The sequence below is a fragment of the Indicator indicator genome, chromosome 25 (genome assembly GCF_027791375.1).
Source record: "Indicator indicator isolate 239-I01 chromosome 25, UM_Iind_1.1, whole genome shotgun sequence".
In the NCBI taxonomy this organism is placed as follows: Eukaryota; Metazoa; Chordata; class Aves; order Piciformes; family Indicatoridae; genus Indicator; species Indicator indicator.
Genome location: NC_072034.1, coordinates 3,651,529 through 3,794,963, shown reverse-complemented (window position 1 = coordinate 3,794,963; position 143,435 = coordinate 3,651,529). Strand labels below are relative to the sequence as shown.

The 143,435-nt window shown below is 44.6% G+C and overlaps 4 protein-coding genes across 4 annotated transcripts; 2 read left to right on the top strand and 2 right to left on the bottom strand.

The window, feature by feature from the left end:
* Positions 1-37,382: 37,382 nt before the first annotated feature.
* Positions 37,383-58,242, bottom strand: LARP7 (La ribonucleoprotein 7, transcriptional regulator). Its single transcript, XM_054392302.1, is given in 13 exon segments — positions 37,383-37,741; positions 42,029-42,120; positions 44,430-44,589; positions 47,769-47,887; positions 48,778-48,947; positions 51,722-51,851; positions 51,932-51,949; positions 52,821-53,207; positions 54,567-54,675; positions 55,918-56,082; positions 56,505-56,588; positions 56,696-56,796; positions 58,035-58,242. Coding segments are annotated over 13 exon segments (1,824 nt in total). The 3' UTR covers positions 37,383-37,660.
* A 6,006-nt stretch (positions 58,243-64,248) lies between these two features.
* Positions 64,249-87,232, top strand: ZGRF1 (zinc finger GRF-type containing 1). The gene is made up of 28 exons (XM_054392387.1): positions 64,249-64,269; positions 64,389-64,469; positions 64,609-64,665; positions 65,103-65,288; positions 65,636-67,835; positions 68,125-68,207; positions 68,853-68,951; positions 69,475-69,648; positions 70,847-70,952; positions 71,039-71,145; positions 71,542-71,692; positions 72,557-73,197; positions 74,539-74,677; positions 75,206-75,390; positions 76,087-76,274; positions 77,375-77,508; positions 77,812-77,958; positions 78,105-78,219; positions 79,511-79,770; positions 80,891-81,050; positions 81,506-81,583; positions 82,196-82,343; positions 83,061-83,188; positions 83,724-83,847; positions 84,837-85,013; positions 85,120-85,254; positions 85,414-85,675; positions 87,120-87,232. Exons 1-28 carry the CDS (start codon positions 64,249-64,251, stop codon positions 87,230-87,232), a joined length of 6,399 nt encoding a protein of 2,132 aa, XP_054248362.1.
* Positions 87,233-94,669: 7,437 nt separating this feature from the next.
* NEUROG2 (neurogenin 2) lies at positions 94,670-95,359 on the top strand. Its single transcript, XM_054392397.1, has one exon. The coding sequence runs from the start codon at positions 94,670-94,672 to the stop codon at positions 95,357-95,359; it is 690 nt and encodes a 229-aa protein (XP_054248372.1).
* Positions 95,360-107,375: 12,016 nt separating this feature from the next.
* On the bottom strand, positions 107,376-134,483 carry ALPK1 (alpha kinase 1). Its single transcript, XM_054392346.1, has 13 exons — positions 134,363-134,483; positions 129,996-130,150; positions 120,097-120,295; positions 118,495-118,551; positions 117,380-117,469; positions 116,322-116,398; positions 114,842-114,937; positions 114,141-114,245; positions 111,730-113,719; positions 110,675-110,828; positions 109,595-109,757; positions 108,708-108,894; positions 107,376-107,987 (listed from the first exon to the last, which is right to left on the bottom strand). Exons 1-13 carry the CDS (start codon positions 134,481-134,483, stop codon positions 107,767-107,769), a joined length of 3,615 nt encoding a protein of 1,204 aa, XP_054248321.1. The 3' UTR covers positions 107,376-107,766.
* Between the last annotated feature and the right edge of the window lie 8,952 nt (positions 134,484-143,435).

The window sequence follows — 143,435 nt, the reverse complement described above, 5'->3', positions numbered from 1 at the left end:
GCTAATTGAGTACAAGTTTTTCTCAGGCTTTCACCTATCCCAAAGGGCTGCTTAGTATTTTGAGGGATTAAACTCACTGCAGAAGCCTTTGGAGTGTGCCAAGTGCTACTTGCCCTTGCAGGCAGACCTTAGCAAAACCAGACTGCTGGAATTTATTGAGAATACTTTTTTCCATTGCACTTAAAGGATGGTTGGGATAAAGTGTTTTGAGAAAAAAATAGCAGATCCTGAAGCCAAAGAGTAAGGTGCTGGCAGGAGTTGGTGTGAGCAGAGGGGGGATTTCATAATGTCTTCTATTTTCGTTTGTAAATACGCCCCCTCAGCCTACAGATTAATCTGTTCTTTTAAACACAAGCTTCTTGTTAAACAGCAACAATTAAAACCCAAAAGTACCCTCCTCAGCACATTATATATTTTAATGGAACTGTCCTTGACATGTGATATGAAGGTAAATTTGTTTCCTGTCAGCCTGACTCACTCTAATGGACTTTGGAGCTGCAGTTTTTCCACTCCTCTTAAATGACTTGTTGCAATGGAGATGAGTGCTCTGTGTACAGCAATGCCATCTTCTGGCACAGTTCCTGTGAGAAAGGGAACTTGGTGAATACCACAAGAAGAAAGCTCCTGTTTGGGGAAAACAGAAACTCAAGACTCCACAATAAATCTCGGATTTTCCCCTCTCCGTTGCACTTACTGTTGGGCTCCAATTGTTCAAGGGGCTGAAACAAAGCAGTGAGAAAGCAGACAGTGCTCTGCAGGAGCAGACTCAATCCAGTGTGTCTCAGAGACACACCAAGAGAGAGGATTTACACAAACCCAAAGGCAAAGCAGTGGGGCTGAAGACATGGATGTGTTCAAAGCTCATCAATGCAGGAACCTGGCAGGAAGGGCAAGCAGTCAAACAAAGCCAACTCTGCATATCCCTGGGAAAATGCTTTAGTATCAGCAAACATTTCACACATCTGATTTATTTTACTTCTGTATTCCCAGCCGGAAAAATCTATATTAAGCAACAGCAGAGATTGAAAACACGTGCTGTTTATGTTAGGAAATAAACAAGGGCTAGCAATTCAGAACTTCCTCACAATTCTGACTTTCTCCTGAACCATCTCTACTTGTCTCTGAGAGGTATGGGACAGGGCTTAAAGATTTCCGACTAAATCTAATACCTATGGGTTTTCCTAAAGTTTTCAAGGTTCATGCTGCAGTTATGCATTGAGTACAAACTTTAAAGACTAAATGAGAAGGTCAAATCATAAGTAGTTCTACTTTGAAACAATACTTGAGGAGAAGTAACGTTGTGGAGTTCTTACTGTGACATTTGAAACCAAAAGCCCACCCTGGGAATCAGATGTGCTGCAGAGATGCTAACCTTGCAGATTCCCCCAAACAGCCCACACCTTGCTGCTTCTCAGGTACCACCACCCCCAGTAAGACAACGACCAGCTGGTAAATTACAGCTGATTCCTTTCTCTCCCTGACGTCTTCATTCTGCAACTCACCCAGAGACAATGAATCCGTATGGGTGAAACACACTGAAATTAATTCTGAGGTGTCTGATCAAGACATAACTCCAAGTAAACTGTTTCCCACACTAAGTGTGTCTGGAGACTCTTGTTCCCACAGATTCCCATTAGACTAAGGTCAGCATACAGATAGGTTCCATTCTCTCAGCAGTTCTTACAGGCTGACAATAATTCCCTTTCAGAAGTTTTATACTTAACCTTTCACAATATCAAGTATTTCAAGATTTGATCAGATTCTCTACTCATGTTCTGACTGAAAGAAGTGAAGCATGTCCAGAGACATGGCCTACAGTTCAAGTGCAGCTTTCAAAATTTGTTTTGATTCATCTCCTAAGGCACTTGAGAGCCAGTCTATAAAAAACAACCAGACAGGCACTTTCAGGAAAACGAGATTATTACTGGAAGTATCTTCAGTTAAATAAAGTTTATCCTCTGGACACATCTACATAACAGCCTCTAATACTGTCCTAACATATGTGGTAAATAGAACAAACAGACAACCACAGTCACTCCAAACATGAAGCTGAAGAGCTGACACAATCAGGTTTGGTTTTAAGGCCCACTCAGCCAAGCATTCTGTTTGCTTCTTCCTCTGTGGGGGAGATCAGTCACTCAAAATAATATTACTTGGGACCTATCACCCAAATTCTCAATCACTGTTTAGTTTTATTTCTTGAGAGTAATTGAATGTTCATATTGCTTGTAGTCATCAAGCAATACAGGAAATAGCAGAGTTCTCTCTAGCAAATACACAAAAGCTGTAGAATAAGCAATGCTCCAGCACAGCCAAGGTGCAGATGTTTGAAAACAAGTGGTAATTTTTTTTACCTCAGCTACAGAAAGTTTTCCCAGCGTGAGAAAAGATTTCCTAAAATGTTTTTGCAGAGATGCAAACCCAAGATCTGCTCTCTAAGAGCTGTAAATTCAACCTCTCATAAGATTAAAAAAAAAAAAAAAAAAAGTAAAGACAATGAAGAACATGCAACCAATTTCAGGATCTCGTTGTCTGAGCAGTTTTCTTGTACAGGTTTAATAGTTTCAACCTTTGCTGGCTCTGGCAAATCTACTGTAAGTGAAGACTTCTCTTCCCAAAGGGATACCCCATATGTGAAAAAGCTTAGGGAGTACAAACCAAATCAAATTAAAAAGCACTTTAGGCCAAATGTAATAATTCTACAGATCAGTAGCTGAACACAGCAGGTTTTATCCTATTGAGTTATCTCTTCAGAGGCTGCCCAGCTACGTGAACAAGGTGATCTTTACACACATGCCTAGAGCACTCCTCATGCAGCTCGAGTCCTTCTGCAAGGGCAGTAAAAACCTGAGGAAAGCACAGCAGACAGACTGCAATACACAAAGAGGACATCTGAAATGTGTACACTCTTCAAATATTTGTCTACTTGAGTTACATTACTTTCCTTCTAAAGTTCATGCATCTGGGTAAACACAACCATTTCCCATGTCTGCTGGTGTCCAAATTCCTCATGAGTAATCCCAGTAATGTAAATTTGGAATCAGAAGTAAAAGTCTCTGTCTTGCCAAATCATGCACATCAGAAACCAGTTTACAGTAGTATTTTTGTCTGGAACAGAGTCAAATGTGGGTTCTAGTAGCAACAACAAGCATTTGTGGTTTGCATCATAGAATGGATTGTGTTGGAAGGGACCTTAGAGATCATCTACTCCAACCCCCTGCCATGGGCAGGGACACCTCCCACCAGCCCAGGTTGCTCAAGGCCTCATCCAGCCTGGCCTTGAACACCTCCAGGGAGGGGACATTCACTACCTCCCTGGGCAACCCAGAGTCCCACCACAGAGTAACACTAATTGGGCTTTCATTGCCACAGTTTCAAAACTAAAACAGCTCTGTGGATCTTGCATTTAGGGTAGCAGATGATGTACCTGCTGCTCTCCACCACATTTCAGAGCCGAGTTTGGTATCTGTTCTCTTTGGAGCTGCAGCCTGAAGCCAGCAGAGCAGATCAGTTGCCTGGTAAAAGAAGATTACTGAATGTTCCTTCAAGGAAGCAAGACATGAGTTTTCAACAGGCAAGGATTCACCATGGGTGACACTTCACAGAACACTGGAACAGACTTCTTAAAATACTTTGTTTTAAATTGACACACACTCCCTTTAAAAAGTCACATTTGTTGCATTCTCTGTTGTGGGTGATATACACAAATAAAACCACATGCAACTTGCCTAAACCAGGACAAAAATTAGCCTCCTCCAAGAAATGGAACATTTCACTTAAACTTAGAAAAGAGGAAAGAAGATTCCGATCTTTCCAAATGTTCTGGTCACCCATGTCAAAATTTCACATCAACTTGACAGCCTCACAGTGGAGAAGAAAATGTTTTTGGTCTAATGACTGCTTTAATATAAGCCATGGACATCCAGATGCAAGACTGCTTCCATTTTTGGCAGAACAGAACCCTCAGCAGAGACATTTAATTACAACCAAGGGCTACATTGCATGCCCAGTAAGGCTTCTACAGGTTTTCCATCTACAGGAGGTACACAGGACTGACACAAAAGGCCCTGTGCAACTTGTTCTTCAGTACTCATGTGTTAGAAGGATGCCTCCCAGTGCATACTGATTTCTGTGTGCATATTTATAAAACTCAATCCTTAAATTGCACCAAAATTGTTGTTTTAATTACACAGCGAATGGCCGTTGAGTGAAATATCTAGTCACTGACACAATTAAAAATGCAATACAAACACCAGCATTTATAGTTACACCATGGCTTCCACTGCATCTTCAAGTCAATAGCTCAGCTCTCCTCATCTGTGTTACCATGGTAAGCATTCTGCCACACAATTCCATCTTCCTACAAACTGCGACCAAAAATATATATTTGTGTCATCTTCAAATGAGAAGATTTAATTTTTCCCTCCTGTATCAGAGTGTGCTTCTGCAAACACATCTATCTTTGTAACTGCATTTAGGTCAAGGTTATTCTATGACAACTGCAGTCATTGTGACAGCTACAGATATTAAGAGTTTATGACAAAGATTAAAAAAAAAAAAATCACCCATTTACCATAAGAAATATTGTGAAATCAAAGACACTTTAGTTTTTCCTGCTCTAATCCTTCCAGCTTTCTACAATATGAAAATTAGTCTCTTCAGAATGTACCTTAAACCAGTATTTTCTTTTTTTTTTTTTTTTTCCTTCCAGGTAGATGTATCATTGAGTGCTACTCCAGCCACTTCACTAGAAAATTACGTCTAGGAAGGTTCATTGCAATTTCTTAAGTACAAAGTTTTTGGCATCACAGAATGGCTCCAACCTCCCTGCCATGGGCAGGGACACCTCTCAACTAGACTCAGCTGCTCAAGGCCTCATCTAGCCTGGCCTTGAACATCCCCAGGGAGGAGGCAGCCACAGCCTCCCTGGGCAACCTGTTTCAGAGTCTCATCACCCTCATATTGAAGAACTTCTTAAGATCCAGTCTGACCATGCTCTCCCTCAGCTTCAAACTATTCCCCCTTGGTCCTGTCTCTAGACACCCTCATGAAAAGTCCCTCTGCAGCCTTTCTGTAGGATCCCTTCAGGTACTGGAAGGCAGCTCTAAGGTCCCCCTGGAGTCTTCTCCTCTCCAGGCTGCACAACCCCATATCCCTCAGCCTATCCTCATAGCAGATGTGCTCCAGCCCTTGGATCATCTTCGTGGCCTCCTCTGGACTCACTCCAACAGCTCTGTGTCCTTCTTATGCTGGGAACACCAGAACTGGATCACTCTGCACCCAGCCTGGATTTGTGCCTGGGGCTGGCCTGATCCAGATGCACATATGCCAACAACTAAATCTTTACAATTATGTTCCCAAAGCAAAAGAATAGACACCAAGTAAACCTTCATTTATCTTTCAACAAAAAGCATTTCCCTCTTTTGAGTAAGACTTGTTAGAGCCATTTTCATATATATTCTACAGCTGAACCGATGGTTTAAGTAGCCAGATTCAGAATATGATTCCAAGATTATTTCTTCTGGGAACTGTTTAGTACAGACACTACATAGTCTGCAACAATCAGTCACCCCCTGCATTTATAAATAAACTCTTTGGGTTGTCCACACAAGCCTTAGAAATTCCATGTGAAATCCAGCTGAATGAAAATTCAAGATAAAACAAGTACTGATGCACGATTCTCTCTCCAACCTCTGACATCGATTCAGTTTACATAAAGATGTGTTTTGCAACATAAGCTCACATCATTTATTCTAGATAACCATGGGCAGTGTATTCCACCGAGCAGACCTTAACCAGAGAGGGTTAATAACATGTTCTCTACACAGCCCTGAAATTGGCTGCCCTTAAGTGAATCCTCATTTCATGACTACACAGACTAATAAGGGATTTTAAGCTGTAGCTGAAATGAAGGTGACCAGGTTCCTCAGTTCCTTGTTAAATGGCAGCAGGATTGGAGAGAGAATTATTTTACGTTCTGGGATTTGTTTGTCATGGCAATAAAATTGTAGGAAGCTGGGGAGCTGACTTGGAGCTCATTTTTACAGTACATGGCATTTCTAGTATTTCAAATTGATAGATCATAATTAGCATCAGAGACATTTGGACATTATTAATCTCAAAAAACCCCTTCCAGCCCGTGATGCTGTTGCTCAGCAATTTTCTGTGACTGAAATGAATCTCTATGCTAAATCTGCAAAACCTTGATGAGAAGGAAAAAAGAAGAAAAAAAAAAAAAAGAAGGAGAAAAGAAAAATCAGATGCAATGCACCCATACTTTCAGAGCAAACTGTTACAGGGAAGAGAAGTGTCTGCTGTATTATTGCTGCATGCTGGTGATGCACCACTAGAGCTCAATGTCAAAAGCACCCCAAGGCACTAGTCAAATGAAAGCTCAATGGGACAACAGAAGGAGTAGAGGTTGACTACCTCCCCAGCTGCCAAATGCCTCAAAGGACAGATCCTCCAAGAGGTTTATATAATTTTACACTAGCAAAACTTTAAAAGGCAAGCCAATGGCATTGCAGGGATGTAGGAGCTAGCCCCAGGTAAAGGTCTAGGTTTTGGTCCACCCCTCAAAATGGGCACAGTAAGAAGCAGGCTAACAGGTGCAGAGAATATCAAACTATGTTTAGTTGCAGTGAGGGCTGTGTCAGGTCACATTACAGATAACCAGAGCTTTCTACCACCCCCACCACACTTGCAGATGGAAAGGTTTGCACCTCACCTCTATTATCATATTACAAGTAGCCTTTCAGGCAACCTGGCATTTCTTGATATGCCACCAGAGACAAAGGAGACACCAGCTGCATCAAGTGCAGCCAATAATATAAAACCTTGACAAGGATTTCTGATGCTTTTCTATCTGGCACCTGAAAAGAAGATTAGAAAGCTGCAGAGCCAAGCCCAGCCAGCGAGCTGGCCTTAGCTGCCAAAGCTGCGGAGCCCTGAACAACTTCTGGGTCAATAAAGCACTACAAAACACACCTGGCTCTCTGCTGGGATGTGTCAGCTCACATCTTGCTGGAGGCATTTGCTGCCATCAACAGATAACCCAAACTGTCCAGAAATCTTGTCAGAAGCACACAGTAAGAGCCAAACCCACTCTGTCCCACAAAGGATTCCCCAGCCCTTCTCAAGTGTGGTGCTCTTACATAGCCCTCAGGAAGATGAAAACCTTGAGAAGGCCTTCAATCTTAACCCCAGGGGAGCTGCAATAGCAGCACAAGTGCCAAAACCAGGACAAATAAACCACCTGCCAGGAGCAGTATTAGTCTGGGCAATAAGAGGTTGGTTATCAGTCATTAGCCCATGACAAGTCAGTACTTTCATATTATAAAAATCAAGTTTCAATCCATTTTCTACAGTGCCTGCCCATCGACTTCCCAGATCTTAAGAACACATCCAAAATGTGCCAGACAAAATGCTTTTATACAGATTTCACACACATTTGCTTTACTAAATATAGATTGTCTTCTTTGAGCTGAACAAGCTGAAGGGGAACTAGCAGCCACCGGAGCCAACAGGGGTTTTACAGAGGAACTTTTACTTCTAAACACTTATATCCAACTTTTCTTGCTCTTTATGTGCTCTGAATTATCCAATCATCATTAGAACCATAAAGCTTTCCCCACCTGCATTTTAGTGCCACAGAAACTTCAGGACCTCTGTTGTTCTTGCCCCTTCTTCTAATACATAGATAGTTTTCTCCACCTACATCCTTAGAACATCACAACTACCAGAAGATAATTACTGGGTTACCATAAAAAGGGTCCAGTGTTAGAAAAATTCAGACCAGGAGGAGGGGTGTCAGCCCTGTTTTCTGGTTTTTGAGTTGCCCATATTGGAGAGTCCTAAAACTGCTCGGAAGTGCCACCTCATCCAATAGGAGCCAGCCAGGAGGCAGCAGAGAATGCACACCAACAACAATGATTCAAGGTAGAGCATTTCCAGTAGGAATCTCTGCTGCAGAAACAATTCTGAGAAATAGTCTCATTGACGGTCAGGTCCAGAGACACAAGAAGCTATTTGTAGGAAATCCAAGACTAAATTATTAGTGACGTGGTCTGGATCTAAAAATTCTCTGAGTTACAGTGGTACAAGAGATGTCCATGCAGCATGTGACACCCCTGCCTGCTGTCCTGGGCGAACCAACAGGCTTTGGCTTCTGTGCACTGACCAGCTGCTGCTCTCAGCAAGAACTAAAATATCAGCTTGAATCGAGGCCAGGATATTAGCGTCCAGCCTGAGCACGTTCGAGTTTCCCAGAAAGCTCTTGTGCAGTCACAAGAGAGCTCTCCTCATGACGGAGTCCTGCTCCCCTCCCTGCCAGCTCCCGCACCACCCACGCCAACACGCAGAGCGCACATCAGAGAGGACCGCAGCCAGCCACCGCCGCTGGAACGCAGCACACATTCCTGAGAGCAGCAGCAGCTGAGGGTCACAGATGACCAAGGATTGGCAGGCATTCCACACCAGGAGGAGGAGGGAGAGTTGCATTTTAGAAAGACAAAACAATAAACAAATGTGTCTTGGAGGAGAACGCTAAAATAGCACACAAAGGAGACTTTAGCTAGAGTCGCCTTCACGTGATCCAACAGCCAGTTATCATCCCAAACATCCTAGTTCAGAACTAATGCAGAGGTTATTTTCTCCTCTGGGAACTGTGAATGTGGGGAGAGCATCTGGGTGGGGGCAGGGAGAAGAGTGTTTGTGTTGAATCAAAAATTTGGGGTGCTTGCTATTTCTAAAGGTGCGTAAGAGGAGGAAAATGGAAATTGCTCTCAGATACACAGGTAGGTAATCCAGGATTACTTTTTTTCCTTTCATTTCTTAAAGATAAAAAAAAGAGAGAGAGAAATGTGGCATTTAGGAAGATTGCACAAGAAAATTAATTAAGTCTGGACATCCTCAATCTTTACAGAGGTAAACTCAGAAAACAGAACTTCACCCTTAGATCCAACCTAAATGATAAGGGGTTTTAGAGCACCATTTTTCACTAGCCTGAACCCAGCCAGTTGGAATGTTTGAAATACATTCCCATCCGTGGGATGTTTGCAAATGTCCCACGAGATGAAAGCTCTCCAACAGGACACACAGCTTATGTCAAGGCCTCTCACATGATTGTCAGGACTTGAGGTCACATAGCCTTTGTTCACATGAATCTGTGCCTCACATACACACCCCACATGAAGTCATGCCACGAATATATTCAGACATGTTCAATTCACCTCTTGAAGAGCCATCACTAGAGGGATCAAATGCTTCTCCAGTTTAATCTGCTGTGAACTACACTACCATTTTTATTTAATTCATGGCCTTTAATACATTTAGAATAAGCAATAACAAACGTAAGGCCTGTTGCAAGGAATTCAGCAGGGATGGCTAAAAGAAGTACAGCTATCAAAAGTGATGAAGCACGGGATGCCACTTATGCCACTTCCATCCTGGGCTTTGTACTGAGCTGCTTGTGCTACAGGAACTTCCATGGAAGGAACTACTCACTTCCATGGAAGGAGATGCATAAGCTCCACAAGAGGACAGTGGCCCCTTGGTCATACTTTTCTTCCTACACAGGCTACATCATTTTAAAAAAACCAGATTAGGTTAGTAAATGAATCAACATATAAAGAAAGCTCAAACTAAAGAGATGCATTTCATAAAGATTCTTACCAGTTTTCAGCAGGCACAACTTTAATGCCAAAGAGCATGTAACTTGTGGAAGCTCACCTTTCTTAGAATCATAAACTTGTTAGGGTTGGAAGGGACCTCAAGGATCATCCAGCTCCAACCCCTCTGCCATGGGCAGGGACACCTCACACTAGAGCAGGTTGCTTAAGAGCCACATCCAGCCTGGCCTTAAAACCCTCCAGGGATGAGGCTTCCACCACCTCCCTGGGCAACCTGTTCCAGTGCCTCACCATGCTCGTGGTGAAAAATTTCTTCCTAACATCCCATCTGAGTCCACCCATTTCTAGTTTTTTTCCATTCTCCCCAGTTCTATCACTACCTGACACCCTAAGAAGTCCCTCCCCAGCCTTCCTGTAGCCCCCTTCAGACACTGGGAGGCCATAAGAAGGTCTCCACAGAGCCTTCTCTTCTCCAGGCGAAATAGCCCAAACTCTCTCAATCTGTCTCCAAAGCAGAGGAGCTCCAGCCCTCTGATCATCCTCATGGCCCTTCTCTGGACACATTCCAGCACACGCAGATCCTTCTTGTAATAGGGGCTCCAGAACTGGACACAGTACTCCAATGGTTAAAACACTATTGGAAAGAGAATCCCTGAAAAGGTCAGCAACTTATCCACATCTTAATCTCCTGTAGCTGTCATTTTATGTACACCCACAGATCTGAATATTAAGAGTTAACAAGGCAAACGCTTCTCTAAAATGTTTTGCAGAGAGGAGTTGATGAATGAATCCTTGTGGCATAAACAAAGATTCTTTTAATATAGGAAGTCTCAAGTAACTGCTGCATTACATACTGTACTCTTAATAATCTATAGGAGTTCTGCAGATAAATGAAAATACGTCAAGACTAGACAGCCAAAACAACAACAAAAAAAAATCCAGACTGTACAAGCAGAGACAATCAATAATGGTGCTGTAAATTCTGTGCAGTCCCACAACTCAACACAACCTATTTTTCTTCATGTTGGGAATCTCAGATGTGATGTACAATTTGACCAGGGCTTAAACTTGATTAAATCCAAAAACACAGAGCAGTTCCATATAATTGATACCAGCAGTTACAGCAGAGAATGGGGAAACTCAGAAACAAATATTATTGTAGGATATTATTACAGAAAGCAGGTATTTAAACAGTATCCCCCAAAGTGACTTTCACAAACACTTCAGCTCTCAGGGTTGTAATTTTGTGCTCTGAGGCAGGCAGGGAACGAGGCACAACTGACATTACTGCCATAATCTCATTAGCAAAGCTGCCATACTACTGCTGCTGTCTGTTCTCTGAGGCTTTAGCAACCAGCAGCCTAGCTGCATATTCAGCCAGTTATGAGAAGAGCATCAGGATGTCAAGCACTCTGCATCTCTTCATCATAACACATTAAAACTAACTATGATCGGAAATCATTTTTGCTAAACTGAAAGAAAACATTTCCTCTCAGTTGTGAAAATCTGCAGCACAGCATTTTTAACCCACTCTCTGTAAGGTACTCTTCCTGCTGTTGTAAGTGAGTAAGGCCCAGCTTTCGGTTCCAAAGCTGGAAGAAATTTCTACCAGATTCTTTCAGGCAGCAGTCCACTTGCATTGCTCTGAACAACTCTGTGCATCAACAGCAGATTCTCAAGACAGCCTGTTTCCACCCTCCCCAAGTTCATAAGCCTCCACAGGATAATGAACAGCAGTTTCTAGCTCACTGACTCTCCCCTTTATTTAAATATTCTTTTACTTGTTTTTCTTTTCTTTTTTAAGCATGCAGATAAAGAGTACAGAACAGATTACCTCTAGAAACCTACATCCTGCTAGACAGACCAATTGTTTCTAAGTTCCCACCTTACTCATTTCAGCAAGGACAATCAGGCACTTCAAAAAGGATAAAATAAAAAGCGAGGATGGCCAGCAGAAGGGAACATATTGTGTTTAGTCAAGTATTTTCCCCTCTTTGTTAGTCATTTATTGACAGTTAGCCATTTATTGACAGCTAGCCAGGAGACTTCTAAATCCCATTTGCTAGTTACTGTTTATAAACTTAGAAGAGATTCCTCTTGACACAAACATCAGCAGGAGAGGATGCCTAGCTAAGTCCTTTGATCACCAGCAGAGCATATTTACAACTCCAGGGCATATTCTCAGTGACTGTAGCTCAAAACTAATGCCTGAGGATAAGCTCAGATGCCAGCATCATTTCTCTGTTGGTATAACATCAACCTTTTCGCTTACCACGCCATGTGCCAGGGTGCTCACCAAGCCACAGGTCCCAGTGGCTCCACACACTCCCTACCAGCCCCAAGGCTCTCCTTCCTGCACCCCCACAGGGACCTGCACTGCTGTGGAAATCGCCCCCACCAGGGTTTCTGTGGCAACATCCCACAGCAAATCACCTCAATACAAAGCCTAAAACCCTCTACCAAAAAAAATCCTCAGAAAAATAATAACAAAAAATAAAACTTACACAACAAAGTCGTAATAAATACAAACACAGCACATTCACCATGACCCTTTTGGTGTTTCAGAGCAAACATTATTGCTACTTTACCTTGGGAGGCACCAAAGCTACAGATAGTAAGAGCAACAAGTTTTGTTTCTAAGACACATAGACAGAGATCAGTATTTAGCACAGAAAGACTTGTAAAGTTTGTGTTGAGGGTTTTTGGGGGGCCAGGGGAGGTTGGTTTGCAATTTTTACTTCACTGACTGGTAAGAAGCACTTTAATTCTTCTCCTGCACAGCAGGCTAAAAATGCTGGCTTCAACTATAAAGTGGTTTTCATGGCTTTTCTTCACAAATTGGGACAACTCACCGTGGTTCCCTCATTTCAGAATCTCATGTGTCATCAAAAGGATCTGCTAATTTCCAGGATTTCAGAGCATTCCGTTGACTAAATGACTCAACTCACAGTCAGGCAGTCTCACAGGCTCTACATTTTAGTAACTGTGTGGCATGGAAAAGGGATTGATTCCCAAGGATTGGCTGTCCTTTGACACACCCCACATTTTTTGCTGCTTTTTTTCCACAAAGCTCCAGTTCCTCTACTGCCTGCCTTGAGGTTGTTTAGAGTACTCAGGTGACTGAAACACAAATACTGAACTGAACTGCCAAGCAGTGGACTAACCTTCTAGCTGAGGCTGCATCTGATTTTAGGAAGTACCCCTGTGAGGCTTTCCCTACCTCCACCAGCAGTTAGTTTGGTTATTCTTCCCACCTGGCCTCCCTGCTATGTGCTTTGTGTGAGATCCACTGCAACCTACCATAATCATTTGTGATTCCCTTGTTGTATGCTCCAGAAAACAAGCATTTAAAAATATTTCACCTCACAGATATATATACACACACATATATATACACACACACCCATCTATATATACTCCTCTCCTCTGGGGATTAGATAATCTTCTTGCAGCCCAGCCATATGCCAAGGCCCAGCCCCCAGGTTATCACCTGAGAACTTTGCCAGGGTAAAGACCTGGAACCGGAGCTGCACCTTTAATCTCTGCTTGCAAATTCCCTAGACATTTGGCTTGGGAAGCAAGCTTTCCAAAATTATTATGTCCCATTTCTTGATTGTGGGCCCAAAAAAAAAAAAAAAACAAACAACCCAATACTAAAGATGCAGTGTGGCAGCACTATGTTTGTTATCCCCCCAGTGTGTTATCATACATTGTGATTTGGTTTCTAATTATATGATCACTTAAGTGTTTTGGTTTGTTTTTTCCCAGAGCCAAATTCAGTGTAAAGCACAGAAAAAGAAAAGGACAGAATCAAAACTGCACAGCCCTTAGTTATCTTAATTTGTAACTGCTAAATGCTTGAGTTTGCAACCTAAATAACACTGCAGCACAGTAATTTCTGCATGTAATCTGGATACATGTAGTCATTTATGCACTAACTGTAATTACTTTCCCCTACATTAGCCTACATCTATTATGCAACAGGTTCATTATGGATGATGCTTCATCATTTTCAAATCAGCAATAAGACATTTTCTAGCACTCTTTTCCCTTTGATATGGCACCCACGGTTCACTCCAATAGCAATGTTCATTTTGATAGATGTTCTCTTTACTCAGTGCTGTGACACCTAAGCCAGTATTTTACCAGGCTGATTTTCAAGCCATTCTACTTTCAGACCGTTCTGCTTCGTAGCAGCAGAAGGTAAAAATTCAAAATAAGCTTGACTCAAATTCAAGTTCAAAGAAATCTTGAAAATGGGGAAATCAATCTTGCTTTTGAATTTATGCAACTAGAATCCATGCCAGCAAAGATGTGAAGGCAAACAACATACTGTCCAAAACAAAGCTACTGTGAGGGTGGGCTGGAAGGAGCATCAGTCAAAACCACCCATGGAAGAGATGCTTCAAATATCTTCAAATCCCACCAACTGTTAGTAGGGGACAAAGAACATCCTGCGGTAGGAAAAGCCTGGGGAGTGGGATAAAGAGCAGTGGGCTGTAAAAGACAGCACCAAAGCACACCAGTAGGGTATGAATAGTCAGTAGTATGAATGGTCCAGAAGATGACCTCTACCACTGCAGTGGCATACAAGATTTTAGGAGGGGTTGTTTTCTCCTTCTTTACAGTGGAAAACTATAAAATGGTACAGGACAAAATCCAGTGGAGTTACAGGGGGGAACTCCTCGAGAAAAGAAAAAAAAAGGAAGAAAACTCATTCCTGCAGCCCCACAGAGCAACTGAAGTGTTCCCTGTAGCAGATTTTTGCCAAGTCCTAGGTGGAGACCTCATACCGATTAGACCACATCTGTTAGAGTTTATGTAATCTGACAGGCTGCAAAAGTGTATCATTTGAGCACAGAGATGAATTGCTATTGCATCCAAGAGCCACACTGGGCACGACAGGCAAGGCCAGGCATACTTCTTATTTCCAGCAAGCTCTGCTCCCTGTGGTGACTTTGGCTCATCGAGGAACGAGGTAATGGGTAGAATCTGAAGGTCTCATATTCCATTCTCCAAAGTACTCAAGTAAATGCCTTACTCTCATGTATTTGTGATGCCATGGAAACATCTCAGGAGAAACAGTGACAGAAGCCCTCTTCTGCATCTTCCTACATCCACATCAACACTTTTCTGAACACTACGCTGGGTGTTCTCTCTCCAGTTTTGGTTCTCACTCCAAGCCATGAGTTTGGCACTCCAGGATGCTTTCTATCTTTTTGGACATGGATTTCCAAATATATCCAACCATAAACTGGGGGTGAAGAAGAGGGGAACAAAACTAAAACAAAACAAAACCACTGACCACAAAACCAAAACAACTTGACTAGGAGAAGGAGGACTTCCAAGCATCCAAGCATCATTCTACAAACAGGTCTTTTACTGAAAGAGAATTACATGGTATAAACAGGTTTCAGGGGGATCAATAATGGCATGACATCAGGAAAATTACCCTGTGACTCCTGCATGTTGCTCAATGATAAGCAACTTTGAGATGAGCTAAATCACTGTAAAAGACACTCCTGCACATTCTCTTCCCATATCAGATAATGGATTAAGATCATCGACCTACTCATGCATGCTCAGAGGCACAGGAGATAGCAATAGCTAAGTGCCATGGCAGATAATGCAGGGTGGGTCACTTAAAACGGAAAAGTTTGTTCTCAAACAAGGACCCCAGAGCTATCAGAGGCTTAGTGATGTAGGAACTGCAGTCTCTTGCTCCAACCAAAGCAGAAGGGGTGTTCACAACCCAGGAAAGATGGGCAGCACTTATTTATGCATCTTTCTCTTTGCTTCATAGAAAATGTTGAAAGATCTGTCCTAGTGTGGTGTAGGAAAGCTCTGGAGCATCTAATATCCTCACAAAACTGAAAAAGCCTGGCTCCACCCTTGACTCCATTGTTGACACACTGACATTTCCAAGCCATCTATAGATACACACTGAACTGCTGGTCCAGTATATTTGGATACCTGTAATTCAGCTTCATTTTCTCTTTAGGATGCATTAAAATCGCTATAGTTCAGCCCTTCAGAGCATCTACAACATCAGTGAGAAGACATTGCTGCTCTTCTAGTAAAGGTGTTCTGCAGACTCTGCACTAAATCATGAACCCAGTATTGTCCAGTACAGCATTCACAAGTTTTAGCATTGCTGGCCTGTCTCTATTTAACCAGACATATCCTCAGCTCAAGCCCAAAGCACTAAACTGCCCTAATTTTATGTTTCCTCATAAAGAGTACAATTATTATTGTACATTTGTTCTGCTAATGAGTCAGGCAGCTTGCAGTTTAAATGGATTAAAAGTACTTCCTAGGGAACAGTTAGTAAGAGAGGGGTTTATCTCTGTTTCCTGTTTTACTCACAAAGATACAAAATCACAATGCTGAATTAATCAGGATTCCTCAATCAAATATTTCAGTTGTTTAAAGGACCAGAACTTAAATTTTACAGTAACTTGGGTGGTTTTTTTGGTACTGCTAAGCTTTACATAGCAAACTTCACTGGTAACTGACTGCACTGCTTGACTTGGCACAGTATACTTCAAGCACGATTTAAATGGTACAACTCAAGTGTTTAAAGTAAAACACAGCTCTTGCTAGAACAGATTCAGAGCTGCAGATGCAAATAACAGCCTCAGTTCTGCAGGTGCCCACAAATATCTATTTTAACATGAAGGATAGATTCAAAGATCACTACAATTAACTGAAAGACACAGTAAAAACTCTACAAACCTAAGTTCTAACAGCTTCTTTCACTATCAAGCTGCAAGATAGGGCTAGCCTCAAGGACCTCTGAGAAGCGCCAGTGTAGTGGGAATTCAGCAAGTTGCTGATTTCAGCTTTTGTTAAAGGCTGTCGTGGTAAGTGTGTTATGATAACAAAACAGTCACTATGATGGTTTCAAGAAGACATTTTCACTTCCCTTCTGTTTTGTACTCTTCCAACTCTACCCTCCTTCCCTCCTAAGGATGCAAGAGATGGTTGATCACAGTTTATAGAAAAATTGATTGACTTCAATCATTGCTGTGCTCTTTGCCTTGGTCCTGACTGGCTTTTTGCATTTATTCATGGACTTCTGAACTCATGTGAAGGTCACTCAGTAAGCTCTGTATTTGCTGTTTTATTGAAGGGCAGTAAAAATTCAAATAAATACTAGACTCTAGCACAGCTATACTTCAGAAATACCTCTAACAAGTGATTTTCTTCTAAATGTAATTAGAAATAACTCTGAACAGAGAGCAGACAAAATGTGTAAGAAGACAGTCGTCTGTTTTCTGTAGTAGTTAAACTTTTTTTCATAGAAATTCAGGACATTACTTTGTAATTTCATTCTCATGTCAAATGAATAACCCCATGAGAAGTCAGTTTGGGATGCTCTATAGAATGCAGAGGTCTGGGTCTGTCACTAGACATACTGGGTCCTTCTCAGCAGCTCTGCTTTGCAGTAAGCACATGGAATAAGTTACATGCAAACAGAAGGCAGGTTCCACAAGGATCCCCAGTGCTTGGGGCCTTCAGCATCAAGCCTTGCCTTCACTACCTGGAACTCTTTTCACTCCACAATGCTCTTTTTCCCTGTCCTGCTGATTCAACCTACTACAGATGGCCAACAAAGCAGAGATCCTTGCTCATTCTTCTCCCTCCAAAAACCAAACTTAGCTACTAAAATCAGACTTTTTTTCTTCCAGTTTCCAGCAGGGAAGGGGACAGGAAGTGCCAAACTACATGAGGGTGAAGGGGCAGCTGTTCTTGTGGCATTTCCAGCTGGGGTCAGAAGCAAACCCACACAAAGGCCTTTTTGCTTAAGTTAGCCTAAACATCCAGCGTGTAAAGGCGCTGACAAGTTTAGATACTCCTCCAAACTTTCAGATGTCTGACCCAACTGCAGTCCTCAGATTTCCCTATCAACAGCACCACCAGCCTCGCAACAAAAATGCAGGAAGAAAAAAAGGAGCAGGATGGGATTTATATTTGGATTTATGTTTGAGTACATACATACTATGCTAATCTGATTACTCATCAGGAATCCTCCTTTGCAACGGCTTTTTCTTTATTAATCTTACCCCAGTAAGGTTACAGCCTGAGCAGGGAAGAGCAAATGGAGCACCCCAGCACTGTGTCCCTCCATTTCTGCCTGTCCCATTTTCAGCAGACATGAAGTGCTCATAGTGTGAACCCTCCCAGGAAGCCCAGCACCGCTCCTCAACCCAGCCAGGTAGAGAACATCAAACAACTCCTGCCACCAACTTCACCATTCCAAATGTAAATTAATGCAGCAGCCACTGCAAGCCAAAGCTCTCTTGTTGAACGGGGACAAATGCAAGCAGGAAAGCGTTGCAAGAGCAGAAGGGCCCCTTGAAAACTGCTGCATTACGTTAATTAAGATTTTATTCATGCCTTCCAATACGCTCTGCTACAGCAGTAATGCACCACAACGCTGCACCACCACTGCTCACAGCCTTGTGAAGCTGCTCATGTGTGTGGGTATGCACGGGCACAACTGCGCAGGTGGCTGTCTGACATAATTTTGGGTCGAGTTTGGGGCGGGTTTTGTTATTTTACTTTTTTTAATTATTGTTATTGAAAGAGCAGCAGATAATAGAAAGGCATCCGTCCATCTCCACACACCCACCCAGCACTGCCGATGTACTTTCGCAGTGCTCGGGTCCCAGCAGTACCAGCCCCCGCCCTATCCACCGGGACTCCATCTCCCCGCTCCCTGCCGGTCCCCCCCGCCGCGGGGATCCCCTCGCAGCAGCACCCGCCCGGCACCAGTGCCGCGGCCAAACCGGTGCCCCCCATGTCCCGCATCCTCCCCTTCGTCGCACCTGCCGCCAGCGCAGGCGCGGCCCCACGCGTGGAGCGGGCCGGGCCGGGAGCGCGGACACGCGTGTCCCCGCCGCCGCCGTGGCGCGCACCCACCTGGCGAAGGCGCGGCGGGCCGGCGGGGGGCGAGGGCCCGCCTCCCGGCGCGGGGGGCGCGGGGGAAGCCATCTTCTAGCCCCGCGGCTCCTTCCCGCCGACGCCCGCCTCTCCTCAGCCCCGCGCCATGCCAGCACCCGCGGCCCGGCACCGGCACCCGCCCCGGCGGGGGGCGAGCGGGGGGTGACCTTCCCGGCACGGCCGGCGGCGGTGGTGCTGCCGCCGCCCCGGCTCTGCTGCAGCGCGGCCGCACGCCCGGCCCTGCGCGGGTGGGTGTGTGGGTGGGTGGGTGGGTTTTGGGGGGGAGCCGGTGCGGCGCGGCGGGGTGCCCGCAGGCGGCGGCGGGCGCGGAGGCGGAGGCCGGGCTCCCGATGAGATCATGGACAGCTCCGTGCTGCCGGCGGGGGGGCACCGGGGAGGACCCGCCTCGTCCGCACACACACACCCCCGGTACAGCCCCACCGGCACACACCCCCTTAGCGCACACACAGCCGTCACACACCCCTCACATGTATACGTTGCACACTCCACATCAGCGCACACACCCCCATCGTACCCTCACCCATACATTCTACACCCTCACTGGCACACACCCCTCACGCATACATGTCACACAGGCACACACCAGATACACCTCCCCAGCATACCACCCCACACACAAACATCCGTCATACACCTACCCCCTCGCAGACCCCCTCAAACCTGCCCCACACACACCTCCTCCCTCTTACTCTCCCTACATGTCCAGCCCAGCAGCATGTGGCACCCCCGGATAGCGCCAAACCCACCAGAGCTTTGTTTTTAATGCCCACATCTCCCTAGAGCTTCCCCTTCAGCTCTGAGTTTCAGGACAGAGGCACAACGCCGTGGCTGAGGGTTTTAGACAAATGGGGCTATTTTCAGGTGCAATTATCATCATCCTCAAACGTCTGACTCTGCAGAATTGCATGCAGGAGTTTAAAGTGCTGAATGCCTTTTGGTCTTTACCCAGGTACAACGTGAAGGGAGAAGAATTATTCCCTGCTGCCTACATTCAGATATTTTAAGGCCATGAAGGACCCTATAATCAGAGAGTCTAATCTCCCGCACAAGACAGGAATTTCTGGGAATACAATTCCCTCAGCGACTCCTATAGCAAACCCCAAACAGCTAGTGGAGCTACAACGTTCACATCGAGAAAGACGATTTGAAGTCGCTGAGTGAACATGATTGCATTCTATCCCTAGGCAAGAGATGCCAACAGTTAACACTTGCTCAGCTCCAGGTTTTAGCCACGGGAGCTTGCCACACCCCTGCCTGGCCAAGGAAACCTTCCCCGCTCTGGTGCCATGCCATAAATGTCTTCCTGCTAGCGTATTAAAGTGATCCCCTTACTCAGCAGAGCAGAAATTCCCTGCTTTACGCAGGTTTCTTTCCAAAAATAGTTTTTTTTTTTCTCCTTTGATAAAAGGTGTAGGAAAACTGTTAATCAAAAGCATTCCTCCACCGGCTGCCACCCTGCTCCTGGCTCCAGAACTGACACCGAGTTTGTGTCATCTCACCAGCTTTCAAGTGCTAGGAGCTGAAGTCAGGCTTTGGAAGCAGACTCAAAAATTGCCGTCGCTTCTATTGCATCAGTGAGATGCTATATTTACTCCTCCCAGCTAATTCATTTGCAAACGACTTAGTCTCGTTAGTGCCGGGATTTAGCCCCACCTCCACCTGCGCGCCTCCCCTAAGGACACTGGCAGCTGGCAGGTCAGCTAGGTCCAGGTGCAGGATGATTTTTATGGAGAGTTGTTTTGCCCAAAGCGACCTTCCAGCCTTGTGTGCTGGTGCCAGTCCAGGACAAGCTATGGGAGTCCAGGATGAAGGAAGAAAAACCTCCTTTCAAATGGAAGTTTGTCTGAGGTTATCACACCTTGCTAGGTGTGAGAGAACTGCCCAAACAACAGCCCAGAACACAGCCCCTTCTCGTCAGAGCCACAAATAAACAAATGAGTCTCCCACTTACGCTGTGCACATTTCTCCCACAATCAGCATATGTTACACTTATTTCCCTCATCCTTCATTTTCACCTAGTTCCTGAGCTGTGACTCTCTGCTGTGTTACACCCAGCACCTAACAGAGGCTGAGCCTCTGTGCTTCAGAGCAGGCTGAAATCAAGCCCGAGCTACCTGCAAGATTCACCTTTCTGTTCACTAAAAGAGCTTCCACCCTGCTCACCTGCATTTCTTCCACTGGCACTTTCCATCTCCTGGTGTTTCCAGAAGCAACGCCTGACCATGTTTCCTCCATCACACAAGGGCATGTCTTCTCCTTGGATCCCACCAGGGAGCCCAGCACCACAGTGTCTTGTGCATATCAAACAAGTTTACTCCTAGAAGCTATCCCTGGCAGTGCAGTTGAGCTTGGAAACTCCACGGATGTGGATGGACTGGATGGTTCTGGAGCATAAGGAGGGCTGAGAAGCAGTAAGAGATGGCAGGTGGTGGTAATTGTGCTTAGTGAGAAGGGAGGAGCAGAAGGAATTAGTGGAAAATGAAGACAGGTGAGAAGGCAGCAGTGGTCTGGCCACGGCTAAGTTTCAAGCCTCAAGTCTGCTGTTGGAAGGTGGCTCCAAGGGAAACTTGTGACTCTATTTGTGTCTTCAATGGCCACCAATAATCCTATTCACATTCAGGGCTAATTTTCCTTCCTATTTTTTTGCAAGTCTTCTTGAACATCTCCAAAATAAGGAGGCTTTTTTTTCTCTCCTTTCCTTCCTCCCAAGCCTTTGCCAGGATTTCCCTCACCTTCGTGCTTGGGTACAACCCATTCCCAGTGTGGAGTTTCTGGGGGAGAAAATCAAGGATGTAGTAAAATTTCCAGAGGGTCCTAGGAAGTTAATCTAGTGCAGAGAAGCTCCTCATGGTCTTTTACTGCTATGGCCCATAGCACTGTCTGGCTGTGGAAAAATCTCTCTCCTGAGCCCAAATAATCCAGAGAGGTTGAATCTTGGGCATGGAGACAGCCTAGAAGAGCCCCAAGGCACCCTGTCCTAATTTTGTTTCTGTGTACAGGGTGAAGCAATACAGGCATATAAAGGATGATCCAGTTTTCTCAATTCCTCTGTTGTCTTTCTCAGGGTGACAGTGATCTGGGCATGGTTTCCCAGCCAGCCTGTGCCCTGGTTTAAGAGGAGGACTGGGTGCTGATGCAGGTAGTGATTCAGCACCACTCAGCTCGGAATAATTGAGGAGAGCACAAAAGGACAACGTTCATCTACGTCAATTAAAAGCTCTTTGGGGACCTCACTTCAGCAGAGGATCACACGTGCCAGGGACTTGCCTCCTTACAGTCCCACCTTCCATGCCACGTGTCCTGCACTGCAGGATGTGCTCAGTGCGTGCTGTCCTTTGCCTAATGTTCCTTGGCAAAGCATCCTCCAGCTTGAAGAACACAGACCCCCATCATCTCCACCAAACCCAGAAGCTGTAGCCCAAACAGGTCAGGCGCACAGTATGTGCATGTGAGATTCCATCATCAGCCAAGAAAACAAACAAACAAAAAAGCCACATTCAAAATAGAGCTCATGTTCCTTAACTTCACTGCCTGCTTTTTCATTGCCCATCCAACATCGTGCTTCCACGTCAGAGGTACTAAAATGGGCCAAAAGTAAGAAGGAGGCATCCAGTGGAAAAATAGCAGCTGGCTGGTGTGTAATGGCTCCCACAGCTTCAGCTCTGAATGGTCTCAGCAGGGAGGTACAATCCTCTCTCCTGTCCTCACCAAGGCAGCTTGAATGCCATGTTTCAAAGCCCTGCTACTTGGCTTAGGCTCCAGCCAGAGGTCTGTGCCAGCAGGAGCTGGGGAAGGTGCTGGAAGAGGAGCACAAAGAGAAACATGGGGAGAAAATGTGACTGATGAAGAGTGTGACAGTGAAGAGTGGCTGTGATTTTCAGGACCATCTAACGGACGTAGATCCTAATTTCTATTTAAAATCCTAAATTCCTATTTAATTTGGCATACTAATTTTCCAGGCATCTTTGGAAACCTCTGCCAAGGTTCCCAAACCATTAATTTTCATGTCCAGCTTTGGGGTGCAGCCTGTTCTACCCCAACAAACAACACAAACTTTAATTAAAAAAAAAAACTCTTTTCTGCTCAAAGTGCTGAAATTTTTGTGACAAGGACACATCTATTTCTAAGCTGTCCTTGTGTCCTTGGTTATATTCTCTTTATGCTTTACTATAATTCTATTACTGTTCCACTCTTATTGATATCTGCAGATCCTGGATTAAATTGCACTCCTGTACACAGCCTGCTAACAAACCTTCAGCCTCACTGCTACCATTTAACATCCCCTCTGCTGTGTCTGGGAGTTAAACTCCCCCATTAGCACAGCTTTGCCCTTCTGCCTGCTTTTTCACTTGGGTAGTGATTTTACACTCCAGTTCTTTTTGGATGAACAGTCTGTGAGATTCTTATAACCAGCTTTCTTGCTGAGGTATTTGTAGTCTTTGGGCCATAAGCACTCTGAAACAGCCTCTACCTCTCAAAGCTCAGGCTATCTTGAGGGATGCTATTCTTGGGCATAGGGGCCAGATTATTTAGCCCTTCTGACCTCATACCTGACAGAAGGACTCTGAGGTTCTCAATTTCCTGCTGAAGCAGTTCAGGGAGGTTGGTGCTTCGGTACTAGAACAGTTAGCAGAGAAGTAACAGCTGGATAAAGGATGAATGATCTTGACCTCATCCCTGCCAGTCCCTGCATGAGAGGAGGAGTGATGCTGTGTTACATGCACAGATCATCTGCTTTCACACCTGTGTCAGAGTGCTGCAGCGAGCAGCACGGCTGCTCTTTCTCCTGGTACCCTCTCTTGCTTGGGGTTTGTCACAGCAATGCTATGTTGCCAGCAACGGTCCCTTTGGATAAGAGCCCTCCTCTTGCTAGTTGCTGGATGTGACTGCTGAAAGGTTGAGCTGGATTCTCAGGCAGCATCCTCTATACGTCTCCCTTCAGTGAAAAACCATCAGTCCTTACTTTCTAACGCTGCACCCGTGAGACAGCCTGCAAGTATCTGCGGTGGCTGACGCCCAGCAGCGCAGCCAAGCAGCAGCGCGATGCCCCGCCTGGTGAATTCATCTTGTATGGCTGCTGGAGAGGAGCGCTGCCTGCAGACAGGTCTGACGACAAAGCAGGGGCACCATGGAAACTGCTCCAGAACAAAGGCGCTGCAGAAACGACAGCCACGACCTGCGAGGAATGCCCCAAGTGCTTCTCTCTGTCTTGGATTCACCTCCCAAAGTCACAGCCCCCGCTGCACCGAGCTGGACTGCGACTTGCCCAGGGACTTCATCACGGCCAGGATTTTTCTTCCTCACTTCAGATAAAGAAAAGGAATCAGGAATGGGGACAAGCTGAAGCTGATCCTGCACACAATTCTGTTTTCCATCTCCAAGGTGATGATGTAAAGTAGGGCAGCCCGTGGGAAATACACAGAAAGAACATTTACTCTTCAGTAGGTGTCACTAAGAACTGAGAAGGAGCCTTCTAGAAGGGATAATAAGTAGGAGTTTAAAAGTACTTTGCACTCTAGAGGCTCAGGAGCTGTTTCAGGGAAGTTTCAACATCTGTTTATCCCTTTTTTCCTTCTTCTCTGGGTAGCAACTGCTGGAGACAGGGTGCTGAGCAAAAGGAAACCTCAGCCCCATTGGGTATTTGTCTGCTCTTGTTCTTCCCTTTAACATCTGCTGTTAGCCAAACCTTGATTTCATCAAAGACAACTGTATGGAGCAATACAGCTCATTCCAGCCAACAGAGTCCATTCTGTACCTTTGTTGTCCAATGGCTGTAGCAGAGCCTACAGGAGGACTCAGACTGGACTGGCAGGAGGCTGGCACGCCAAATCTGACACGTTGTCTCCTTTTGTTAGGGACCAGCTGAAACGTGATGTAGCTTTAGGTCTCGAAATTATGAAGAATGACAATGGGATTTACTCACAAGAGGGAGGTGCTGTGGTGCTTACAGAACTTGTGGGTCTTCCCCCACCATGTCACGTTTTGGAGCCTGTGATAAGTACCAGGAAACAACTGCTAGCAACTCCCACACTGCTTGTACTGATGTCAGAAAGTCACTGCATGACATTGCCAGTTCTTTTTCCTCTCCAGTGGCTCTGAGGCTCAGTGACAGATGAATACAAAACAGATGGGATGGTGACAGAACCTCATCTGACGGAGCTGATGGGCCTCAAGCTGCCCCTGGTATTGCATAGATTAGTGTCACCTAATGATGGCCTTTATGTTTTGATAGTGAAAGACACACAGTAGCTTTAGTCTTGTCATGTCCTAACATTAGGATTCTCATTTTGATATTATGCAGAAGATAGACTTAAGAAGCTGCACTACTATTTCTGTGTCTCTCACTAATATTTCTGTGTCTCTATCAACTTTCTGTGTAAGCTTCAAAACAGCAAGAGAAGCTTCTTGGCCCATGAAGAGGCCTTTTGCACTGTTCCATTTAAAACCAGACCAAAAAAAAAAGCCTTTGATTTTGGCCAAAATGGATACTTGGTCTTGCTAGTTCTTTTATCATGTGGTCTTCTTGGATCGTTATTATCTCACATATAATTATTTAATAGCTACATTACTGTGAAAATATCTGTTGGCCATAGCAACACATTTGATGTTTCCACTAATTTCAAAAGCTCCCTGCAAGCTCTTCTGAGAGCACCTAGAGCATAGCAGTGTCACTGAAAAAATACTGTGCTCTCTGACAAGATTACTCCTTGCCTTTTCCATAGCAGACACTGGACATTTCCAAGAGATCCTGCAGTCTCACAACCAAGTCACCTTGCTGAAGCCAAGAACATTATTCAGCCTCTCCATGACCTGCAGCTGCACATGCAGCCCTGTGCAGAAGGGTCTTTTCTACCCAGGGCAAGGGGCCAGCACTCAGCACCTCACAGCCATGAATGCCAGGTCACCTCCCTCTCCATGAGAACGTCCACGCCTCTTTTTGAAAGGTAGATCTAGAAGAATATCAGGAAAAATAGGGAATTACAATGCCACCAGGAGCATGTTTGCTGGGTATTAGCCATTGGGCCTTTTGGTGGCATTACCAGTCCATACATGTGATTTTTTGTGTCACCACGTGTTGCTTTCTCTAGCTGTGTGCTGTCACGGAGCTACTTTGAGTCATCACCCTCATCTGCAGGCAGTTTTTCATGTGCTGAGACCAGGAGAGCCTGTCCCAGCACTCCTGTGGGAGTCATTCCTTCCCTACACTTCTCCAAGGAGATGATGGTAGGAAGGGAAGGATTGCAGTGCCTCTGCCAGGGAAAAGTGGAGCCTGTCGCGCCAGCTCACCCCTGTCTGTCACGTCTGGCTCAGAAAACATCTTGGTATGCTAAGAGAGGCAAATGCCAGAAAACTGGAAAGCTCTTTCACTGGGGAAGCTGAGATACTCAGCCAAAGCGTGGCTGATGGCAGCTGAGTCACCCAAGGGTCCGGCAGCCCAGCCTCTCTCAGGAGGTTTCTGCTACGTCCAGCTTTAGGCATGAAGCAAAGCCCAGGAGCAGGATCTTGTCACTTCTGATTCCCATCACAGCTAAGAGCAGACAGTGCTGAGACACAGGGGAGAACTGCTTTCATAATTAACCCTTTGAACCTGAGTTGGGACCTCCTGGGAGTGTCCCTGGGGCTGATTCCACCCTCCTGTCAGCAGCCAGCCAGTAGCTCTCATCCTCTCACCCTTCCTACTTTTGCCACTGCCAGGTGGTGGTGCACACAGCAGAAGCACCAGTTTGCTCTCAGAGAATCATAGAATGCACTGGGTTGGAAGGGACTTCTAGAGGTCATCTAGTCCAACAGCCCTGCAGTAAGCAGACCAGGCTGCTCAAAGCCTCAAGCCTGACCTTGAGTGTCTCCAGGGATGGGGTCTCCACCACTTCCCTTTCCTCCTTCTGGCAATCAGACAGAAAAAGCTGTTGTATGAAGAAAATGTCTGAAGCCAGGTACTATGACTTTTCATTGTCACCTCTCTGCTTCTCAGTTTGATTTTTGACACAGCTTGTTTGACAACAGCTCCATGGGCCACAGGTAGTGTGTCAGCAGCATGCCTCTCTCCAAGGCTGTTCCAAAGAGACAAAGCAGCAGGTGAGAGCCATCACCATTTGAAAAGGTGGTGATTGCCAACAGCAGAACAACCACCAGCAAAAGACAGTTTGATGAACATCTGCCCACACAGCAGGACACATTGTCTGCCATCCAGCAGCCTTCATGCTGGGCTGGTGGAGAGGAACATTTTCCCAGGTGGACAAGCTGTCTTTTTTCATCACAGGATGCCAGTCTAACATTGCAGATGTCTCAGCTTCACCCACTACCAGCTGCAGCAAAACGCCTCTCTTTCCCCACATAAATCACCACCTCACATCCAAAGGCCAAGTTATGGCCTCCATGTATGATGTGACCACACTCAGCATCAGCCACCACAGCCCTACCTCCCTGTTGTGAAAGCTTCAGCTGTTCCTTTCTGATACCAACTCCTCAAGAACCTCCCAAAGGAAGGACTCTTCTAGCAGCTACCAATTGCTTTCATGCAGTTGAACATTCCTTAAAATTGTTGCTTTTAGACATTGAAGATGCAACCATGCATAATTTAGGACAAAATAAACGTGGAGTACCTGATCAACAAAGGAAGAAAGTACAAGTTAAACATGGGCCATATTGTCAGGATTCCCTAAAAGAAAGAGCCTGACCCAGCCACAAGCAACATGTCCCCAGCCATGGTAAAATATTTGGACAATGAATAAAATACAGCACAGGAGTCATATTCAGGGCACCTGAAACAGGGGATGGTGCCAAACACAGGCTTGAAAACTGCAAAAACCTCACTATGAGCCAGCAATGGTTACTGCCAGCCCAGAAGGCAGCTGTGTGCTGGGATGCATCCATAGCAGGGAGAGCAGCAGCACAGGGAGGGGATTCTGCCCCTCTGCTCTGCTCTGCTCTGCTGAGACCCCACCTGCAGCACTGCCTCTAGTTCAGGTGCCCCCAGCCTCAGATGGACATGGAACTGCTGAAGAGGGTCCAGAGGAAGCCACAAAGATGATTAGAGGGCTGGAGAACCTCCCCTATGGGGGACATGCTGAGAGAGCTGGGTCTGTTCAGCCTGGAGATGAGAAGGCTCTATCTAGGGAGACCTTAGAGCAGAGAGCAGTGGTATCAGACACACTTGTGGTAAGGAGGAGATGGAATGTTAGAGGGAGAGGGGTTCACCTCACACCCTGGCATCCAGGAAACCAGTGACAAAGACAGAAGAAAAGAGCCCAAAAGTAGGACAGGAATGGAAAAAGATGATGTGAATCAGTAGGAAAAGGGAAGTGATTTCCTTCATGCTTCTAGTTTTCAAGAGACTCACTGTGTTTTTTTTCAGTTGTCATCAGGGAGCTGGAACATCTCTCACATGAGGAAGGGCTGAGAGAGCTGGGTTGGTTTAGCTTGGAGAAGAGGAGGCTAAGGGGGGATCTTATTAATGCTTACAATTATCTAAAGGGGGGTGGGTGTCAGGAACATGGGGCCAGACTCTTCTCACTGGTCTCCAGTGACAGGACAAGAGGTAATGGGCATAAACTTGAACACAGGAAGTTCCATCTAAACATGAGGAGAAACTTTACTTAGAGGGTGGCAGGCTGCCCAGTGGGTGGTGGAGTCTCCATCTCTGGAGACATTCTAGGTCTGCCTGGATGAGTTCCTGTGTGACCTGCTCTGGCATCAAGGTTGGACTAGATCATAATCAGAGGTGCCTTCCAACCCCTAACAATCTGTGATTTCTGGGGTAGGAGCAGCTTTGCTGTAAAGGTGGATGTTGGGGGCCACAGGCAGGGCAGGGAGTGGGAACAGGGCACAGACCAAAGCTGCCAGCCCAAGACCCTCACCACCGCCTCAAAGGGGGGGATTTAATCACCTCAACCTTTAGCAAACAGCACAAGCATTGAGTAAATCTGCTCAATCATCTGGCTTTCCTAAGAGCAAAATAAACTGCTGTCAAGTGGAAAACCCAGGAGATGCAATTGTTTGATCCTCTCTCCGTGGCTCTAGGCACAGAGTTTAATCTACCTTTTCACATCTGACAGGAGAGGTGAATCCAGCACAGAACAGAAAACACCTCACAGCTATTGCTGGTAGAAGAGAAGGGGCAATTATTTGAGGATGAATTGTGGTGGCATAAATAATAAGCTTTGCACTCATGCTGGATATTTCAGCATGAGTCAAGGAATTTCAGTGGATTCCAAATTCAACTTTCAGCTTTGAGAGTGTTGACCTTCAGAACTAATAAAAAATAAGAGATAATTATAATATCAAAGCAGATCTGGATGAAAGATTAATTATGCCTAAAACTTTAGCCAGATTAATGGATAGATGCAAGACACTAGAAGCAAGAAAGTCTAAGCTACAACATGGAGAATAAGATAAAAGGAGGCAAGATGGAACTGGCTCTGCTGTGTCATTAGCAGTGATCAAACTCTGCTTTTGGAGCTGCACTCAAACATGGGTCCCCATTAACACCCTGCACTGATGGGGAAAAGAGATGAAAGGATGATGCTGATTGAATCACTTGGGGTTTACAGGTGGTGAATGCCCCCAAAACAGCTGTGGCTGACCTCATCTCCACCTGTGACAACTTGTCTGTGCTGAAATCTTGCCACATTTTCTTGAGGCTAAGCCAGGTAAAAGCCACTGTGAAGGCAGACTTCAGTTTATAATCAGCAAGAGACAATTCCCACCTTGTAAGCTACCTTGCAATAAAACTGAATTTATTTTTATCCAAGAATAATTGATACACTTTACTTGCCAGAAAGATGGAAATTCAGGGCTTTTGAGCCTTATTCCAGACACTTTTTGTGAGTGTGAAGTTCAGACTAGCCTGTTTGTAACCAATGTTTTATTAGCCTGACTAAACTGAGCCAACAGGTCAAGTGCACTTTGCATTTGTGTGGGTGGAAGAGGTCTTCTAGGCTAAACCTTGCAAGGAGTTACCTACTGAGGCACCAGATAGGATGGGCAAGATCTGAGGGAGCAGCTCTATTCCCAAAACACCAAATACTACACAAAACACAAGGTAATATTCACCAAAAACTACACAAAACACCAGGTAACAAAAAGCCACTTTTCCTAACAAAAATGTATTTCAGTGTGTAGCAGTTAAGGGAAATGAAAGCAAACAAGAAATACCAGCCATGGGGGAAAAAAAAACCAAACAAAACAAAACAAAACACACCAAGACAAAACAAAGGAGAAAATTCCATAAACCATGAAGGCAAAAAGGCATTCAACCATGTCTGCTCCATGAATTATTTACAGGGTAGGAGATCTGGAACAGGCTCCCTCCACAGAGATGTGGAGTTGGGGAGCTTCCTTCTTTTATATGAATTATGTTTTTTTTGCTTTTGGCAACAAGGAAGCACACAGATAACCTGCATCCCACATTTCATGATGTATGCTCCCACCACCAGTTAGTGGAAATCTCAGTGCTGATCAAACTTCTGCATTTCTCCAGGCTATAAAGAATAATTCAGCACCACACTACCCACATTTCTCTGTGAACAGCTCTGTTGTCTGAGGCAAGAAGGGTATTCAACCCAGATGCAATTAGTTTTAGGTACTCTCAGGGAAGGATTTTCCCAGCTTGATGAAAATCTCACCTGGATATACTAGAAAAGCATCTTTCTGATTCATCACAGGCAGCAGATCAGAGCCAGGGCTTGTGGCTGGAGCCTGTCCCAGCACCTGGCCACCTCACTGGGTCCCTGGCAACATAGAGAACTTGTTTCTCGCAAAATATGTTATGTATACAGCTTCATCGTTGTGATCAGCCGGGGCGTTGTGATCAGCCGGGGTGTAACACAGAGCAAGCCCTGCACTGCAGGACAGTGTGCAGCAGCTTTGCCCTCTGCTGGCCAGAGCCTCCGTGGGGTCCCCAAGAAGCTCCAGGCAGAAGCTCTTCTGCCCTACCAGCATCCCTCTGGTGCTACCACCCCTGCCCCAGGGTAAGCAAGGATTAGACACAGCAAGAGACTTAGCAAGTCATCAGCTAGTGGGCAGTTGCACTTCACTGTGAGCAGTCACACCTGAAAGTCTGAAGAAAGAGTAGAACAAAACCATCTAAATTTGATGGAGCTGCAACCCCAGCCCCAGGAAAAGTGACAGAGAAATGGGGTGATCCTAAGTAAAATCATGCTAGGCTGAAAGGCTTTTCCCACCAGACTCCTCGCACTCCTCACTTTATTCCAGGTCCTTTCATTTGCACAGATCATTAGGGCTGAGCATTGCAATTAGACCTTTGGGAATGGTGTTACTGGCAGCTAGCTATGGGCACTGCAACACAGCCTGGAAACAGAAACCCAGACAGCCTCTCTGCCCACATGCCCACTGCTTGCTTCCCATGCCAGGGCTGGTCTGCCCCTTCCCTTCACCCTTCTCCCACCTCTCCTCACCCTTGGGTGTCTGTTTGGTTGCACTCCAGTGAAAGCACAGCCGTGCTGAGCGAGTGTTTATCTAGCTCCGAACAAGTCACCCTGGCAACGGGCAGCACGGCTCTCCCATCTTCTCCTGCCTTCCTTTGCTGGTTTTCCAGCAACTGGCTAACAGCCACACATGCCAAGCATACCCTCAACACCAGTTCCAGCAAACAGACATGAATAGGAGAGCTGGCCTGGCTCTGCTTGGCAGCTAACAAAACCCTGTGGGTTGCCAAGTACCCCAGAGACTTGCCCAGCATCTCAGCACTGGCAGCTCAAAGGATCAGCCCACGCTGTAACAGTGCCCACTGGCTTTGAAGGCAAGTCCAAGAGCCCCCAGCTGTGCAGCTCTCTGTCACAGCTTCATTAGAGAGCAACCTTTTGAGGAAGAAGACAATTAGAAGATCTGCATGGCTGGTCTGATGACTTCAACCTCTACCCTGCACATCAATGACTTTGGACAGGGTGACCTTCTGCAAAGCCCAAGTGCTTCTACACAGCACTTGGGTGTACTCCCTGGTTAATGCCTGGCAGTGGCTACTTCTGCCAGGCACTCAGGATGTGCTTCCACATGATATTTTCCTCAACAGTGAGGTCATCATTACTTGTCCAGATCCTTGTGGCGTGTACTGGCTGTGCTCTGCCATATTTAAAGAGTAAAACCCCAAAACATGGCAGCTGTGAATTGATATTTAAAATAAATTCTCTTCAGTGCTTGCAGGACCAAGGCAGGGGTCTGGCAGTAGGGTTGGACTGGATGATCTTTTAAGGTCCCTTCCAAGCCCTAACATTCTGTGATTCTGTGACCAAACCTCTAACCTGCTACCAAACACATTCAGAACAGAATGCTTTAATACCATCAGTACAAATAGAGCTGGTTCACACCCAGAACATCCCAGTAAGCAAACCAGATTCCTCCCAACACAAAGCAAGTGTGATGCTATCTAATGCTCAGAAGAATGAACGTTCCACTTTGGGTAGAGAGCAACTCCCTCAACACCATTCACAGAAACCATAGGTGAGATAACCACATGACTTCCCCTCTTAGGCACATTTCAAAGTCACCCAAGCAGACCTTATCTAATTATTTTTTACAGCATTAGGCAGCATTATTCCCATGATTTAATCCTGTTCTGAGATCATTAGACACCATGGTACCAGAAGTAAGCAATTATGACTCTGACCCGTGTTCTAGGGCACCTGAGTAGGCAAATGCCTCTGTCATCTATCAGAGGGTAAATCTCTAACTTGATTTAGAGCCTCCCTAGAAAAAAGCTAATTTCCTTATCCACTGGCTTTCAAGGACTGCCTTAAAGTCTAATTTAAAGTAGGATACACAGCACATCCCAGAAAAGAAGATCAGAATGCCAACAGTAGCTGTGTAAGGCAAAGCAGGAAGAACAGGCAAAGTCAGATGGAAACAAAGCGAAAGAATCCAAGTTAACAAAGAGAATGGCATAGTCCTGGAGTACACAGCATGCCAACAGAGGAAGCCAAGAAAGACTCAGGAAGTTCTCTCACTGCAGACACCCACATCCTGCACAAGAGCACTTCAGCATCTCATGACAACTTGAGTCTTCTGTAATTCGGAGCAGATTTGCTACGGGATGGGGGTTTTCCAGACTTTTTGCTTGCTCCAAGTGACAGCAAGATTCAGGGCAAACACAAAAGCTACAAATTAACACGAGGTGCAAAACAAAGGTAAAGAAGCTTTTCTATGCTGCAGGAAGGGGGTACAAGCATCATGCCAGCAGTGGGACACTGCACTGACTGTTGACTGCTGAAAGGTCCAGTAATGGTGGAGGCTGCTGTTCACCAAACCATCTGCTTCCTTGCAGCACTTTCACAGCACAAACACAGCCTGTGGGAGGCAATCACGACACGGCAGGAGGTGTATCTGAAGAACTGAGTAGCCCAAATGGGGTCCTTAAAGGCATGCAGTGGCTCTGTGGCTGGCAGCAAGGAGGCCCTGCTGCTCTCTCTGCATCATTGAGGTCCTCTACTTGCTCACTAAAAATGACACCATCATACCAGCTGCTGCACACCTCCATTCCCATCCTCCTCCCCTTCCTCATGTCCCTCTTACTTCCACGCTCTTTATCTTTACAAAGCCCAACACAACAGAGCCCTGGTCCCAGTCAGCAAGTTGGCACCACTAAGGTTAACCACAATAGGCCTTGCTGAAAGACAACAGAATTCAGGATGCCAGTCTCTCAGCTTGGACATGTTGCATCAACGGAGAAATCAGAGAAGCATTTTGGGGGAACAAGATCTACAATCTTTTTTTTTTTAACCCTGAACACAGAGCTCTATTTTTATTTAAGACCCAAATGCTGAATCTTCTGCTGGCACCAAGGGCTTCACATACGTCACAGTTCAGCCCTGCTACCATGCAGAGTCTGCAAGGAGTGGAAGAAAAGAGGTAAAAACCATGAGTGCTAAAAATAGTTTGAGATTCAGCCCTATGCTGGGTCATGAAGAGCAGAATCAATGCTGTTTTTTGCTTGGGGCAGATTTATGTGTAATGATGTTCTTTCAACACGCACAACAGTCAAGAGAGACAGAAATATCAGCAAACCCAAATGTGTACTCCAAGGTTATGGACTCCTAATTTCACAGGATCATCTAGATTTTCTAAACACACTGTGATGTTTCCTGGGAGAAAAAAAAAAAAAAAAAAAAGTCACTGTTGGATGTTCCTAGGAGTGGATGAACCTAAAAAAAAAAACTGTAGAGGAACCTCCTCTGCTCCAGCTTGCACCCATTGCCCCCTGTCCTGTCACTGGACATCACTGAGCAGAGCCTGGCTCTGTCCTCCCAATACTGCTCTGCACATCTTTATCAACATGAATGAGGACACCCCTGAGGCTCCGCTGCTCCCAGCTCAAGAGCCCCAGCTCCCTCAGCCTGTCTTCACAGGGAGATGTTCCACTGCCTTCAGCAGCTTTGTGGTTCTGTGCTGGACCCTTCCAAGCAGTTCCCTGAGGTCCTTCTTGAACTGAGGAGCCCAGAACCGCACACAATATTCCAGATGTGCCCTCACCAGGGCAGAGAACAGAGGCAGGAGAACCTCTCTCAACCTACTCACCACAGCCCTTCCTAATCCACCCCAGGATGCCTTTGGCCATCTTGCCCACAAGGGCACACTGCTGGCTCATGGGCATCCTCCTGTCCAGCAGAACCCTCAGGTCCCTTTCCTCCACACTGCTCTGCAACAGGTCAGTCCCCAGCCTCTACTGGTCCATGGGGTTGTTCTTCCCCAGATGCAAGACTCTACCATTGTCCTTGTTGGATTTCATTCCATTACTCCCTGCCCAACTTTCTACCCTGTCCAGGTCTGGCTGAATGGCAGCACAGCCTGAAGGGCTGTCAGGCACTGCTCCCAGTTTGGTGCCATCACCAAACTTGCTGACAGTGCCCTCTGTGCCCTCACCAGGTCACTGATGAATGTATCGAACAGTCCTGGTCCCAGTACCAACCCCTGAGGGACCCCACTAGACAGAGGCCTCCAACTAAACTGTGATGCTAAAACTCAACAGATGGACTGCTCTTCTTAGCATACATTGATGGGGAAAGCTAACAGCAGCAGATATTAACTGTCCTGTGTGCTCTGCACTAGTTTGAAAAAAAGAGGAAAATGAAAATTAAGGTTTAATTGTAAATACTTAACTCATATAAATATGGAAAGGAACAGAAGGGTGACTTCTGCTGCTATGTGTTCCAGTCAGGAATTATTAATAAAAGAGCAAAACTCAGGCTTCTGCAGTTCTGCTCCACTCTCCACAAAACAAAGTCTGAATCATTTATGAACTGAATTATTTATAACATGGATGAATTTTTGACTGAAATCAATTTCAGCAGAAAAGTCCAAAATATTTTCCCACTGTAGGCTGTTGGTTTTCGTTGGTTGTTTTTTTTTTTTTTAATCCCTCGCATCAGAGAAATGCCTTGAAGACATTCATTGACCAGTTCTTTTCTGAGGTATCTTGGGTCTGTGTCCCCAGAGATCTCAGACACCTAATATAAAAGTGGCAGATTAAATAACAGCAATTAATAAATCCTGTAAATGTTAACACAGATGAAGCCCACACAAGAGTGCTTTGCCCTCTCCTTTCCCATGAAGTGCCCAGGGAGGAATTATCCTTACACAATTTCCAAGAAGCATTAACAGGCTCTTCCCCTCCAGCCCGAAGGTTTGTCTCTTTATCTCACACTTTTCCCCTCAGTTTCTGTCTGAAGACTGATCACTGCTATGCCCTCTTCATCGACTTGTGGAAATGCTCTCCACTCCCTCCTGACTGCCATCTGCTGGTGGCTCAGGTGCTAATTAGAGTCTCCCCGGGAGCCAAGGATGGAGACTTAACGCTACTGTTACCCATCTATTTTTTTTTCTCCTTCTGCTCCTCCTGACTGCAAAGCCACCCTGGGCATTACACCCTCACTGCTTTGAAGAATTCAGTAGAAGTAATGAGGATTCTTTTCTTAGACAGCAAAAAATAAGCCAGTAATACCCAGCATCTCCCTGCTGAGGACAGAATGAGGGAGCTGGAGCTCTTCAGCTTGGAGCAGAGGAGCCTGAGGGATGACTCATTCATGTTGGTAAAGATGTTCAGGGTGGTGTCTGGAGGATGGAGCCAGGCTCTGCTCAGGGATGTCCAATGACAGAACAAGGAGCAAGGAGGTGCCAAGGGGGTGTAAGGAAAAATGTTTTCACTGTGAAGGTGCCAGAGCCCAGGAGCAGGCTGGCCAGAGAAGTTCTCTGGAGATGTTCAAAAGCCACCTGGATGCATTCCTGTGTGACCTGCCCTAGGTGATACTGCTCAAGCAGAGGGGTTGGCCTAGATAATCTTTGAAGGTCCCTTCCAACCCCTAACATTCTGTGATTCTAACATGCATCATTAAAATATCTATAGTGCTCCAGTTACCTGAGAACGGAGGATTAAAAACCTTAACCTTTCTTACCAGAAAATCTGCAAGCTGCAGAATTGCCTGGAGTGTCATTGACAGTTTCCTTCAAAAGTCTCTGAGGGTATTTTAGGAATGTACTTCTGGTTTCAAAATAACTTGCTCATCCTTAAAAATAGAAAGAAGCTTCACACTTTTATAAATCAATGTGTTAAGTGTCTTATTTGCCCTGCAATATAACTCCCTAAAACAATCTCACAACTAAACATGTAAATTTATCTTTACATCATCAGAGATCCCTAACAGCAGACTTAGTCAGGTATAAGCTTAAACTTTTATTAGTTCAATTTTATATTTAGGGTTGCTTTGGTTTTTTTTAACTATGACCAGCCTACAACAAAATAGTTTAGATCAGATTTAAGATCCACTTCTTGACTTGTGAGCTCTACAACTGTAACACCTATCTGTAAGTGAGAACTACTTCTGGAGCTAGTTAGCAGATGTAGCATGAGACAGCAACAGTCGTGGGCAGCCCAGCAGGCAGCTGTGTGCTGGGCTGCATGCAAAGCAGAGAGAGCAGCAGCACAGGGAGGGGATTCTGCCCCTCTGCTCTGCTGAGACTCCACCTGCAGCACTGCCTCCACTTCTGGTGCCTCCAGCATAAGAGGGACATGGAACTGCTGGAGAGAGGAGGCCATGAAGGTATCAGAGGGCTGGAGAACCTCCAGGGAGACCTTAGAGTAGCCTTCTTGTACCTGAAGGGGACTACAAGAAAGCTGGGAAGGGACTTTTTACAAGGGCTTGTAGTGATAGGATGAGAGGGAATGGATTGAAGCTTCATGAGGGCAGATTACGAAGAAATTCTTGACAGTGAGAGTGGGGAGACACTGGAACAGGTTGCCCTGGGAGGTTGGGGATGTCCCCTCCCCGGAGGTGTTCCAGGCTGGATGAGGCCTTCAGCAACCTGGTCCAGTGGGAGGTGTCCCTGCACACGGCACAGGGGGTGGAACTGGATGATCTTTAAGGTCACTTCCAACCTCAACCATTCTATGAATCTATGCAACAAATAAAGCTTTTCTTATTTCTTCCCTTGAAGAGTCTTCTAAAAAATAAAAGTCTCCATGCATGAAGTGCATACTAAACTGAAAGTAAGCCTTTTACCTTCTCAGTGAGATTTTCTGACACTGCTTGTCACTTTCAAATACAAGGAAGATTATACAGTAGCTTTACTGTATTTTTGAACACTTTGATAGACTAAGCAGAGGCCTAGAGAGGTTTATTCAACATTAACCAGTTTTATTTAGAGTGCCAGAAAGCAGACTGAAGAATTAGATGCACAACTGAAAACTTCTCAATCGTTTTATTTCATAACCTAGTGTATAAAACTTCAACATACAAAAACAAAAAAGAAAAAAAAAATCAAAATCAACCAACAAAAAAAAACCCAGAAGTGAACTAAAGCCAGACCTCTTTTTACATTTTTTTCCCAGAAAGCTTTACCCAGAGGCTCAGAAGCAGTAAACATTCAGCCTATTTAAAACGGGACTCAGAACAATCTTCATACCTGCAGTCTGCAGAATTATGAATCAAACTGATTGTGATGCCTCCTTAGAAAGGGTTTAGTTGCTGTAAGCAGTGGTGGCTGTGGGGGTTGTTTTCCTTTTGTGTTTTTCTTTTTTAAATATCTAGTTCAGTTGTGAGATCACAATCAAGTCTTGGTTACTTCTCTTCAGTGAAGCGAATATGTTTACTTGTTCGTTGAGTCTTTTCAAGTCTCATTCTTTCAGCTTTGGCAATCAGCTGCAAGCAGGACAAAAAAAAAGGCAGCAAAGGTTAGAGGAAAAATATATTGTCATGATCTTACCTCACAGTCATGACCATATTATTGACTGATTTATCAAGCTTCATAAGAAAAAGCCAATCTTTGAACAGCTGAGCTAACCTGTACATCTAACAACATCAGTTAAAGCAGCCCTGATAGAATTTATCTCAGTGTTGCCTCAGAACCAGCAAAACCAGTGATGCATCTCTTCAGCCTCTGCACAGTGCAGCAGATTTCATTCCTTCCCCTCTTCCCTCCCAACATGGTTGAAGAAAACAAAAATCACAACTTCAAAAATCCCCAAATGCAGTCCCATACAGTAAGTTAAAACAAAACATAACAAAACAAGACAGACCTTCTATTGGATTCCTGCTGTTACCGAGCTAAGAAAAACCAGGTCAGACCACAAAAAGAATGCCTTAGGAATATTGTGTCATTTTCTGCACTCAGCAAAGAAACAAAAGCACTGAAATCCAGATGGGGACCATCCCTCAGGCTGGGAAATCAGCACAATATAACAAGCCTGCTGAGAATGAATCTCAAGAGCTAATGGTGCAGTTTGGAGGAACACTGATAACTGGGAATCCTTAACTCCAACCCCAGTCTGACCAGGGATTTGCTTGTTTTCAGTTACCTAAATCACTAGGGTACCTGGTGAGTGCTTCCAGGATGAGAAACACTCACCTGGAACATAACTAAGCTGCTAATTTCTAACTTTGGGTACTGTGTCTTCAGGCAGAAAGCAAAACTGAGAACAACATTAGAAGCATACTTGGTTTTAAAGCACCCACACTAGAACATTCCCAGATTTAATGGCAGTACTGCAACAAAGTCACATTAATACCCAGAAGCAAAGGTACAAAAAGGTACAAGCTTTGTTTCCCCATTAAGATTCTTCAACCATAAACCAGAGCCCATGAGGTAACTGTGAAAAAGAAGGTAACAAATAATAACAAAACAAAATGCAAGCAACAAGACAGGCTGCCTAATCTGAGTGGAAGGTGAGAAAGCAGGAAGGTGCTCTGACCCTAGGCACATCTGTAATGCACCAGCATCAGTCTGCATTCACTTAACTGGTAGAGACTACTAAGAACATATGAGGTGGTGCTGAGGTGAAGGGGCACTTCCTCACCAGCAGACAGTTTGTTAGATTTGAACATTTCCAGGAATTACACCCCACACTGATGTTACACGGATGTTGGCTGTGTGCAATGTCCTTACACCACCAGTCAAACTGGTACACCACCCTGTTGCCCCCAGCATTTAACTTGAGTGCAATCCTTAACTTGTTCTCAACAGCACAGCAGCTTTCTCAAACACTCTCCAGAAATAAAACGGATCTAAAGACGTAATTACAACTTCCTTTCTCTTTCTGGTACCTAAAAAGTGGGTTAAGAATTAAACTAACAAGAAGCAATGAGTACAATGGCTCATTGATTCAACATATGGAATGGAAAATCACAAACACTGGAAAGAAAGCTTTAAGATGTGAAATGCCCCAGTTCATAGGGGTGTTTCTCTCTCAGCATCTCAGAACCTGCAGGAGGCCTCAAGTTCATTTCCAGCTAATCAATCCAGTATCAGCACTCATTTCTATGCACATCATTTCTGTCTCCAAACAGCTACCCAGACCTTCAATAGAGAAGCAGGGAAAGGGGCTCATTTGTGCTCTGGTGTGAGACTTCTCACCAGTGCAGACAGGGAACTGGTCTGTCTTGCAAGGACAGAGCCCCCAGGCACAGTGAGAAGGAATGGTGTGGGCTGTGCCCAGGCATTCCCACTATCCTCCTTTCCCATATATTTTGCAAATTATTCCGCCCTTCCCAAATACCCAATTCTCACTTCCTCATCAAATGCCTTTCACTTCTACCACCACTCCCACCCTCTTAAACTTCCTCCTTTGTAAGGGGCCCTACAAGGTGTAAAGCAGGTTCAGCAGCACCACCTCCCCCAAAAGCCCAGATCAAAATGGGAAGCTTGGAGGCACTCATGCCTTTGTGTTGTAACAAGAGCATTTAATCAGCCCAGAGTTTAAGGCTAGAAACTCACGAGCTGCTTTAGGTCTGCAGAAACTGACAGTGCCCTAAGAAAACAACTCTGGTAAGAAGGGTTTGCAGTTTTATCATTGAATCACTAAGGTGGTTTTATCATGCAGGTGAACAAGAAAGAAGGTGGATTTGGAAGGGGCCATGCACCAATCTGTATGCTCGTTATTCCTGTGAACACACTGAGACCACTGTAGCTGTACAACCTGTGTGAATGGAACTTTTATGCCTACATTTAAATACTAATTGAAAGAAAGTATAAGATGATGTCTCTATTATAAAACAGCTAACAGACAAACACTCATCTTCAAAGAGAGATCCTGTAAGGGACTAAAACCCCTTTAACAGAAAATAATGTATACAAGGAAGACACACTAATGGCATACTCAGCTGCTTGTGTTTAATTATGAGTCATTTTATTACTTTTTCCCTTTCATTATGGCCTTTAACAGAAGTCAACTTCTACTTCAGAAGAAGAGTAAAATAAAAGATAACAACTAATATTAATAAATAGAGAATGAAGCATTGTTTTTCTTATTAGTCTATACTTCTGGGATAGAGCATGTCAAAAAGTGATCACAGGGTTAAGAGGCATTCTCCAGGGAGGCATTCTTTTCTGGATGTTTTGCCTCACAGTGTTAGCATTTAAATAGCATTCACTGAGCTTTGAAGTTAACACCTCCTAGAGCAGCAAGGTGATGGGTAAGGAGGAGGAGCAGGAGTTTGCACCCCCAGTGCTGCTATTGTTAGGCAGAACTGAGACAGTTTATATTTGCAAGCCTCAATGAGGTACATTACTGGCCAATTTACACCAGTTTGGTCAACAAATACCAACCTTCAAAAGAGGAAGAAGAGAAACCAGAGTGCAGTTCACCTCCAACTTGAAGTCCAAGGTGCCACTGGCACCTTTTGTTTCAAAAAGTAAAAGTACACTGAGAAAAAAAAAACTGAAGAAAACCCTGGCAGTGCTCAGTAAAAGGCTCTAAAGCTGTATAGCTTTCACATTCCCTCACTGCTTGTGTTAAAGAATGTCTTGAGCCAATGTCATTTCCATGCTTTTAAGAAAATTAAATCAGTCATTTGGGGAAATACTTTATGCACATCTTTTGTTTAAAAGAACTAGATTCATTTGTCTGCAGGAGCTCTGACAGAACATTTAGACCAACAAGATAATACATGCAAAGTATGCCTTGTACAAGGCAAGGGTTTGACCTGTACAACTGCTGCTCCTTCAGGTCAATGTCATCTTTCTTTTCAATTACATAGAGAACAAGGAGGAAATTTATGGCACTGTGGTCACTGGGGTGCCTAGGAAACAAAAAGTCTCCAAAGTCACCAGCAAATAATTAAGGTCAGATGATTTTGAAGTTTTGCAAGCAGCAGAATAAAGATTGAGGTTAAAGCCAACTCAGAAATCTTATCTGCAGCCTGTGAAGTAAACCCAGCAATAAAACGGCTGTGAAATACTCTTTGGCTCCCCTCTACCAGGTAAAGGAGCTGACTAGCCAAATTAAGAACGCTTCTGCCTGGAAGAATCTTCTGGGGCAAGAGTGGAGATTGCAGTCTGCAAGTTCCTTGTGGCCTGGCAGGCATGTCAAGGTCAAGGCTGGAAAGGAATTTCCCCAGATGTGAGGCAGTTTGGGTCTGGAAGCTGCTCAGCTTATGGATACTTGCAGCAGCATTTGGATTTTTCTGGACCAGAACAGACACATTAGTGCACAGTTGACTACACTAGGAACACACCAGCACTCACACAGAACTAAATAAACCTGTATAAACCATGAGAGAAAAGAAAAAAAGATGCAGTCTGAAAGAAAACCATTTCCTTTATCATACCAGAGAATGAAGACTAAAGCACTTCCCTTCATCACACTAGACCAAATCAAAACTACTTCACTTTTTAATGAGCTCACCCAGATAGGGATTTAAAGGAAACCCAGCATAGAAATTAACTTCATGCTTTTAGTAATGGATTTAACTTTCATCCAACTAGCTCTACAAAGATCAGCCTTGCATTTGGCAACTGGACCAGGACAGCCATATGTTCTCTGTTTTGTGACTCTTAACACCCTGCTGCAAAGTTAGCAGAAGGTGATTTCACTGATTAAATACAGAGTTAAATGTTAAAGTACTGGGGGGTGGAGGGGAAGGCATAAACCTACACAGAGAGTCATATTTTTAATCATGGCTGTACAGGTAAAACCTTTACTTGTAAATTACCTTCTCAGTGCCTCTCTTCTTTTCTCGAGGCTGGTTAAGTTTAGCTTGTCTGTCCACTAGAATCTTCTGCCAGTAACGCTGTTCATGATCACCTTGAAAAAGAAATTAACAGTACAATACATTAATAAATGTATTTAACACAAGTGGATGCAATGTTTTCAGTTGTGAGGAGGAGGGATTTTTTTACCAAGGTAAAAATACCTGTTAGGGAAACCTAACAACTATTTCCTCATCAGTCTTAAACTTCATAATCAAAGAAGTCATAGAGCATTGCAACATCTGAGCTGCACACAGAGAGGAGGGCAAAGAAAAGAAAAAACTCTGTCCAAAGAAGCTCAAAGCTGACACCAAGGTCTCTGCTCTGTACAAGTCGAACAGGACCTCAACCAAAGTCCTATGCATTTTATTAAGTTTAGGACTGCATTTCCAAGTAAGTTTTCCTGAGCAAGGAGTTTCACAAGCTTAAGAATAACTGAGGGAATATGCAAACACCACCCTCTACATGTAATTAGCAGAAGTAGCTCAGCTTTTGCTCGAGTTTCACCATAGCACTCAGAGGCTCTTTGATTTACTGATGTACTCAACCTCTGACCAGTTTTAAACAATCAAACAGAAAAAAGAATAACTGTAAAAATGGCTGAGATGATTTTGTTTCATCAAAGCCATTGTTAGAAGCAAACTCAGGGGACTTCAAGGGCAATTAGGGATGCCTGGATATGAGGGGGAAGGAGAGGAAATCGTTTTGCAGCTGTTTTGCTGCAAGAAGTAGTTTGCCACCCTTTCCTCTGGTTTGTGCTGCAATTATGGTGACAAACTCTGTGATGTGATGTAATGTCTGTTGTACGGTCTCGTGGGAGATCTTCAGTTACAGGGAAGTTTTCAAATGATCTTGGAAAAGATTCCCACAAAAAGTGATGGAATTAATGCTTCTGAGAACCATTTTTTTCATAGAGCTTAACAGCATTTTTTATACATTCTATCGCAATAGCATCTAACCATTACCAGAGATGTTTATTCTCTTGTCAGATGAAAAGCTGAAGTTGTAAAAGTTCTAAAAAGCAAAATGTTACTGGAAAGGTTTTAGTCCTTGCAGCAGAGCATGTTAAAGATTCTTTCCTTATCCTTATTCACTGCATTCACTTTATCCCACCAGGAAAAGCTGAAATCCTTCTGCATTCTTCAGCAGCTTTTCCATTCTCATTTCAATGAGCCACTTTGAGAAAAAAAATAATCTTAAGACTATGAATGGGAAGCTCCTACAATGTAGTACTTACTCCTGATCTACTGCTATGCTTTTATATATGGATACAAAACCAGAGGCAGAAACACACAAAACACACAGCTGCAAAATGCTGTATTTCAAGTTCTGGAATGCAGAATGCTCTGGAGACAAAACTATCCCCAAATGACCATTAGCAGCATTCAACGAGTCTCAAACTTTAACTTTGATATTATCCTGAAGGTTAATGCTTCCATTTTACCTCTTCCTTCTGCAAGCCTTAACTGACATTAACAGGGGTTTACATCCCTGCATGCATGGAACTGGGCCCTGTGTGAAGATGTGTGCAGGAGTGTGGAAAACATTCAAATGCAAAGCTGAGCAAATCTCATTTGGATTGTTTTATCTGAGTTTTGGCCTTTTTTCTCTGTGTGTGAGCATCTGGATTTTTAGCATATGTCTAGTATTTAAAAGTTTTATGAATATAATAACAAAATTGAGAGATCTTCCTTCCCCACACTTCTATTACTCTCACTTCCATAAAGAGGTCTCTCTACATTTGGAAGACTACTCCAATCTAATACAAGATAACACAATTTAGAACAGCAAAGTAATTTCAGAAACAAAAGCAACAAACATTAGGATAAAATTCCAAAATAAACCAGTTAAAATGTTACTGTAAATACAATTAAAAAAAAAGGCATTACTCAGGCATAAGTTATTCACCTTCCTGAAAAAAAAAACAAGAAAGGTTAATTAGAAGGCAAGTGCTAAAACCACTGTAAGGACACCTATGCTGTTAGATCCTTGTCCTGCTATTTCACACACAAGAAAATCTTCATTTAAAATTCCTTTGCATCATCAGAACGTTAAATTCATAAAGCTGCAATGTGAATTAAGTTCTACAGTCAATCACCACTAAAAATGACATCAATCAATCTCAAAAGAAGAGAATTAAGTTCATAAAGGCAAGGAAAATTATTAGTTTGTTCTGGACAGTGCCATAAAACTCCTGGATTTTTTACCAACTTCACTGTAATAGCAAAATGAAAATTACAGAAAAAAGTAATGCTACACAAGCATATCCATAAAGTCACCATGTAACACAATCCTTTTCACAGTACTTAAGTCCTCTCCTGTACCACCTTAAAAAAAAAAAAAAAAAAAAAGAGGAAGTCTTACCAGTGAGAACTTCGAATTTCCAGTTGTTTTTGAGTTGTATTTCTTTGTGTGATCGCACAACAGTCTGTGCATCCTCTGGAGTTTTGAAACGGACATGACATTCTGTGTCTCCCTCCAGCATATCCACATAGGCAACTTCAGCCAGCGCTGCCAAAGCATTCTAGCAAGGCAGGGAACAAAAGAGAATATCAAATGAGTGACTTTTCGACCATTTGTAGATCACTGACATTGTCAAAAAGGTCATGAAGCAGAAAGGCAATAACTGAACTTTTTCATTTGATCTTTTTACAAATAGTTTTGAAGTAATACTTTACGTATCTGAATTCTGATTTAAGTCCCTACAACATCTGTTTCTCTCTCCTCCTGCTCTCCAAGAACAATTTAAAGCAGGGTTTTTTTTGCATAAAAATAATTTTACTAATGGGACATCAGTAATTACCCATTTATTTCAAGTCTACATGGATGATTTTTTTTAAGCAAAAATGTATACTACAACATTGAAATATGTTGGTCCAACAGAAAAAAAAAAAAAAGACCTAACTTCACTCTATGCATAAAATAATGTAAAAGCAAGTCCACTCATGGCAGATTATTTGATAAATCAGTGGTAAACCAACCCTATTTGAGAAATGAGCAGTAGCAAACCAACCCTTCCTATCTTTATGAAGTGACCTCTGCCTGAAAATTCTCCCTGACAGCTGAAGAGTCACACATGCTCTTTCAGATGAAGCACTTCACTCTTCGTACCTGCTGTTAGGGAAATTAGCTAAGACCACACATTCCTAGTCAATTTGGTTCACAGCAGGCAGCTCAAGTAAGATGCTCTTATTCAAGAATTACACTCTGCTTTTAACCCTCCACTAACACCAACAGCCTTAAAACAGAACAAAAATCAAGTGCCAGTACTGTTGAGATCATCTGAGAGCAAACCAAAGCTGCTTTCCACTCTTAATTCTATTATTCCAAAGTCCTGTTTATACGGAAAACTAGAACAATTCAACTTTACTACATCTCTAAGCTGTGCCTTAGTAGCAAAATACAGAAGTTGTAAAGTAAAATGTTGAAACACCAAAATAGTACTGAAACTGCTCTGCAAAGATCTTCCCAGCCCGGGAAATACAGATAAAGTCTGGAAGCTTATTGAAGAAAGATCAGCTCAGATGTGTGGCTTTGTGGCAGTGCTTGCTGTACCTGTGACATTAGCATGGGCAAAGAGAGCTTTTGTCAGTTACACCTTTTTTAACAGCAACTCTTAGAGCTTGAAAACTCCAGGAAGTGTTTGGTACAGCTTGCAACTTCCACTGCTGACTTCAAAAATGGGCTGGTGCACCCTCAAGATTATTGCTTCTTTCAGCTGCAGTTGTATTCTCCAATTCTATGTCCCCCTAAAAAAACTGGCTTTATTTGCTTGGTAACATTTTGTGAAACACTTTGCCTACCCACTGACTATAGGAACCAAAGCCATGGAAAGACTACCCTAATCTTACTTCGTTCCCTTCTACTTTATGGTTAGCTTTCCCTAAAGAAAACCTTAAAACACCTGGAAATGCTAAACTAAGTTTGTTTTCAGCTCTGGCAGAAAGAGTAAGTTCACCTCCTGACCACTCTATGTTAAGCTGTGACACAAACTTAACCCAGCGAGGTGTACACTGCAGTCAAAGGGGCCCTCAGACCTTACAGTGACAAGTACCACATTCTCTCAGTGTCTCCAGCACTCAGACAACTGCCTACAAATACACCTAAGCTGATAAGACTGATTAGGTTGAAACTCTATCATCAGTTTGTTTTCAGCAGGTTTCTCATCTTACTTAGGTTCATGCACACACTAAACTTTACAGGCTTGCAAGCAGCCAGTGACTTCAAAGCTCCCATTTTGAACCAAAGTGGTCTAAATATTTATTCCAACATGGATGACAGTTGTTTCAATATTCCCAGATATATTCAACCAAAATTGCAACTTGTGGACAAAAAATGTCCTGTCTCACATGTATGGAAAATTCAGTATCTGGAAAAAAAAAAATGTTTTCTCGCCTTTGGAAAACTTTTAATACTGCCATTCAAATGGATGCACCTTAAACCTTTTATTTCTTAAAAGAAAATACCCTACTTCAGATGCAGTTTGTTTTTGTTGTTGTTGTGGGGTTTTTTTGTTTGTTTTATTTTCTAAACTGGGAAAGAAAAAGCAGTTGCCATAGGACAAACAGAGACACCCACCTCAAAAACTGCATCCAGTTCTGGTGTCCCCAGTGTAAGGACACAGAGCTGTTGGAGTGAGTCCAGAGGAGGGCCAAAGATGACCCAAGGGCTGGAGCACCTCTGCTATGAGAACAGGCTGAGGGAGCTGAGGTTGTTCAGCCTGGAGAAAAGATGACTCTGGGGGGACCTCAAAGCTGCCTTCCAATACCTGAGGGCAGGAAGGCTGGAGAGGGACCTTTCATAAGGGTGCTTAGCAACAGGACAAGGGTGAATGGTGTTGAGGGAGAGGAGGGTTAGACTGGATCTTAGGAAGAAGTTCTTCAGTATGAGGGTGGTGAGACACTGGAATGGGCTGCCCAGGGAGGTTCTGGATGCCTTCTCTCTGGTGGTGTTCAAGGCCAGCCAGGTTGGACGAAGTCTGGAGCATCCAAGTCTAGTTTAGAGGTGTCCCTATCCGTGGCAGGGAGATTGGAGAGTAAGTTGGAAGGGACCTTAGAGATGATCTAAGTGGTTCTATGATGATGAAACAATAAAGAAATGGGTGAATGAACTACTGGAAATCTACTGCTGTCACTCTCACTGAACTGGAGGGTTTGTAATTGTGAATTTCTTACTAGAAAAAACAAAACACAGTAACTGTTTCTCATGCAGAGAGCGTTTGCTTGTCCCCACATTCCTGTTAACAGTAAAAACTCCAATAGACTAATAGAGATGTCTTGATCTGAATTGTGCTAGAATGCCTGGCATGATGACAAACACAGAGTACTGCACCTACTCTGTCCTTGACTTCTCTTTTTTAACTGGAAAGAACTACTCATCCTCTCAAGCATTAGTTATTTTTATCATTATTTTCAGCATAAACTTGACATTGCTTGAAGCAATTAGCAAAGGCTAATTTTTGCTCTGAAACATCCTCTAACTTCTTTTGCCGTTGTAAAATCTGTTATTAAGAGATACTGGAGAAGAATTTGTACACAGCCAATGGCCAAAAAAATGGAAAAAAAAAAACAAAAAACAAAACAACAAAACACCACAAACCTAAAAACAGTAAGACTTGTTTCAGTGGCATTCCATATTCAAAACATTTGGGGGGCAGTCTAAGAGGAAAGGCTAACAGCTACCCTGAGGTTACAAAGGCATTACCTTGATCTGCTTCCTGCCCGGCAGGGGCTCAGTGCTAATGATCTTCACAATCACTCCACTCACAAAGCGGGGCCCCATTGTGTTGGCCTTGGAGGGATGGGCACAGTCCTCACTGGTGGCTGGACAGTTTGAAAATTGGGGGGGAAGACCAAAACCCAATTAATTTATTATTTTGACAAACGAAGATGCTATGAAAGAACACAAGCAAAATGATGCACACAAGATATAGAACAAGGGCCATCAAATATTTGTGCTGCAGATTAATTTGTTTGCTTTTACATCTAAGATCAAGATTGTTAACAAGGTAAAGTTAATATGAGTAAAAAAAAAAAAAAAAGAAAAAGAAAAAACAGACCCAAGAAAAGAGTCTTAAAAAGTGTTTACAGCCTCAAAGGTCTTATAAGATTATTTTGCATTCTGTTCATTGTAATTTGTAGTCGAACTCATAATTCTGCATTGATTAAAAATAAGCAGACAAGCATTGAAATGTCAGTATGTAAGATAGTGAAGTATAGAGGGTCGAGAGCAGGAAGAAAAAAAAAGGCAAATTTATATCTGAAAAAAGTAGAAATGTAACACAGAGGTCATAATTACAAAGTATCTTTAACCATAAAGCTGTAAAACTCGACTGCAAGCCATTTTTTGAATGCCTTAGAAAAACTGCTGCAGGTATGGTTAAGCTTAAGCAAACCAGGCCTGAGTTAATTAATCAGAAAAGCTGAGTCTTGATTTACCTCTCTAAGGCTTTTATGCTAACAATTATGTAAAAACAGCTTTAAGCTTAAGAAGCTGGAATATGCTGAAATGACCTGTTTAAGCTTTACTTAAAAAATTCCTTAGTCCCAAATCTAATTAAACGAGGGAGAGCTGCTTTTAATAATACTTGGCAAAAGAAAGCATCAGCATTATAGAAATAAAACCATCTGGGAGTGTTTCTGGAAGACCAGAGTCTTAAATCATTCATGTCTATGTACTGGAACCATGAGGAACACAAGAGAAAACCCATCACAAGCAGGATTTCATTTATCATTTTCTGACTGAGGCTTCTTCTGCATACCAGACTCAGTGTCCATCTCTGCCACAGACTCAGTTTTGATTTGTGACATCGTTTTCTTTAAGGAGGCCATGCTGGCTTTCTGAAGGGCCAAATATTCTTGCTTCAAATCCATCCATTCAGTCCTGTAAGAGGCAATGCAAGTATAGGATGTCAGTTTTAAATGAGAAAATAACCTTTGTAAACAAGCAGATGAAAACTTAATTTAGAGCTTCAGCTGAACTTGGTGAGCAATACAGGCTGGTTTTGCTGTCAGAAATCTCCCTGCACTTAAGTCAAATTAAGCCTTGTCAATACCTGCTTTTTTTATTATTTTCTTTAGTTTTCACTATCCCAGGCCTAGCATTCAGATTGTGACTCCCAAATTTGTTTTACATATTCAGGAAGCATATAGAACAGCATGATAAATTATATTTTCTACTCCACAGACCACAAGCACTAAATTCAGGGTTAAGTCAGAGACAGTGAACTCTGAATTCACTGAATCAGTTCAGTGAACCCACTTCTTTTGTTACTATACTCAGTCATTTATTTTTTAGGGGGAAAAAAAAAATCATTGATGGAAAATCAACAACTGGTTAAACTCACCAAAACCCCACTGAGATAAGAACATTCCTTACTATTCAAATGCATTTTGGTTAAAAAATACCACCACATGGAAGCAATTTATATATTTACATACATTTCACATGGAGATGTTTCTGCAAACAGCCAGAGCTTTGCTCCACAGCAACACAATGCCTATAGTGCCACTGTGAGAACGACTCATTGTTACCCTAATCTGTGCTATCAAACAAGCTGATAGAGGATTTTTAAAGAGGAGGATATCTTGTGGTAATGGTTTTAGCTGTTAACATTGACAACTGTATACTTCAAAAAAAGCATCCAGACTCACCCAGGATCATACATTCTCAGCAGAGCAAAGACATTAAAATAACAAAAGACCCACCTGATGATTCTTAGAGATAAAAAGGCAACACCATTCCTTGGCAAGGTATGGTATAAATACAAGCTGAAGGAAGTCCTGGTAGCTAACTTGACTCGAAGGAAGAGAAGAGCATGGGGAATGAGTCAGGCAAGTATTTGCTATGTTTATGCTCTTTTAAAACTAATTTTTTTTTTTGCTCTTCTTTGCTACACTTAACTAAACGTAAAACTTTCTCTGTGTTTGCTGCAGTGTTCTTGGAATCTCGGTGGAAAAGGACAAAGCATCATCGACAACTCCGGGTTATTTTTTTTAATTATTATTTTTTTGTGGACCCCTTTTACTTTAACATGGAGGTGCTTTCTGTGATCTAAACAAAGTAAGTGCTTCCATGTTTTAGTAGAGGTGAATCCTGATCACAATACTGAAATACCCTCCAGGATTTGTTTTTGTTGTTTTTTTTTTTCTTTTTCTCTCTACGCTTCATCTGGGATGATTTTCAGATCCAGGAAAAAGAAAATGGAAGGATTTTGGCTGCAAGCAGTTGAAGGCACAGGAACTTAAGTCTTACTGAACAAGACAACTTTTCAGAGGCCTGTACATTTGAAATATTTGAACCAATTTTTGAATTTTAAAGGAACTACCTTTGCTTTAACATGGAGGTACCTGCTGCCTACAAAAGTAAGTGCTTCCATGTTTCAGTGGCGGTGGATCCTAAAGTTCTTGGCTGTTTTCAGGTTCAAAGAAGCAGACTTAACAGTAACAGATACCTGTATGGATTTATTGTTGCATTATCTGCACTGTTTAAATTTTTTACTGTTGTTTGAAGGTTTTTTTGGTTACATATTTCTCCACTTAAGGATCCCCACAACTTAAATGTGGATGTGCTTGCTTTGCACCTGAATAGTAAGTGCTTCCATGTTTTAGTGTTGGTGAGTCCTATTTTTTTCCTCAACTGAAAACACTTTGCAACTCCTAGGAAATGTATTTTCCAAGGACATGTGGCCTCTGTGATAACAGAATAAAGCAGAATTTTGCTATCATGGTACAGCACAGGATGGCAAGGACCCCCTCTACTTTAACATGGAGGTACTTGCTGGATGACTAAAAAGTAAGTGCTTCCATGTTTTAGTTGTGGTGACTCCTAGAAGCCCAACAGTTACAGGAATATTTTTGTCAAACTTCTGCAATAACATCATTTGGTCCAGGGATCAGCTGCATATTGGCTTAATTGCAATTAAGCAAGGCTTACTTACAACTGGTAATTGAACCTTTTCAGCTACAGGCTAATACTGTTGCTAATATGCAACTCTGTAATAAAATATTGGAATTGCACTTTAGCAATGGTGATGGACTGTCAGACAAGCAAGGATTTTAAACATATGAAGTAAAATATTGCAAAGGTTGGGAATATTGTGAGAGCATTGTATATAAACCTGTTAAGCAATAAAGACTCTAAGCAATAAAGACTCAAAGTATGTAAAACTTGTGACTGGGATTCATACACTTGTGACTTGGATTCATACAACTGCATAGTCCAGGAAAACATTTATACACTTGAAATAATAAAAAGGTACCACAAAGAAATGCCAACCACCCCCCACCCCCGAACATTTAAATACCTGAGGTTTGAATAAAGGCAAAAGCTGGCCAGTCAAGTGAAGGGCAAAAAAAAAAAAAAGCTTTCACTACTGCTTTTGCAACTGAATCTACAACATAGCAAACAACAAAATATTGATCTGTAAAATGTATAAAATTATTGCATAACTTCTGAATGATGCAATTCCTGCAACTGGATAGCTGAGTCTACCCAGCCCAGGACTGGAGGTAGTGGATAAATAAAATGGGAGTTAGGTGTTTTTCTCTGTGTGCAGTCATTATGAGAACCTCTTTTCAGATACATGGTTTTTAAGAAGCCAGGTTCCACTAAACACAGGTACCAGAAGCTGGTCACACAGTTGTTTCATAACCTACTTGGAGAGTACTCTGAGAGGAATGACTTCTTCACCCATTTTGTGCCTTTCTTTGTGTTTTTTCTTGTGCTTCCTTTTAGATTTTGAAAGGGATGTGTCTTTTTTGTCTTTGTCTTCTTCTGCTGAAATGTCTGCATTAAAAAGTCAAAAAAAAAAAAAAATCAACATATTTTCAGTTATAACACTGACAGATATTTAAAGATACCAACACTGATTTTCTGATTCAAATCTGTAGGAGAATCCTTTCCCAGAAATAGGAGCCTACTCCCTATTTTTAGTCCACTTAACTGAGTGTAGCCTCTAATCATGGGTTCTTGTCAACCCACATGTGATTTCAAAGCAGCTTTTAATCCCATCTGTGGCTTTTCTTTTTCCTTATCTCATGTAAGAAACCAGGATCATATTATTCTTTTGTGTTTTAATCTTATCTAGATTCTTGTACTGTCACCATTTGCCAAGGCTGACTGTGTAACCCATACTTTACTTCAGTGAAGTTCTATTGATGTTAACTTCTTTGTGAAGTTTTTACTTCTGATGAGATTTACCTGCTCCAGTGTTCAAAGCTCTTCCCTCTCCATGCAGTTTATCTCCCTGGAATGACTCAGCACAAGGTTTCAATTTAACTGCAGGCAACATCACTTATTCCTAAACTGACCTTGTGATGCCCTCCACCAGATCAACCATTTTTCACCTACAGGTTCAACCAGAACAACCTTTAACCAGTTTTCACTCTTTCAAAGACAGAAACTCAGCATCTGAATCTTTCACCAGCACTTCCAAAGTTTACTTATACAGTGCAAGTAACATACTCTGGCCTCAGCAAGTCACTTCACTAATGCATTTGTATTACACAGATGACACTTTTCTTGCTTTCCATCGTTTTTTGCAAACCCTCTTTGCTCACTTGCTCCTCACCCTCTAGCATACTAAAACTCCAATTTCTTCATTTGTAGGCCCCTACAAATACAATTTCAGCTGCAAAGAATGCAGTTTCTGTAACACAAGCTTTTCTCCTTACCTTAGTTATGAGGGACAATCTGTAAGACCTGCCGTTTGATTTCATTTGTGCATATAAATCATGCAAATACTAAAAGACATGCAACAAATTTTACCATTGGGTTCCTTTGGAACTTCTGTGGTTTCCTCTTTTACAGGATGAACTTCATCCTTGTGAACAGTTTTCTTGACTTTGGGAGTTGATGTCTCACCATCTCCAGAGCTGGTTCTTTTTCTCTTCCCTGGTCTGCTTTCCCAAGGTGCCTCTGAGCTCTCAGTTCTGTCCCATTTTCTTTTCTCTTTCCTTGAGGGCTGCCTGTGAGTCTCAATCCCCTCCATTTCTGAACACTCTGACGAAGTCCTGTGTCTTTTTGATTTGGGTACTTGCTCTGTTGTAGTGTTTGTGTTTGATTCCTTTGTCTCTGCAGCTGCCTGTACATGGCTCTCTTTCTTCACTTTGGATTTCTTTTTTTTCTTCTTTTTCTTCTCTTCTGTATTAAAAACCACAACATTTAAAACTGCCAATGATTAAAAACTAGATTAGATTACCTGAGCTAAGTCAAAAATCACAACACCACCTGTCATGAAAATCTGGGATGTTAAATGAAACACCCATCTCTAACTACAGGAGAGACTCAATACATTGGCCCCCAGTTCTTCCCAGGCAATTTAAGCAGAAGAGAAATAAAGCAAGACTCAGTCTCACAAAGTGAGAAAGATCTCTGGGTCATAAGTGACTGAAGTACTTACTCTCACATGAAAAACTAGACTTCTTTGCTTCTCCCTTAACAAATGCACATTTTATGTCATCCTTTACTTGGCTTTGAGAAGAGACATTTTCTTCTTTCCAGGCCAAACAACACAAGCAAGAAAATGAAAAAAATAAAAAAGAAAAAAAAAAGAAAAAAAAGATAAATATTTAGAATAAAAAAAGAGATACTCAGCCCAACAAATGTATCACAATATTGACATAATGAACAACTACTTGCCTTCTAAACTAAAGAATATTAACATAGTTAAAAAAAATAATAGCCAATTTTCAATATTGCCTACTTGTTTCAAAGTTGTAAGAGGCAAGATGCAGCATAAAGTAACTTCAGGGGGTTTAAAGCATGGCTTAAAAAAAAAGGCAAGGTTTTAATTTATTTTTGGTCCTAGCAGTTACTGGGGTAACAAAGGATTAGTAATAACAATGAGGAATAGGATTCATCATCATGCTTATGAAAAAGATGGGAAGATGTCTGAAGTCTGGGAAATTGTAATATAAATCAGAACTGAGGAAAAATGTTTCAGTGATGACAGCTGCATCATAATTCTGTAATGCTGCTGTGTAAGGTATAGTAGATTGTATTTACTGGAAACATGCTCAACTGTCAATTCAGGATTCTTTTTCTCAGGTTTTTATGAGTAATTATTAATCATGGAAGTGCAAATACATCATTAAAAGTTTGTTCCACTAAGGAGTGCTCCGCTCAAAAGCGAGGATTCCAAAGAGGAAGGTTAGCAAAACCCCACTGTTTTCATAGTTCTCTCAAAAAGGTTCATCAGAGAGAATAATATCACAAGGTTTGCTTTGAAATATGTCAGATGATCACAAATTGAGCAGAACTAAGGTTTTAAGTAGAATTTTGCTCTTATGTCTGGATCTTTCCCTTCAATACTAAATATTTTTGAAACAATCTGTGTCAAATTGGTCCTTTCCTAATTGTAAATGCTTAGATGCAAAGAGCAATATGCATTTTATTTTGATAGTGAGATTAGACTGCAGTATCACACCAGTTCAAAAGCCTTTCTTCAGAAGCTGACGCACAAAACAGTTTGTTTCTTGATCACAGCAACTTAACACTTACCTACCACAGTGCTGTTACTTGTATTCAGTGTAGGAACAGGCTTATTCTTTACTGTTTTGGGGAAAATCCCAGGTTTCCGTGGTGCTTCTTCTGGTGGATTATTCAAAAACTACAAAAATAAATAACTATTAAAATCCACAAACCATTTCTAAACATTCTATTTCTTTTTTAACAAATCAACATCCAAGTTAAAACCAGCACCCCTGGTAGCCTCTCATGACTCCAGAGGTGTATACATTGTTCTTTCAGTGGGCTGCTTTTTTGTTTGGTTGGTGTTTTTTTGGTGTTTGCTTTTTTCAGTGCAGAGCTTGCTAGATTTCACATTATTAGCGTGATGTCTTTATGTCTGTTACCATTGTGACACAGAAACAGAACTGCTTTTAAACTTTCAAACCACATTTGCAATCCTAGGCTGTGTGAAGAGCAGTGTGGCCAGCAGGGCAAAAGAGGGGATTCCGCCCCTTCGCTCCGGTGAGACCTCTCCCCCAAATACTGCATCCAGTTCTGGTGTCCCCAGCGTAAGAAGGACACAGAGATGGTGGAGTGAGTCCAGAAGAGGTCCAAAGATGATCCAAAGGCTGGAGCACCTTTGGATAGTCTGAGAGAGCTGGAGTTAAGCCTAGGGAAGAGAATACTCTGGAGGGACCTTAGAGCTGCCTTCCAATACCTGAAGGGATCCTGTAAGAAGGCTGCAGAGGGACTTTTCATGAGGGTGTCTAGGGACAGGACAAGGCGGAATGGTTTGAAGCTGAGGGAGAGTAGTTTTAGACTGGATCTAAGGAAGAAATTCTTCAGTAGGAGGATGGTGAAACTCTGGAATAGACTGCCCAGGGAGGCTGTGGATGCCTCTTTCCTGCAGACATGCAAGGCCAGGTTGGATGAGGCCTTGAGCAGCAGAGTCTGAGAGGTGTCCCTGCCCATGGCAGGGAGGTTGGAGTAGACAGTTCCTTCCAACCTGAGCCATTCTATGAATCTGTGAACCTATTCTGTGATTTAAATACAGAGTATTAGGTATGACCACTCTTGTCTGATGGAATTTCATAGCCATTGTTCTGTGACACAGAGATCTCAGTTTCCCTAAAGGATGCCAAAAGTGGCCAACTAAATTATTCCCTAAAATATCCACGAAGCTTCTACCAGGTTAACACTAAAATTACATTTTAACTGTGGAAATGACTGGAGATCTGGGGGTAGGAGACAGGAACATAAGGCCTGCTGAGCTAAGTGTCTAAATTAGGGTATGTGAGGAATTACTTTTTTGTCAGTAGGTAAGCTAGTGAAGACTACAGCATCCTTATCACACAGGGACAATCAGGAAGAAGGTTAACAGACCAGAGGCACCACTACTCACCTCAATAGCTTTTTCTGCTTGCTCTTTAGTTTCAAACTCAACAAAAGCAAACCCCTTTGGATCACCAGTGCTTTTATATCGGGGTATGCTGACGTAAACTACGTTACCACACTTCCCAAACACTCGCTCAATCCAGCTGTGATTGACATTTTTGGGCAGCAACTCCTAAAAAAAAAAAAAAAAAAAAAAAAAAGAGAGAAAGAAAGAAAATGTCATTTTCTCACTGCTCCATTACCATGGTATTGAGGTTTACTACAAGCAACAGCCACCTGCCCAGCCCCACCCTGTGTTAACAAAAATATTGATGCATAGATGCATTTCTGATACCAAAAATACATATACTGCATTAAGCATGCACAAAGGAAAATCTGCCTTCTAATTCTGGTAAAACTATGTAGCTGCTTGATGTTGGCTTTGTTGTTCTTAATGCAGTAAATAATCCTAAGCAATTAGATCATCACTGACAATGCTCAGGGGGCTTTGAATTCTTAAAAGAATTAATTAGCAGCAAGAAAGCTAAAGGGAGTTTCCAGAGTCAGAAATAAAGGTCCCTACCCAACACCAGGCATTTCCCAACCCAAGCTTACCACATAGACTGTTCGACTATCCACATCCTTTGGTTGCTCACCCAGTGGCTGGCGTCTTCGGATTCTAGTCCCTTCTAAATCCAGCTACAAGTAGCAAGAAATGAACATTTTCCACAAGATTATTGCCAGTTTCAGTACCACTATCATTATTACTCCAGTATTAGCAAATACAGGAGCAAAATATTACATACCTCTACCACAGATGAACTTTTAACTGCTCGGGCTATCAATTTTCCATCAGTAGTCAATTTTTTCATTTTATTGAAAGAAACAAGTAGGGATATATCGACATCTAGGGATAAAATAAAAGGTGGAAATGATGAAATCAGGGTAATCTAGAAAGCCTGAGTTTTATGTTCTAATCTGGCAGCAAGGCTCTGCTATTATTTTTGTAAAGTATGTCACCATGCTGCCATGGATTTACAGAAAGATTTTACCATCAAAATTAAAGTTTCAAGTAAACCTATATTTAATTTTCTTTTGTGCCAACCTTCCTCTAAAGGAATTTTGTTCTTTCACCTCCCCACTGATAAGTACTGTGTTTGAAAAGAAAGGAAGAACCAACCCCCCCCTTCTAAAGGAGTTTCACAATACAAAACCAATTTGCATTGAAAACATGCCTCTCCTTCAAGTACTCAATTAAGTGTTTAAGGCAGCCTTTCCAACACAAAAGAGCCCCAGCTCCCACTCCAGTTGCAGTGAGTCATGCTGCCAAAAACCTTGACACAGAATGATGTTGCATTGGTCTTAAGTAAGTCAAAGACACCCAAGCTCTGGTATCTGTGGAAAACGCAGGGTACATTTTATACCTCTGAAGGCCTTTTTTGCTTTAAAACTCACTTGAAGTTCAATGTAATTAAAGACTACTCCAAGCAGTAGGCAGGCTCCCCTTTCACACAATGCAGCTGGACGCATGTACTGGTTGCAAAAATGCATTCTAGTCACTGGAGCTAAAGTGTAAATCACTTTCTTTTAGGAATGAGTCAATAGTTTCAGAACTAAGCTCAACTTCCTACTCTGAAGTCAAATAAATCACACCAGAAATTGTCTAAAGGAAAGAGGCCCATAGTAGCCCAATATTTTTCACATACCAAATTTGTGGAGAAAACACAAAAAACTATCAATATCTAACCACAAATCCAACCAACATTTTAATTTCTGCATATAGCTACCCTACAAGCCAAGTACTGTACCTCCCCTGTTGACTCTTGTTTCTTTGCTTATTCTTTAAATTATACAGTTAAAAAAAGAAAATCAGGTCTCCAAAACAGTCCTTTAAGCCCTGGCAGATGCCTCTAACTTGCAACTGGTAGAAAAGGCAAAGAGAACACTAAATACAGTTTCTAACAACTAGTACCAAGCTCTGCCTCCTGAGCTGCCAACCCTAATGCTGGTTTCCAGCATGAAAGTAACATCTTCCCCCATGAGCACACAAGCACCTCACAGTGATCTGTAACTGTCCCCAGCAGCATGGTGAAAGGAGGACGACAAACACATCTGTTTATTGAAATGCAGTGAATATAAACTTACACCCATCTCTGGACTTTTCGATTTGTTCTCGAAGAAATTTGTCTTTGTGGAGATTGACATCACCAAACCAGAAGTCCACTTGTTTTGCTATATCAGCAAGCACCTGTTTAACCCTTGACCTCTTCTTTTTCTCTCGCTCCTTTTTCTGCTCAGTGCTTTCTTCTTCCATGGCTTTGTCTCTTGCAGTTTCAGTCTCCATTCCTGTCATCCTGTCAACTGAAAGTCAAATATAACCTTTGAGAAAAATCAAAATAGTCTTATTTCGAAGACTAAGCATTCTCATTTTAGTTTAACTGCTCCACACTTCCCCTGTGAGACCATGTGCTAGTCATTATTTGTAGTGTAGAAAAACACAAAGCATACAGAAAAGGAGGAAAACTAGGGCACAAAAAAACTATGTGGTGAAGATTAAGCTGGAACTCATGTCTCATGGCACCTATTTCTGCCCTTTAGCCTCAGAGAATCACTGGAGAAAAGCTGGCACCAAACTGCAGGCTTTTCAGTTACAATTTGTACTATTAATTCAGAAAGCTTTGTGGACGGCCTGCCCTCCCTCTTAAAATTCTAACAGCAGCTTCTGGATTTCAGCAGCAGCCATGGGATTCACAGTTGCAACTGCTTTTGTGCATTATCAGACAAGCAGTGCTATTAGAAATACATAAAAATGAATTCTGTAAAGCACAAAATGGTCACAGAAATGTGCTCCGTTACCAGAAGAGCAAGCCACTTTTTAAAGAGCCCACAAAACCTAAACCTAAAACCCAATTTCCCTCACATTTTCTTAGTCTTGAAAAAAGACAAGAAATCATTTGTGCTCCACTCCCTGTATCTCTGAGTACAAACCCTTAGAAAGAACATACAAAAACCCCAGAACACCACACACTTCAGAAATTACCCTTTTGTGTAAAAAGTAAAGCAGGAAAAAAAAAAAATCTGGATTATACAGAGGCCTTCAGAAAAGCCTGGGAAGAGGACCATGCTCAGAGGGTAAGTATCATAAATCCAGTGCTGGATTTATGTTGTCACACCCAGCAGCTGAAGAGCTCACTGCAAAGCTCACTCCAAACGAGAAGCATTTATTAATCCTGATCAATAAATAAAATGTAAAGATACAGTCAGACACCTACTTGATATTCATAGGACAAGTAATAGTAAAGTTTCTTATTAAAAAAATCATCTTTGTTATGTAAAAAATGCAAACTACTCACTCCATCAACTGTCAATGCCCTACCAAAGAGCAGTGATTCCAAAATCTTCCAGTCCTGCTTCTGAATGCATTCTAACACATCCTTACTTGCTAGTCCCTTTGGCAATCACCGTGCTATGCCTAAACAGATGTTTTTCTTTTCTTTAATTAGGGCTCTTTTACCAACTGTCACTGATTTTCATGGCAAACCATGTTCTGAGAACTTCAGAATCAGGCCCCTAGAAATCAGGGACAAACTAGATAGCGGGTAGTGACTTGAATGTACAGATTCACCTTGAAAAATAAAAACCTTTTCAATGCATCAATCACTTTTGCTCACATTTCAATTTGCTGTAGCTAGTGAGTCCTTGAAAACTGCCCATCAGCACAGCACTTCACATAAGCAAAACAAAGCCATGCTGCCAGAAGCAGACAGCTTTTTGAAAATGAAATTAACACAAAAATTAAAGTAATTAATGTACCAATCACCATATGAAAGGCTTCTCAGTCCTATGCCAAGGCTACCCAGAAGGAACCCTGAGTAGAGTCATCAGAGAGGAAGCCCGATTCTACAACAGGATAACAAAAATGGAAATGCTCTTCAAATTATTGTGCAAATCAGGCTTCCTTAGCCGGATATCAGCTTCTCTACCTGCTGTGAGCTGACCACTCAAGATAGCAAAAGGTCAACAATTACCTTGGAAAGATAAGCCAGGTGAAACTCCCAACCGAAGTTCAAGTTCTATTCAAGCCCTCCAGCAAGATATTTATATTAATAATCAGCTGAACGATACAGTACTTAGCTGAGGGCTATAGCAAGTCACACCATTAAAGGTAAAGCATCATTTCTGGACACTTACTCTGGCTAAACAGTATTAAATGACTATTCTGATAAACAATTGAAATTAGAAGAAAGTAAAAGCAGGGTCAAAACTTCACTCTGTTAAAGCAAAACAGCTGCCATCTCTCAGCTTCCCTCAAATGAGCCTGATCTAGTTGGAGGCGTCCCTGCTCACTCCAGGCGAGCTGGACAAGATGGCCTTTGAGGGCCCCTTCCAACCCAATACAATCTGTGAAATAAAATCGAGTGTGGGTGATACAAGGAAAAGGAGACACAGTTAAACACAAGGAAGAAGCTTTAAGAAAGCAAAGATAATGTAAATGTCAAAAACAACCCAAACCAAAACCCAACCCCAACAACAACAAAAAAACCCCACAACACCAACCAAAAACCCCAGGGCATATTAAATAGCAAAATGTATTAAGAGGAGGTGGAAGGAGGAGACAGAATCATTCCAAATACCTTTTTATACCATGAAAATATTTGCACTTCCTCTTCTGGATACTTACTCCAAGATAAATGCAAGTATTCAGCAAACCTACAAGAAGTTTCAGAGCCCTTCCTTGATCAGCTTGGATTTGTGCTTGTGATCGACCCAACCTAGGTGCAGGACCTCGCACTTGGCCTTGCTGAACTTCATGAGGTTGGCTTAGGCCCACCTCTCAAAGCCCACTGGACAGCACCCCTTCCCTCTAGCATGTCAACTGGACCACACAGCTTGGTGTCATCAACAAACTTGGCAAGGGTGCTTCAGTCCCACTGTCCATACCACTGACAGACATGTCATACAGCACTGGTCCCAGTACTAACCGTTGCGGGAGGGTTATGTCAATGGTCTCCATTTGGACATTGAGCCATTGACTGCAATTCTCTGAGTACCACCATCAGCCAATTTCTTATCCAGCCAGTGGTTCATCCCTCAAATCCATACTTTCCCAATCTGGCAACCAGGATATCACGCAGGACAGTGTCAAAAGTTTTACACAAATTCCAGCAGATGACATCAGTTGCTCTTCTCTTATCCAGTGATGCTGTAACTCCATCACAGAAAGCCACCAAGTTCATAGGCGTGATTTAGAATCAAGAAGGTTGCAAGAGACCTCAAAGATCGTCGAGTCCAAAGCCATGTGGTTAACACCAAACACCTCTCCTTTATTTTCCACAGGCCTTAGCAAAGCCTTCAGGAGCATCTACTCCTATCTGGTAAGCCAGTTCAACTCTGTGACCTGAGAAGTGAGTTGGTATTTTCTTGTTCCTCCCTGCTGCATTAGTAAATTAAACTAATTAATTAAGGAGCTGAATAAGCAGCAGAGTTAATGATGGGAAGCAGCAGGACTAAGGACCTGGGAGCAGGATGAAGGTGGGTACAAAAGCAGAGCCTATTAGCCCTATTAGGAGCCGCACAGAAACTGACCCAGAAACACTGCACGACTGTAGGAGAATCTCATCTTTTTTACCCCTCAAAGAAAAGAGGAAAAATGCAATGTGATATAGATTTTACTAGCCCAAACTTTGCTGGTGGAGGACCTGGCTAACTCCCGATTCCCAAGAAGGCTGAGTACCATGTATTCGATACCTCACAGGTACTGACTACTGCAAGTTTCAGCATCGCTGCTGCCATTGCTCACGGACCTAGTACCCATTACAGAAATAGTGCAACATTATGTGCCAAGTCTCGACCGTGCGAGCACACCGCAGGCAGCACTACCACCTGCGCTTTACCTGAGGGCAAAGCCACTACAGAGACCTGTGGGGACGCCGAGGGGCAGCGGCGGTTGGAAACCCTCAGGAAGGGGCCACACTCGTCGGGAGAAGCACCGGGAGGGAAAGGCCGGCAGAAGCCGAGCACGGTAGGGACAGGTCACCGGAAGCGAGGCTAGGACACGGTTAAGCGGCTGTACCGGTAGGCGACAAGCGGGAACCGGCACTGCCCTGAGTCACTGGGTCCCACCCTCCGCCTGAGCGGGCCAGGCACGCGCAGCCCCTCAGCCCAATCGGCGCCGCAGGGCGCATGCGCACGGCACTAAAGGCGGCCGCAAGAGCACGGAGGGAACAGCAGCGCCCCCTGCCTGCGGCGGCGTCGCCGCCACAACCGCCGTCGCCTCAACCGGCTGTGCTCCCGCGCCTCTCGCCGCTCACCTTCGCGCCGCGACCGCCTGAGGGGAGAGGAAGGGGAACTCAGCTAGGCGACGTCACCACGGGGACACCAGGCTGAGCCGTCCGACAGCGGGCCCTGCTCCCTCTTCCCCGGCCCCGACGCCGTTGTCGTTGTTTGTCGTCGTCAGTCCCGGCGCGACGCGCGACCCCCTCAGGGAGGAAAGCCCCGCGGCGCCGCACGCGCCTGCGCAGCGCAGCCCCGAGCCGCGCGCCCCTGGCCGCCGGGACACGTGACTTCCTGCGGGCGGCGGCGCGCTCTGACGTCAGGCGGGCAGCGACGGCGGCGGGAAAGTTTGGAAAGCGGGAGGGGAACGCGGAGCCGCCGTCAGCCCCCTGCGCCACCCCCGGCACACGGTGGGTAGGGCCGCGGCGTCCGCGGGGCCCCTTCAGCCGGAGAGACAGCGCCTCCGGGGAGGGGGGTGTGGCTGACAGCGGGTAGCCGGTGCCGGGGGGCGTCAGGACCTGCCCGCTATAGTAGCCCCCGGGGAGGCGGCCGTGGCTCAAGCGCCGCGGTGCTGAAGGACCTGTGTGGGGAAGAAGCCTTTAATAGATTCATGGGAGCGTGTGCCGGCAGTGCTCCTGCGCATCCCTGCTCCCTCGGCACTCTCTGTTAAGAGCAGAGGTTTGCACTGATAACGCCGCGTTTAGTAGCTGAAGGAGCGATTCGGCGTCTTTCAAGGGTATCCATTTTCGAGGTTTTGCACCTTAGTGAACACCCGGGCACGGCCAAGATGGTGGCAGCTGTAAGAAAGTGGGAATCTCTCTCCTGTCTTAATATAAACTTGCCTACGTTTACCCTGTGTCAGTTACTAGAGCAGTTGGTCTGTCCCCCAGTGACCCTCCCGCGCCGAGAAGGAGGATCAGGAAAAGAAGAGACTCGTGGGCTGAAATGAAAATGGATTTGGTGAAGCAGAAATCCTAATACCAATGCAAGCATAAAGCTCAGCCCCGTTCTCAGCAAACTTCCCCCTTTTGTAGTGCAGCGTTCGTGGTCTGGGCTGCACCTGTCAGCTGCTCAGCTGCCCTGGCTGACTCCAGACTGCTAACAGCCCAAGGCTAGCCTGGGATTCTGTCACAGCACAAGAAGGACAAAACTCTTTCTCACAGTATCTTAATCTTAATCCACAGTATAACACAGCTGACAGTGTTACCTTGTCTCTTGTGATCATTTTCATTGCAGTGCTGTTGCTTTTATGATGATTTGCTCCTGGTTTCATCATCATCAAAAGCTATTTTAAAAGTTACTGTGATCTAATTTTAGCTAAGTAAAGAGGCTTCACTTCATGGGTAACTGGTTTTGAGAGTTAGTTATCTTTAACATAAACATGCATGGGCAAGTCTGGACTCAATAAGCTTGCACAAAATCATTCTGTCAATGATTTTTTTTTTTTCCTTCAAATAAACATGTTTAGGGTAACTTGTTAATTCTGAATAGCCATATGAGCTATGGTGTTTTCAGAGCTGCCAGCCATTTGTTTAAATTAATTCACAGTATCACAGTATATCAGAGGTTGGAAAGAACCTCAAGAGATCATCAGGTCCAAGCCCCCTGCCAGAGCAGGATCACTTAGGGTAGTCTGCACAGGAATGCATCCAGGTGGGTTTGGAAAGTCTCCAGAGAAGGAGACTCCACAACCCCCCTGGGCAGCCTGTTCCAGGGCTCTGTCACCCTCACTGTAAAGAAGTTTCTCATGTTGAGGATCAATTCCTGTGCAAGTTAGAAAATATGTTGACATCTATTAAAAAAAAAAAAAGAAGCCATTTTTAAGCATTTTTTAAATTAGATTACTTTCAAGGTTTCTCTTCACAGTGCCTCCCTATCAGCTATACCCTACTGCTTTGACACTGTCTTGCATGTAGCTCTTTTCTTTGGAGGGAAAGAAAAAACAAAAAAGGGAAGTGATATCTCTCTTTTGTCAGTATGTTTCCTTCACAGCTGTAGTGGGTTTTAAATATTTCCCTGTCTCTCAGGCTGTCTGAAGATGTGAATATTTGTTAAGTAAGCTGTTGGACAACTGTTTGCCCAAATAATGGATTCTCAAGAATTTACTGTAAGTAATATTTAATGCTGTGTGCAAGTAGAAATAAATTAAAAGATACTATAGCTGCTTATTATTTAATTATTTTCTTTCTTCTTCTTGTTCTTACATTTTTTTCACATTTACAACAGGTATTATACACTCACCAAAAAATGAAAAAATCAAAAACGTGGCAAGATGGAATTCTGAGGATTAGAACTGGTAGAAATAAGGTGAACTACTTGGATTTAACTTAAATTTGGATTTAAATTAACCTCTGGATTTAATATCACCTGCTGCTGGAACTGTCAGTGGCAGTCTAGTTGATCTGTGAGGTAAAATCCATTAATTTATTTTTTTTTTTCATTTCAGGCTATCTTGTTTGATGATAAAGGACAATGCTTGGAGAGTATTTTTATCAGTTCTCAGGTATATTTTGTTGGAAGTTAATTTTGTTATGCTTGATTGTAGTTCATGTTTCAGGAAGCATTTCAAATTGGTTACAAAGTTTGGTTTTTTACTTCTTATGGATATGAAAGTAGAAAAAATAAAGTAATTTTTCTTATTGTGGATATGAGGATCTGCTGCAATGTAAAAAATGGAAAGCAAAGCTAGCTTTTATTTATTGACAAGTCCAGAACTGATGTAGAAGTTTTATGGAATTTTATCCCTTTTGGGTAAAAGCAGAGTATTAGAGCACAACTTGAAGCTTAGTGCTAGTGCTTTATAGTCTGTTTGAAGTATTTATTTGGCAGCTGTGATATATACTGAGTCTAAATCTCAGATATTTTGACATTGAAGTATTTAGAAGACTTCTTGTTTCTTTTGTTGCACCACTGTGTACAAACTGCTGCTCTCTTTTCTAGCTGAATGCTGGAGATAGCTTAGAAAGTGAACGATATTTGATCACAGTTGAAGCACTAAAAGTGAATGAAAAACCTTTTGAAGATCAGCCAAGAAGAGCTGAAACTCCAGCAGTGGATAGAAATGATGTGAAACCTGCTGTACTGCCTCCAAGACATCTCTCTGTCGGCTTGAAAAGGAAGTTTACAGTATGTCCTTGTTTCAAAAGCTCTGTCTGGTGTTAACATGCACTTTAAAACACAAAAGGCACATCTTTTAATGATTGCTAACTAGATAATGTCTTGTTGGTTGATTGTTTTTTTGGAACCATAAGCTAAAATATGTTGTTGGTAGCTGTTTTTCCTGGAGTTTACTAAATCTGGTTGGTTTGGCAAAATTGATATTTCTGTGTCTGCAATGCAAATCACAAGGGCTTGAGATTATTTTTGTAGTCTGTGGAATGGTCAGGTGCTGCTTGATCAGAATATGGTTTATGGAGCGTGTCCTCTTTTCACTATTTGGTTACAAAATGTGAAGCTGATCAATTCTCTTCTAGGGCTTCCAAGGGCCACGGCAAGTTGAAAAGAAGATGTCAACAATGGAAGATGGAGAAAGCCTAACAACATTTGCTTTACCAAAGCAGTGTCAGGGTACTTTGCCATCCACTTTTTATGTCTCCTCTCCATTATTTTCTACAATTTGCAAGAAGGATGAAGATGCAAATCTTCCTGCAAGCTTCCATGAAGATGTGTGCATGGCTAATGGCAGGGAGCACGTGTCTCTCTCCTCGCTGCTTTCAGCTCCATTTCTTGACAAATGTGAGGAGATGGAGAAGCAAAACCCTGGTCAGTCCATTGGGAAGCCAGAATCTCCTCTAATCACTGGGCACACCCAATCCAGTGGTCAGACAGCTGGTCACAGGGCAGTGTCACACAACATCAGAAGCACAGCACAGATCATAGCTCTTCTGAAGGCTAAACCGACACAAGGATGCAGAGAGCAGCCAACATCTCAAGTCTCAGAGTGTCTTCCTAGGTTTCAGGCATCAGAAAAGGCAGACATTTTATATGATCAAAAAAGCACAACCCCACCTGCTTTTACAGGTGACCCTGCCGAAAGACTCACTCAAAACAGTCAGCACTTGCCTTTTACAAAGGGAACTGTACATGGTAAAAAGGAATGGAATGCTGAAATGCTTCTAAACTCAGCTGAACAACCTTGGGGTAAAGAATTTACAGGACAGAGACATGACCAAAACACAAATAATTTAAGTCAAGAATTACAAGATTCCTGCAGTGCCAGTAGTTGCTTCGTACCTGAATCCACCATGACTGTCACAATGAGGGACAGTCAGTTTGTCCCATCCTCAGGGGATGTTTCATGGTCATCAAGTCCAATCACCTTTGAAACAAATCTCTCCAGATACAGGGAGACTGGTGGTCTTCAGGAGGATTCATCTGTGAAGTTGCAAAGTGAGCTTCAGTCAAGCCAAAATTCAGAAACAGTGCCCAACGACCTGGAGCTCTCTGTGGACAGAACAGTGACTGAAATGGGAGTTGTAAAGGAGGAATTCAGTGCACATGACAAAGACTGTGGCCCAGGTGAAGAGGTGATGGAGGTTAGCTTTAATCTAGTGGAGGCTTTTGATTTTAATGACACAGACAATCAAGACTTGTGTGAAAGAGATGTGGATAAGGTCACTGAAGGAGACAGACTTTCACAACATCCGGATTGCCTAAAGGGAGAAGATGTGGTACAAAATGCTGCATTGGGACTTAATTCTTGCTGTGAAGTAGTGACACACAGTAAAAATGAAGTCAAATGTTCAACACTTGATGGAGAGAATGATGGAAATCAGTGCACAGGGGATAAACCATCTCAGCTTTGTGACAGCAACAGCAGAGATGCAGGAAGAACTGCAGAAGACTCTGCAAACCAGACCAGAATTGAAGGGGAGCTTTTGGGTGATGCACACAATGTAAAAGAGATGAATGAAAATCAGTTAAGGATTGAAGGCACAAACAGTAAGAGGGATTTTGATGGCTATGCAGCCCATACCATTAATGGCATGTCCTGGGTAAAAAGCAAGCACTCAGATCCTTTCCCTGGTGACTCAAATGTTAACGAATGTCACCCTAAAGCCAGCATGCTTGAGAAAAGTGAAAATATTTCATGTATTTCTACCAGCAAAGTAATTTCTGCAATGGCCAAAAGGACCAAAGAAGATGTTACACAGCTTGGATGTATGAAATCCTCAGATGCTGATTTAGGACATTTGTGGGGTACTAAGAGTGATGACATTAAACCAGACAGTCCTTTGCTGGCCCTGTCACAAAAATCAGATCCTGGCTGTGACTCACTCCAGTATTTTCCAGAAGACCATCAAAAGGTAATTGTTATTTCAGATGAGGAACACCCTCTCATTCCCAGAAGTTCTATCTATCCTTTAGGAAAAGGCCACTTCTCTCCAAAGGAAACAGCAATAGGTGAAACCAAGTTTGGACATGTAGAGAGCACAAATGCCTTTCATGAAGCTTGCAATGGTGAAAGAATAGGAATGGATTATCTGAAGTGCACAGCGATGGCTGAAAATTCACCAGAGCTCCCCAGTTTGGTAAACAACATTGCTCTGATAAGAGCTTTGACTGAACACAGCACAGCATTAGAAAGCTTACAAAAGATGGAGGACAGTAGTAGCACATTACATGAAGCAGAGACTTTTAAAGAGATACTTGAACCCCTTGTGAAAGATGAAGGTTAGGTCAGCTTCCATTTTAAAGTGAATTCTGCACTTCTTTGATTCCTGTGCTCCTCTCCTGCTGGGCAGTTCATATCCAGCAATCATACTTGTGGAGTGATAGATTCTGAAGGCTCTCTCATAGCCATTTTTAGTGTTTAAAGCTCCAAGTCTGTGTCTTTGCTTTAGTTCAGCTAAATTCTGACTGTGCAGTTATTTGCATGGGTAAAGGGTGCAAGCCCAGTAAATATTCAGATGTTTCCATGTAAAAAGTACTGTAACTTATTATGCTTTTCTATCTCTTGTAGCTGTAGAACAGTTTACAGAAATGCCTTACTCAGAAAGTGTAGAGGCTTCTTCCTGTTCCTACTTTGATTCTTCTGGCCTTCTGGTAATCCAGTTTTGACTACCTATGTCTGTCTTTACAAGATGATAAATTCATTTTCCACAAGGCTTCTTGAATAAAATTCTTGATTTATGAAACTGTTAGGGGTTCAGCTAGGAATTGCTTAGAGGCATCAGCTAAGAGGCTGATGGTAAACAGATGTCCTCTCCCAGACCCTATTGCCAATACCTGTTCAGAGGGGGCTAATATATGACAAGAAATCTAATGCCAATTGTAATCTTTAGTTATGTTTAATATCACATTAGTATGTCTGCTGCTTCCCTACTCCACCTTTTACCATCTACTTTTTCTTTCACTACCTTTTTGAATGCATGGCTTTCCTAGGAGTTGTAGCACTTGGGCTGAAATCCTCTGGCAAATCTGTTCATGCTTGATGCTTCACATTGGATTTTTTTCCCCCCAATGCTATTAATAGTTCAAAGTGAAAGAAAGATTTTACATTATTCTTTTTGCCCTCTCCCATTTGAAAAGCAATCAGTTTCTTATGCTGCTATGGATTGTTCTGGCCTCCCAAAAAAGGGCTGTATTTTTAAATGCTTGCTTTTGTATAAATAACAGCTACAGCTTAACTTTTCACTCTAAATGGTTGAATTGTTAGACTAATTAGCTTTTTGGTACTTTTCTATGCAGCCCAACTGCATGGATAATTTATTACAGAAGACAGAGGAATGTATTCTACCAGTAGCAGCAGCCCAAAGAAACCCTGGGACATCTAACTGCCAACCAATGGTACTATTTCTAGGGAACTGAAGTGTAAAGAACAGAGTTTCTTATATTTCAGTTCAATGGTTTATTATTTGCAATCACAGAATGGGTTTGGGTTGGAAGGGACCTTAAAGATTGTCCAGTTCCAACCCCCCTGCCATGGGCAGGGACACTTCGCACTAGCTCAGGTGGCTCAAGCCCTCATCCAATATATTACAAAAAGTCCTAATAAATATTTAACCAGTCTCATAATTGGTTTCTCATCACTTCTTAGTACATTTGCCTGGGGGATGTTTTCCACTGAGGGTTTTAAACTCCCAATTTGACAGTAAAGAAGAAGATTAAAGATATGACATCAGATTAATTCTGTCTTGAGAGAGATTTGTACAAAAACTTTTATTTGCTGCTAATAAAAAGAAAGAGAAAAGCATAAATATTTCTTTCTCCTGCAGTTTCCAAGAGATTATTTTTGTTGTATGTTTGAAAAGTATCTCTGCTGACTGTAAAATAGTTCCAGACCAGTTAATAATTGCAGTATATTGTGTAGCCTGTTGCATTTCAAGGGCACAAAGTAAAAGGATCAGCAGCTAGTGAGGTCATGTTGAGAGCTCCCTGCTCACAGCCAGGATGGCAGCAGTACCCTGACAATACAGAGTTTGCAGCTGAGACGTTTTTGTCACCCCTGTTTTCAAGCAATTCTGTCTTTTCTGACTTCAGACAGGTAAAACAATTTTATTTTCCAAGTCATTCTTACCAACCTTAGTGAAGAAAGTATCCTGTAAATGCAGAATTGATTTCTAGAATGCTACAATTTTATTTAAAAAAAAAAAATCACATAGTGCTTTGTGGTTAGAACTTTGCAGTTAGACAATTACTGTTATTCATCTTTGTCACAGGGCTGTGCATTTGCAAGATGCCACTGGTTTTATTTCCCTTTCATCAGTTTCACTTCAAAAAATGGTCCTGATGTGTGAGAGATTTCTTCCAGAGAAAAGCTGCAGAGGGGTTTATGATGATTGTTTCCTGTAGTAGTAAAATAGTCACCTCACCTGGATTTGCATTTTTTTATATATAGCTGTTAGAGAGTTCCAAAGCAAGGGTTAAAAATTTCTTTCTTTTATTATCATAGAATGGCTCAGGTTGGAAGGGTCCTTAAAGATAGCTACTGCAACCTCCCTGCCATGGGCTGGGACACCTCTCAACTAGACTCAGCTGCTCAAGGCCTCATCCAGCCTGGCCTTGAACACCCCCAGGGAGGAGGCAGCCACAGCCTCACTAGGCAGCCTGTTCCAGAGTCTCACCACCCTCACATTGAAGAACTTCTTCCTAAGATCCAGTCTGAACCTACTTTAAACCATTCCCCCTTGTCCTGTCTCTAGACACCCTTATGAAAAGTCCCTCTCCAGCCTTCCTGTAGGATCCCCTTCAGGTATTGGAAGACAGCTCTAAGGTGCCCCTGGAGTCTTCACTTCTCCAGGCTGCACACCCCCAGCTCCCTCATCCTGTCCTCACAGCAGAGGTGCTCCAGCCATTGGATCAACTTTGTGGCCTCCTCTGGACTAACTCCAGCAGCTCTGTGTCATTCTCATGCTGGGGACACCAGAACTGGACATAGTATTTGAGGTGGGGTCTTACCAGAGCAGAGTTAAGGGGCAGAATCCCCTCTCTTGACCTCTGTTCCTCCTGGATGCAAAGAAACATGATATACAATTATTTTTTTCCTAATGCAGTACCTCTGTCAGTATTTAAATATGAAGGAATTTTTTTTTTTTTTTTTTACTTCCAGAATGGGCTTGAGATCCTGAAGAATTCTATTTGGAAATAAGATTTAGCAATAAGATTTACACAAAGATAGTATCTTTATAGAGGATTAACAGGTCTATTTCTAACAAGATTTTCCTTATCCTTTTTTGTTAAAGTCTGCAGGCTGCTCCAGAAGTCTCCATGGGGATACCACCAGCTTCATCAGAGAAGAGACTTTTCAGAAGTCAAACACTATTGAAGAGCCAGGCCTAGATCAGTCCCGTGAGTAGAAGTAAAAGTAGAATGGCAGTGATTCACCTCACAATTGTCATCCTGTATGACTTGTGCCCATGGTGTGTTTCTCCTAGCACTGCCATTGAACATGTGTTCTGAAGTTCCACCATGGGCAGTATCAGGCTCACCTGCATGTTCTGAGTGGAGAGAAAGGCAGTGGACTTCGTGGGAACCTGACAAGGTGTGGATTGCCTCTGGCTTCCAGGTCTTTGGGCCTTTATTCCTTGTGTCTCATGGCAGCAATTTCTTAGTTTTGAAACTTTTCTCTTAACTCTTAGACAAGAAATTCTTGACAGAGAGGGTGGTGAGGCCCAGAGACAGGTTGCCCAGGGAGGTTGTGGATGCCCCCTCACTGCAGGTGTTCAAGGCCAGGCTGGATAAGGCCTTGAACAACCTGGGCTAGTAGAAGGTGTCCCTGCCCATGGCAGGGGGTGTTGGGGCTGGATGATCTTCAAGGTCCCTTCCAACCCAAACCAATAGTCACCAAAAACCCCTATAATAAAATAGTCACCAAAAACCCCTATAATAAATTTTTTTTTCCAGTCATTCATTTCATATGTTAATTCTTCATCTGTAGATCGTTCCATCAGCAGAACTGACTTCATCACTTGATCCATACTCTACAATTTCTCCAGCTTCAGGAAGTAAAGAAACTACTGGAGACATCCAGGAACCCCTGTTAGATGCAATCTTGCCAAGTGACCCAGAACTTACAGAAATGTATTTCAGTAAGAAATTTATAAATGCACTTTACAGTATTTTCCCTTTGAAGTCTGTGAGGGTTTTTGAAGCACAGTGAGCTGCAGTACAACAGACAGTTCCCTGGGCACTGAAATACACTGAGCTCTGTCTGGGGAAGTAGAGTTGGATTTGTGCTTGTCACATTTTTTTACAAGGGGATGTTTTGCTTTCATTTTGAAGTCTTCCAAATCATCTGAATTAGTCCTGAATTCCATGCCTCCTGCCCTTTATATTCTTCTGAAAGAGACTTCAGAAGGTTGATTTAATTTTATAAAGAAAAAAATCAGCCTCTAGTTTGAGGGGGAAAAAAGGCTGTAAGCTAGGATTCTATTCCACAATAATGCTTAAAGTTATGTTCTTTATAGTTGTCTTCCCCCTACTCAGCTGTGCTCTGACCCCTGTCCAGCTGACACCTATCCATGACTGTCCTTTGTTATTGGCTGTGAATTTAGTCCAAAGCTGCTTGTGACACTAGAAGCCTGTTTATCTACATTGGTTATTATTAATTTACACAGTTTTGGGAATGATCTTTTGGGGAATAAGCAGCAAATGTTAAGCTATTTGTTTTCCAGCTGGCAGCTGTCACTGACCTACCAAGAATATCAGATTAATGACCTCCAAACCACAAAAATGTTTAATTTCTACCTGTTCTGAATATATAGATCCAAGTGTTAAAAGAATCACAGTTGAAATCCCTCATGTTGAGTGGAAATGCAGTATGCACAGGCCAATTAGAAGATGGGGCAGGAAGAACTTGGAATTCTTTCCTTCTCTTAGTTTTTTGTACATCTGACATTAATGTGCCATCCATAAGTGCTACAAGTGGCCTGTAAGGTGTATTTGCCCTACAGCACAGAAGAAATCCAGCTACCCAGAGGAATGTAACCTCTCAAGAGTCAAATCCATGGTTAAAACAAGAAGTCCATTTGTCACTCTTCCTGCCACTGAGAAGATTCCTGATGCAGTTTATCCAGTTGACAAGGAGGTCCAGCAATCTTTTGGTTCTTCAGCAGCCCATTTAGGCAAGGAGTCAATGGTATTTCCTGTCAATGCTTTTGGCCCCGAGGACAGAAATTATGAAACCTCTGTGTTTGGAGAGTATACAGAAGATGGACAAAGGGAATCTGTACAACCAGTGTTCCCTAACATGACTCCACAACACAGACAAAGCAAGTGGCTGAAGTATCAAAACAGTGCTCAGTGTGACTTGATAATGCAGAACAGCAATGACAAGGAAGTGACTGATGACATCTGTGCTGAGAATGTCCTTGGAATGCTGCTGGGTGACACAGAAGACAGCTGTACTGCAAAGAAAAGTGCTCTACTGCCAGCAAAGAGCATGCCTGGCAAATGCTGTCCAAATGCCAGCAACCAGGATTTGATTTCAGAGAGGAAGTCACTTTCTCTGCACTTAAATCGGACACCTTTGGCTGAAGCAACACAAAAGGTGTTAAGTCATCTGAGCTGCCACACTGTAACAGGAGACAGCCAGGTGTGTAACTGTTCAAGCAAATACAGTTGTAAGTGACAGAAACCCATTTTTCTGGGCAAAGTAACTGCATTTATCTGATTTCCTGCAAGATATTATCAGCACGATTGGGTGAAATGTTTCTACATACGTAGTGACACAAAAGCCTCAGCTCCAGAGCAGCAGCTGCTAATGTATTTTTTTTTTTAAGTGCTGTCAGTCACCCTTTGTAAAGGTAATTCTTTGGTGCACACAGTGCCAGGTTTGGATTTTTAATCTGGATGTTGATGGTAGGAAGGTGAAATTAAAACTTCTGGGCTATTTTGTCATGTATAATTGGTAAGAAGGTGTTTCCAATAAGTGTTTTTCTTAACTGTGAAAACAGCATCATTTTAACAAGCACACATCTGACAACATGATTCTGAGTTGCTTAATTCATTCTAAAGCCTTTGAAAGAGGTGGGGTTTTATTTATTGCTGTCAAGGGACAGATTTTTAACTTCATGGTACATCCTAAATGACAGTCCAAGGTCTATCCTATAGCTCCAAATATACTTAATTTTATTCTTGTTCTGGTGCCCCAGCATAAGAGGGACATGGAGCTGCTGGAGTGAGTCCAGAGGAGGCCACAAAGATGATCAGAGGGTTGGAGAACCTCCCCTATGGGGGACAGGCTGAGAGAGTTGATGCTGCAGAAGAGAAGGCTGCAGAGAGACCTTTGAACAGCTTCCAGTCCCTGAAGGGGGCTGCAAGAAAGCTGGGGAGGGACTTTTGACAAGGGCTTGTAGTGGACAGAACAAGGGGCAATGAATTGAAGCTTGAGGAGGGGAGATTTAGACTGGAGATTAGGTAGAAATTCTTTCCAGGGAAGGTGGTGAGACACTGGAACAGGTTGCCCAGGAGAGGCTGTGGATGCCCCCTCCCTGGAGGTGTTCAAGGCCAGGCTGGATGAGGCCTTGAGCAACATGGGCTGGTGGGAGGTGTCCCTGCCTATGGCAGGGGAGTTGGAACTGAATGATATTCAAGGTCCTTTCCAACCCAAACCATTCTAGGAATGTACAAATACTTGTTCCTGTACTTAGGGTTAACAAAGTCTGCAAACATTTAGGGTGAAAGCAAGTTGTATTTTGCTTTGAGAAAACTGATTCTCCATTGACAGTCATCCTTAAACTTCTGGTTGCAGAATGAGGTCTTGAATTATTTTTTTTTCTTGTACTTATTGTACTTCTTGAGAGCACAGTATATGAGAGAAAAAAAAAGGGGGAAGAAAAATTGACAAGCTTGTCATATCTCTACAGTGGGCATTTACAAAATTGGTCTCACTCAAGTTTTAATGTTTGTTTTTTTTTTTTTCCTCTTTTTTTAGGCCATAACAATTTCTGAGTTATCTTTTCCTCCTGTGGACAAAGTAAAACACACCAATCTTCCCAGAAGACAGATTTCCATACCAACTGTGTTTCAGTCTCACTTTCACTACAAGCAGATTTTTAAAGCAGCTCTGACAGGTATGTCTAACTCCATGCTCTGCAAGCTGCTGGCATTTTTCAACAGGGGATTTCTGGAGCCTCACAAAGCAGGGTGAGAGAGAAAACATCAACATCATCTCTTGGAACAACTCCGTGTTTTGGTTTGGATTTATGTACTGAAATATAATCAATCTGGAGCCAAAACTGCACAGACAAACCAGCAGACCAGTACACTGCTGTTCAGCTATGTAACCTTCTGCTTCTTTCCCAGTCTTTAGATTCCTGTTTAACCTTTTTTGGGTGTTTCATGTTTACAGTTCAGTGTTTGGATCATTTGGAGTCCTGTACCTACTGTGTTTTGAATGACAGTAAGGCAGTGAGAACAAATTAATTGCAGGGGCAATGAGAGAACTTTGCAGGTTACATGGCTTTTAAGACTCAGGAAATTTTGATTCAGATTTGGGATTGAAAGATTCAAATGAAAACACATTTGTTTGAATGCTGTGTATGTGTGAAACCATGAAGGCTGTACTAATTATTCTTTTTATTCTTTTTTTTAATATCAAGAGCAATTAAACGTCATGCTCTTTGAGTCATCACAAAGATTACACAATGCTCTCTCCAAAGTGGATATATCATTCTACATTTCACCAAAAGAGGGGCAAAGTGAGAGCAAAGAAAGCTGTGTTCCACTCTGCAATCACAAGCAACTTGCTAAGGTGGTGATGGTCAAAAAAGAAGGTCAAAACAAGGTGCTGTTTCTTCCTTGTTTCTTTACAGGTTTGGGCTGTTGGAGTTCCAGGTCAATTCTGTATGATTTACAATTGATGGTTAAAGTGATGTGTTAGGGATCACTTTTAAAAATCAGTTTTAGTGTCCAGAACTGTTTACAGAATGGTGTTGGAAGGGACCTGAAAGATCATCTAGTTGCATCTCTCAGCCACAGACAGGGGTGTTTTGTTGATGTTACAGTTTTGTCCACACAAACAGCTTTATGTATGTAGAGAGAAAGACCCAAATTAAAATTTGACTAGATTATAGGGGATTTCTGTAAAAAATAGTTACACACACTGGCTGCAGAAGCTGAAAGCTCTGGAAATGCATTTGTGTTGTCACTGTATTGGGCTAAAAAACACAAGTGGAAAAACTTTCTCACTGTGAGGATGCTGGAACCCTGGAGCAGGCTTCCCAGAGAGATTGTGGAGTCTCCTTCTCTGGATACTTTCAAAACCCACCTGGATATGTTCCTATGACCTGCCCTAGGTGATCCTGCTCTGGCAGGGGGGTTGGACTGGATGATTTCCAGAAGTCCCTTCCAACCCCTACCATTCTGATTCTATGAAGGATTTCTCTGATTATTTCTATAGCAGCAAGCACTGCTCCAGTGCTTGACTTTGTTTTACTGTGCTAATGGTCTTTTGGGTTTCCTTCTCCCCTCCCTTCCCTAGGGTCGTTTGTTCTATGCCTGTGATGCCCCCAAAGCTGAGCAGTGCTCGTTTTTCAAGTGGATAGAAGATGTGAACCCCACACAGACAAAATCCAGACCAGCTGCAGTGCTTCATGATATAAAAAGCATTGGGACATACCTTAGAAGTCAACAGATCTCTCTCTATGAGGGATGCCAGCTTTTGGTGAGGTATTCTGAAGCACTGTGCAATTTCCTCAAGTGCTGTGTGAATTGCAGGGTTTGTAGAGATTCCAGCAGCATTTAACAGGCACTTGCACCAAGTACATGTAAAGAGGTTGTGTGTAGAAAATGTAAAAGCCAAATTACTGAAGGAATAAAATTCACAGCAGTGGTATTTCAGGTCAGCACTCTTCAAGAATCAAAACTGCTTAGAGTCAAAGGATGGTTTGGGTTGGAAGGGACTGCCAAAGGTCATCCAGTCCAACCCCCCTGCAGTCAGCAGGGACATCCTCCACTAGATCAGGTTGCTCACAGCCTACTCAAGCCTCACCTTGAACATGTCCAGGGACTGGGCCAAAGCTATCTTCCTGGGCAACCTGTTGCAGTGTTCCACCACCCTCATGGTGCAGAACTTGTTCCTCACATCCAATGGAAATCTGCTCTTCTCTCATTTCAAACCATTGGCCCTTGTCCTGTCACTGCAGGCCTTTGGAAACAGTCCCTCTGCAGCCTTCTTGTAGCCCCCTTTAGGTACTGGAAGGCTGCTCTAAGAGAAGCCTTCTCTTCTCCAGGCTGAACAACCCCAGCTCCCTCACTCTGTCCTTGTAGCAGAGGTGCTTCTGATCATTTTCATGGCCCTCCTCTGGACCTGCTCCATCAGGTCCATGTCCTCCTTGTGTTGAGGGCCCCAAAGCTGGATGCAGTACTCCAGGTGAGGTGTCACTGGAGCAAAGTGCACCGGACCTGCCAGCCACACTCCTTGTGATGCAGCAGCCACAACTTGATCCCTTGCTTTATGAAATCTCTTGAGATTGTTGCATTTGAATCCCTGCTCATTTAATCTTTCCTAAGAGAATTTTATTCTCTTAGTGATTCTAATTTTCATGTGCTGCCTTACTGTAAGGGAGACAATGCTGAATAATTGATGGCTGAATACAAAAGAAGTAGTTACTATCAAGATAAATACATCTAAAAGTTTGGTAATGTAAGGTTATAAACAACCAGTGTGATCTGTGCTCTGTAATTTGGTTCAGTCTGTGGAACTTGCTTCTTTTTGCTGGTGAATGCAAATTGTTCACATACTTTTTGTTACAATTGCAATTTAACAGGAAAGCCTTTGAAACTCAAACCCAAAGGTATTGTAAATTCAAGAAATTTATGAACACACCTGAATTTGAGGATTCCAAACCTAAATTATACCTCAAACTAAGCAGGAAGGAGCATTCTTCTCTCTATAGCAAAGGTAAGCAAATCTTTAGCATCAGAAGGATTTGTCTGTGCCATGTTGTACCTTTTTAAAGCTTGAATTTGTGATCTAAGGAGAAAAATCTATGGAGAAAGCTTTACTTTACCATCAATTTCAGACTGTAAGTACTAGAAGGGTAAAATATTTATCCCTTTTAGAACTGAACTCTTACTGAGGCTTTAACATCCCCTAATTCCACATTTCATTTGCAGCCTAGTAAATGCTGAGCTGTTTTGTCCAGCTTCATTTTCTTAAAGACAGCAGTAAAGAAGCTTATGAGAACTATGTTTTTTTTGACAGATGATATTTGGGTCATTTCAAAGACTCTGATCTTTGATCCCCTTGATACTTTCATTGCAAATACTGCTTTCTTTGGCCCATCCTCCAACAGTGAAGTGGAATTGCTACCCCTGAAAGGCTACAGCCCCTCAAACTGGAAATCAAACAGTGAGTTCTACACCAAATCATTCAGACCTGTGGGGGGAAACAACTGTTCTAATTTCTCTTGTGGCACTTTGTAATTCATTTATCTAGCTGAACTTTTGTCTACCTTCATTTTTTGACTCATTTTATGTTTTTTGTGGCCTTTTCAGCCTGTGTTCATGCCTTGCTGGTTTGTAATGCTAGTGGTGAGCTGACATCTCTAAGAAACATGGAGGAGCACTTCAATCCATCTTCATTACCACTAACACCATATCTACTAAAAATGTAAGTTACTGTTGCAGTGGTGCAGCAGCATGACAATAGGAGGGAGCTAAAAAACAAACAAAACCACTACTGAATTTGCCCTGTTGTAAAGTTAGGTGAGCATCTCCATTTAGCTTGGAGTTGCTCCATCACCCAGTGACTCCTGCCCAGCAGAGAAGAAGGATCAGGGAAGGGAGTGAAGGCCCAGAGGTTGCAATGAAAATGGATTTAATGAAGCAGCCAAACTGAGCCCAATACCTGTGTAAGGTATATAAAGTGGTACTCGCCCCAGTGAACATACAGCAGCCACAACAGGAAAGCAGTCCTTAGGAGAAGAAGGAAGAAAAACAGGGTCAGGAAGAGTCCCATCTTCAGCAGACTTCCCCTTTTATATTGTGAGTGATGCTCATGGTCTGGGACACACCTTTAGTCAACTCCTGTCAGCTGCCCTGGCTGACTCCAAACTGCTAATGGCCTGCAGCCTGTGGCTGGCCTGGGATTCTATCCCAACCAAACAGGACAGTAAGAAAAAAAATCAAAATCAGCAAGAAGGAATGAACTGTTGACAATGCACTTTTCATTTTTCTGAAAATGAAATTATATTGGTTGGGTAACTTTTAACTTGATTGTAAAGATTTGGGGTTTTTTGTTAAAACTTACCTGCAGCCCATCTTTTACAACCCAGAGACTGACACTGGGCATTACTGTGCCCTCAGACTGATGTACAGTTACTGACTGATCAGCATAAAGTTAAGGTAGATGCTTCACAAGGGTTCAGGGGAACTATTTTTCCTTATCCATTTTAGAGTTGCTTGGCAGAAAGGAGACCTTAGAGCAGCCTTCCAGTATTTGAAGAGGGCTATAGGAGAAATGGAGAGGGACTGCATTTAGTGACAAGATGAGGGGTGATGGTTTCAAACTGGAAGAAGCTTAATTTAGATGGGACATTAGGAAGAAATTTTTCCCCATGAGGGTGGTGAAGCACTGGAACAAGTTGTCCAGAGAATTTGTGGAGATTCCAAGCCTGGAAGTGTTCAAAGCCAGGTTGGATGAAGCCTTGAGCAACCTGGTCTAGTAGGAGATGTCCCTACCCATGACAGGGGTTGGAACTAGATGATCTTTAAAGTCCCTTCCAATTCAAAGCATTCTGTGATTCTGTAAGTACTCAAGGGCAGCAATATGTCATGGTGCAGCTACTTTTGTGTCAATTGTTAATCATAAAGCCTCAGCATGTCAGTGTTAGCTGAGTAACAGTATCAGAGCCATGAGACCCAAATTACACACCTGCTTCTGACCATTGTATTTTCCTTAGGGATTTTGGTTCTGAAAATGCTACCAAGAGAGTCAACAAAAGAAAGTTCATTCCACCTGCCATCAGCCTGAAACACACCATGAAGTCTGGACCTGTCAGCACTGAAGAGGCACTGGAACTAGCTACAAAGATGATCCAGATGTTCTCATTGAACCCTGATCAAGCTGCATCACTGATTCAGATAGCTCAGATGATGACCTCTTGTGAAAACAGCAATTCAGGGGAAGAACATCAGACCCTCCCTGTCACAATCATACGTGGTATGTAGCAAATAATTGTGACATTTGGTGCTACTGTCTCTGTGTACAAATGCTAATCAAAGTGATGAACTAGACTTGTTTCTTTAAGACAGTTCCAGACTTCCAGAGAGATTCTTATGTCTAGGTAAATGCTGACTTTTCAAATGTAGTGCAAATGATGACCTTGACATTATCCCAGAATCTCATCATGGTGGGGGTTGGAAGGGACCCTGGAGATCATCCAGTCCAATCCCCCTGCTACAGCAGGGTCACCCACAGCAGCTTGCCCAGGATCACAGTGGCCAGGTGGATTTGGAATCTCTCCAGAGAAGGAAGACTCCATAACCTCTCTGGGCAGCCTGTTCCAGGGCTCCACCACCTTCACTGCAAAGCAGTTTCTCCTTATGTTTAGGTGGAATTTCCTGTGTTCTAGTTTGTGCCTGTCACCCCTTGTCCCGTCACTGGGCAGCACTGAGAAGAGTCCAACCCATCCTCTTGACACCTGCCCCCTCAGACATTGATAAGCATTGATAAGATACCATCCATCCTAGCATCCATTCCAGCATCCCTTCTACCAGCTCAGAGCTTTGGATCCTTAAAGCTTGCATCTGCCTTCTGCAGGATTTTCCATAAGCATAGAGTTCTTTCCTAGCAAGAGCTGTACAAAGATCAGAGTTATTTAGTGTTTCCTGCTTACTTCTTTTCACACTAAACTCACTTTTTGCCACATATCAGCTTTGCTGAGTTATCATATATTTTTTTTCCTACTACACGTCAATCCTTGCTGGTTTATGCTTCCTTCTATCTTTGTTTCACCTCTCTAATTCCTTATTCTGTACCTAGGGACATGGTATGAGGGATGTGCATGCAGATATTTATGTTCTGTGTTGATGAGCCTCCTTAGCTACTGCATGTATCAAAAACACTTCAGCTTCCCCTCTTTAGTTCTTTTGGTGAACTTATTGCAGGTAGTGTAAGGCAACTGATTGCTCCTGGACACCTGGAGCTGCTGAAGCAAGTATGTGCAGTGTTTTACAGGAACCACATATTATTTCATAAGATAAATTCAAGTCATAGCAATGGATAAAAACTGTACCTTCTAGAAAATTCTCTCCTTTATCTTTTTCCTCCAAAATACCAGGTGTGTTTGGAGCTGGCAAGAGCTATCTGCTGTCTGTGGTCATCTTGTTCCTAGTGCAGCTCTTTGAAAGAAGTGAAGCTACACAGGGTCCAAGGCCAACTCCATGGAAACTTCTGATTGCTTCTTCCACTAATGTTGCTGTTGACAGGATACTGCTGGGGTAGGGTGCTGAGATTTTTACAGGCTGTTCCAAGAAAAAAAAGGCACTTCTCTGGTAAAGATAATTGTGTTGGTATTTCCAGGGAATATTAACAGGGCAAGGAAGGATGGAGAGAGAGGCTGAGGCAAAGAGTCAGACTTGAGGAGCTTCAGCATGAAGCCAACATGAAATAAACTCAGTTTGGAATGAAGGCAGAGAAAGTAAAAGGAAGGAAAGAAGTAAAAGAAAGGAAGGAAGGGAAAGTAAAAGTGGAAGAGTGCTTAGGAGAGGAAAACCATAAAGGCATTAAGCATTTATGAGACAAATCATGAGGCCATTTGATTTACTTGGATTGTGTGGCCCAAGTTACTTCATCTGGTTAACCACTAAAGCATTTTAGAACCACTTTTGAATGCTTCAAAATTTCTTACTTATATATCTGTAATGTTTATCAGCATTTCTCTCTTTCTTTGAAGTCTCCTTGATCTTGGATTTGAGGATTTTATCAGAGTGGGAAGCATTAGGAAAATCACCAAAGCAATCCTTCCTCACAGGTAGGAATCTTCCTCTTGGAGGGATCTGAAGCAGTTCTAAGATTGATGGTGGTATGTAGGCTGTAAAACTACTGTTTGGAAGTAATTCAAAATGTGCTATGGTGGTAAGAACTAGGAGGAAATAACCATAAATTTAATGTTCAGAGAGTTGATAGTTAACAACTCATGAATTCAGGACTACTTCCCCAAGTTATCTTTGCTGTAGTGCTCTGAGGTTTGTCCTTCCCTTAAAAGCAAGCAATCTACATGGTATTATCAACACAGTTTGAGAGAACAAAGTAAAGTTCAAGATTAACAAAGATGAGATTTCCATTCCTTGCACATACCAAGGATGTAAAATGGTCAAAGACTTAAAAACTTCTCAGTTCTTCTGCTCTGACACCAGCTGTGTACTTGGAGAAGACATTTACTCCATGTATGTCTCTGGTGGGGTGGTAAGGTCTGAGGTGGTGGCATAGAGGTCTGTTTTAAAACATCCAGGTCTATGTCAGCTGGATTTGGGATAAGTTAGGACACTGTTGTGTATACAGTAAGGTAATTTACCTATATTGGGTGTTCACCAAACCCTGAAAGCATGATTATTGTCAATCATGTTATAAAATCTTTTTGAAGTTTGCATGCTGGCTCAGGAAATGACAGTGAGCAGCTGAAAGAGCTTCTTGCTCTCTTGAAAGAAGATTTAACTCCAGCTGAGAAAATCTATGTAAAGAAGAGTATCGAGCAACATAAACTGGGGACCAATAAAGCTATACTGCAACAGGTACAGTCAAGATTGATGGGATGGAGGGTGGGGATTTGCTGTATCTTATCCATAAGGCTCAGCAAAAGCATCCTGAGCACAGCTTGTCTGTGCTGACACCTTCACACTAAAATTTATATAGTCATGAAAGTAAAGCACAAGGACTGAGCTAAATCTATCCCAGCACCGAGTATCAACTGCCAGGAAAAGTAACTTTTCAGTAGGTATTACCTTTCCTGTAGAAATATCTTCTTGGTTTTTGGTCTTGCCAGTTATTTGCCTCTTCTCCTCAGTCCTAGACTCAAAAAAAGTCCCAGCTTGTAGTCAAGCAACTACAACAAAGCAGATCTGAGCAATTTGCTTCTTGTGCTTGTTCCCAGTGGTCATTGCTGCCACTTTTGCTGCTGGGGCTCAGAAAGTTTTGGAAGGTCGTGTAATCTCAGCTCTCTCTCTCTCTCTACCAGACCAGATCTGGTCACACATGAATCTGTGAATTATTCTAACACAGAAACAGCCCAAGAGTAAGAAACGGTAAAAGTGGATCCATCTCTGTGCCTTTTACTAGAATTTGGAATACAATTTTTTGATACTCAGTGAGTACAAAACAGGATGCAGCAGAACTAAGAATCAACTTGAGTGTATTCTACTGCTGGAGCTATGGTGACATACTGCACAGGGATTAACTGCTACCCGATCTGCACAACTTCTCTACCCATTTTCCCCTTGCTAATAACCAAGGTAAAAGTGGTTGGAGTGACCTGTGCTGCCTGCCCATTCCCATGCCTGAACACTCTGAAGTTTCCTGTAGTGATGCTGGATGAGTGCAGCCAGATGACTGAACCTGCTTCTCTCCTTCCTATTGCAAGGTACAGACTTCCTCTTGTGTTCCAGCAAAGAACTTCAGTTAGCAGTGCCACAGCCTCAAAGAATTGCTAAATTTGTATATCTTTTTAAGAACATGAACTCCAAGGTATCACCTTAAGAAAGCAAGAAGAGTCATTTTAAACTGAGGTCTGCTCTTGGGTGCCTTCCTGGAGTTACCATTTCCTTTAGGTGGCTTTCCTGAGCAACCACATTATTTTAATTGTGGAAAGAGGGTGATGGGGAAGGGAGCCTGATGGAAAGCAGCAACCTCTGATATATAAACACAGCACACACATTCACAGAATGAGAATCCCAGCATGGTGGGGGTTGGAAGGAGATCATCCAGTCCAACCCTCCTGCTAAAGCAAGGTCACCCACACAGCGGGTTGCCCAGGATCTCAAAGTCCAGATCTCTCCAGAGAAGGGAGACTCCACAACCTCTCTGGGCAGCCTGCTCCAGGGCTCTGTTGTTATGAATAGTCTGACACACTTTTTAGAACCTTTTTTTTTTTCCTATTTTTTAACATTCTGCTTTAGGTTCCAGTGTGAGAAGCTAGTCCTTGTTGGAGACCCTAAGCAGTTACCACCAACTATTCAAGGGTCCGAGAGTGTTCATGAAAAGGGGTTGGAGCAGACTCTCTTTGACCGGCTTTGCTTAATGGTGAGCACTACTGACCACGTCTTGAGGGTGAAATTGTAGGGAGCTCTGGTTTGGATGGCAGAGGATCAGTGCCTCAGCCTGGGGTTTGATTCAGCAGATTCTAGTGCATTTCTCTGTAAATGTCATTTTCACAGTGCATGGAGATTTGTGTGTCGGTGTGAGCTGAAATTCCCCCCCCACCAACAATAACCAGGCTAGCCCAGTCTGGAAGCAAATGAAAAGCTGTATTTACAAAGCAGAGTCTAAAATCTACAATGAAATGCAATGAATATGTACAAATATACAAAATTCACAACATTCACAAATATATACAATCAACAGAAAAAGCACAATCGATCTCCCTTTGCTTCCCCCCAAGGGGACCCTCCCAAAGGGGCCTCCCTCTCCCAGGAGCTTCCCCCCCAGACCCCCCTGGGCAGAGAAGCAGAGTTGGTTAAGCAGAAAGTTGTTAACTTAGCTGCCAAGGTCAGTGTGTTATCTTCAGCCAGAAGAGAAGAAGAAACAGCAGCCAGACAGCCCAGCAACTGCCCCCACTGCCGAACGCAGAATGTGCAGAGTGCCTACTTTGTTTTGGGTAATAGTTCTTAAACATTTCTATCTATCCAATGGAAGTGTTTAGAACAATTGTTATTTTGCTTTCTTACACCCAATAGTGACTTATTTACATTCTTTCACTTTCTCTGTTCTCAACTTTGCAAGGAAAAATTAAAAAGACAGTTTCAAACCATCACAATTTGTAAGCATAACAAATGTGAAAACCAGCCCCGGGTTTTGCCTTCTGTCCAATCCAGGCAGAAGAACCAAGGGCTGCAGTATTCGATCTAACCCCTGTTGAGTGAATGCATGAAGGTTAAGCCAGCAGGAATTGTTTCCACTTTCTCCTGTTTGGTTTTTGGTTGGTTTGTTTGGTTTTTTTTTTAACTAGCTGGCATTGCAAAATATTTAGTAACTCTTTTTCCTGTCACCCTTTCTGTATCCCAATCCCTTAGGGACATAAGCCAGTACTTCTTCGGACACAGTACCGATGCCACCCTGCCATCAGTGCCATAGCCAACGAGCTGTTCTATGGAGGAGAGCTGATAGATGGTGTTTCTGAGAAGGAGAGAAGCCCTTTATTGCACTGGCTTCCAACACTGTGTTTTTATAGTGTCAACGGGGTTGAGCAAGTAAGTTTTTTAACATTTTTTACCTAAAAAGTCAGTATTGTAGTTTGACCTCCATTCTGTTTCTGTTTGCGAGGGTTAAACTGGAATTCTTCTTCCCTGTTCCCAGATGGAAAGAGACAACAGCTTTTATAACATGGCAGAAGTTCATTTCACAGTCAAGCTCATCCAGTCACTGATTGCAAGTGGGATCCAGGGGTCTGCAGTCGGTGTGATCACCCTTTACAAGTCACAGATGTATAAGGTTTGTGTAGTGTACCATCAGTAAACCACTTCTCTTAAAGGTAGTTGTTTCTTCTAAAGGTAGGCTCCATTTATCCCTTCACATCGTGTGTGGATGCAGGCTGGTGAGTGTCTTTGCTAGGAGCACAACTCCTCACCATCCACATTCCTTTGTCTGCAGATCCAGGCTGTGCTTCATGGGGCACACTCTGAGGCTTTTGAACTGAAAGCTGTCCAGGTGTCCACGGTGGATGCATTCCAGGGGGCTGAGAAGGAGGTCATCATTCTGTCATGTGTAAGGAGCAGGCAGATGGGCTTCATAGACTCGGAGAGGAGAATGAACGTCGCGCTGACCAGAGCAAAGAGGCACCTGCTGATCCTTGGGCATCTGGCCTGCCTGAGCAGGAACAGCCTGTGGAGAAGAGTAATTCATCACTGCAAAGGTAAGCTTTTGCTTGCTTCTGCTTTTGAAAGTGTGCAGCTCATTTTAAACTATCTGTAACAGTTTATGGTGTTTACCTGCTATATATTGTAGGTAGTGTGTCATTATATAGTACACACGTTAGGTACCATAAGGAAGGTTCTCCTGCCCCTGAGTCCACAGCTGGAGTGCTGGGTCAAGTTCTGGGCTTTCCAGTTCAAGAGAGACAGGGAACTACTGGAGAGAGTCCAGCAGAGGCTACAAAGATGCTGAAGGAACTGGAGCATCTCTGTGAGGAGAAAAGGCTGAGAGTCCTGGGGCTGTTTAGGCTGGAGAAGAGCAGCCTGAGAGGAGATCTTCCCAGTGGTGATCAGTAGCTAAAGGGCAGGGAGCACGAGGATGGTACCACACTTAGCAGTGCTGCCCGGCAACAGGCACAGACTGGAACTCAGAAAGTTCCACCTAAACATAAGGAGAGTCATTTTTGCTGTGAGAGTGCTGGAGCCCTGGAGCAGGCTACCCAGAGAGGTTGTAGAGTCTTCTTCTCTGGAGAGATTGCAAACCAACCTGGACATTGTGATCCTGGGCAACCTGCTTTGTGTGACCCTGTTGTAGCAGGGGGGTTGGACCGGATGATCTCCAGAGGTCACTTCCAACCTCCACCAGTCTGTGATTCTGTGAAAACAGCACATTTATTACATATAAAATAAAGGCAAATGCAAGGCTTTGCATGTGTGTGAGTTGCACGTTTGCAATTTATCTGCAAACTGGTTTTATACCCAAAGGGCATTTGTTAGCCAGTAATGGGACTTCATTTTCTTCTCTTGCTGCCTTACGCTGCCTGTCTCCACCCCTTGCAGCATTGCTAGGAGCTGTTTAAAATGCCTGAACACCCCCTTGGTTCTGTGAATCTCTCTTCTCTCTGTGGTGCACATACTTTGGGCTGAGAGGCCATAGTTTCCCCCTTCATTGCACTTGAGTGAGTCCCTGGGAAATGGGACAGTTCCTATCTCCTTCTATTAGTTACATTTCGGTATCAAATCTTCTGTGGAGATTTATTTGAGCTAGAGAGGTGAGAAATGGAAGTGTCCAAAACTCTAAAGTGCATTCAATAAACTCTGGCTGAACCCAACTCCCCAGGGTACCCAGTGAGGCTCCTTTCCAGAGGGGCACAGCCCCTTTTGAAGGGGCTAGAGCCTTACCTTAGCTGATACTACAAAAAGGGAGCATGCAGTCTCTGAAGCAACTGATAATGAATCTGCAAGAATAGGGACCAGAAGAGTCATTATTTTATTTACCTGCTTGGTTGACATCAAGGTTGAACTCTGAAGAATGATTTTCCAAGCAGAACCACTGCAGCCATTGGATCAGCTTGGGGAATAGATGTTCACATCACCACAGGCTAATTACCTGGTGAATGCTGAAAAGAGAGATGTAATTAATCCTGCTCTTATTGCTGCTTCCAGGATGGGAAAATGGATTACAACATGTAAGCCAGTGTGAGCAGCAGCTAAACAACATTCTTAGGTGCTACCTGGAGAAATGGAAAGAGGAACAGAGTAAGAAGAAGGAAAAATAATATCTGCACCTATTTGCTGGAGCAAGCACAAACTGCATGTCTATAAAAACTATCAGAAAAATTATCTAATATTTATATTTATTTAATGTGGGAATTCTTGTTTGTATCTCAGTGCACTGATGCTTCTGTTTGACCCCTGGTTTGTATGACTAACATTGAATAAAGTTACTTTATCTGCTTGAGAAACAAAATTCTTTTATGCTTACCAAGCACTTAATTGTATTGTTAGTGTTTCATTAGTCTTCAGATTAAATAATATATACAGCATCCTAGAATCACAGAGCTCCGAAGGTCATCCAGTCCAACCCCCCTGCAGTCAGCAGGGACATCCTCCACTAGATAATATTGCTCAGATCTCTGGGGATGGGGCTTCAACTGCCTCCCTGGGCAACCTGGTGCAGTGTTCCACTACCCTCACGGTGCAGAACTTGTTCCTAACATCCAACCTAATCTGTTCTCATTTCAAACCATGGCCCCTCATCCTATCCCTGCAGACATTTGCAAACAGTCCCTCTGCAGCCATCTTAGAGCCCTCTTCAGGTACTGGAACGCTGCTATTAGGTCTCCCTGGAGCCTTCTCTTCTCCCTTATATCTTAGAACAATTCTGTCTTGCATAATTACAAGTAGGTGATACCCAGGAAGCAGCTTGGCTAAAACAATTTATAAAACCCAACAGAATAATTTTGTCAAAAAATAATTACAAGTCCTTGGTCTATTAAATCTTTGGATCAAACAAACTGAGAACAGTGACCTATATCTAGATTTTTTTACAGGTTTTAGGTTAAGATCACTCAGATATGTTTCACAACTACAAGAAAAAAAAAAAAAAGAATTTTTGGGCTGGAAAAACGTAAAAACCTTAATCCACCTTACTGCAAAATGTATTGTTTGACATCCACCTGAAACCCTCTCTGTGTTCCTAAGTGTCAGCCTAGGATGTTTCTTTTCAGGCTGCCTGTGAGAAACAGAGCCTGTTGCTTTATGCTCCTATTTTATTAGGTAAACCATAAAAAAAAGCAAACTATATCCTGAAGAAGGTGGCCAGCAGGTTGAGGGAGGGGATTCTGACTCTATGGTGTAGATCCCACCTGCAGTGCTGAGACCAGCTTTGGAGTCCTCAGCGCAGGAGAGACACGGACCTGCTGGAGCAGGGCCAGAGGAAGCCACTCAATGAGCAGAGGGACAGAGAGCAGGCTGAGAGAGTCGGGGTTGTTAGCAGAGATCCAGCAAGAAATTATTTTACACTGAAGGTGGTGAGACCGCGGCCCAAGCTGCCAAGAGAGGTGGTAGATGTGCCATCCCTGGAACCATTTCAGGTCAGGTTGTTTGGTGCTCTGAGCAACCTGCTGTGCTTGCAGATGTCCCACCTGAGAGGTAAGAACAGCTCTACCCCAGCGCCGCCGGGCGTCTCCCCGCTCGGGGCACGCCTGGCCCTCGCCGCCTCTCCCCGCCCTGCCCAGCCGCCGCCGCCAGGTGGCGCCGATAGCCCGCCCGGCAGAGCGCGCGGCGGGACCCCGGCTTTCGGGCGGGACCCTGGGAGCGGGACAGACCCTGGGATGGACACCGAGACAGACCCCGGGCCCCGGGGCAAGACCCCGGTGCTGGCACAGCCCCTTGCTCCACAACAGGACGGGCGCTGGGGCGCGGAGAAGCGGAGCGGGGCCAAAGAAGGAGCAGCGGCGGGTTGAATGGCGCCTTTAAATTACTGCTGACACCTCTGTTAGAGCTCCCTAAAATCTCAATCAACAAGCCATTAGAACTCGACGGGAGTAAAACTAAATCCTCGTTTAAGTGTATTTATCCGCTCTCTTTTCTCTCTTTCAAATGCTAAATCCATTTCAGCATATGCCCCTTCTTTCTCTCCCTTTCTCTAAAGCCTGGCAGCTCGCACCACTCTTGTAAATATGAAAGATGCTAATCATATGACATATCACGTCTCAGTCGGAGCCTGGAATAAAGCCTTGAGATTTGGGATCATTGCCTCCAGACAACAGCTTCATCAGCCGGAAAGTTGGGTTTTTTTCTCCTTTCCTTCAACTCTCAATCCCTTCTTTGTCTGGGAGAAAATGCAGCCAACTCGAGCCACCCCGGCCATATGGTTCACTCTGTGTTTTCTTAGTTGAATCCTGAATTGTTTGTGACTTGCGAAGGGGGTTCTTTTTTTTTTTCTCTTCTTCTTTTTTCTCTTTTTTTTTTTTTTTTTTGGAAGTGTGTATAAAGACATAGAAGAGGCTGCCCGCACTAGAGAGGCTTTGCAGGGTTCCTACATGTTCTTCATGTGTTCATTTCACACACTCCTTCTGCAGCCACTTCACTCTTACCCTTCTAAGAGCCAAAAGAGAAAGCCCTGGACACACTTTGAGCAGTACCACAACATATTCCCCAACAAGAGCCAAAAGAAAAAGGCCTGATGACATTTTTAACATTGCCACAACATGTTCCTCTTTAAGAGTCAAAGAAAAAAGAGCACCAGAGAGGCTTTGCAGGGTTTCTACATGTTCTTCACGTGTTTGTTTCACACACTCCTCCTGCAGCCACTTCACTCTTACCCTTCTAGGAGCCAAAAGAGAAAGCCCTGGACACACTTTGAACAATCCCACAACATATTCCCCTCTAAGAACCGGGGAAAAAAAAACAACCTAATCACACTTTTAGAAGCACCACAATATATTCCCTTCCAAGAGCCAAAAGAAAAAGCCCTGATCACACTTTGAGCAGTACCGCAGCATACTCCCTTCTAAGAGCCAAAAGAAAAAGCCCTGATCACACTTTGAGCAGCACCACAACATATTCCCCTCTGCGAGCCAAAAGAGAAATCCCTGAACACACTTTTAGCAGTACCACCACATATTCCAGGCATCTTGTTGTTTTTTTTGGCAGGTAGAAACGCCCTCCTTAAAACGTGATTTGTCTTGTTTGTACCCATCAGGGCAGGATTTGTGGCCTATGTGAAACAGTTATCTGCTTTACTAGCAAATCCCATCTTGAAATGCCTCGGCTCAGAGAAGCCCCCACGTATTTTGAGCAAGGAAGAGTGGCTTTTAAGACCTGTATAAATTAGGAGCTGAATGAGGTCGGTGCACTGGAGTTTGGATAGCCCCCTGTTTGATAGCAGCCTGCCAAATTTTCCTTTCTCTCTTTTTCCTTACACAAACCCCCCAAAAAGGCCCTTTCACCAAATCATTAAATTCTACAGAGGTGGTCAAGCTAGTCCTGCTTTTCAGGCCTTCCAGAAAGAAAAGGGTCCTTGAAGTTTAGAAGATGCCCAAGGAAAACTCATTGAATGACATCAAAAGAATGAGTTTCCATAGCTGTTGAAGCACGAGAGCCGTGTAGCTGCACAAAGGCGGGTTGGGGCAGTGGGACTGTCCCACTGCTCTATCCCAGCACAATTGGGTCACTGAAATAGGGAATTAATTACCATTGGAGAGTGGGCAGCCCATTCACCACTGGCTGAGTTTTATTAAACGCCAATATAAATAACAAAACAACTCTTGTGGCTGCACTATTCCTACACGCCAAAGGAAGGATTATGTTGGGGATTAACATCTTAAAGTCTATGAGACTTTCTGACTCAAGGCTCGGAGCTGGTAATCGTATTTGTCTCCTGGTTCAGCGATTAGTGCTCTCCCCGGCGCACCTTCGCCTGGACAGCCAATGTCCCTTTTTGCAGGCACTGGGGTTTTCACACAATCGGCTGTTCTTTTCCCCACAGCCAGAGAAAAGAATAAGAAAACTGAAGCGTGTTCACGCCATCCTCAAGCTTCTTCTCTTCTTCATGGGAAAGGAAGGCACCGGTGGCCTTTTTTCACAAGGGGGGGTTGGGGGGGGGGGGCAAGGCAAACCCTCTCGTTGGAGGGGGGTGGCCCCGGCGGGGTTTGGGACGGCGCAATCACTCCGCAGGCCTGCACCTGCCATGCAAATCTGCTGAACAATCGGCCCCCGATGAGGGGCTTGTCTGCCCTGGGCTGGAGGGGCCAGGGCAGTGCTCTGAACAGGGGACCCCTTCTTGCCTCGATCCCAGAGTGAACCCCAAACTTGCTAGTGAGGCTCAAGAATCAGAGGGCTCGTTCCCATCCCTCCCTTCTGTGCTTCTGGCTGGGCTATGCATGGTGGGGGCAGGAAGGACCTGGCTCAGGGAGGGGACACGCACCACAGCCTCTGATTTCTGCCAACCCCCATCCCAGTACACTGCTGGGTGGAGACATGTTCTGACCCCCAGTTTAAGAGCAGACCCATCTCACTTGTAGGGTTGGTGGGTGCTGCCACAGGGCCGGGCACCCCCAGATTTGGGATGTAGGGTGTACCCTAGTGTAGGCAGCCATGCTCCCCAAAACCTTCAGGAGACCCTTGAACCTGGTGGGGGTGAGGGAGGCAGAGCTGGAAGGGGTCAGGCCATCCTGTCCCTACAGCTTTGTCCCCATGCTTTCCCTGAGGCTGTTGCACCCCCATTCACCTGGGGCAAGCAAAGACATTAATGCTGGCTCACAACTTGTGAGGTCGAAGTGTGGATGGGCTCTATCCAAAGGTCTCTCAGCAACACAGACCCTAAACTTTTAGGGCTATTGGGTCACCTCAGAGTTCAATCTTCTTACAGCAAACAAAGCCTTTCTGAAGGTCTCTCCCTCTCCCTGCACACAAGCTCAGTGTCCTTTATTTCTGGGCTGTGTGATAAGCTTAAATCATTGTGCTCCCATTTCTTGATCGTTGCCTGCTTTGGGCTTTTGTTCCTGTAAAGTAGGATTGAGTCTAGCAAAGGGGCTGAAGTTGAACAGTTTGACCCTTGGAGGACAGTTCAGGCAGTGGCCAGCGGCAGCAGCTCCCTCTCCCCACCACTCTTGGCCCTGTGGCTCTTGACTGAGCAGCTCGGACAGCCAAAGACCACACAAGCACCAGGAAGGATGTGAGGATTCAGGAGCCAACTCATCCCTGGTCACCTTGAGCCCAAACCTGCAGAGAAACTGCTGCACTGCGGGGGAGGGCAAACCTCAAAAAGGCACCCCAATGGGTTACATGCCTTCGGTCTGGCAAAAACTGGACTTGTGCCCTCCTGCTACCCCCCAGCATCACAGATGCCTTCCCCATTATTTTACTTCCTCCACCTAACCTCTCCATCACGTTCACATCCTCAATGGAAGGGCAGAAATCTCAGTAAATGGCCCAATCCAGTCACAGATGACTCTGCTCTGCACTTTAAGGTGCTGAAAAAGAAAGAAGGTCCCTTTGTGTAACTCACCTGGGATACCAAGAGGACATACAGATTTTCAAGAGGAGGTATGAGGAGTGCTAAAATCTCTTTGTAAAGTCACAGAGGTTGTCCAAACAGATCATCACTGGAACAGGCTGTCCAGAGAGGTGCTGGAGTCTCCATCTCTGAAGTTATTCAAAGCCCACCTGGATGCGGTCCTGCAGAACCTGCTCTAGGTGAACCTGCTCTGGCAGAGGGTTGGATTAGATGTTCTCCAGAGGTCCCTTCCAACCCCTATCATTCTGATTCTGTGATCAGCTAAAGTATAACATGCGGGTAGTCACTGATCTTAGAGGATGATGGATGCAGACACAGCCCCTGGGGAGAGAAAGACCAGGAGCTGAGCAATGAAGGCCAACACTTGAGTACAGCAAAGGCTGTCTAAGGCAGCCACCCTGCTGTGATCGCAGGGACCAAGACAGGGGCCACGAACTCAGCAGGTCCATGGTGTTGCTCGGTGAGATTTTAGCATTTTCACCTGTTCAGGGCTTTTTCCATCAGCTATAAAGAAAGTTCTGTTTCAAAGCCTGACTCCTCAAAAGAGCTTCAGTGATGGAGTGACCACAGTGGTATGGGATTCATTCCACAAGTCCTCCACAGGTCCTCCTGCCGCTCCTTCCCTCCCCGTGGGTCTGTCAAGCAGAGCAAGCCCGCTGACCCCGGGGGCATGTCGCCAGGCCTTGCTATTCACCAGGGCTTTCTGCCCCAGAGGGTGGTCTGGAAGAGGAGTAGGGAGTGGGGGGAGGCTTTACTGGCAGATTGACAAGTTGTGGGGAGGTTTTAGAAGTCTTCTTGAGCCTGTCCTGGGTCCAAGATCTGTATGTGACTGCACTGGGTGAAGATCACAGCCTGTACACCGGGACTGTGGCTCTCCTGCCTGCCAGAACAGCAATGTCAGCAGCATGTGGCTCCTCTCACTCTGCCCCTTACAGAACCTCCCTGAAAAACGGAGACAAGGTGAGGCCAGCCCAGCACTGGCACAGTAACTGCACTACAGCACCAGCCTTGGCAAGCAGCTACACCCCAAGGGCATGCAGCACCCTAGGGGAGCCCAACATCACTGCTTAGCCCACAACAGTGGACTGTCCCCCTCCAGGAAGTCATGTACTCATCATAGAATCATGGAATTGGTTTTGTTGGAAAAGACCTCTAAAATCATGAACTTCAGCCATCAACCTCACACCACCATGACCATTAAACCACATCCCAAAGTGCCATGGCCACAGGTTTCTTGAACCCCTCCAGGGATGGGGACTCCACCATCTCCCTGGGCAGCCTGTTCCAACCCCTGACCACTCCTGCAGGAAAGAAACTTTTCCTAATCTCCAACCTAACACTCCCCTGGCACAATTTCAGACCATTCCCTCTCACCCTCTCACCTGATACTAGAGCAAAGATCATCACCAATGATGTCCTATGCACCACTCTGACCTCCTCAAGCCCCCATGCCCACCAGGGGGAACCTACCTCTGCCATTCCCTCAGGGCTGCAAACCCTGACAACACAACACGCAATTCCCCTGGATTCCTACCCCCAAAAAAGAGAGAACCCTCCCCGGGTAGCGGGAAGTGAGAGGAGGGGGGAAGCAGCGAAGGGGACAAGAGGACAAGGTGGGGGGGGGAGGCAGTGTCGATGGTGATGTCGCAGCCGCCGCCGTCCCTTAATGAGCGGCTGAAAGGGAGCCGGCTCCGGCGCGCGTGGCGCGCGGGGCGCCTTGATTGGCCAGCTGCGCCTCGCGCGCGCCCCACCTCCTCCCCCCCGCCCCACTCCCCACCCCGCCGCGCGCGCGGCCCCCCACTCGCGCCCGCCCGCCCATTCATTAATAAATTAGCGGCACGCTCCAGCCGAGCGCGAGGCACCAATGGCGCGGCCCCGGCGCCGCGGGAGGGGGGCCCCGGGGGTAGGTTTGATTGTTCCCCGCGGGGTATATAAGGGGTGTTAAGGAGGGTCGTGTGCCAGACACGCAGCCCACCGGCCCCGGGCAGCTCACGCCGCTGCTGCCGCCGCCCCTGGGGCGCGTGCCAGCGCCGCGCCCCCTCCCCCGTCTGCTTCAACCCTCCCCCAGTATCTCCCCCCGCTGCTCCGTACGCCCCGTCAAACCGGCGAACCGTTAAACCGCGGCGCAGCTCAACTCGTGAAGCGAGGGTCTCGCTCCTCGTCCTCATCCCCGGTGCGGGTGTCCCGGAGGATGCTGGTGAAGGCGGAGGGGCTCACGCCGCCAGGCGAGGACGAGCTGCTGCTGCTGGGCTTGGCCTCGCCCGCCCCCTCGCCCTCGCTGCCGTCTAGCGCCGAGGAGGAGGAAGAGGAGGAGGAGGAGGAGGAGCTGCGGGCAGCCTCACCGGCGAGGCCCGTCGAAGCGCGAGGGTTACGGCGAACGGAGGGAAAGCGACGGCCGGGGCGATCCCGCGGTGCCCCGAGAACGGCTCGGACGGCGGAGACTGCTCAGCGAATCAAACGGAGCCGGCGGCTGAAGGCCAACAACCGGGAGCGCAACCGAATGCACAACCTGAATGCGGCGCTGGACGCCCTCCGCGACGTGCTGCCCACCTTCCCCGAGGATGCCAAGCTCACCAAGATCGAGACGCTGCGCTTCGCCCACAACTACATCTGGGCCCTCACCGAGACCTTGCGACTGGCCGGGGCGGCGAGGCTCGGCCCGGAGGCGGTGGTGGCGGCGGGGCCGGTAACAGGAGGGGGAGGTCCCGCCGAGGGCAGTCCCTCGCCCGCTTCCTCCTGGAGCGGCGGCTCCGCCAGCCCCGCACCCTCCGCCTCACCCTACGCCTGCACTTTATCCCCCGCCAGCCCCGCCGGTTCCGCCTCGGATGCTGAGCACTGGCCCGGCCGTTTCGCCCCGCTGCCGCCTCGCCGCTGCCTCTAGCCCGAGGGTCGGTCCCGGGAGGGGGCGGCGGCGGCGGCGGCGGCGGCATCTGCCCGCTTCCCAGGGCAGGCTGTGGGAACGGCACCTGCCAAACCAAACTTGGGCTCTTCTCTCCGATGTGCACTTTGTCCCGTTTTTCCCAGATCTGTCACCAGGGCTTTTGTGTGTGCTTCCCCCCCCCCTATCTCCCTGCTCCCCCTTTTGCCATCTGTCCCTTAGGATTTATAGGCGGGATGGGGTGGGGGGGGTGGGATGGGGGGAGAAAGGGTGGAAAAAATAAAGTGAAATAAAAAGTAAATTGTTTTGTTAGGGGTGCAGGTTAGAAGTCATTGTATAATTTGTAGGCTTTGTGAGGGCTGAATGCAAGCGTGGAAATTTAGGCTGAACTCTCTATCAAAAGGGGGAAAAAAAACATAGAGGGAAGAGAGGAGGGGGGGATTGGGAAGGGAGGCCCCCTCCTCATGCATTATTTATTTCGACCTTTAGGGGACAAGGAACTCCCCCCTTCTTTCAGGAGATTAAAAATAAATCAACAGACTGAAAACCCCAACAGACACGGGACATTACAGCGATCAGCCACACACGTGTTCACATTTATTTATTATAAAGAAAGATTTCATGGAAAAGATGTATTTTTTTGGTATAATTTACAGAGTTTATTCTAGTATGTATTTACAGCTGAAGAACAAAGGGATTGTCCTTGTCAGAAAAGTATAAATAAATAAAAATCTCTAATTTTCGTAACTTTGGGATTGCTGCTTTTTCTCCTTCAATTATGGGGTAGCTGGGGGGCTGGTCCCTGTCCTCACTCCCAGCGAAACTGGGCTCTAGCCAGAGCTGCCTGTGCTTGTAGGTGATAAACACCACTTTTGCTTCTTGAAATAAACCCTCTCTTTTCTTTTTCTTTTTCTTTTTTTTTTTTTTTGTTTGTTTGGTTTTGTTTGTTTGTTTGTTTTTGTTTTTCTGCAGAAGAATAAAACTCACATCTTGAGGATGTCAGTTTGGCCTCAGGGTGGGGCTAGGGGTAGGCACACTTTGGGTATAAAGCTGATCTGGAGTCAAAACAAGAGAAATCTCCAATTTTTCCAGACCTAGATTGGATCTAGAGGGGACAGGCCCCATCACAAACATGCACATGTCTTGGACTTTGTCTCATTATGGTGTCTTTAGGTTCCTCAAGCAGCTGATAATGTGAAGGAAAGCAGCATTAAGCACTATATATATATATATATATATATACACACACACACATTTATGTAAATATATATATATGTTGGGTGGAAGTTCACTGATAAATTTTCCCTCTTGGTATGGAAAATGCTGCACAGCAAACACCTGATGGCTGGATAAACTTTCTCATGCTTCCTCAGGCTCCTGGAGCTCCCCAAAAAGGCTGTAGGAAGTAAATGTTTCTGAGCCAAAACCCTCTTGTGTTTAATGACGAAGAATTCCCATCTGTGCCTCTCTGAGGGACAGGTGAAGCCCAAGTCAGCTGCAAGTCCAGGGGTCAATGGCTCAGAGCTGTCCCTGCGCAGCTTGGGTACCAACAGCACACAGCCAGGGATGTCACCACGGACCTGGGGGATACTAGAGGCTGTTGAGGCCCTTCCATCATCATCCCCGGGAGCACTTTGTGACTTCTGGGTACAAACACCTGGAAATCATTAAAAACCAGTGGAGGGGCCTGAATGTATCAATTAAATCAAACGGACAGCATATGAATCCCACACAGTGCCCCCACCCCTTTGGACCTTGCGAGCGTGAAACCTCAGCCTTTGGAGCCACATCCTCGAATGAAGTAGGAAAAAAAAAAAAAAAGAGAGAGAGAGAGAGTTAAAAAAAAACAACAAAATGTGTGAAAAGAGAATTAGTGAAATTAGGTTAGGCCAATAAAACGTGCGGGGGTTCTCTCCCCCCAGCCCTGCAGCCTCGGGCGAGCAGCGCTATCTAGCCTGATCTATTGTTTCCCCCCCTGGCAGGGGGTTTATTGTGTGATAAATAATTCCTTAAAAAAAAAAAAAAAAAGTGGGTGCATTTGCATAATCACGGCTTTGATGTGGCCAGCAAGATGAAGCTGTGTCCCCCCAAATCTGCCACGGGCCAGAAGGAACAAAACAAGAGGGAGGCTTTCAATGGGCTGGCAGTGTGTGGGGCAGCCTGTCAGGAGTGGGTTTTTCACTCTCGCTCTCTTTTAATGACTTCTTTTTAATGATTAAACTCCAGGAATGCCAAAAAAGAAGTGAGTGCTTCACTCGCCCTCTCCGTCTTTTCTGGTCGGGGCTCATTGGCCTTCCTGGTTCCTCTCTGGCTTTTAAGATGGGCTCAAGTAAGTGCCTTCAGCTCTTCAAGAGGTTGGGATGGATGGGATGTGCTTCCCCTCTCTGGAAGGTGAGTGAAGGGGACATCTCAGGTGGCTCAGGACCAGGATGTTCCCTCTGTGATCCTCAGGGAGCAATGCTGCTTCTTGCCAGGTGCATCATCCTGGAGGAATTTCCTCCCATCCCAGTATAGACCCTGTTAGCAGGAGTGTCCTCCATCCTGCTGGAGCTATGGCAATGGGAACCATTGTGGGAAAAGCAGTCATGGTGTTGGAGGATGGAAAGAGAGGTTTGAAGGTTTTCTGCAGCTGAGCGTAGGGTTTGGGGTGGAAGCCATGCAAGCCAAGCCTTCACTGGTTCCGGGGCAGGGCTTGGCTTGGCTGGAGATACCTTTAAAGCAGACAGAACCAAGAGGGGGACACGGAGCAGGGTGCCAAAGAATGAACCAGAGGTGCTGGATTTGTTCCTAACACAGTCTCCCACATCTCAATTTTCCTTTTGAATGTGGCCAAATGAGCTTCTTTCCATCTTTCTTCCCTCGACTTGAAAGAGTTTTTTTCCTTCTTCCCTTTTTTTTCCTCGTTTCCCTCTTTTCTCTCAGAAGCTGGAGCTTTGGAGGTGATAGAAGATCACAGCCCCAACTGGGAGATCATCCTGTGGTTCCAGAAACATCTGCAGTGACCCTGGAAGTGGACCAGGGGCTGCAGGGTGGAGAAAGCACCTCTTTGGCTGAAGTGGCTAAAGCAGAGGGCGGTTTCCATGGCAGCCCCTCGCCATAATAACACGTGTTTATGATCCTTCTGTGTATTGTATTTTGGCATAAAAGCTTCTCGGCGCCGTCAGAGCTGGAGGGGCAGCTCTATGGCCCCCGAGGGGGTTTACAGCCCTCCTTGGCATAAGAATAGTGACAAGGAGCCAAAGGAGTGCCGGAGTGACAGCAGCCGCGCCCCAAGGGCTGGTGCTGGCCAGCTTTCATGTCGGACATAAATCTCCCATCGCATCGCCATAATTAAATCAAGCAGCCCCAACACAGCCCTCATCTGGAGGGTGGATTTTAAACCCAGCTTTCACCCTCCCCCCTGGGCAAACACCTACCAGCCAAGGTGGAGCCAATCTCTGGGGGCTCAGGCACCTGGCTGCTGAGCCCCTGGGTGCTCACCTAGAGTCCAGGTGAAGGTAGAAGACCTGGGAGGAGTGTGAATCATGGAATCGTAGAATGGTAGGGATTGGAAGGGACCTCTGGAGAACAGCCAGTCCAACCCCCCTGCCAGAGCAGGGTCACCCAGAATAGATTGCACAGGATGGCATCCAGGTGGGTTTTTAACGTCTCCAGAGATGGAGAATCCACCTCCCCTCTGGGCAGCCTGCTTCAGTGCTCCACCATCCTCAAAGTAAAGATTGCAACCTTAGGGAGCTTTCTAGGTAAACCTGAAGATATTTAGGCTCAGCATGAGCTAAAAACAGCTAAAGATTGCATAGCCAATTGCATAGCCAACCCCCCAAAGTTTTCTAAAGCCTCATTCAGGTGCCCTCAGGGTCCACCACTCTAGATTTATTGATTATTTTATTGTCACAGTGACACTTGGGGTTCCTGACGGTGGAAAAGTAAAACTATTATGCTGGGAAACCACCAGATGAGGGTTCAACCTGCTCTGGAGCATCCTATGGTGCTCTCTCCTGACTGGATTATGGTAATGTAGAGGACATTAAGCAATTAAGCACACTCGGCTGTTTTTTTAACTCTGGGTACATGAGTTATGGCATAACATTGACTTAACTGAAAGGATGGATCCTCTGGGATGTTACTAAGGAAGTCCACATGCAACTTAAAAAAAAAATTAGTGAAAGCCCACCCCACAATATTTGTAAAACATCTTTTTGAGTACAAAAAGGGCACTTTTCCTGCAGGAGAAAAGCTAGATCCCACTGAATCGTCATGTCCCTACCTTCTGTCTCAGGATGGGCGCTTCTCTGGTGGGTCTCCAGACTGGCAGTGCTCTGAGTCCTCTCTATCCTTCAACTCTTTCCCAAATCTCCCATTTCCAGTGAGAGGGCAAGTTTTGTCTTTCAGCATTTCAGGCTGGAGATGTTCATGTGGCACAGCTTCCCACAGCCTTGCCTCAGGCTCCAGCTTGCCCCTAGGGCTGAGTTTGTTTGCATGTCACACTTCCTCCTCAAGGACTCAGCTTTTCACTGGTTCCACTTGCTTCCTTTTCACATAGAAGGGCTGGTCCTCAAATTTCAGGCTCATACTTCTTAAATGGAATGTCAGAGAGGCTCTTCTCCCTGAATTGATTTAATGCCATTAAATACCCCAAGAGCTTTTAAGCTGATCTCTCAGAGAAATCATTTTTATGATGTTTAAGTATCATTTGAGAGGGGGTGCTGCAGGGAAAGTCCATCACACACCAGCTCAACTCCCATCACCACCAAGCTCTTCCAAACCCCAAGGGTCCTGTTGCCCACACTTGCCCTTTCTTGTTTGTTTTTATCACCTGCAGATCCCATGTCCACAGCCACTTCACCAATGCAAGGGGAACAAGAAGTGGGTTTTTCATTTTCCATGCAAAAGGATTTTTTTCCCAGACAATATAGGATATTTTTCCACACCTGTGAGGGTGTTTTTGTACCCAAAGGCTTGGGGAGCTGGCAGTGGGGCTGCACATCAGAGACAGGGACCAGAGGACATGAGTCATGAGTGGCAGCTGCTGCTCTGGCCTTGGGACAAAGGGCGTCTTGGGGCTCCAGCATCCCCCCAGGGAGAGGGACACCATGGGTCCTGTCCAGGGGTTACAGGTGGCTGGGGAATGTCTGGGTTTGAGTCTGGCTTAGTGTCCCTGCAATGATTTCAGGGGAATAGACACACTGCAGGAAAGGTGATGTGACTTGGGTAGGTGGTGGAGAGGGCCACTGCACTGGTTGAGTGTACATGGGGGCATTAGGAAGGGCCTGGGGGGGTGGGAATGAGCCTGGCCTTGGTGAAAAGGCTGTGCATCAGCACAGGATGCTGGTGCTCGCAGCACTGCCAGCAGGAGCACATCCAAATCACACACTGTCACAACCTCAGCCCCAAGGGAGCCTGGCAAAGTGCTCCAGTTTGATTTAGAGAAAGGACCAGGACCAGGTCCCAGGTCCCAGCTCTGCTAGACAAGGCGAGCACTTGGCCCCCCAGCTCTGCAGCCAGCTCCCTGACCCCCCAGCTCTACCACAGGCATCAGGGCGTTGCTTTGCCTAGCAGCAGTCAACTCCTTTGCAACTTGCTGCCCCCCTTCAGGCTTGTCCCACAAGCTGCTCCCTGCCTGGGGAGGGATATTTTGAGCATTCACTGGGGATGTCAACAGGCCGTCTGTTTCCCTCAGCACAAGTAATCAGATAAACTCAGCGTGAAGGAATAAAAGTGAGCCAGGAGCAAGGCTAAGGGTGACAAGAAACTAAGCCAATTGTCCTGCTATGGGGCCAAACCTTGCATCTTAGGAGTCTAAGTCTTTTGGTCAGACAAGCTGACACCTTCAACTTACAGATATATTCTGTCTGGGATGCTGCAGCATTTGCACCAGTCCAGCAAATTTCTGGCAACCTTCTCGTCCTCATGACTTCTCCTACCAAATTCAGGTTCCTGATTAAAAAAAAAGACAATTTAAAAATTAATTGGAGGAAAATATTCCTTCGAGCTGCCTGCCTTTGATGGAGGGTTGCTCAGGGAGGGAATATGGAGGGTGCTGGGGGCCTCACCTCCCTTCCCCCCTCCTTTTATTAAAAAGAAGAGAGACTGGCCCAAAAGCTGATGGCATATTTACCTTCATGAGCTTTTTTTTTTTTTTTTTTTTTTAAAAAAAAGTTAATTACTGCTTGGAGCAAGTTGGTATGGCTGTCCTGAGCTGTCTTTTATTAGTAGTCGCCTTCATTAATTTCCCTCGCTGGATTTGCTGCTAATAGCTGCTTGGTCCTGGGCAGCACAAAGCAGCATCTGTGCCATTGAGCAGGAAAGCGGGAGTCAGGCAAAGGGGGGGCACTGGGCAGGGGGAGGCAACACCATTTGCAAATCAACCTCTATTAACGTGATGGCCTGCTCGGAGGGGACACAGCCCCCAGTAGCCAGCTCGGCAGTTTGGGCTTCACTGGGCTGCCAGTCAGGTTGGAAAGGCATCCGCTGCCAGCCCAGGGCTGCCTGGGCACCCAAGGGTAGCTACCAAGAAGATGGAGACTCCCTTTTCACAAGCAGTCCATGGAAAGAACAAGGGGCAATGGTTACAAGTTACTCCTGGGGAGATTCCATTTGGACTCCAGGAGAAAATATTTCCTCATGAGAACAGTTGGAAACTGAAGGGAAGCAGTGGATTGCCCTATACTGGACAGTTTTCAGACTCAGCTTAACAGGGTGCTGGGCCAGTTCATTTCAACTACACCATCACCTAGAAAGGTTTGACCAGATAATCCTTGGGGTCCCTTCCAACCTGGCATTCTGTGGGTCCTGACTGTGCCATCCTTGCACCCCACTGATGGGGAGAAGAAGCAGGTTGCTGGACCTGTCTCTCTGGGACCTTGGTTCTGTAGGTGCTCTGGTCCTGAGGCACTCATTGCTTCAAGCAAGATATAGGACCCAATTATTAATAACTTTGTGAAAGACACACTCTGGCTAAAAAATAGCTTAGCAGAGAGGTTTCCTGATTAAGGACTAGGATTAAGTTCTCTTTGGAGGGTCGCTGGGGGGGCTCCTGTGAGCTGTGGAGGCCGACAGCTCCATCTGCTCCCTCTCTGCAGAAGGACACAAGAGATGATTTCATCCAAGTGGAAAAAAGGAGAGTGGTGTGTGCCATCCCCCAGAGAGGGGTTAGAGCAGCACACTGCTGCTGTGGGGCTGTCCCCAGGCTGCTGGATTTGCTGCAGGGCTGGGGAAGGCACCGGGTGCCGGTGCAGGGGCTTCCCTCTGAGGCAGCAGGTGACAGTGGCAGTTAGCAGTTGCTATTTTCATAGAATCATCAAATCATAGAATGGTTTGGGTTGGAAGGGACCTTAAAGATCACCTAGTTCAAATCTCCCCCACCTCCCATTAGAGCAGGTTGCTCTAGGCCCTGTGTCCATCCTGGCCTTGAACACCTCCAGGGAGGGGGCATCCACAACCTCTCCTAGGCAACCTGTTCCAGTGTCTCACCACCCTCACTGTAAAGAATTTCTTCCTAATTTCCACTCAATCTCCCCTCTTCTAGCTCAAAGCCATTGCCCCTCATCCTATCACTACAAACCCTTGTCAGAAGGCAAAGTTTTGCTGCAGATATTCCTGCTCTGGTTATTTCAAGGAGCAGCAGCCACCCAGCACGTCACAGCACCTGTGAATAGTGTGTTTCTCCTGGCACACACACTGCCCGGAGATACAACTGTGGGTCAGCTTGCTTTCCCCTCAGTACCCTTGAATAGCTCTTTCTGCTGGAGGACTGATGCCTAAACCCAGCAGCTGGGCTCTGGGGGCAGCTGATGGAGGGTTTATGGCAGCAGGGCTGTGCTGCCTCGCGTGCAGGGGCTGCCTCACAGCTGGAGGGGTCACCTTGCGCCCGCGCTCCGCTGGCCTTAATGGCCTGGGATGCTGCTGGCTCGGAGACAGAGCCTGGCTCAGCCTGGTGCTGTCAGAATAACTGAGGCTCTTCCCATTGCACTGCATCTGTTGTAAAAGAAGTTCCCCAAACTGCTTTGTAGTGACATGAGCTGCTGGCAAAAAAAGTGAGCAAATCTTTCTGCCTCTCTGAGCTCTGCTTTGCCTGCATCGACTTGGTCCCTCTTGATATCAAATTTATGAACTTCTATGCGTATGACACACAGCAAAGGAGATCTCTGCCTTTCGCCTGGATACCTGTGGCAAGATGAATGGGAAAAACTTCTTTAACTACGTATCGTCCCCCAAAAGAAGAGGAAAGTGTGTCATCATCTTGCCAAGAGCAGGATGACTTTGTGCCTCAGTGCAGCGCTTACACTGGGTGTAAACTCAAGTCCTTGAGTTGGCTGCTTTAGCTGAGAGGCAGAAGTGTTCCCTCAGGCTTCACACCCCTAGAGTAAATTATAATATTTCACAACACAGTTTTGCTCAGTTTGCAGAGACCACAGGGCTCTTAATGATCATACTGAGTTCTAAAGTTGTACTTTGAAGTGTGTTAGAATTAATCAAGCCTCAAAAGCACCCTTGGTAGCAAGTTACTTAACATAAAAAAATGAATTAAAAAAAAAACCAAACCCAAAAGGCAAAAGAATTCCTTAACTCTTGGTTGATTCACATTAATTACTTCTGAAATCAAAGAAAATAGCAGAACAGCAATTTTGGGGGGCAGGACCTCTAAGATGAAATTTCCCACCAAAAAATACGAAATGCTCCATCATCATTCTGGGTCAACTACTTATCTCCCCCTACAATCACCTATTTATACCACAAATATGAATCAATAATTTCAGTTCTGTGTGTTTCAGGCCACGTATGTGTCTAAGTTCTTCAGGAGATAAGGTTAGAGAGCACATTAACCCAGGATTTGCAGTATCCAAGCCCTGGATGAATACTTTAGGAAGTTTGTTCTCAAGCCTGTGAAGAGTAAAACCAGCAGAAGCCACAGGGTTAAAAATGATGCTGGCTGTTTGTACAGGGAACTGGAGAAGCTGATGCTTTATACTAACTTTGAACTTTGGCTGCGGGGGTACTGCATAGGCTACAAACCAACAAATCAGCTGCTAAATATAAGTATTAGGAAGAAAGCCAGAGATTGCAATGATCTAAGAGCATATCTAAACACCTATTCTTTTCTTTCCTGGAGCAAGAGGCAGAGCCGGCAAAGGCATCGCTTCTCAGGGGTCTCAAAACTCCCGTGCTGTTCCAGCAGACACCGCGGGGCTGGCTGTTGGCAGTACATTCGGACACTTTGTTCTGCAGAGATTGTCCGGGAGGTTTTGTTTTGCTTTTAATTGTCTCTATAGAGAAGGGAAAGCCTGCGCAGAGAGGCTTTAACACAGCATCTCTGCCGCCTCTTAATTCCCAGGATCTTGCTAACTAGCTTTGTTTCCTCTTTAGAGCCGGGCGCTCTCTTTTGCCGGCGCACGGAGCGGTGTTTGTCACTTGGTTAAAGGCAGCCTTTCCCTCCTGCCCCAGACAGGGCTGGCCTTTATTGGCTGCAGAACAAGATAACGGGCTTAATCTTCCCAGTAACACGTGAGTTTTCATGTATCACTTTAATCTGGGAAACACTGGGGCCGAGTGTCCCGTCACATGCCGATTTTACTTTTCTATGAGCGAGTGACTCCCCGGCTCAATGATGGATTGTTTGCTCCCTTTTAACAACAGTCAAGATGGTGAATGCCCCGGGGTGACAGACAGTGTGCAATGGGAACGGCAGCAAATCTGATGGCCCAGTTCAAGTTCACCTGACAAAGCTGAAGCAGTCTGCAAGCAGCGTTCGAGAAAGGATTATTCACACTAGCATTATATTTTTGAATGCATTTTTTCTTCCTGTGCAGCTGCCCAGCTCCCCAGCACTGAAGGTTTATGCACCATAATAAAGAGATTTAATTTTTTTTTCTTCTTCCTCTTCTTCTTCTCTTGCTTCTCCCTCTTTACACCTATTTCTAATCAGTCAGTGTGGTGATAGGGCATCTCTCCAAACAACTCAGCACACACATCACCTAGAAAACAATAGCATTGCTAAAAAGCAGGAACAAAAGCCGAAAACTCTCTGCTGGCTGCAGAAACAAAAGTGGGTGGTTTTGTTAAAGCAAACTCTCTGCTGGGGACCCATCTTTTTGTGGGAGTTTCATATTGTGTTCCCTTTCTCAGCAGGAAAATCTCCCCAGCCATTGAGCTCAGGGGTAGTGGGACATCAGGGGCTTTGGAGGAGAAGAGGAGAATTGGCAATGAAGGCAGCTTTTCACTGCTGATGGAACAGGAAAGTTATCTCCCATTTGTCAAATGAAGATCCGCCTGGGAGTGCAGAGGTATATGTGTGCGCACACACATCCTGCAGGTGCTGGCTTGGTCTTTGAAGAGTAAAATCTGTGTCTCAGCATAGTTTCTTTTGGCCAGAGAGGTAGCAACAAATGTTAACTCTAGTCCTGCACATTATTCCAATGGTGCATGGCACTGTTCAGAGGAATACATCTAACTGTTGCTTCAATGTTTCTAGAAGTAGCTTTTCTACCTGCCTGTTGGTTAGTAACACCAGGAAAGATGTTCTGGAAGCATATAAGATTCCTTTCCTTCTCCTGTGGAATAAAGAACCAGGTGCAGCCTGTAGATGCAAAGATACACCCTCTGTTTTTAATCACCATCTGCAGTTCATCCCCAACAGAGGCCGAACCAAGCCTCCTCCCCAAAGCCCATGCAGGTTAATCACCCACTGGAAATGAATGCTGAAGCCCACCCACCCTGCCCATGTAACCCATTCAAAGTCTGTCTGCAGTAGATGTAAAATGGATAGCTGTATTTTTGAGACTGAAATGCATTAGCATATTTGATTTGAAAACAGTTCTTTCATGATAGTCTCAATTTGGATAATATTGTTAAGAGGTTTTTTGCTTATTTCGGGTTTTTTCCAACCAAGCACTCCAGTTGGTTTAATTCAGCCTTGAAGAGAGGCAGCATTTTGTGTGAGGAGCTCCCAGCCCCTCTTTTTTATGACTGTTTTCTTTACAGGGCATGTATATTTTATCCGACCATGCCAGCAGGTTTGACTCTTTGCAGCTAACCAGCCTGTGTGGGTAAAAAAAAAAAGGAGAAGATTTCTGCTGTTGAGCTAGAAATCACAAAGTTGGGAGGGCATTGCTTTGCTTTCCTCTGCATGCTGTGATGGAGTAACTCCAGCAGTTTGGTCTCCTGAAGGTGACTTACCAGCGTGTGCATTGCTGTAGGTGTCCAAGGAGGTCATGTGAATGAATGGCAAAGCTTTAGTTTAAAAACCAACAAACAACAAAACAACAACAAAACAAAAGACCACAAAAGGTTGTTTCATAAAAAAGTAAAAGGCTGCAGCTGCCTCTAACCCAGGCAGGCACAACTGAAGCATGTGGCCAGCAGACATGCCAGGGGCTGTTCAGTCCTGGTGTGAAAAATCAGAGGCTCTCTGAGCACGCTCAATAACAACCACAAATCATAACAAAACACTGCTAACATGTTGGAGTTAAAGGACTAAGTTGCAGCTGTCTGCACGTTCCCAGCACAGGCAGAATTGTCCCCAACCTCCCCTGCCCACCACTGCGTAGGTACAAATTGAGTCTTTGGCTGTGTGGGTGCAGTGGGGTGGAGGAGGCTGCTTACCCTGTGCTGATGAGAGCTGCTGCTGCTTTGTAAAAGCAGCTACACTTGTGTCCAGTGAGACTCTCCGGGGAAATGAGTTACAGAACTCATGGTCACTGAATCTGGGGTGCTCACAGTCTCATAACAGGCTGAAGAGAGCTGCTGTCCTCAAGCAAGAACTCTTCTTCTCTTGGGAAAGTCTTCTGAGAGTTTGTTAAATGCAGCAGTCCTAAATTACTCATGTAAAGTATCTCTTGGCTCAAGAACATATTTTTTTCCTTGCAGAGCAGCAGAGATTTCTTGGCTGTTCCAGTGAAAAGTACTTCTGTCTGTTTAGGTGGTTTGTAGCCACATAGACACACACCTCTGAACAAAACTGTGTTGATTTTTAGGCCACCCAAAACATCACCAATCATCCCCTGAAGCATTTACACAAGTTTCTGAAGATGTTACAGATGGTTGAAATCCAACTCTCTGCTTCTGCCTCACTCTCTTTCGTATTCCATTTCCAAAGAACAGATGGTGCCTTTCAGGCAGCCCTTCCTGGGTCTGACTGGATCAGAAGTTTACACAGCCTTGTGGTACATCTCTAACTGAATTTAGGAAGCTTGTTTCCTACTCTTCTTGTGCTCTTCTGTTAATTCCTACAGATGGCTGTAACAACACGAGGTTCAGACAGTAAACAAGATGGCAATGTGGTATTACCAGCCTGAATGCAAAGACCAGAACTTGCCAAACTCCTGCAGGTTATGACTGACCCAACTCAATCATCTCAGTGGCTCTGCTCTCACAAAGAAAATGTGCTCCTGAAGGTGTGAAGGGTGCCCAGCTTATGGCTCATTCTTTGTGTGACTGTCTTGAGTGAGCTCTACGAAGGGTCTTGTTAAGGAGAGGCGGTGACAGATTTCATTGCACTGCACATGTTGATTATGAAAGAAATAATAAATTCCTTTCTTCCCAAAGTTGGAATGTGAAATATCTTTGCTGTTCAGAGAATGAATCTGGGGGTCTGTGAGGTAGATGAGGCCTTTTCCGTTACCTGTCACCCAACCTGTAGAAGAAAGGACACATCTTGGTAGGGGACACCACAGCCTTTGTATTATTGTGCTCAGGACCATCTGCTTGACATTAATGCCCATTTTGCACTCACATCAGCAAAAGCAGAACCCTAAGAGGTACACAATGAATATTTAATGAAATTAATATCCCAAAGATACCTGTGTGCTAAAGGTCAAGTTTGAAAGGTTTTACTCTTAGCTTTTCACCAAAGAGCTCAGTTCTCTGCCAGCCAGAAGGGATCCTTTTTCTAGGCTTGCCAGTTTCAGGAAGGAGGAAGTCTGACAAAACATGCTGCCTCTTTGAGTGGTTCTGTTTTAGATGGTTCCACAAGACTGGTGTTGGTCTAACTAGATGCAGACCACTCCATGGCATGAAGCTGTGGCACACTGGGAAGCATGTGGCTTACATGCTCTTGCTGTGATGCAGTGGAGAAGGCAAAGCCATATCTGCACCTACCTCCCTCACTTTATGTCCTTTAGAGACAGCATGTCCTTTATATGGCATATTCTGCCCAGAAGGGTTGTGGAGTCTCCTTCTCCAGAGACTTTCAAGACCTGTCTGGATGCATTCCTGTGTGAACTACCCTAGGTGATCCTGCTTTAGCAGGGGGGTTGGACTCAATGATCTCCAGAGGTGCCTTCCAACCCCTACCATTCTATGATTCTGCAACATGAGAGGACGCATAAGGAATGAAGTTTGCTGCAATACAAACCTTGCAGATCAACAACAACATCTGTCCCATTGGAGAACTCATAGGAGAAATGGCCATAGGCCAGGCCATACTCTGTGGCTTTATACTCATTCTTGACCACCTTTGTGTTATTGGACAGCTTCACAAACTCCCCGAGGATGTAGGGCTCCACACTCACACATCCTTTAATGGTTCTGTCTTCTAGTATCTGAAAAGACAGCATGAATGGCAGTCAGGCCAGCAGAGATATGAAGGCAAGGATGATAAAGCTCCTCTAACTGAAGGTTGTTTTTCCCTCCTACAACTTCCCACCATGAGATATGGCAAGAGTCTCCATGTTAACCCGCTGCTGATTCAAAACAGAAGCTGTTTAATGAGGAGCTCACACTTAACTAGAACAAAGGGTGGACCAATATGCACTGGGGCTGATGAATCACAAGGAGGTCCTTTCCAGTCCTGTGTTTCTGAAATTCAGCATTGTGCAGAAAAAGCCTCAGAGTTCTCCTGCAGCAAATCAACTTGTCTGCAAGAACCTCACTTGGTGGGTTCTAGTGAGGTTTAAACATTTTCCAGTCTCAAAATGGGGCATTCTGCTGTGAAGAAGCCCCTGAAAATAGATGTTCACACAGTGTAAGATGACATAAAAGGCTGGGTAACTCCTGAGCTAGCTTTACAAGAGAGTTTCTGCCTTCTACCATGGCATGTTTTCTGCCAGTGCCCACATGAACTTGTAGGTCTGCAGATTAAGTGTCTTCTGTGCTGAAATGAGCAAAGGCAGCTTCCAGGGAAGATCACATGAATGAGAGCACAATCAAAAGGTGGCAAAACTGCTGGTATTTTAAAATCAAAACTGACTTCAGATACTCTTCTCATCCATTCCTTTGTATTGCTTAGAAGTCAGCTCTTACCAGGAGTACAGCAGATGGGATATAAAAGATTTGGGTAGGGACCTTCTGCTCATATAGCCTCTTATTGAATTCTGTCACGTAGTACTGGGCGGTCATTTGCCGTTCCACATCACTGAAATGGTGAAGAAGCTCTTTCTCCTCTTTATATTCTTTGCCAACATACCTAAACAAAAAGAGAAGAGTTTGGAGTAGCCAGGTTTGCAGCAGAGTGCACTTGTGATACAGTAACATCACCACAAAGCAGAGCTTGGCTGCTCAAAGCCCAGCCAGCAGTTGGTGATGGCAGTGATTGCAGTTGTGGGGTTATTTTTTTCTTTCATATTTCTCACAGGCATTAAATGCTGCATCAATCAATAAAATCTTGGGATGGGGATTTCATAACACCCATAAAGTCAACTCTTGGTCACTCTGAAAGGAAACCTGACTCAGAGGTACTTAAAACAGATGCATGGAATCACTGAATTTTGGTTGGCAAAGTCCTCTAAGATCATCAAGTCCAACCATCAACCCAACACCATCATGGCCACTAAACCATGTCCCCAGGTGCCATGGCCACACATTTCTTGAACACCTCCAGGGATGGAGATTCCACCACCTCCCCAGGAAACCTATTCCAATGTTCTTAAGAGATTAGAGATAGTGTTTTTAGAGATTATCCCAGCACAGAGAAAGGTGAGGTCAGGCCAAGACCTGTCATGAACAACTGAAAACTGAGATGGCTGTTAAAAGACAACAGTGAACCAGATTTTTCTTCCCAGAAATGACAAAGTAGGGAGTTACAGGGAGTGATGGGAAAGAGTGCCATACGGCCCAAGAGATTTGGGAAAGCCTTAAAACATTTCTGCAACAGAAAATCAGTCAAAATCTAACCATAGAATCACAAAATCTTAGGGGATTGAAGGGATCTCCAGAGATCATTGAGTCCAACCCCCACTGCCAAAGCAGGATCACCTTGGGCAGGCCACACAGGAATACATCCAGGCTGGGTTTGAAAGTCTCCAGAGGAGACTTACAGGCAGTTTTCATCCCTGTTTACACAGAAGACAACCCCCCTGTTTCAGCAGTTGGTTTGGTCAATACCTTCCTAGGCTTTCTTCCTGGTGCAGGAAGTGTATCCAAAATGCATTTCTCTGTTTCCCTTCCTTTGCCACGTTCAGGTAGTCCCCAATGAATACAGCTGTTTCCTGGCCTGTCCAGAGGCCTGATTTCTTGGAGTATTTTAAAAGCAGAGCAGCTACAAAAAGAAAACACCATAAGTAGAACAGGTAGTTCCTCAGGACTGCTCTAAACCTGTGCTGAGGGTTGACATAAGCAGCACCTAGGAGATAAGATATTCAGGCTCCTCTGAAAGCAAACTATGGGGCTGTGGAATATATGCTAAGAGGTATCTGGATGCAGAGTTGGATATTTTCTACTTAGGACAAAATTTGCTAAACAGGCTGGAGACATGCAAGGTGGGATAAGCCCTAAGTGGGTTTTACTGAGTGAGCTCAATGAGGCAGCTTATAGGGGTGTTGCTCCTAGCTTCTGTGTTTCTTAGTGTAGTGATCAAGTGTCTGCATGTTATGGATCTTATTTATGATTAACTTAATAATCATTAACTTAAACACACAATTTGCAGGGCTGAAATGTGACATTTAAATGGGTGACAAAATCTGGGTGACAAAATCTGGGTGACAAAACCAGAGACTCGATAATGAAGTAGAAAGGGCTCAGTGAACTCACACAGGGAATTCCAGCAGCCCAAGTTACCTCCTGCATGAAAGGATTGAAGCGGGAGGGACTGTGTGGGCTGGTGATGGGACTCTTCTCATTCTTGGTGAGCAGGCCAATCTCAAAGGATTCTTTGGCTTCAGACAAGTAGAACTTCCTCTTTTCTGGGGGACAGTCCTTGGAGTGACTATAGGACAGCCCATTGCCATGAAGCTGTGACTGATGTACACAAGGGTAAGGAGAAACAGGAGAAAATGGTTCAAGGGGGTGCTCTTCCATTGCTAAAATTCTTACACAGAGCTATGAAATAAGTCCTAACAAATGCTGACTAAAACACTGTGTTAAAAAGCCCAAGTCAAGACTGTTCTCCATGGGAGTACCTGTTGCTGTGTGAAAATGCCCAGCTCTGGGTGGAAACTTACAGTATGCTTTCCGAAGCTGTTTGGACTTAAAAATTCCAGTAGGCATCAGTCTCTGGACAAGCCAATTATGCTCTACTCCTGCCAGAAGCTGCACGTAGTCATCATCCCTCAGCAATCGAGCGTCAAGGATTTCTTCCTTCGTCCTCCCAGGCACAAGGACAAAACCACTTCCCCTGGTGTTCAGAAATGAACCTTCTGGAGACCTCTTGGGCATCTGTGCTGATTTGCACCACGAACTCAGAGATGAACTGGATTGCCTCTTGCTGCTCAGTATGTCCTGAGGCTCTTCCTCATCTTCTTCAGTAGTGGCACAGTCAAAGTGCTTGATTAGGGATATCTTTCCCCCTGAGGGCAATGCTGTTGGTGCACTGGGAGTTGCTTGATGCTTTGGAACTGATGCTGTAGGATGATTGTTAACTAAGTCTCCAACACTGACAAAATCAAATTCAGTGTCATCTACTGTTTCTGCTTGGGCATCAACTTCAGGCACTTGGAGAGCTCTGTTTCCCACCATGTCAGATTTCCTCAGCCAGTCGCTCCCTGAGGAGTCACTGGCCATTTTCTCCCCCATGCCTGTTGATACTACAGAAGCACCCCCATTTGTGGGGGGATGTGCCTCAGACGGGGTATCCTCTGTACTGTCTGCAGTTCCTCCTTCTGGAAGGACCCACACAAAGGCACCGCCACTACCCTCCCTGCCGCTGTCCTTGGTCCTGCAGCCCGAGGAGAACTTTGCCTTCTCCTCCTTCTTCTCGTCCTCTGGCCTGGAAGGCACAGAATAAGGGGTGTAGGGGGAAGGAACCACGTTGTTCACCTGCCCTGATTTCTCTCCCAAACAGCTCTTTCCACTGTGTCTTTCTTCCCACAGCTCTTCTCCACAACAAGATGTCTTCTCTACCAGAGGTGTATCTATCTCTAAGGAAGTCTGAGGAGATTTCCAACAGCTACCTAAAGGCTCTCGAGGAGAAGGATGCTGGGCTCGGGGAGCCAATGAGCATGAGTAGGCAGATTCTGTTGTGCAACATTGCTCCTCCACTGAGCCCTTTTCCTGCTGCTGCCCATCTCCAGGAGCCTCTTTCCTGCTGTTACAGTTCAGTTCCTCCCAGCTGGAAGAATAACTTGATTTTGACAGCTTGCACCAAGAGCTCTCTGAAGTTGTGGTTTGGCTCCTGTTTTGCCATCTGCTAAAACCAGGGTTTACATCATTTATTTCGATTTCTAATGGCTCAATCTCTCCATCAAAGGAAGTTTCCATCACATCAAGACCAATGTATTTATTTCTCTGGCCACTGAGTCTCTCTGAGGTACTTCCTGCTGGGGATGACTTCAGTGTTTTCACAGCCCCTTTCCTCTGGTACCCTGTTTCTTCAGTAGTATACACAGCATCTATGCTGTTGGTTTCTGTTCTTAAGGTTGTGATACAAATGCCCACCTGGGTCTCTCCTGGCACGGTTTTATGAATCCTGCAAGCCTTTTCAAACACTTCACATACTGACAGGTGATGCTGAGAATGCATGGCAAGGATCTTCTCAAAGCTGGCTGCCTCTTGCAGGATGGGTTTTTCCACTGTGTCTTTATAACTATCTGGAACATAAGACCTGGCATCAGAATTAGGGAAGCTTTCCACTTGAAGGCTCTTCTTCACAGATGTGATCAAAGACATGATCTCTTTGGCAAGAACTCCTTTCTCTTCCTCTGCTGTCACTGAAGTGCTGTAGGAATGCAGCTTTCCCATGGCTTCTCTGCATAGCTGACTCACCTCACGGAGCTCCTCACTCTCCCCATGGAGCCATCGATGCACGGTTGTGAGGCAGAAAGCAGCTTTAATGAAACTGTGGAGTTCCTGCTTGCTGGTGATGGGACTCTTCTCATTCTTGGTGAGCAGGCCAATCTCAAAGGATTCTTTGGCTTCAGACAAGTAGAACTTTCTCTTTTCTGGGGGACAGTCCTTGGAGTGACTGTAGGACAACAAACACACCCCACGGATGTTCTGGGAGGGGAGAAAGAGGAAAGAAGGAAATATAAACCTGAACCTCTGCCAGAGATAAATAAAGGGAGGAAAAATACTTTTTTTTCCTTGACAAAATTTGAAGCAAAGGTTGGCTCTCACTGCCTGCTGCTGTGTTTCTGGAGGAAACAATCTTGCTCTTTTTCCTTTGAAATACAGCTGACAGAAGAAGCAGCATTCCCAGATGGGCTAGCAAGCCCATCCTCTCTCTGTGGGCAGATATTGCTTTCTGCCCATCTGCTCAGTTTCTGGTTGCAGTTCAGAGCAACATACAGCACCCTACCCACAATACAGACACAATACCCTGTATGATGCAATGTTTGATAGCCAGATTAGAGCCAAATTTAATAGCCTGGAGTCTCTCTTACACAAATAATGCTTCAGAATGAAGACTAAAACTTACCACAGCTGTGAGGACAAACAGTGGGGTGTACTGGCTGTAGGCTGCTGCTAGTTTGCAGGCCTCAGCAGCTGCCAGTAAGCGATGGCTGAACTCTTGGAGAAGGCTCTAGTGAAATGAAAACAACAAGAAGGAAAACTTCATCTCAAACATTTTCTTTTCAAAGAGACTGGTCTACTTGGTGAGCAGCCTGTTATAATGAAGCAAGGCAGCTTGGGATTTGCTTCTTGTTTTGTAGGTTCCCTGAACTTTCTGAGACCTTTGAGTCTTGATAGGGTGAGATATCCTATCACAGAATCACAGAATCACAGCACTGGGTTGAAGGGACCTCTAGAGGTCATCTAGTCCAGCCCCCATGCAGTAAGTTTGTTGCTATTAAAGATCATATCTTGAATAACAACAGCCAGGTCTGGTTCTGCAGGAGCCTCTTAGCTCAGGTTTACCATGTGTGTCACATTCTGAGGCTATAAATGTTATCTCTATTACACAGACATACACATTCTTAATATTTGTTTTTTTCCTGAAGCAAAGCATTTTTCCATCTAGGTGCTAATGAAATTTGTCACCAGGAGCAATGGCAGTTTCTTCAGCTTGCTCAGCACAGGAGAGGAACTGGAGGAAGAACAAAGTGTGGGTTGATGTGGGACAACAACATACAGTTCACCTGGAGAATCTACATGCACAAATATGCAACCAAGTCTTACCAGGTCAATCTCAGCATTGGTTTTAAAACGTACATAATCCTTTTCATTCATGGAAGCAAAGATGTCTGCCAGAATACCCAAAGAAGTAGCAATTCCCTGAAGGAAAAATGGAAAATCATCATTTTCCCCTTTTGTTTTGAATAGTACTGCTCACAATAAAGTAGGTTGTGTGTAGATCACAGCAGAAAAACAAAACAAAACAAAACAAAACAAACCCACAAACACAAAAAAGGCAAACCAAACACACAAGATACAAAGAGAAGCACTGGTCAGAAATTCAGAGGCACCTTCTTGGTAGGGTTTTATTAATTCCAACTTGCAGGAAGCATAACCTGCTGGATACATATGAGTTTCCATGAGTGCCAACCATCCCTATTACCACTAGCTCTAGGTTTCAACTTAAACAGTATTGCTTTTTCCTTAGCATTACATTTACCAAAGCTGCTGTTTGTGACAGTAGAAGTTAAGTTTCATGATATTACCAAAAACATCATTAAACCCCAAATAAACAGAGGTGGACAAAAATCAAGATTTCTTGGTGTTGATATAGCTGGGATTTGCTTGTTTGTTTTTTCCTGGTAATTTGTAATTGGTTCTGCAGAATCAATTCAAAATAAGACATGAAGATGTAAAATATCAGACCTATGAACTTGCCAGCTGTCTGTCTCTCTGGAAGGTTTGATCTATACATGATAGCTACAGGTCTACCCAGCTATGTAGTTAAGAACAGGAGGTACCTGTATATTCCCACAAAATTCACTACACATCTTTGTTCCCATCAAAGTGTTCTGAGCTTGAGGTCAAACTTTAAGGAATGGCAGAGGAGAGGTGATGAGGTCTGGTTTTATGGTGGGCTACGATTACCAAACCCCTTAAAGCATCACCTTAGGACATGCAAGGCTTAGGTTCACATTCCTGTTTAGCTATGGACACATGGCATGACCATTGCTTTATCCACAGTGGGAAGATTAGTATGGCTAAGCCTCACAAAGGTGTTAAAGACAGATATAGTATCTGTTGCAAGATGTTCAGATACTGTAGTGCCAGGAACATCCATCACCTAGAACACATAGTTCAGTGAAGCTCAGCAAATAGACATGCTTGGTTACTAGCAAAAAAGAATTAGCCTTAGTCCTAATAAATAAAAAAATAAGGTCTGTGGCTGCATCCTGGGATTAGTAAGTCCTTGTCAGAGGCATTGGGACACCCAAGGTGATGGTTCACTTCAGATGATTCTGCTTAATGAAAACTATTCCTTTTGTTCCCCTGCAGGAAAAAAAAGGTGTCTGTAAGTCTGTGTACGCATGCGGAAACAGCCTGCAGCCCAGACTTCAGCTGGGCCATTTGTCCCGCCTGTTAACCTTGTCTGAGGAGCCTAGGTGAAACATTATTGCTAGAAGACCTCTCAGAAGTAAACAAAAGCTAATCTGAAATGATTATTAGATTGGTAATGATATCCTGCATGAAAAGGAAATCCCACCTTTTTATCTGGATGAGGAAGCTTGAAATATCCCACAATCGAAGCCCAAATCAACTCTGCTGCCTCATACCACATCCCTGAAATAGATCAGAAAAATAGTCCCCATTACAGATGGCTTTCAAGGGTTTATTTTACTCCTCCCTGAGTCAGGAGCTCTCAAACTGTGAGCAATCCCAAACCATGGCATTATTTGCTTTGGTGACACTGAACATTTATTAGTTTCTTTAGCTTTTGGCTGTGCACAAACATACTTTTATGCTCATAAAGGACTTCAACTCAGCAGTCAGGGAAGATGAAAAGTCACTTCAGAAGCATCAGATGAAGGCTGCTGGCTTCAAGCACCAAGGCCTGAATAGAGAGAGCCCATCATGCTGAAAAGAAGGGATTTTCTTGACTTGAGAGAGGAAATTGCTGTGATGCACCTGTGATAAACTACTGCACGCCTTTGGGAACAGCGACTGGGAAAAGTGTTAGCAAACATGAAGTAGCACAGGGGAAAAGGGAACATCATTTCAGAGTGAAATGGAAGTGGAAAGATTAGTAACAAAATTGTAATTTCTAACATGAAGGGGTGCTACAAGAAAGCCAGGAAGGGACTTTTTACAAGGGCTTGTAGTGATAGGAAGAGAGAGAATGGACTGAAGCTTGAAAAGGGCAGATTTAGACTGGAGATTAGGAAGAAATTCTTTACAGTGAAGGTGGGGAGACACTGCAATAGGTTGCCCAGGGAGGTTGTGGATGCCCTTCCCTGGAGGTGGTCAAGGCCAGGTTGGATGAGGCCTTGAGCAACCTGCTCTAGGGGAAGGTGCTGGAACTAGGTGATCTTAAAGTTCCTTCCAGCCTAAACCATTCTATGAATCCATTAATATGTACATGGCTCTAGGTCCTTGCCACAAACAGATGGGTGTACAGCTCCTCTTCTGCAGCTCTGTCAGAGGGCATCAAGCAGGTGTTGCACACAAGCTAAAACACTGACATAAGCCATTTTAAAGCTCGACTGCAAAGACAAATAAAGCAGGGGGAAAGCTTGAGCAGGCATTTACTGGAAAAAGCCTCACCAAGCTTCTGCAGAATCTGTCCCCTGATTTGTAAGCAGACTGACTGAACGAGGATCCTGTCGCTGTCCTGGGCATATCGCCAGGTACCTGCAGAAAGGGGGGGAACACTCAGTAGAGAATGGAAAGTGTTGCTGTCACTTTAAGCCTCCAAAAGTAATCTAAAACCCAGCAAACTGACAGGATTCTCCCCACTGAATTCAGCTGGTTACAGTCGGATAGGTGACAAAGGGACAGTGTGTTAAGGAATCTAAGTAGACAGTTAATGGGTATGTAGCCTGATTGACAGCTACACAGCAAAAGCAACCTCTGCTGTGAAGTAACCAAAGGTTACTGCCTGTAAACATTGTACAGAGTTCCACTAACAACCAGTTAAAAGGATGAAGGTGGGATATCTTTGCTGTCACCACTACATACAGCAGAGCAACAAACTTCCAAGCACTGGAAAAACTGAAGACCTCAGTACCTCGTGAAGATTAAAACAGAAGCTTGCACGTTAATGCAGTTACACCAAGCCTTTTGTTATCAAACCTATCGTGGATTTCAGAACAGAATATGAAGCACAATCACTAAGCTTTCTTAAGTTCTACTCCAATAGTGGCAGCTGCTACTTTGCTTAAGGTCCTTCTTGTATGAGAGTTTCACATGAAGAACAGACAAACAAAACCCAGAATAGGCTTTTAAAATTATCTAAATGTCATGGTTGTAGAGGAACCTGAACTTATTTATTGGCTAAATAAAGTCCAACTGAAGATATACAAGGCTGAATTAGGGACGTTTCAAACCAAAGCTGTAGTTTTCACATTTTAGCCAAGAATAGTGAAGAAAAGAGAAATATGATGGAAGGAGTCATTACTGAGGTCAGGTTGGCTGTATGTGAAGCTTGTGTGACTGTTAAAATTAATATCAAAAATCCCACCAAAACAGCAGCTAGAAATTAGAAAAGAAATAAATTTGCTACCCAGGGCAGTGGTGGAGTGACCGTGCCTGGAGGAATTTAAAAGATGTATAGATGTAGTGCTGAGGAACATGATTTAGTGGTGGACTTGGCTATGGACTCAATACTGAAGGTCTCTTCCAGTCACAACAGTTCTGTGATGCTATGATTCTACATACCTTTGCTCCATTGTCACTAATTAGGCTGCTGAGGATATATTCAGCTTTTAGAAGTTTACCTGATTAAAAAAAAAAAAAAACAACACAAAATTAATATAAAAATATATCATGTGGCATTCATCAGTGAAAGCCCCTGCAAGTTGGAATAGACATTGGAATAGGCATTGGAACAGGCTGCCCAGGGAGGTGGTGGAGTCACTGGCCATGGAGGTGTTCAAGAAACATGTGGATGTGGCATTTGGGGACATGGTTTAATGGCTGTGGTGGTTTAGGTTGAAGGTTGGACTGGATGATCTTGGAGTTTTCTTCCAACCAAAACAATCCTATGATTCTACGAAATTGTATTCTTCTTCCCAGCATTTTCAGTGTGTCCACACTTAGACTAAACTGTCCAACTAAGTCTTCCCTGAGTCAAGCTCTGGAATTCTTGCTATATTTCTGTACATGCTGCCCGTGGTCTACAGAGTGGTTTCAGTAAATCCACCCCAAGGAGAAAACAACAGACACCTCCTTTTTACGAGGGAGGCTAAGGCTGCACATTGGTTTCAGAGCAGACTTGAGCCCCTTGGCATAGGCAGGTGGCTCCAGACATTCATTTCTCACTCTGCTGCTTCCCATGCCTTGGGCTGCTGCAGGATTCAGATTCTAGCTTTTCAGAACCACCTTAAACACAGAATATATAGCCCAAAAATACAGAGAAAGGATGCAGTAAGCAACACAAAGTGGAGATTTTGCCTTTCAGCCCCTTGTCACACGGCTCAGAGGTTTTGTTGCGTGTCTGGAGTCACCCACGGCAGGCTTGATGGGCTGCAGGAGATGCCTCAAGGTCTAATTTGATCAGCCTGAGTCATGTTGAACTTGCTTTTTGTCTCGGTTCTCCAGCTGAATTCCAGAAGGCTGCTCCAGCCAGGGAAGCAGTGTAAGGGTTGGCTGAACTGGATCATCAATTGGAGTGTGCCAGGACCCAGACACTGTGGCAATGGGAGAAGTCCATGGCCACAATAAAAATGTCCATGCAGGGAACTGCAAAGCAAATATCCCTCAGCTGGAGTTTTCAGAGCAGGTTTGTTGGCTTTGCTTTTTTCTCCCCAGTGGGCAGACACATTAAAAATCCTTCAGGTGCTGCCCACCATAGGAATGATGGAATTTATCTTTTTTGAAATCAGGTTATCCTCGAGGGGTTGCATGCTTCATTGTTTGCATAGTCAAGTGGCCCCACTGATATATTAAAAACAAACGAAAAAAAAGCAGTTGGGACAGTGCAGAGAAAATGCTGGGATTCTAATTTACTTTTTGATGGCCCTTGGTCAGAAGGATAGCAATTCAGATATCCCTGTTTGAAACCAGCAGGGAAGATTTGTTAAGGAACAAAAGCTCCAATTAGTATTTTCCACACCCTTTCACAATTTTCTCTCCTGCTTTTGCTTCTGAAACCCTTTATCCCAGCCCCTTTGTGCTAGTGAGAGGAGCTGGGAGGGCTCAAGGGGGCCGGGAGTGGGCTGTACTCGGGGCCATAGGCACGTCATCCCCTGAAAGGGATAAAGTGTCTTCTTCAGAGTCAAGTAGCAACTAATTGGGCTTGAGCTGAGGAAAGAGAGCGGTACCTGTGTTGACAGAGAGGCGAGCCTGGCGGATGAGCACCTGAGGGCTGATGGGTGTGCTGGGCTGCAGCTTGTGCAGACCCTTGGTGATCTGGAGAAGTTCTCTGGAGGCGTCGATCCAATACAGGAAGCGGTCAATCAGGAACACAATAGCTGTTGCCGTTACACAGTCCTTGACCATGATGGAGGCTTTCAAATAAACCTGCAAAGAATACCAGTGTCGTGGGGCAGCCACGGAGAAACTCATCTCCCAAAGGCTTTGGGAACTGTCTCCAGAAAATATTCAGCTTCAGTAACCTACTGTCCACCTACCAGTTTAGAACAGATGGGATCGTAGTTAATTAGTCACTGTAAGGTGGCTACACGGCTTTACAGAAAGGATTAGGAAAAAAATTATTTCCTGAAATGGTGGTCAGGCATTGGAACAGGCTGCCCAGGTTGGTGGTGGAGTCACCATCCCTGGAAACGTTCAGAAAACATACAGACATGGCACTTCAGGTTATGGTTTAATGGCCATGGCTGGACTTGAGGATCTTAGAGGTCTTTTCCAACCAAAACAGTTCTATGATTCTAAGTACTGAACATGTCAAGAAGCAAATATTCATTAGCAATTAAAAAGCTGTCTCGAAAATTTCTACTCACTTTATAATCTTTATGTTCCTTTTTGTATTGATGGATACAATGGAGAAACTCTGTGTGGCAGGGATCAGCTAGGATTTATTCTAACCTCTAATTGTGGCTATTCCTGACCACGTTTCTATTTTTAAACTGATTTTGTTTGAACTGTAGATATCAGCCCTGGTGGGTTTTTTTTTTTGGCCCTTCTATTTCAGCCTTCCTGAAAAATTTCTCTTTGGAACTGCATGTTTTGGTGGTCAGTTCCTGAGTTTAAATCCTGCCCAACAGATTATAAACAGTAATAAAAGCAAGTTTAAAAGGGAGACATGAGTCTGGGAAGACTGGAAAAGGTCAATGCAGCTATTGTCCCAGGTGGAGCTCAAGCCATCCACTCCTTTGTACACCACAAACAAGCAAACAGGCCAAGAGTCTGATTCTTTTTTGCCCTGCAGGTCATCTTTAATGACTATTAAGTCTGTATGGGCTCTCTTGGATTCCCACAGTGGTTGAACCATCACACCAATTTGAGGAACTAGCCAGACAAAGCATGCTGTTAAGAGGACAGAAGGCCAGCAAAGACTGCCATGAGGAGGTACACATCTTCATCATGGTTGCAGAAGTCCACATACACCTGGGGACATCTACTGAAAACCAATTCCTTCTCATGGTGGGTAGAGGTTGATAATTCCTTGCCAGTGGAACAAGGACATGTTTCTACACACCGACATTCAGGTGATCTCCTTTTTAGAGTTTTGTGGTCAGGATGGGGATGATGGCATCCTCTTATTGTTTCCCTGGGACAGCTGCCTGAACTACAGCCATCAGCTGTAAGGAAAGCCCCATCTCTCCAGCTATGGAAGCTCATGGATGCCCTGACCTGTCTGGTTTTTATGGCCACTTCATGCTGCCTCAGAAGGCCCAGTTTCCTGCTGCCCAGCCTGGCTGGAACATGTGGGAGCTGGCAATGGTCGAGGATTGCTTTCTGATGTAGTCAATCACAAGAGAAAGAAAACACCTTCAACCATAGAAAGCCTCCTCAGAAAAAGGATGTGTTTCTCATCTTATTCACATCAGTGAGTAACTCCACTCACACCAGAGTAAAAGCAATGCAGGGGAGGGAGGATGGGGCCCTATAGCATCATCAGAGGACAAGAGACTGCCAAGAGAACTGTCCAAATCCCCACTAAAACATCATGTTGCCAACTCTCTCCCATTTTTGATTTAGCACCAGCCTCCTTCTCCTGCCCTCCTGGTGTAAACGCAGAAGCAGAGGCATCTGCTTTAGGCACCACTCAGGCTTCTTGGACTCCTCCCCAGCTTTATTTCTATTCCCTTTGCTTCTAGCTCAGAGCCCCACAACCTGACAGCAAGACTCCTCAATCCTGATCAGCACAGCCACCCTCTGAGGAGTGCCCACATCAAACTGCTTGGAGAAGAGCCTATGGGATACAGATGAAGGCAGCTTGCAGATCTGAACTGTCCCAAGCACTTGCTCACTTGTTCACACTTCAGCCAGGAGGATTTGGATACATTTCCTTTCTCCTTTTTTTTTTTTTTTTCCCTGAGCCTGGCTTGGGCTTTCTAAGAGGATGGTACTTGAAAAGGATTCCTGGAGGCAGGCACGCACAACTCTGCTTGTGCTGGCCAACAATGGAGGAATCCCCCTCTCCAAGCACCTGTAAACTGACACTGCAAACCAGCCATTGGAAATGCTCATCAACAGGCCATATATTTAAGCACAGAGCATCGCCTAATCTATTTTTTTTCCTTCCCTTCTTCCTTTAATAGATGGGAGCACAAAAGCCTGAGAGAGGGTGACCTACCAAACAAAAGAGCCTTTCAGTTCCTAGGAAAAGTAGACTTGGAGGAGGATGGAAGGAATCCAAGTGGCCCTATTATTTCCACTTGCACTAATTAGACATTTTTCTGTCAGCTATTGAGCACTGCTGAGAGGCCAAACTCACTGAATTCATTTCTAAAGTGTTTACAGAAGTTTGCATCTGTTTGTGTCTCTTCAGGAGGAAAATAAGCACTTCAATAGCATTGTGGAAAATCTAAACGAGGCATCCCATTCTGAAGGGCTTGGCAGTCTTGCAGCTGCATAATTTAACTCTCCGCTCAATGCCCAAGCCTCTTGTGTCCCTCTCCAAACCCAAATGGACAAAAAACGGAGAAAAGTCAAAGCAGGGAGAGAAACTGGGCGATTTTTTTGTTCAAAGGCAGGGCTGCATGCTGTGTGGCACACAGCAACACAAGGTTCGATGTCAGCCTTTGCAGTGCTGTCCCCTCCCCATCCCGAGCAGTACACCAGGAAATTCGTAGCCGCTGCTTTCATTCCCTGCCAGCTCGTGTGGCTGGAAAATTCCTCAGCACCTACAGCTCTTGCAGAGGTGCCAGGCACGCACCCAAACCACGCACCAACACCCTCCCCAGGCCACTTTGAAACGAACCAGGGCAGCTCCCTGTCACCCAGCCCAGCCCCGGGGAAACTCCATTGACATCCAAGTTGTCACAGCCCACCCCAACACAATCAGCAGCTCAGCCAGGGCTCGCTGCAGCCCGACACTTTGTTCGCATAGTGGGGCTGGTGTCCTAAACAGATTTACTCACTCTCTTTATGGCTTTAAAACTGACGTGGGCACATCTACAAAGAGAGAAAGAGAGAGAGAGGGAGAGAAAGAGCGAGGTGGGTGCAGACTTTGTTTTCACATCTGTGTCCATGATGTGAAATGCATATGTCTAATTGAGTTTAGGGCACAAAGGGAACCTCGCGGCTGGGAAGTGGAATCAGGTGGTGAGAGAATTAAATTTGCACCAGATTTCTATACATGGACCATTGGGGAAAATGCAAAACAGCCCTTTAGTGAAGGGGTTCTTTCCTTAATGGTGCTGAGTGGGAGGGTGTGCTGTTTGCATGGTTTCCTGCATTAGTGGGTTAGCTCCTCCTCGCACCAGGGCTGAAGTTTGGGTCCCAGCTTTGGGTTCAAAGCCACGACGCCTCCTTTGCATTGACAATGGAGGCTGCTCCCAAGAGAGGGGAGAAGCTCAGAACTGGGGCCATCTGGCACTAGGACTGGCAGGAAAGCGTCAAAGGGAAATTATTGGTGCATAGTAAATGAGGACGAGGAGGAGGGGAAGAAAGTAGGGGAAAATCTTTATGTGGCAGCTGATGTAAGAGGAATTACAAGCCCAAATAAATGAAATATTGATTTAATCCACTCTCTCTGCCTTCTTTATAAAGAGAAGATCCCGGAGGCAATCCCCCTTGCCCCAGCCTGCGGGCTCTAGAGGGTCCCCTTTGGAAAAACACCTCAGCAAGCGGCAAGGTTAGAAAGCAAGGGCAGGAATCATTGCATTTTCAGGGTGTCTCTGCAGTTTTGCAGACACTCTGGATTTCTACTTTTGCTTATCTCCATTTGTCTCAGACTTACGCAGTCTTTGCCTCAACTGCAACTGGTTTTGGGGTTTAAAATCTTAAACCCCAAACCCAAAAGCAGCCCACAAAGACTTTCTGATTCTGTGCATGAGGCAGGAGTTTCAGCAGCGTGTCCACCCAGGTGCTTTAGTTCTCTCCCAAGCACTGCTCCTAGTTAGCACTCCACTGAACCCTAACAAATTGCCCAGTTTTCTTTCCCCCTCCGTTCATCCCCTGTCAGATTAAACAGAGAATCACAACACCAATGGATTTGGCTGAAGTCTTTCACCCTTTTACCCCACGCACTGTTAGCAAAGCTTGTCTTTCCAAGACACCAAAGCTGCTGTCACTGCACGGGACTTCTCTATCAATCCCTGCCTTTCAGCTGGCAATCAGAGCCCACTCCACAAATAACAAGGAATTAAGCCTCCTACCACCTCTGGGATGGGCAGCAGAAAGCGTGTCCATGAGGTGCAGGCACACTTGAACCTCAGGGCAGTGGAGTTGGGCAGTAAATAGCTGCAGAGTGAGGAACAAGAAGCTCCCAGACACTTCCCTCTCCACTCAGAGCAGCGGAGAACCCCATTTAGTGGCTTCAGCTTCTGAAGCTGTTAATTAGCTGAAGTTATTCATCCTGAAGGCAACAGAGAGTTGGGTGTTTATATTCAATGGCAGCAGCATTAGGTCCATTATTAGCAGCTCAAAACACTACAGAATGGGTCAGGCTTTTACAACTGACCACATCTTCTCACCAACTGAGAAAGTACCAGAGGGGGAGTCCCTGGGGGCCTTGTGTATCTGAGAAGGCACCAGGGGCTTGGCGATGCAATGAGCTGCAGGACTATCTGGTCTTAATTCTTACCAAGGAGAGCTGCAACAATCATTTTGTGTCCCTGATTTGTCCTGCTGTGCTCAAGACCCAGACTATATCTAAACCATTCTGGCAATTCCCTGTGGTACATTAAAATTCTCTTTTGAAGGGATATTTTAATACTAAAAAATTGCTAAATGCCAGTCACAGAACCCTCCTGAGAGAGTGACATCAAGGTCATTATAATCAGCTAAAAATCCCAAAGCCTGTTCCCTAAATCTGTGTCCTCAAAATGTCAGTTCTGTTAGGAATAGGTTTAATTTGGAAGGAACTCACAGCAGTCTCAGTAACACAACATTTAAAGTCTTTTTCAGGGAGGAAATACTCCATGAAACTGCACCTGAGAGGGGGAAATCCCACTCCTGATGCACAAAGTGAATCAACAACCTTACAGACCCCCTGGATCAGACTTCCTATTCTTTCATTTGGTGCTCCACATACATTCTGCTGTCATTTTCCCCCACGTGCAGCTAAAGACAGAGGTGCTGGCAGCAACCTGGGCAGTCACCTTGGACAGCTGAAGGATCTTCGATACTTCTCATTTACAAAGTGTCAGAAATTGCACAGTTAAGGGAGGCTGGGGTGCCACAGATTCCCTCTTGGGCTGAGCTCACAGCCATAGCTCTCCCTTGCACCACTCTTAGTTTCACTGGGATCACCCAAGAAGAGCTCTTATGAGGCAGGTAGCAAAAGGTCAGCCTGAACAACCAAGATCCCAGGGCTGCAATTTAGGGCTTTAATTCTCCTGTTACCACACCAACAGTTAGAAGGAGGAGAAAACTAAATCCTCAGCCCCCTCCTTTAGTTCTTTTTCAAAGGATCCCAGCTCTCAAGTGCCACACACACACCCCTAAGGGTAGTTAGGGAATGTCCCTCGGATTGATTTCCCTAATGGCAATCGATCAGCATGTAATTAGCCAAGGGCTGCAGGGCCTTATTTTCTACTCTTTTCAATATTCCCAGTAAGTCCCATGGGATTCTGTGCCACTAGGACCAGGATCCATGCGCCCCCATCCACAGGATCAGCCTGCACAGCTCCCTGCAGAGGGACCTGCAGGAAGGCTACTGCTGGGGGCTTTCCTTTTGTATTTGCACTGTACCTGATCCCCAGACCCTCATCCATCCATGGCTGAATGCCTGAGCCTGGCTGCAGGAACTGTGGATACGTATGATAAAAGTCAAGTGAAGCCCCACACCCTTACAATGGCTCTGATCTTGCAAAAGAATTACAAAATTAAAATGTTACTGTGGTGTCAGTCATCCTACTTGTGTGCACTGAATGGTCCTTCAATGAAACCCAGCACAGGGTTTGTGGGATCACAGCCTATGTGAACATGGGCATGTTGCCCTCTATTGGCTGGTCACAGAGCAAGAAGGTGATTTCCATCCCCTGGGATAGTGACGATCTGCAGGAAGGGTAATCCCGGGCAGCCTCCCTTTTGGATCTGCAGTCCCAGTCTAAACCCCACAGATGCACACCCTTCAGCATCTTTGTAGCCTGTGCTAGACTCTCTCCAGTAGTTTCCTGACTCTCTTGAACTGGTGAGCCCAGAACTGGACCCAGTTCTCCAGCTGTGGCCTCACTAGGGCAGAGCAGAGTGGTTTGGTATCACCCTCAAACCTTACTGCAGATTCCCACCAAAGAGGCTGCAGGATGGCCTTGGTTTGATAGCCAGCAGGGAGGCTTTCTTAAAACCTGCCAGGGAAACGTGGAAAACAGGATGTTGAGCTTGGCAGTGAAAAAAAAAACAAACAACAAAACAACCCAAACCCCCAAACTTCAACTTCTGTAAGACACAGAGATTCTGTAAAACCAGAAGTGCTGCTTTGCCTCAAGGACTGCAGTAAATTCGTTGCCTTAAAATCCCCATGGAGGTTCAGTAATTTCATCTAGACATTTAGAAGTTTAGACTGACTATTGGGAATATTTTTTGTCCTGAAAGAGTGGTCAGGCATTGGAATAGACTGCCCAGGGAGTTGGTGGAGCCACCATCCCTGCAGGGCCTCAAGAAACGTGTGGACATTGCACTCAGGACATGGTTTGATGGCCATGGTGGTCTTAGGTTGATGGTTGGATTCAATGACCTTAGTTTTGGTTTTTCCAACCAACACAATTCTATGATCTAGTGGAGAGAGAGAAGGGAAAATAGAGAAAAGTTTGTGTACATTTCCAAAATCTGCCCAGAGCTCCCACTGAACCAAGGCTGCAGCAAGTGAGTAATGAGGAAAGCCCCTACTCTCTGTCCCCACCCCAGGCTGCTTTAGCTGAGCCTTCCAGCCTGCAGCAGTAATGAGCATCCCACAGCAAAGCACAAGAGGGGCACTTTAAAAGGGTGCAGGTGGCTTCCCCTTCTTGATGTGTCAAACCAACACACAGCCACCAGCCTTGGGTATCCTACTTCTGAAAGTGCAACACTAAGGCAAACCCTTGAAGCCAGAGCTTAATCCTCTTACTCATTGCACTGGTCTCCTGGAGCTTTTGAGCCTACTCACAGAGTAAAACATCCTCGTGGTGAGCCCTGGTAGGCAGCTCTGCCTCCTTGGAACACCACTGGGGTGTTATGGTAATGAAGTGCCTTTCATTGAGGGATCTCAAAGCACTTTTTAAATGTAATGAATTACGGTTTATGAGCTTATTCTAAGCATGGCAAATTAAAATAAACAGAGATGAAAAATTTTAAAAGCTTTTTTCTGAACAATCAATCCACAAAGACTTGGTTTGTGGTTTTTTTTTTTCCTCCAGGGAATTAAATTATTCTTCTGTCCCTCATGGAAAAAAAAAAAAAAAGAAGAAAAAAGTTGCTCAGACTTTTATCTTTCCTCATCACACTGTAATCAGTTCTCTTCAGTCACATTCCCCCCTCGCCTCCCCAGCTTTTTATTCAAAGAACTGAAGCAGCCTTGAAATTTTATTAAAAAAAAAAAAAAAGAGTAGGGTAGGGAGAAGGAATGGATGAAGGGAAAAAAAATCCCTTTTCCTGACTAATACTAATAATACAGGTCAAAATGTCAGTCTATCTACAATTAAATGGAAAACAAAAAAGGTTTTCCCTTTTTCCCATGGTACAATGACACTGGAATATAAATTACCAAGGAAGATGAAATAATACTTCAAAGCACATGGGGAAAGGCAGCACAACGTTCACAAAGTATTTTCAACCACAGGATGGAACATTGAGGACAACAGCAACCAACAGACTTCAGGGGGTGTGGGTGAATAGTCTAAAACTAGCATGAGGCAGGATTTTAGGTCCCTATAGTCTGTGACCCCATGATATGCTTTGTTTAACAAGGGCAGCTGCAGTTATCAACAGATGTTTCAGCAATAAATAATTGGTATCATCTCAGAAAAGATCCATCTACCTGGGGAGAGGGCATAATGCTGCAAACACTGCTCCACTATTACAGCCACATTAATCTCCCATCTAGCCAGGTCTCTCAGGGAGTTTACTGCAGGTGTTTGTCCTGGGAGAGAGCAGACAAACGCTCCCAAGTTAGGGAGCCGCGCGGGGATTGTAAAGGAGGTCAACCTCCGCCATAAATTTCTGTCTGAGGCCACACACACCAAAGAGAAAAAGAAAAGAAATACCCCAAGCGAATTCAGTGTCCCTGCAACTGGGGATGTTGGGGCTGACACCTCCCAGCTCTGGTTTTTCTGAGCTTCTCATTGCTAGTCAAAGCCATTGCTGTCCCCAGACAAAATCTGCTGGACTTACTTGGGCAGGGCACTCTCTGAAGCAGGTAGAATCTCCTGGCCACCTCGGAGTTAACAGCAGTTTTGCAGCTGGGATTTCAGCAGGGATTTCAGCTCCCCCACCCTGGATTTTCAGGCCAGACTGCCCCTTCCCATGAGGAATGGGACTGCGTTTGCTTCAGACATGAACCATATCAAGCAAAAAAATAAAAAAACCCAACCACCAGAACCTCTCCAAACTCATCTTTACATGTGTCCTGCCAAAGGATGCTCATTAGCTTAGATATTGTGTTTGTCATTGAAAAGGAGCCTTCTGCTACATGTCTGCCAAGCCTCTGAAAGAATCAAAAGAGCTAAAAGCAGTCCACTGTCTTGCTGCTCTCTAATTTTTAAGCTCAAACTCATTTGGATCTCTAAGAACCATTTGGATCCTGTAACTCCTTACACAGCCAAGTATCCTTCACTCATCAGAGGAAGGGACAAAGCAAGTGTCCAAACTAGCCTGAGCTGAGCAAGAAAGTGAGCAGAAAGGGCATGAATGCAAAGACATCACTGCATGTTTCAATGACCAAGACAGTTGTTCTCCAAGGTGCTCAATGCATGGGCAATCCCTGTATACCTCTAGATGAGGCACAGCCATCGACCTCTACTCTGCAATGTTATTGTCATTACTCTTTGGGCACTTTTTTCCTCACAGTGGTAGCCAAACACTTGGACACACTCAAAACTTCATCAGATGAATCCATTTTATCTTCCCTGCACTGGCATAGCAGATAAAGCTGCAGGTGCCAGCAAGATGCCCAACCAGCCTTGCATGGTGTTGCATAGCCATGAACTGTGAGCTCTGGAGGTAACAGCCCAGAAGCCTGACCCCACAGCAGAGCTCCTACCAATCTTACAACCTTGCCTTGGCTGCAGTGGCAGCGTAGGGCAGGACTTTCCTTCTCTTGGAAGATGGCAGTTGAGCTACCTCACAAGGAGGAAGAAACAATGTTTCACATGTGTTACTTCAACTTTAATGAAAATAACCAGAAACTATACGTAGCTTCTGGGTCCCTCTCTTCTCTGAAGACCAAAACCAAATAAAAGTCCCATCTCTGCTTCAGCCTTTTGGCTGCTGTGAGCAGCTCCATCCCACCACAGCCTTGCTTACCTCTGCTTGCCAAGCAGTTCCTCACCCACTGCTGCCACTGTGCAGAAAAACAAGGCCCTAAATGCACAGGTGGTACAACCTACAGGGGCTCTGTGCACCCCCAAGCACCTCAGTGGGATTTTTTACACAGCAGGTGTGTTGAACTTCATACCAGCAGATCAGGGAGCCTCGCGCTGATCATATCTTGCAGGTTTGTTTTGTCTTCTGGGCCAAGGTCTTGTTTGTATTGCCACTTCTCTGGCACAAAGGGCCACTTCATTTCTTTTGCCTCCTCCAGAAGAGTCCTCAAGTCCTCAGGAAGCAAAGCTGAAAAGGTCAAAGAGCAGGTAAAGATATTGCAGCAAGTTCAGCTGCAACACTTATGAGAGCACCTACCCTGCAAAAAGCACACCTCCCCTCCCTCTTGGACCTTCTCCCAGTTGCTACCAGCTCTGACCAATTGCCACCAGCTTCACTGGGAGGGAAGGTGAGCCTGCCTGTCATCAGTCACCCTTGGCTGCTCTGCCCTGCAGGTAAATGGGAGCCACCAGCCATTAGAAAGGCTTTTAGCAGGAAGTCACACCGGCTGGTGGTTGCCTGAGCGTGAAGAGCTACTCCAAGACAGGAGGTAACCTGTTCCCCTGTGTGAGGAGAGGACTCCTGGCAGAACAAATGGGGCCAACAGCACAGAGGACTTGCCTCCCTTGTTCAGGGCTTGCTGGTGACAGTGGCAGAGCCACCTTGAAAAGCCACATCCAAACTGGGAGGTAAAGCAGTTAGACAAAGCTCTAGAAGGATATGGTGAATAATAGGCATATGCTTTGGAGAATGATTGTTTGACTGATAATTCAGTTTAAAAGCTGTGTTACCCAACCTCCTCTCAAAGCAGTCACTGTAGATTAAAAAGAAGTTAGGAGAAGGTGCCCTTGGTCCAGACATGCTCCTACCCAGGCATGGCCAACATGAAGCTGCATGGAAATTCCAGTTCTCACACCTTTCACCCAGGGGCTTCCAAACCATGCCCAAAGCACTGGAAAGGCCAGGCACAATGGACTCATAGTACAAGTATTTTTTAAAGTTCTTCCAGCTCTCACACCAGGCCTCTCATCCTCCAGCAATGTGCCAGAGCTTGCAAGGCAAAAGCACAGTTTGGCCCATGGGCTGACACTTCCTCAGCCTGGCCTTTCTCGTCACATAACCATTGGCTTCAGCTGGACCTCCAACCTGACCAAACTAAAGACACAGCTGCTAGCAGGAGCACACAGCTCGAGATCTGAGCTTGGATTTGTCCCTTCCTTTCAGCTGCAGCCCACACTTTCATTTTCCTTGGAAGAGGGGTGAAGCTGTGCTGTGCTAACCACTCGGCTGGGCAGACTCTAAAATGGCCAATGAAAGTGGATTAACAAGGATTATTGACCAGATGGGGTTAATGGTGATCATCAGCTGCAGATCTAGACCCTTCTGGCCATTAATCCCCACAAAAAAAGCCCTACTCAGAGACCACTTTAACGAGGCAGTGCAATAAATGTATGACTACATATTTTTTAATCAGTCCTTTAGGGAATGACTGTAGAAAAATCACTAAATTACTACATGAAAAGTCTATGTCATGCTCATATCACAGTGCATTCACCAGTACAGTTTTTTCCAGGAAAAAGTGGGAAGTTGGATATTTAAGACCCCTTTTTCCAATGAGTCATCTTTAAAAAGATAATCACTTTGTCTAATCCATATTTTCTCACTTGTTGCAATTCTGGACATGCTGCCCATTACCCATCCCAGCTTCACAAGCAGCCACATTTCCCTGCCCTTCTGAAGTGGTGTCTGGTGGGGCTCAGCCCTTCATGCTACAGCCAAGTGGCCAAGTCCTGGCCATGGTGGTCATTCTGTGGGAAGGTGGATGGAGGGGAAAGGAGGTTGTGCTCCCACCCTTACATCTCTCACTACAAAAATCAGTGCAGGAGCAGGGACACACATCTCATCACAAAGAATGGAAAATGATGGACAGAAGATTTTACCCCCTCATGTAGGAGGAAGAGTAAGCTTCCCAAAATCTTTTCCAAAGGAAGATGGAAGGGGCCTGAAGGCAGTCACAGCAAGCACTTTTCCTCATCTGATCCCATCAGACAGCTATGAAAATAACCAGTGGGATTACATGGCTGTTGGTGTTCTCTCTAAAGCATATAGCTACTGTTGCTATATACTGTTGCTATATACTGTTGCTGTTTTCTGGTTCCTACTTTCCAGTACTTGGTGCACTAAAGAACAAAGAATACATCCACTGGTGACATCAACCAGTTGGGAAGCTGATGTGAACAGTCCTGAAGATTTCAGCTAAATCCAACTCCCAGGACTAGAGTGTACGCTTTTAACAGAGCTCTTCTCACCACAGGCAATATAAATTCATTAATTAATGAAGGCTGAACTGGCACAGAAGTTGATTGGAACGATCTGCAGTCTAAAAAGAAACAAAAAAGCTCTCCAGACCCATCTAACACCCGTTTATATGTGTTTGGCTCTCAGTTCCCCCTGCGCCTGGTCTGAGAAAGCTGGGGCAAACAAAGGCAGCCCCGGGAGGAGAGGGGGGCAAAGAAGCCCCCTCCGCCCCTAGGCTGGGAGGGTCCCCCCGAAGCCGGGAGCCGACCTGCGAGGCCCTGCCTTACTTCCCCGGGCAGAGAGCCCCAGCAGTTATTAATGTCGCTGTCACCGCCCCGCTGCTGGGTATTTTTCTTTCAGCTGATGGGAACACGGCCCTCGGAAAAGCCCGAGCATCACTTCAGGCTCTGATCGCCCATTTCCTGAAGCGGTTTACCTGAAGGACCATGTCTAATCGAGTGATTATAAGGGCACTGATTTACCTTATCTGGAACTAAACTGATTATTTCTCATACTTTGTGGCATTTAATAGGAGAAAAGGAGGGAGGAGGATGAGGGGGGGAAAGGGCTACCTGATTAGGAGCTCAAGAGCCTATTCTGAGAAGCCATAATAAAACTTAAAAGAATTTGTGATGAGGAAACAAAGTAGCCTTTGTTGAAAACAAAACAAAACAAAAAGAGAAGAGAAAAAAAAAATCTTCTAGTATCCATAACAGAAACTTACACACCACCCTGCACTGCAAACAGACTTAGGTGCTTCAGAAAAAGGCAGCTGACCTCCCAGCAAGAAAAGGGATGGTCAGAAAAACATATTCTCAACGGCTCTGCTCCCGGAGACAAACAAAGGATTTTAGAGATCAAATTAACGTTAGGGCTGAGGCACTCATGCAAAGCAAAACTAAACATTATTAACACCAAACTGGAAAGCAGGCAGATGTGTCACGCAAAGGAAAGCCTCCACATGAAGAGAGAGGGGTTTCTGGGTTTTTGTTAATGCCTTTGTTTTTTTTCCCCCTCCCCAGAAATTTCACCTTTATCTGCTACTACATTCTTGTGTAATGATAAAAGTTATTTTTGCATGTGGCAGAAGGAGCACATAACCTCCCTACCCTGTGCTAAAAAGGTGTCACTCAAACAAGTTCAGCAATTCAAATGTGGCTTTTATTTTGTGACTGAAAAAGCTGTGGCAATGAAGTTATGTAGCCCTCTGGAAATGTGAACCTAGGGGAAACTGAACCCAGTGTATTACACCCTTCTGTGTTTGAAAAGAAGTGGATTTCCACTGGAATTAAGACATAGAACCAGAGAATTATAGGATCATAGAATTATAGATTCAGAGAATCTGGAATTAAGACAGAGAATTATAGAATCAGAGATTCAGAGAATCAAGGATTCATAGAATCACAGAATCATAGAATTGTTTTGAAAACTTTGGAAAAGACCACTGAGATTTACAAACCACTCTCAAAGCACCAGGGCATGTAGTGGGCAACACCAAAATAAATGCTGGTTTTCCAGCAGGTAATATCAGTGTTAAAACAGATGAAGAACCCTCTATTACAGCCCTCATTAAATACTCCTTCCTTTCCTGGTTATTTATTCCAGCCATTAGCCAGCATGGATTTTCTTTTCAAGAGGGATATTGCAAGTTGTTTTGTTTTATTGTTTTTTCCTTTGGACACCACTTATAGAGGTCACACACATTTTACAAGATAAAGATTCAGGTAATGAGCTCTTTAATATATGAGAAGAAGCTGACAAACAGAAAGGGCCCTCCCCCAGTTCCTGTGAAAGGAGAGGAAATATGTGCCCTTATTCAGAAGTTGCATCCTTTTTTTTTTTTTTTCTTTTCTTTCTTTCCTCTTTTTTTTTTTTTTAATAACTGAAATTTATGTGCATCAGCAAACTTTTGGGCATTGTTCTCCCCAAACTAAACTGTTCCTTACAGCCTCATGTTTACTGAAGCCTAAAATTAGAACTGACAGCAATTCACTTCAACAAAGTGGACTTCTTTCCCTGGCTGCCTGTAGCCCACATCCCATTCATGGCCTCGAAATCCAGGCATCTCTTGACACTCATCTGCCAGGAGAAGAAGAAAAATAGGGCAGGGCTGAGGGCTGGTGGCTGCCGTCATGGTCCTGCCACCTCTCCTGGGGACCTCACCTTGGCATTGCTGGTATTGTTGCTGATCTTCTTCTGCCGTGCCAGGCTGTGCTGACAGGAGAGCATCCAGAGCTCGCTTGCACTCCTGCAGCAGCGCGGCGGCGGCGGCTTGATTATTCATGAAGGCTGATCCCGCTCGGCTGTGAATTGGGTGTCCCCGGGTGCACGGTGATCAATTACTTAAGAGAAGACACGGATTCTAAATGAAAAGGATCCCTTCAAGGCTGAGGTACCTGGTGAACAAAGGAGGGGGAAAATGATTAACTAAAGTATCATCAATTATCTGAAAGGCTCAAGCAGGGAGAAATAATAGGGGAAATACATGAAAATACATGACAGCCTTGGAGCTGTCTGCAAACCCTGGAGATTAGAGGAGTGTGTGAAATGACTGCAGGGTCTCGGGGACAAACTGTGCGAGGTGAACCTCTCCGAGGTGCCAGGGAGAAAGGACGGGCTCTTCAATGGAGCCACGAAAGCCCAAGCAGGGAAGTGACCAGCCAGGCTGTGCTGAAGCCCTGTGCACCTGGGAGGCTCAGGCTGTCGCACGCTGTTAGCCAGGATTGAATGGCAGAGCCGTGCGCGGGTGGAGGACCACACCGCGGGGGCTATCACTGTTACCCTGGGGCACGGGAGCACATGGCTCCCTCCCCTCCTCTTACACTAGCCAGGTAACACAGCATCCTGCCATGGTTTGGTGAAGGTAGTGGAGCAAAACTGGTCTTTGAAGGAGCCTGCTTGTCAAGGCTGTGGGATGAGATCGGCTGGTAGCAGCCAGACTCATCTGCTCACCATTGAGCAACTCACACTTGATGTGCAGTGTACCAACATCAAATCCTTCCCAGTTACCAGAGTCATTCTGAGGGAAGTCCCTGGTAGCAGAAGTCTGCCAGCATCTGCTTGGACTGCTTTTATCTGTGCATTCACTCAGCTGCCTGGCCTGCCATAATTTTTCTACTGCAAGTCATAGAATCATAGAATTTTTTCGGTTAGAAAAGACCTCTAAGGTGATTGAGCCCAAATCCTCCAGGTGCTTAGGACATTGCCAACAGCAATATAGAATAACCTCACTCCCCCCAGTTTCCATCCTATGTATCTGGCTCAGCGTCTGCCAAAACTCTTGAGCAGCTCTCAAAAATGAAGCATGAAATACTTTGGGGTATTTTTTTTTCTTCCACCGATTTGGTGACACTTTAATTTGGAAAAGTTCTCCAACAGTTTGAAGCAACGTAGGCAGCAACACTTCTAAAACTGAGGAAACCACGGCTGCAAAAGAGGAGAGGAGGGTGCAAAGGAACACAGATGCTGACTTCAAACAATTCACGTTTTAGCAGCTAAATTTCCAGGCAGCTTTTTTTCCTTTCTCTAGCAGCTCTGGGATGGTTGGATCTCAGGGCTGGTGGCAGAAAGCCTGTGTTCTCAACAGCACCAAGCAAGAGCAGGCTGCCAGATTGAAAAGCAGAGGGCAAAAGAGATGCACTCATGCGAAAGCAGAGAGGATCAGAGAGCCTGCCGTGGAAGGGCAGGTGGAGCAGGGCAAAAAGATGGGATTGATCAGCAAAGAGCCTGGAGGCAGGAGCTAGTCAGCAGGGCTGCGACTGACTCTGCAGACAAATGCCAGAGAAAGAAGACATTTAAAAAGCAGCCATAAAAGGGAGACTGAGGGCAGGAGCACAGGCACATAAGAACAACTGGAGAGCAGGGTAGGCAACCAAAACAAAGCTAGCTTCCGTTCTTAGGGCTGCTCTTGATGTCTTGGTGATGTCAAGTCACACACACTTGTTTCTACTCATCACATACATGAGAGGAAGAGAGATACCATCTGAGGTCAGCGCTGTTTGCTGGGTATCTCAGTGGACAGCTAGAAACCTCAGGTGCTGTGAAGCCATGCTCCTCAGGGTCTGTGAGATGTCTACCCTATCAACGAATGCATACCAAAAGCCCATAAAGAGAAAAGATGCTCTGAGGAACAGCAAGGTTTTGCTGCTCTGGTCGTGATTCTCAGTCAACCAACTCTGTGATCAAAAAGCTGCTAAAAAATGAAGCCACCAGGAAAAACAATCAAGTAAAACACACAATACAGGTCAGAGTCCTTATAATAAGCACAAGCTAAAGTCTGCACTCAGGTTTAGCTCTCCTCTCTAACAAAACACTGAGGTGGGATTTTGGCTGTTTTCCCTCCCCTTCAAGGCTCTGCCCAAGTTCATAATTCCACCTTCATTTTCTACTGTTGCTTTTGCATGATAAATGCCTTCCTGGAGGAAGATTTATAAGTGTGTTCAGGGACTGTGTATCAACAACTCCTAAACAAGGCAAAGTTAAAAGAAGGCCACAAATGCAGAATTTAGAGGTGAAGGCCTCCCCTGGATCTTCTGCCCATCCTGACCCAGGATATTAAAAAATGAAGTAGAAGGAAAATCCAGAAAGGGCTCTCCATCTTTTTAAGCTCCAAGTAAGAGTAAGCAGGGCCACCCCACACAGGGCAACATCCCATAGGGTTTAAGCCAGGTGGGTGCTGCTGCTGGGGTGCTGTGATCACCCCCTGCATGGCAAAGGGATGGACCAGGCAGAGGGTTCCCATCAGGATCAAGAGAGATGGGGCCAACGACAGCTACAGCATGGTCCAAAGTCCACCCAGGGAATGGGGCTGAACTATCTGTTGCTGACAAAGGTCATTCGACTAAAATCTACCACACTGATGGGACTTGCCCACAGCATAAGGTCGTAATCTATATCCTAGTTCACAAAGATCCTTTCTCCCTAAGCACCTCCACGTCAGCAAGGGCTGAACCTGGTGACAACACCCAGAAAGCAGACTCTGGGGAAATGCAGAGTCCTCTCCTCCCACCCTGTCTAGAAAAGCTGATTCAGATGCTGGTTATCCCCGGGGAAAGCAATGCAGCTTCCTCTGCTACAATCACAGTAACACACCTATGCTAGTGTTGCTTGCTCTGGTAGCTGCACTGACATCTGCTAATTGATTTCTCTGATTACCCAGCCCTGCGGGAAGGAGTGTGCAGCCGTCCCAGGAGTACCTCCCAGGTTGGGATGAAGCATCCCTGCCATCTGGCCTCGACTCCAGTCCTTTGTCTAATTGATTTCTCAAAAATCTCATTTTCTAGGGAGTCCTCTTTAGTAATCACTGAGCAGATACACATCTCAGATACACTCTGATCATTAGTCCAACCAAGAGGAGGACACTGCTTCAAGGGGGTTGCATGAGATGACCTGTTAAGGTCCCATCCAACCCGGACCATTATATGCTAAAAGCATGTAGAAGTGTGTGGGAGAAAGCCTGCATTCAGCTGCCCTTTCAGCCCTGGTAAAGACTTGTTCATAAGCACAATTTCCTCTGAAGATGCACTGAAGCAAACAAGTTGCCTTCACACCAAACAACATGTCATTAGGAGCAGCCAAGGGAGCTTACAGATACAGCACAACTTATCTAAGTTGCAGTCCAGAGCCCAAAATAGGTCTTGGAAATAAGACTGACGGCCAGGCTGGGTCTTTACTGCAAGCAGGAGGGCCCCGTGTCTTTGTGAGCCACACAGACTGCAGGTCTCACAAAGAACTGCTGGGGCTTAGCGGGGAAGCTTCAATGAGTGCAGAAGTACAGCACTTGGCTTCCTAGGATGGTAAAGATTTAACTCACCAGGAAACTGCCAGATCCATAACAGTGACAGATGAATGTCAGCAAGCCAGACATTTTTCTTCGAGTGCATTTTTTTTTTCTTTCTGAATAAACAGCAAGCTTAGAGTAATAAATGCTGATTTACAACAGCAGCAACCACAAAGTGCTGGAAGTAGAGAGAAAAGTGCAATAAACTGTACATTAGTACACTGAAGGAAGGCAGCCTTTGGAGACTCATCACGAGGGGCAATGACTCGCATCATAAAATCAGCTTAAAACGCAGCGTAGAGCTTTAAACGACAGCAGCATCCTTTACACAGATGCCACTTTGTAAGTTGTGTTTTGTGACAGCTGGAGCACTGAGTGACAGCTGGGATGGGAAAATAACCAAGCACACAGCTTACAAACCTGGGGTAAAGGCAGGACTTGAGACTAAAGCCCAACAGCAGAACCAGCAAAAACTTGTAGAGGCTTTTAAAGTCCTCTCAGTGGTTACTAATTAGCTTTCTTAAAGCACGTTAAATCCTAACAAGCAGGACTTTAAGGGGGTGACAGTTTTGAAGTGAGAAAAATTGCAGCTGATATGCTGCAAAACGGTCTGGACAAAAGTGCTTTCTAAGGAGGAGCTGAGAAATGCTTTCAAACCTCATAATTAAAACAATTTTACATCCAACTGAGGACTTGAGCATATTTTTCTGGTGACACGACAGCTCTATTACTTCAGCTTTGGCCACAGAGTGTTTTGATGTCATTTAAAAGAGAAATGCTGAAAAAAAAAAAAAAACACCTGCTATTTCTGGTTGAAGCCTGCATTAAAATATTAGGAATTAATCAAATTCTTGCATTAAATATGGTGAAAAAAATTTACAAAGGTCTCAGGGGGTGAGAAAGTGTGGTTAAGTGTAGCCTTCTAATCGGAGCTGGGCTTCAGAACAAGGAGGGAGGAATTGGGTGGGCTACAGTGAAATGATCTCTTTAATAAGAAATGGGCCATACTGTGACATTTCAGAGCCCCTGGGCTAGAAGACCAAAAGATTTGTCAAGAGAAAGGAATTTTAAGTTCTGCTGTGGATAGAAGGCAGCCTGGGAGTCAATCTAGCTAGTTTAAGACTGCAATTAGCTTTGGAGGCTTTAAGAAAAAAGAAGATGTAATTGCTGCATTCAACCTTCAAACAGGGCAAGGATAACAAGCCTTGGTTTCTCCCACAACATCATTTGGGAAATTTTCCACAGCATTATGGTGCTGAAACACAAATTAGAGATCACCAGACCTTTTCTCTCTGAAAATATATTATCCTAATTTTCATCTTATTCAGGCTACCCTCCAGTTCCAGGGAGACTAATGAAGAGGAAGCAAAGACCTGATGAGTTCCATGTGGAGACTACATTTATGGATTAATCCCAACAGGGAGCAAATAAACCTTATTCCCAGAGCTCTCGGTTGGGACTCAACACAATCAATCGAGGAATGGATAGTTATTTATAGCCCAGCCTGTTTTGACTTTCAAATAAACATTTTAATTATTTTAAGTGCTATGCTGAAACTTAGAATCTGAGCCCTGTTTTCATTTGGCTGCCTTGCTCTCCTCCCTCCTAATCCCAAACCACTCTGGTCATTATGACACCATGCAAATGACACTGATTTTCATTCCTGTAAGTTTCGAAAGTGCTTTCTGAAGTAAAATCCATCAGCTGGAAAAAAACGAGGTGAAAGGAAAGAAGAAAAGGGAGGAGGACCCTTCTGAGCAGAGCCAGTATAACTGAAACAAACACCCTCAAACTACACTGGGCCTAAAGAATCATAGAATTATTTTGGTTGGAAAAGACCTCTGAGATAATTGAGTCCAACTGTCAACCTAAGACCACCTTGGCCATTAAACTATCTCCCAAAGTGCCATGTCCACATTTCCTGAACTCCAAGCAGAGGTACCCAACTCTGAAAGTCCATAGTAATCTTGTTGGCACACCTACCTGTCTACTACTTTGCCTTCCCTTACATCAATTTTAATAACCCAAGTACTTCAGAGTGATTCATTTTAAACAGCTATTCTCCAATTCAACCATCCCCACCACTTCCAGCTTTTCCCTCTAGTCTGAAGGGAAGAGGCTTTCCCATACATCTTAGCCATGCCAACAGCATGTGGCAGCAGAGCATTTTTGATATGTGCTGGGGCAGAAATCCTTGCCTGCCCCTCTATGAAATCCAGTCTCTTTGTTCTAATCAAGTAATTAACTGCCCGATGCAAAGATTGCACACAGCAGCACAGGGTGTACCATGGCCTACTGAGGTCAGTGAAGCAACACTCATTGTGGTGGGAGCTTTTATAATTGGTATAGTCACTTGCTAAATAAGGAGGTGAAATCATGACACAGAAGCAGCATGGCTGCACCCTTTCCTGCAGCTGACCAAGGTATGGTCTCCTCTTCATTCCATATTATATTTTGTCTCCCCTTGCTTTCCATAGGGAGGTTGAAAATATGAGAAAAGGTTGTCCCTAGAAGAGTGGTTGAACTTTGAGGCCAGTTTTTTTTCCTTTAGCAGGTAACAGAGAGCATGCACCTCATACAGCACCCTCATCTGCTCTTCCTCCTGCAGATCTGAACACAAGCTTTCTGGAATCTTTCCCATCCAATGTGTCAAAAATAACAGCCCCAACTTTATTTTCTACTTGGCAGATTGAGGGAATAAAACAAAACAAACAAACAAAAAGAAAGTATGCTTACAATAATTCTGCAAAGGTGACAACAACTGAGTTAATATCATCTTCCACAGAAAGCAAATTCAGTTTCCTGACTATTTCAGTGCACACATGCTGGTGTTTTCCTAGAGCATTTACCTTTCTTTTCAGTATAGGGAGGCTTTGCCACATGAAAGAGAAAAGATGGTTTGAAAACAATGGTGACAACAACAACAACAAAAAAAAAAAAAAAGGATTTGCTAGGGGCTTTATTTATTTAGTTAGCTAGTTTACTTCTCTGGCTTAAAGATTAGATGTTTTCTTTTGGTAAAGCTGGATATCCCAACTGGCATTGGCTGTATTAAAATAAGGAAGAACCTCAATCAAAAAGCCTCTCCTAAGGCAAGCTTTCTTGTTAATATGCACCAACATGAAAGGCTTTCTTTTCATCCTATACAACTACAGTGTGTGTAAATTGCAGGGGGCTCATTGGCATAAATCTTGGCTGTGACCTCTGAGGTAAACTGGATTTACATTACTTTCTGACAAGAATTAAATGAAGGCCTTGTGGATATATGAACAGCCTTCTAGACTGCAACAGATGGGCATGAATGTGCTCCCTAGGCAAACTATCAGTGACATCTGTGTCCTCCAAATTCTGGTGGTCTCAGCCAATTAGCAGGCAAAAGGGGGGAAAGACAAAAAAAAAAAAAAAAAAAAGCCTGCCTCTGCACAGCTACCACAGCCAGAGCTGAAGCTGAACTGCTTCTGTTTAGAAATGGGATCAAGAACAGCCTCCAGCAGCAAGGAGGTGGTTAGCAGGCAGGGTATAATACGGAGGTAACATGAGAGGGAAAGCTGAAGTAATTAGGTAGAACAGATATTAATATTAATACAGAACAAAGCCCAGTTTCAGCTAAGCCTGCAAAAGGGAGCCACAGTGATGGATTTACACTGCTAGAGCACTGAACAGTTGTGTCAGCCCTAAAAAGCAGGGGAGGGGTTGCAGTTAAGGCCAGCGTCTGACACAGCTGAAGCAGGGGTTGCAAAAGCCCAGCAAAGCTCCATTACATCCCTGTAACACTGCTAACCACATACCCAAAGAGAAATCTGCCTGTTCTGACCTCCACCTAGCAATCATGGAATATCTTGAGCTGGAAGGGACTCATAGGGTGATCAAGTCCACCTTTGAGCATGCCTCAGGTGGATGGGGTCAGGTAAGCAACCTACTCAGCAGCTGCTGCACCTGCCCTGTCCAAAGCTGGGCTTAGTGCTCTCTGGTACATTCCAGTTTCAGACCAGGAAAAGATATTTCCTGGTTTGATTTGTTAGAATGAGGTTTGGGATTTCTCAGTGCAGTACAGACATAAACCAGAGTTTCAGAAAGGCTGCAGTAAGCTATTCCTTATGAAAAATATTCTCATTCTCTGTCTTCCAGTTTTGAACTGAGCTCTACACCCATCCCACCACATCCCTCTGGCTAAAAGCAGATCTGCAATAGAGCCAGTGCTGGCTGCCAAACAAAAGCACCTGTTGTTTCACCCTGGTCATGACTTTCCTCTCACCATTACTATCCCATGTACCATTACAGGCTGCAAAAAAAGGGGAATAATTGAGGGGCAGATCAATAAATTAAAAAGTTCCTAAAAAAAAAGAAAAAGAAAGACATAATGAATTTGGTACAGCACATATTTTTAGATCAAAGATGCCTTTGAAGTGACAAACCCTTAATCCATAAACTACTGAAGCACTTCCTTTCTCTCCCAAACTACTTGTTGTCAAATAAAATGGAAGTTAAGGAAATTATCTTTATCTGAAAATGGCCAAAAGAAGCCATCACCTAATGACAGCCTTGTCAAAATGACAATTGGGGAAATTGTTAGGAAGGGGAGGCCTGACGAGTGGAGGAATAAGCTCGCTGTTTGCTCTAATCTGGTCAGGCAGGCCCCACACAATTCCAGTCAGCTTGCTGTGTGAAACAGCTAAGTCTTTGTCAATGTGAGCAATGTGAAAGACTTTTCTTTCATGAATATGTATCACCACCCTCCACGTCTACAGAAAAAAAAAAAACAAAAACCAACCCTCTTCCAAATGGCAAAATAAAAAACTCAAACCCATCCACTACCACCAAACATAAATCCCAGAACAACCACATCCCAAGGTACGGAGCTGTGTGGAGAGGAAAAGCTATGAAGTAATGAAAGTAGATGTTTTGGAGGGGGAGCCAGAGGGATCTTCTTCCCAAAGGCTTTCTTTGGACTTTTATTCCCCAGCAGACTGGGATGAGGCGCTTCAAGCCACCACTTTTAAGTAGACAAAAGCAAAACAGCCCACTGGGGTATATAATGTTGATCACTGTATTTTATACCTAGCATTTGGCTGAATGTGCTGCATGGGCATCACCCCCCAGGCCATGAATACGCACCGCTGGGCTGCTGAGAGGAGCCTCACATGAATGCCTGCTCACTTGGGCGAGGAGGAAAGCACCGGCAGCAGGTCTGAGTGCTTCCACGGGCAAAGATTTTCAGTCCAGACACTGAGTCAGCTCCACATGAGGGTGACAAATTTCCTGTGAAGCTTACAAATGCACAGATTGTAGGTTTGATAAACGACATACGGTGCAACATGACAGTAAGAATGGGTTCCTTTACATGCAGCAACACAACTCAGCTTTCACAAGTGGCTAGCGATTTCCCAGTGCTCCCAAATACAACTGAGAGATGTTCACGACCTCCTTCACAACATCTCAAGTCAGACAGTTTGAATC

Excerpts from the sequence above, each read along its gene's own strand:
- ZGRF1 (XM_054392387.1), top strand. The coding sequence starts at position 64,249 with ATGGATTCTCAAGAATTTACT. Across the intron at positions 70,953-71,038 it reads GCCAGGCCTAGATCAGTCCC|CACTGCCATTGAACATGTGT; the intron begins GTGAGTAGAAGT and ends TGTTTCTCCTAG. Across the intron at positions 78,220-79,510 it reads ACACCATATCTACTAAAAAT|GGATTTTGGTTCTGAAAATG; the intron begins GTAAGTTACTGT and ends TATTTTCCTTAG.
- NEUROG2 (XM_054392397.1), top strand. The coding sequence starts at position 94,670 with ATGCTGGTGAAGGCGGAGGGGCTCACGCCGCCAGGCGAGGACGAGCTG.
- ALPK1 (XM_054392346.1), bottom strand. The coding sequence starts at position 134,483 with ATGAATAATCAAGCCGCCGCCGCCGCGCTGCTGCAGGAGTGCAAGCGA. Across the intron at positions 110,829-111,729 it reads ACAGCTTCGGAAAGCATACT|CTGCTCTGCTTTTAAAATAC; the intron begins GTAAGTTTCCAC and ends TTCTTTTTGTAG. Across the intron at positions 107,988-108,707 it reads TGTTGTTGTTGATCTGCAAG|GTTGGGTGACAGGTAACGGA; the intron begins GTTTGTATTGCA and ends TTTCTTCTACAG.